This window comes from Thalassophryne amazonica, chromosome 16 (assembly GCF_902500255.1).
Source record: "Thalassophryne amazonica chromosome 16, fThaAma1.1, whole genome shotgun sequence".
In the NCBI taxonomy this organism is placed as follows: Eukaryota; Metazoa; Chordata; class Actinopteri; order Batrachoidiformes; family Batrachoididae; genus Thalassophryne; species Thalassophryne amazonica.
In genome coordinates this window covers 26,068,377-26,207,514 of record NC_047118.1, presented here as the reverse complement: position 1 = coordinate 26,207,514, position 139,138 = coordinate 26,068,377, and the positions used below count along the sequence as shown (strand labels likewise).

The window sequence follows — 139,138 nt, the reverse complement described above, 5'->3', positions numbered from 1 at the left end:
GAATATACAGAATAACACACACAAAAAAATCACAAAAACACCACTTGTTGTCATAGTGGTTGTATAATATTTTCTCAGCAGTGAACACAGTTCATGAGCAACAGTAATGTACTGTACAAAAGTTCAATCAAACTAGCAATGTTATGACTAATGATGCCTTCAGAAAACCTTGGACATTCAAACATTCTGACCTCTACCTTGTGGAAAAATGCTTTAAACTCCACATCAGGCTGGTATTTCTGCTCAGAAACTCGTGAGAAAATTGAGCAACCCAAAGTACCCAAGTTAACGTCAGAGTCAATGATGGCCCCCTTCGCAACAATGTTACTAATGTAATGAAATGCACCTTTAAATTAATTTTTAAACAAGAAATTATTGCGCTATGTAATTTATTCACATTCGTTCTTCAGTTAGATAAGTTGCCAACACCATGCATCAGCAAAAACATCTGACAATTTCATGTAGCTCAAATGATAACATTAGCCTAGCTCCACCGTGGCATAGGCTAAGTAACTGATGAACATCTGAAACCAATTCATGAACACTCTTTTTTCCGGAAGTAAGGGTTTTTATGTTGAGTCATCCAAATTCCAAGGGTTATGAATGCAGCATTAGCACAAAATGAACATGTTATCATTATCACATAATGCATGTGTTAGCATTACTGCAGATTGAGTGGGTTAGCATTAGAACAGAATAAATGTGTTAGCACTAGTGTAGCGGCTACACTCTGCATTGTGTTGGTATGACTCCGCCCATTCGCTCCCCTCGGGAGGCAAACTCACAATCTCCGGCATGGGAGTCAGACTCTAACCAGAAGGCTAAAACCCAGGGCTCTGGCCTTGTGACAAGAGAATCCTTTTGAGCTGTTGGGAGTGAGGTTTACTAACTACATCTGCACAGTGAAACATGCTGGCCTCCGTTACACTAGCTCAGAATGAACGTGTGAACATTAGCTCAGAATGAACGTGTTAGTGTTAGGACAGAATGAACGTGTTCTGAGAGATGGCTCCCATCCTCTTCATGGTGAGTTTCAGCTGCTCCCCCTCAGGTCGGAGGTTAGGGTACAGTCACTTGCCGTTCTGGATCACTGCTGTAGTATTTGCGCCGCCATTTCTTGTAATCAGCGCAAATTAGCCATTCAGTGTCATTGGTTCTAGAGTGGGAAAATACTACTTACTTGGGTAGAAAATGTCAGTGTGTTATTTCTTGCTGTTTAATTGCTGCACGCATTTTTCTCCGACGCGAAAATTTGCTGAAGCAGCAGCCTCGTGTCTGTACTTGTGAGCCATGTGTACTTTGGGGGTCATCTCAAAATCACGAATGGGCATGAATGTGGGGGCTTTTACTTTTTAATTCGGGAGAAATCTCACTTCCACACATTTAAAACCCTCCTTTACTCTCCATCTCTAACAATATAAATAAAACATGAAGTGAGGTAATAACCCTTTAAAAGAAGCATTATTTTGTTCCTGAAGGTTGACTGGTGGATACACGCTGTTTCCACTTATATCCAGTGTAGTACTACAGAGAAATAAGTTGATCTTTTGTTATGAGAGCTCTTGCAACACAGCACATTTATGCTTTTTCAGAAATAATGTGGAATCTCAATAAACTTATTTATTGAGAACGTGTGTGTGTGAATGTGCCCAAGAATGTGGCACAGTGTGTATCATTCTGCATTAGAAGGGCTCCAGCCAGATGCCAGGAATGAACCCAAAGTGACACAGAGTGTCGTGATCCAAAACCGGGCAAAGTGATCCATTTCCGGCAAATATTTGCATCACACATAATGTGGCTTCACACTTTAAGTAGAAGGGCTACACCATCCTGACTTCTTCAGCTAGATAACATCCAAATACCCAATACAACAATACACAATATAGGGCATTCAGTTGCATTATGGCTCCGTATAGCGGGACTTTAAAAAAAGTGATCCAGAACTGGGCAAATGACTGCCAGCTTGTAAAACCAAACGCTATAAAAACAGATTTGTACCAGCAGCCATTAGTGCTGTTAACAAGTAACAGAAACTTAAATTTAATTGATGTATTTATTTTTTGTATAGTTTCTTTTACCTTGTTTTATGAACAGCACATTTTTATTTATTTATTATCCTTTGGCTTGGTTATGACATGCTTTTAGACTTGTGGGAGTTTGCCCTTATAGTGCAGCAGATAAGTGAATATTTATTGAGGGATCCTTCAAATGGTGATGCAAGCACCAAATTTGGCACATGTACTCTTTAAAAATGCCGAGTGGCCACATGAACTTTCAATAGGCGGCCAAGAAGGGGTCAATTGAACAATTACACAGGGGTCAAAATTTAAAAATGCTCCAATCATATTGAAAGGTATTCCATATTATTTGTCTGATCATAAAGATTCCAAAAAGGTATAGTTTGGACTATCTGTGAATGAATGTTATGGAGTTATTGGCTAAAAACAGCAAAAACACTGAGAAAGGTCAGTTTCAGTTTGTACAGGGGTCAAAAGTTAAAGTTTCTCCAATTTTGGTAAAAAGTGGTGCAAATTACTGGTTGAGTTAATAGGATTAATAAATGGAATAGTTTTGACTGTGTTGCATGCTTGGTTTACAAAGTAAAAGTTAAACAATGTCGGCATCCATTGGATTCTATGACATGTGACATATGTTACCCTGTAACCAGGCCCGGCACCAGAAAAAAAATATTAAGGGGGCAATGAGTTTATCACAGGGGGCGGGGTCCCCCCCCCCCCCCCCCCCACACACACACAAAAAAAGTGCGCACCGGAGGTACGTGCCTCTGAGCGTGTGTAATGAATTGGGTGCGCTCCTAGAAAGCTTGTGTATTTAGGCTACACCGTTGTAAGAGACTGACTGAGTAAGAGTAAAGAGTGATGACAGTATTTTTTTAATTATTATTTGAACGTATAGACCCTCGGTCAAGTGATCTCCTGCATACCACAAAACCAAACCAATAACTGATCTGAGAAACCACACGAGACAGTAGATTAACCCCACATACAGCCCTCCACCACATGCGCAAACACAGCGCAATTGGGCATGACAATCACACAACGGGTCAAAGATAAACCTTTCATGTAGATATACAGTAGTCCCTCGTTTATCACGGGAGTTACGTTCTAAAAATAGCCCGCAATAGGCGAAATCCGCGAAGTAGACAGTGTTATTTTTTACAATTATTATAGACGTTTTAAGGCTGTAAAACCCCTCACTACACACTATACAATTTCTCAAACAGGCATTAACATTTTCTCACTTTTCTCTCATGTGTAAACACTCTCAAAATTCAAACCTTAGTAGAAACATAAGACCAACCTGTTTTCAGGCCCAAACATTTGTTTGAGAAATAAAAATAGAACGTTTTTCTATAAATAATTATGATGGCTTTTAGAACTAACAAATTTAATTTTAACGATCAACCTCCGAGGGTTAGGGACACATAAGAAATTATTAATAGTGACTGACCAGTATTTCACAGTTCCTCTGATCACGCCTCTTCGTCCTGGCGCCGCGCCACTGTTGCGCCTTTTTCCACTCACACCTCGCTGCAGGTGTCTTTTTCCGAGTGAAGAACACAGTTATGGGTAGTTGTTGACGCTCTTTTTTCTTCTGGGCGAAAAGATTCTTATAAACAGACACGCAGAACACAATGCGCGTACTCTCCCTTCACAGTGCCGCAACAGGTGTCCCGACATCTCGACAGAACACCGGCCTGCTTGATGAGGACGCAGAGCACAATGCAAAAACATGCAAAATTGGACTAAAAAAATACGCGAAACTGTGAGGCACTATATTTTCCAGTATTTCTTTCTCTTTCTTTTTTCTTTTTATTTTTGATAACTCTCACATCCGAGGGGGCGAGGTTGATGATGTGATGGGGCGTCGCCCCCAAACACCCCCTCGTGGCGCCGGGTCCGCCTGTAACATGATAACTAAGCATAATACATGATGCAAACTATTGCTTTTTAAAACCATATTCACTCAACTAATAATTAGCATCACTTTTTACCAAAATTGTAGCAACTTTAACTATTGACCCCTGTACAAATTGAAATTGACCTTTGTCACCATTCTTGCTGTTTTTACCCCATAACTCCATAACATTCATTCACAGATAGTCCAAACTATACCTTTTGGAATCTTATGATCAGACAAATAATATGGAATACCTTTCAATATGATTGGAGCAGTTTTAAATTTTGACCCCTGTGTAATTCTTCAATTGACCCCTTCTTGGCCGCCTATTGAAATTTCATGTGGCCACTCGGCATTTTTAAAAGAGTAATGTCTAAGGAGTATGTATGCCAAATTTGGTGCTTGCATCACCATTTGAAACATTTTTTTCAGTTATCCGCTGCACTATTACCACTGCTGCTCTGGGGGTTGGTAAGGTTAGACCTTACTAGTATGAAATGCCTTGAGGCAACTCTGTTGTTATTTGGCACGATATAAATGAAAATAAACTGAAATTGAAAATAAAGTAAACAAAGTCTTTAAAGCTTGCCTTTATCCAGCTGTTCTGTTACATAGCGATTCCACCTGGACGTTATCCAATCTGGGAGTTTGACCAACAACTTCTGGTTCTCCTCACAATCATCTAGCACTTGTAGACCTTTTTTTTATGTGAGACATGGCATTGCTATGTTTGCAGGAAATCACTGAATTCTCTGTTTGACCTACTTTTCCACCGATTGTTGGCCATTTGTTGAGTTTCTCTCTGAAAGCAGGTTGCACTACAAATGAATGTCCATATCTTGAGCCTATCCCATGCTTGTTTATAGGCTTCTTTATCTTTACAGAAGAAACTGCCTTCGAGAGTAGATTTAGCTTCTCCTGCTATGTATTTTTGCAGATAAAATTGTCTGCAGGATTTGAGCATCGTCTCTTTATCAGAGCCTTAAAGCTTGTGCTCCACTCTATGAACTTTAAGGATCACTGTAAAACACAGCAGGCTCTGGAGCAGGTAACCGAGTGTTCAGTCTCAGAGGTGGACAGCGTAGGGTTTACTTTGCTGTGTCACATCGCTCATTTTTTTCTTTAATCTCCTCTTTGGTGTAGACTTTCAGCTTTGCCTGCATTACTTCAGTGTCTCTTTGGTTTTCATGTTTTTTCAGTTGTTGACGATGAGCTTCAATAGTTTCTTCCATTTCGGCTTTGCAGCTAGTTGTGCGGCCATCTCTGCTCTTGTTTGAGATGCTAAGTGACTTAGGGAGATGGTCGGAATGAAGGCTGTGTGCAGTTACTCTGGAGGCAGTAGATCCACATATTGATCTGGCAGATACATTATCAAGGAACATACGTAATCTTGCCTCTTCTGCTACAGCATCAAACCCATTTTCTTCTTCTATTAGCTGTAGTCTCATTAACCGCACCAAGTCCAAAGTTACAGCAGAGCATGCATCAACTTTCCTCCAAATTTCTTGACTTGAGGCTGTTTGCCTTCTAATGTTTCTTTCAATTCGGAATCAAGCATTTCCACATCATCCATCATGTCACACAAGTCTTTTCGTGGACATGCTTCCTTTAATCTTGTGCGAGTGTCTCTTACTTTAATTTTCCACTTGTCATAGAGTGATTGAAACTTTCTTTCCTTTTGGGCGAACTCTTGTTCCTTGAGTTCTTGCATTTTAGGTGTAAAATGTCTTTCACAGGAGGATTTTCTTATTTCTCCTTCAGACTGATCGGTTACAGCTTTACATTTACTTTGGTCTTACATCTGCCTCTGTACGTGCGTCCCCTTGTTCTTGAGGCTTATATTGGATTTGGTTATCATTTTGTAACAAGGGATTATCATTGGAAGTCATTTTGTTTTGTTATTCATTTGACTCTTTATTTATCCATCAGTAGCTGTGGCCATTTATAATTGCACAATTTGACCTTAATGTTTGCAGTTGGTCTTGCTTCTGCAGATCGAACTTTGAACTCTGAACCTTTGGCTTGCTGCAGGATGCGAGGAACTCTCGCGCCGCCTTGTGGGTGCAGGACGAAACAGCCTCAGTGCGATGGATCAGGTCAGGTTTTCACTAAATACTCTTCTTACTGATGTCCGCAGACATTTATTTCTTTTATTCAGCTCGTGAAACAGACAGTCGTGGAACACTGTGAAAACTAAAATGACAAAATGCTACACTTAAAACTTATGTTAATATCGACATTAAGCCTAAATCACACATTTCGGCTGTAACAAGATAAAATAACTCTCACCGTGTGCGCCTGTAATGATATGTATTTATCTTAAATGTACGTACAACTCTGACTTTTCCCAAATAAAGATAAATAAAATACAAATAAAATAAAAATTTACAAATAAAATTATAAGATATGCTCTCACTTCTGAAATTTTCCCTCTATCGCTAAAAAGGACACACTTGTTAAAAGGTTACCCTGATGAAGTCAAAGTTTGAATCAGAACCAGATACCTCTCTCTCCTGGTCCCACCAAAAACTAAAGAAGTTCATTTTAAGATCTTAAATGACATTTACCCTTGTAATGAATTTCTTAGACAAAGATTTACGCGTAATCTGGACACTGTCCTTCAGTGAGACACTAAAAACACAAGATGATCCTGGTCTGAAAATGATTGAAAAGAAATAACTAATAATAATTAAAAGGCTGAAGACTTCACATGAAGAATTTAATTTTGTTATGAAACAAATTTCATAATAAAAAATTAATCAGTTCCACACAAAATTTACACACAGAGTTATTTAAGTGAGAATTTTCTATTTCAGTAAAGTTAATTCATATTGGATCATATCATGGACAAGGAGATTTATAATAATGGAATGGAGCCAACCTGATGATGTCATAAAGACTGTTAAAGCTTATTCAAGTTCATAGCAGCTCAAACATCACAAAGCTCAGACGGAGCCAACCTGATGACGTCACAAAGACTGTTAAAGGTCACAAAGCTCAATGCTCACAAGAAATGAGATGTCTAAGTGTGTAAACACTTCAGTTTAGTCTGAACACAGCAGTGAACACAAACATCAGACTGAAGAAAACAAACCTTCAAACAGGAGAAATTAAAAAACACTTTGGAATAACAGCTCAAACTGAGGATGCCTCGTAAAGTCCTAAAGCCAGTAAGCTGTTCTCATTTTGACTCTGTGATTCATCGTTCTGTCTTTCTTGGCTCATATGTATTATTTATGTGTTCATATTTTCACTGTAAAACCCAATGAGAGAGTTCAACTCAAACCGTTTGAAGGAAATGATGATATTAAAACATTTCGTGAACTCAAATCATTCAAACTTGGGAATTGGCTGATTTGCGGTCATTTTATTAAACAATATAGTTTGAGGTATTTTACAGTCATTTGAACTAATTCAACTCATTCAAACTATTTATCACCTCTCAAATAATTATAAGTGGTGACTCATTCTCTTGCGGTGTTGCTGCCTTGCTCGGTGTGTCTCTGCCTCGGCTCTGTGCAGCACTCAACAGTGTCTGTGTTTTGTCTGACTATGATGTCCAGTAACTTCTTGGGGATCACACAAATTCTCAGGACGTCCCAGAGATCAGTCTGATCAACTGAATCCAACACTTTGGGAAAATCAACATCAACTGCAAAGAAGCTCTGCAGACTTTTTGTTTCAGTGCAGCTGATTGGTCGGCAGAAAATAACCACTTCATCATGAATGCATGATGCTAATTGATTGTCTCTTGTTGTGTTTGCAGCCCCCCAATCTGCTGGACTCAGACTCTGAGACTGAAGGACCAGAGTCTCTGGAGACACGGCTTCCCGATAAAGATTCATCATGCGCCAAGTTTCAAAAAGACACTGAAGCCAAGCAGCTGCGACTGCTCGAACTGTTCGCTGCCAGTCACAGAAGGGAGGATGAACTGAAACAGGCTGCATTTGGGGAGCAACTCAAGGAAAAGGACAGAAGGATCCAGATGTTGGAAGACAAACTTACCAGCTTCCAGCAACAGATGGAGGAAAAGGACATGAAGGTCCAGAAGATGATGGACAGGAAGGAGGGTGAATATAAAAAAATGCAGGAGGAAAAGGACATCAGCTTCCACAAAGTGATGGACAACAAGGAAGCGGAATTCCAAAGGAAGTTGGAGGAAAATTATGCCAACTTCTGTCACTTGATGGACAGCAAGGAAGCGGAGCTCCAAAGGAAGCTGGAGGAAAAACACATCAGCTTCAAGAAAATGATGGACATTCAAGAAGCTAACTTCCAAAAAATCCTGGGAGAGAAAGACTCCAACTTCCAGAAGGAGCTGGACATGAAGGAGGAGATCCTGAAGAAAGAGATGGAAGCACAAAAGCAGCATTTCCACTCAGACTTGGCGACCACAAAAAATCGTTGGTGTGTTTTTTCTGGTGTTTGTGTTGTAATTGGATTCATGACAGCAAAATGTCTTAATTAACAAAACTTTGACAAAACTTGCAGCATGAATAAATTTTATTTTGAGGAACAATCGACGAAATTTTGGTGCTTTGCCTTTGTACATGAAATCTCTGCACTACATCAATCTCTCCAGCAGGTGTCCTCCAAGAGCACAATAACAGGAATTATGCAAGAACTTTTCTGTAAATGTGTCTCAGATTTAGTCACACACACACTCAACTTCAACCACTTAGTCCAAGTCAAGGTCGTGGGGGTCTGGAGACTATCGCAGCAGACGTAGCGCGCGAGGCGGGTTCACCCTGGACAGGACGCCAGTCTGTAACAGGGTCACATACAGACAAACACATTCACACCTACGGACAATTTAAAGCTTCCAGTCCACCAAACCCACATGAATTTAGGATGTGGAAGGAAACCGGAGCATCCAGAGGGAACCCACACAAACACGGGGAGAACATGCAAACTCCACACAGAAAGACCACAGGTGGGAATCAAATCCATGACCTTCTCGCTGTGAGGCAACTGTGCTAACCACTAAGCTACCGTGCTTAGACTTAGACTTAGACAACTTTATTCATCCCACCAGGGGCAATTAATTTCAGCAGCTTGCATACCAGCACATCACAAAAAAAACATACTACATCCACATACCCATACATCCACACCTTACAAGGAATTTAAAAGACGGATAGCAGAAGGAATAAAAGATTTTAACAACCGATTTGTCCTGCAGACAGGTGAAACATAATGACGGCCCGAAGGCAACAAAGAAAATTCACCTGCCAGCACATGTCCGGGAGAAGACAAAATACAATTTGCCTTCCTCACCATTTGCTGTTCACAAAAACTAGCTAGATCTCTGGTTTCCACTCCAATGATCTTTGAACATGTCTTTGTGATACTATGCAAGCTACTTTTATCTTTCAGTGCCAGGCTAGGAAACCAGCAGATGAAAGAAAAACATAAAAGACTTTCAATAAAAGACTGATAAAAACGACCCATAATAACAGAACTGACAGAGAAGGACTTCAATTTGCGAAGGAGGTACACTCTCTGTTGCCCTCGCTTCACAATGTCTGCCGTATTTACGTCGAATCTCAACTTCTCATCAAAAAAAGTGCCCAGATATTTATATGCAGGAACCTTTTCTTTAGCTTTCCCATGAATAATGCTGTCTATAGCAAACCCTTTGTTACGTCTAAAATCAATTATAAGCTCCTTCGTTTTAGATACATTTAACTCCAAGTGATTTGCATCGCACCATGAAACAAAATCAGCAAGGGCCTCCCCATGTCCTGACTCCTCTCCCTGAAGAAGGGACAGCAAAGCAGTATCATCAGAGAACTTAACTAAATAGCTGCGTTGCCTGACACTTCTGCATTCATCTGTATATAAGATGAAAAGCAAGGGGGAAAGAACACAGCCCTGTGGTGAGGCTGTGGACAAAACTAAGGAGTCTGAAACGCGTCCATTTACCAAAACTCTCTGTCTCCTATTCGTTAAAAAGTCCGCCAACCATTCAACCATCTGGTGAGGCAATTTAAAATCACACCTTAACCTCTTAATTAAAAGGCAAGGCTGCATCAAGTTAAAAGCTGAAGAGAAATCAGCAAATAAAAGCCGAGCATGAGCTCAAGGCTTTTCCAAATGTCTGTAAAGACAGTTGAGAATAAAAAGCTTAGCATCTTCTACTCCTTTACCCGCCTGATATGCAAATTGAAGTGGATAAATATTCCCTTCATATTTGACATTATCATATTCTTCATAATTTTCTCAAAGACCTTCATACACAGTGATGTAAGTGCCACAGGTCTAAAATCATTAAACTGTTTAGGAAATTACTTTTTCAGGACAGGAATTATAAGTGATGATTTCCATAAATCTGGCACTCGGCCGCAACTAAGTGACCTCTGAAAGATATAGAGGAGGACACTACTGAGTTGCTCACCACAATACCTCAGTGTACGTCCACAAATTCCATCTGGACCACAAGACTTCCTTACATTAACCTTCTCCAGAAGTCTTTTCACACTATCCTCGCTAATGATTATACCATCGTCAGTAGCAGAGGAAGTGCTCTCAAGGGGGAGTTTATCTGCAACCTCATAGTTCTCAAACCTAGAATAGAAACAGTTAAATGCATTTATTTATTGTAAATTTAATAACTACATTACTCATCAACAGTCCCATCACTACCCACCAGGGGGCGACAGCCCACACTTTGGGAACCACTGTATTAAACCATTTAATTAATTGAATAACTCAAACTTTGAAAAATATTTGAATTAAAATAAGCTTGCCTGATTTGAGTTAATTACATTTCAGTTCATTCAACAAAACAGTTTGCAGTATTTTACAGTCATTTATAACGTTCCTGCAACAAATTCAAAATATTTAATGTGTTGACATTAAAAGCACTAATGGTCAAGATCTTCACAGCCAGATGTGTTTGGGTTTGGGACACTGTCCTTCAGTGAGACACTAAAAACACAAGATGATCCTGGTCTGAAAATGATCGAAAACAAATAACTAATAATAATTAAAAGGCTGAAGATGTCACATGAAGAATTTAATTTTGTTATGAAACAAATTTCACAATAAAAAAAAAAATCAATCAGTTCCACACAAAATTTACACACAGAGTTATTTAAGTGAGAATTTTCTATTTCAGTAAAGTTAATTCATATTGGATCATATCATGGACAAGGAGATACACAACAATGGAATAGAGCCAACCTGATGACGTCATAAAGACTGTTAAAGGTGATTCAAGTTCATAGCAGCTCAACCATCACAAAGCTCAGATGGAGCCAACCTGATGACGTCACAAAGACTGTTAAAGGTCACAAAGCTCAATGCTCACAGGAAATGAGATGTCTAAGTGTGTGAACACTTCAGTTTAGTCTGAACAACAGCAGTGAACACAAACATCAGACTGAAGAAAACAAACCTTCAAATACGAGAAATTAAAAAACACTTTGAAATAACAGCTCAAACTCAGTGGGTGAGGATGCCTCGTAAAGTCCTAAAGCCAGTAAGTTGTTCTCATTTTGACTCTGTGATTCATCGTTCTGTCTTTCTTGGCTCATATGTTTTATTCATGTGTTCATATTTTCACTATAAAACCTGATGAGATATGAATGGCGACTGAGAAGTTTTGAGCCTGACCCAGAAAAGTTGCGTGTGGTTCTCCAACTTTTGCACTCTGAGAAACAAACTTTTCTGGGTCCTGCTCAGATCTTCTCAGTTGCCCCTCATAGTTCAACTCAAACCATTTGAAGAAAATGATGATATTAAACCAGACATTCCAAAAATGAAGAATACATGCGCCCACTATGAAATCAGAAAATTGTTCAGAGGCCAAACCAAAACCTTTAAACACAATTCTGATCAACACAAGAGAGCGAAGATTAAATATCTTCATATATGTGCAATATGATAAACTCAGTCCACTAAATTAATGTAAATCTCATGGCTTTATTTTGTTAAATGTGATTCTATGATTAAAATATTCAAATATTTCAAACATTATAACAAAATTGAAAATCAAATAATTTTTTATTTCATTTATTTTAAACTTAATAACTACTTGTGTCTCGTCAACAGTCCCATCGCTATGGCGTTAAATCCAGGCCAAACTTTTTGTAATCGGAAAATAAAAAAGATTGAAAAAATTAATTTTGAAACTGAAAATTCAATGTTTGTTCTTGAATTTTATAATCATTTAAAAAGTATTATTAAAATAAAAATAAGTGTAAGATATATTTTTTCAGTTTAAATATATTTTTGATTCAGAGCTATGTAATTATTTTGATCAAATTATTTTTATTGTTATTTCTTTTTTCACCTTCAGATCTTTTTTTTCACTTTCAGATCTTTTTTTCACTTTCAGATCTTATTTTTTCAGTTTCAAACTTTTGGCCCCATTCTGGCATGGGAGGGCATGGATTTGATTGAGAGGGGCGTGGAATTGTGAGTGACAGGAGAGCAATCAGTCCTCACGATGTTGCTTTCAGGAAACGTGGGCACTTTGATAGATAATGACTCTGCTCCCGTCTCCATTGTTTATTTACTACGAGGCTGGCGCGAGAAAGAAAATAGAGAGAATGAAAGCTTATTATGAGGCTTTAAACCCTTGAGATAAAGCCGTTTATTGTTACCGATGTGTAGCAGTTGGTTTAGTGGATCCGTATGTTGTACCGTATTGCGAATTTAATGAAGATGTAAAAAAGTGGCCGGCAGTTTCACAGCGTAAACTTAATATGACCAGAACCAAGCAGACCGCCTGTAAATCCAAATCCAAAGCCAAAGCTAGAGCGCTGCGGCTACCAGCGTTGTGAAGAAGCCTCACCGTTACAGGCCCGGGCACTGAGGCGCTGAGAGAGATCCGCTGCTACCAGAAATCCACAGCTGATGATCCACAAGCTACCGACCAGGTCAGCTTCGCCAGCCTCCTGCAGAGCATCACAGTGGAGCTGTGAAAGCGGAGGTCGGTCTTGAAGTCCTGAGCGATTTCTCTCACCGGGTGCTGGAAGGGCAGCTTGTTCATCAGCAGCTCGGTGGATTTCTTGTGGCAGCGGGGTGTAACAGTGAGGCTTCTTCACATTGACGGTAGCCAGAGCGCCCTTCTGGGTGGCTTTGGATTTGGATTTATGGGCGGTCTGCTTGGTTCTGGCCATATTAAAGCTTCCTTCAGACCTGCTGAGCCAGGTCTGTCTGTATCGCTTAGAAAGCGCATAACACTTCACTGCTTGATGCACAATAACTGCTGGCAGCCTGTAAAATGAGCGACCTGCCTCATTTTCATGTGGCAATGCTGCACTGCATTCATGGCCTTGTGTGGATTTGGGACACATCAGTTTTTTAGGTATAGGTGTTAAACTTTACAATCTTGCATATTTTCAAGTTTTTAAACATCAAAAATGACCAAGCGTGGTCTAGAATTATTTGTAATAGACATCTTTGTCCTTAGAATCACTTTATTTATAGGTCTCAAGACAATACAGTGGAGAGAAACTATTGAGTCATTATAAAGTACCCACGTTTCCTGAAAGCAACATCATGTGAGGACTGATTGCTCTCCTGTCACTCACAATTCCATGCCCCTCTCAATCGAAGCCACACCCTCCCACGCCAGAATGGGGCCAAAAGTTTGAAACTGAAAAAATAAGATCTGAAACTGAAAAAAAGATCTGAAGGTGAAAAAGAAATATAAATGAAAATAAATTATTTGATCAAAATAATTACAGAGCTGAATCAAAAATTTATTTAAACTGAAAAATATATATCTTACACTTATTTTTATAATGTAAGTCCCTTCGGCTGCTCCCTTGTTTACCCTCGGGGTCGCCACAGCAAATCCAAGGTGGATCTGCATGTTGAATTGGCACAGGTTTTACGCCGGATGCCCTTCTTGATGCAACTGCACATTACATGGAGAAATATGGCAGGGCTGGGATTTGAACACGGAACCTTCTGTGCTGAAACCAAGCGCATTAACCACTTGACCACCACCCCTGCATATTTTTATTTTAATAATACTTTTTACATAATTATAAAATTCAAGAACAAACATTGAATTTTCTGTTTCAAAATGTATTTTTTCAATCTTTTTTTATTTTCAGATTACAAAACTTTTGGCCTGGATTTAGCTCCATAATACGTTACCCACCAGGAGGCGACAGCCCACACTTTGGGAACCACTGTATTAAACCATTTAATTAATTGAATAACTCAAACTTTGAAAAAATATTTGAATTAAAATAAGCTTGCCTGATTTGAGTTTAATTACATTTCAGTTCATTCAACAAAACAGTTTGCAGTATTTTACAGTCATTTATAACATTTCTGCAACAAATTCAAAATATTTAATGTGTTGACATTAAAAGCACTAATAGTCAAGATCTTCACAGCCAGATGTGTTTGGGACACTGTCCTTTAGTGAGACACTAAAAACACAAGATGATCCTGGTCTGAAAATGATTGAAAACAAATAACTAATAATAATTAAAAGGCTGAAGACTTCACATGAAGAATTTAATTTTGTTATGAAACAATTTTCATAATAAAAAAATTAATCAGTTCCACACAAAATTTACACAGAGTTATTTAAGTGAGAATTTTCTATTTCAGTACAGTTAATTCATATTGGATCAGATCATGGACAAGGAGATTTATAATAATGGAATGGAGCCAACCTGATGATGTCATAAAGACTGTTAAAGGTGATTCAAGTTCATAGCAGCTCAACCATCACAAAGCACAGATGGAGCCAACCTGATGACGTCACAAAGACTGTTAAAGGTCACAAAGCTCAATGCTCACAAGAAATTAGGTCTAAGTGTGTGAACACTTCAGTTTAGTCTGAACACAGCAGTGAACACAAACATCAGACTGAAGAAAACAAACCTTCAAACAGGAGAAATTAAAAAACACTTTGGAATAACAGCTCATACTCAGTGGGTGAGGATGCCTCGTAAAGTCCTAAAACCAGTAAGTTGTTCTCATTTTGACTCTGTGATTCATCGTTCTGTCTTTCTTGGCTCATATGTTTTATTTATGTGTTCATATTTTCACTGTAAAACCCAATGAGAGAGTTCAACTCAAACCGTTTGAAGAAAATGATATTAAAAAATTTTGTGAACTCAAATAATTCAAACTTGGGAATTTGCTGATTTGCGTTCATTTTATTAAACGATATAGTTTGAAGCATTTTACAGTCATTTGAACTAATTCAACTCATTCAAACTATTTATTGCCTCTCTAATAATTCTAAGTGGTGACTCATTCTCTTGCGGTGTTGCTGCCTTGCTCGGTGTGTCTCTGCCTCGGCTCTGTGCAGCATTCACAGAGTCTGTGTTTTGTCTGACTATGATGTCCAGTAACTTCTTGGGGATCCCACAAATTCTCAGGACGTCCCAGAGATCAGTCTGATCAACTGAATCCAACACTTTGGGAAAATCAACATCAACTGCAAAGAAGCTCTGCAGACTGTTTTTGTTTCAGTGCAGCTGATTGGTCGGCTGAAAATAACCACTTCATCATGAATGCATGATGCTAATTGATTGTCTCTTGTTGTGTTTGCAGCCCCCCAATCTGCTGGACTCAGACTCTGAGACTGAAGGACCAGAGTCTCTGGAGACACGGCTTCCCGATAAAGATTCATCATGCGCCAAGTTTCAAAAAGACACTGAAGCCAAGCAGCTGCGACTGCTCGAACTGTTCGCTGCCAGTCACAGAAGGGAGGATGAACTGAAACAGGCTGCATTTGGGGAGCAACTCAAGGAAAAGGACAGAAGGATCCAAATGTTGGAAGACAAACTTACCAGCTTCCAGCAACAGATGGAGGAAAAGGACATGAAGGTCCAGAAGATGATGGACAGGAAGGAGGGTGAATATAAAAAAATGCAGGAGGAAAAGGACATCAGCTTCCACAAAGTGATGGACAACAAGGAAGCAGAATTCCAAAGGAAGCTGCAGGAAAATTATGCCAACTTTTGTCACTTGATGGACAGCAAGGAAGCGGAGCTCCAAAGGAAGCTGGAGGAAAAACACATCAGCTTCAAGAAAATGATGGACATTCAAGAAGCTAACTTCCAAAAAATCCTGGAAGAGAAAGATTCCAACTTCCAGAAGGAGCTGGACATGAAGGAGGAGATCCTGAAGAAAGAGATGGAAGCACAAAAGCAGCATTTCCACTCAGACTTGGCGGCCACAAAAAATCGTTGGTGTGTTTTTGCTGGTGTTTGTGTTGTAATTGGATTCATGGCAGCAAAATGTCTTAATTAACAAAACTTTGACAAAACTTGCAGCATGAATAAATTTTATTTTGAGGAACAATCAATGAAATTTTGGTGCTTTGTCTTTTACATGAAATCTCTGCACTACATCAATCTCTCCAGCAGGTGTCCTCCAAGAGCACAATAACAGGAATTATGCAAGAACTTTTCTGTGAATGTTCTTGCATAATACCTGGCTACACCTACCACCATGGGATGGCTATAATACATTTTTTGTGTAGGCCATGATACACTGAGGCTGGATTGTAAGTGTCGTTTTTTTCCCCTTAAGTGGTACCGATTAGGTCAAAATTCATGACTGGCTCATGGACTATTATCTTCCTTCATTTTTAAAGTCTTTCTGTCTCAGTGGAGATCACTGCCAGGGAAGAAAGTCGTCCTTCATCAATCCTGTTCTGACTCTTATGTTTGGAGCCTTTTCTGGCTTTGAATGTCAGTGGACGACCGCTCATGTTTGATGAGAAAATTCTTCAGGTCACAGTATCCCATCTGAGTCCACACATTGTCAGAAGTTGAGAAAACGAGGCAGAAAAAGTCAGTTTGTGGCTGGACGTCCACAAAGCCAGACTTTACATGTGTCCTGCAGCAGCCGGACTGTGTGACAACATCTTGAATGGATGTTGTGAATTGAAAACTCACACTTTAAAGGGACTAAGTGTGGGAGGGCCAGAGGTTTGGACCAAACCCATGCGTGTTTGGGGCTTAAAAGTACTAATTTGTCTTTATAATTGTATGTACTTCAGCAAGATATTTAAGGAACACCTAATTGGATTTTGTTTAAAGTTGACAGGTAGACTGGGACTAGAAATGGAAAGAATTGATTTGATTTTGTGTAAATCAGCCTATGATGAAAATCAAAGGTCAAAGTCACATTTCCTGTGAGTGCTGTGACCAGGAAAACTGCTAATATACAGTTGTATGTAAAGGTTTGGGCACCCCTGATGATTTCCATTATTTTCTTTTATAAATCATTGGTTGTTTGGATATGCAATTTCAGTTAAATATATCATATAGCAGACAAACACACTGATATTTGAGAAGTGAAATGAAGTTTCTAGGATTTACAGAAAGTGTGCAATAATTCTTTAAACAAATTTAGGCAGGTGCATAAATTTGGGCACCCCAACAGAAAAAAATACATCAATATTTAGTAGATCCTCCTTTTGCAGAAATAACAGCCTCTAAATGCTTCCTATAGCTTCCAATGAGAGTCTGGATTCTGGTTGAAGGTATTTTGGACCATTCTTTTTTACAAAACATCTCAGGTTTGTTGGTTTCCGAGCATGGACAGCCGGCTTAAAATCACAACACAGATTTTCAATAATATTCAGGTCTGGGGACTGAGGTGGCCATTCCAGAATGTTGTACTTGTTCCTCTGCATGAATGCCTTAGTAGATTTTGAGCAGTGTTTAGGGTCGTTGTCTTGTTGAAAGATCCACCCCCGACGCAACTTCAACTTTGTCACTGATTCATGAACATTGCTCTCAATAATCTGCTGATATTGACTGGAATCCATGTGACCCTCAACTTTAACAAGATTCCCAGTACCTGCACTGGCCACACAGCCCCACAGCATGATGGAACCACCTCTAAATTTTACTGTAGGTAGCAAGTGTTTTTCTTGGAATGCTGTGTTCTTTTTCAGCCATGCATACCGCCCCTTGTTATGTCCAAATAACTCAATTTTAGTTTCATCAGTCCACAGCACCTTATTCCAAAATGAAGCTGGCTTGTCCAAATGTGCTTTAGCATACCTCAAGCAACTCTGTGGCGTGTACACAGAAAAGGCTTCTTCTGCATTACAGCATAATACAGCATCTCTTTGTGCAAAGTGTGCTGTACAGTTGAACGATGCACAGAGACACTATCTGCAGCAAGATCATGTTGTAGGTCTTTGGAGCAGGTCTGTTGACTCTGACTGTTCTCACCATCCTTCAGCTTATCTGAGATTTTTCTTGGCCTGCCACTTTGGGCCTTAACTAGTACTTAACAGCAAAAATGGTGACAAAGGTTGGTGACAGTTTCAGTTTTGCTGTTTTCACCCCGTAACTCCTGAACATTCAGACATAGATTATCCAAACTATACCTTTTTGGAATCGTTATGATCAGACAAATAATGTAGTGTAGTTTTCAAATTGATTGGAGCATTTTTAATTTTGACCCTGAAAATTCAAGTGGCTAGTGTTTTTTTTTCAAAAGAGTAATGTCTAAGCCGTATTTGTGCCGAATTTGGTGCTTGTATCACCTTTTGCAGGATTGTTTCAGGTAGCTGCTGCACTACAACCGAAAAAAGTCATCATAAAATACATATCTTCCTTTAGTGTTTGTTGTTTGACCTTTTGTTAAAGTACTTTTAGAATATAGGCTCATTATACCGTGGATCCAGAAAGTATTCACAGCACTTCACTTTTTCCACATGTTATGCTACAGCCTTATTCCAAAATGGATTAAATTAACTTTTTCCTCTCAAAATTTGGCTCACAACACCCCATAATGACAACATGAAAAAAAACGTTTTTTTGAGATTTTAGCAAATTTAGTAAAACAAAAAACTAAGAAATCACATGTACATAAGTATTCACAACCTTTGCTCAATACTTTGTTGATGCACCTTTGGCAGCAATTCCAGCCTCAAGTCTTCTTGAATATGATGCCACAAGCTTGGTGCACCTATCTTTGGACAGTTTGGTCCATTCCTCTTTGCAGCACCTCTCAAGCTCCATCAGGTTGGATGTCTAGTGTTGGTACACAGACATTTTCAGATCTTGAGATGTTCAATCAGATTCAGGTCTGGGCTCTGGCTGGGCCACTCAAGGACATTCACAGAGTTGTCCTGAAGACACTCCTTTGACATCTTGGCTGTGTGCTTAGGGTCAGTGTCCTGCTGAAAGATCGCTCTGGAGCAGGTTTTCATCCAGGATGTCTCTGTACATTGCTGCCTTCATCTTTCCCTCAATCTTGACTAGTCTCTCAGTTCCTGCTGCTGAAAAACATCCCCACAGCATGATGCTGCCACCACCATGCTTCACTGTAGGGATGGTGCCTGGTTTCCTCCAAACATGAAGCCAAAGAGTTCAATATTTGTCTCATCAGACCAGAGAATTTTGTTTCTCCTGGTCTGAGAGTCCTTCAGGTGTCTTTTGTCAAACTCCAGGTGGGCTGCCATGTGCCTTTTACTAAGGAGTGACTTCCCTCTGGCCACTCTACCATACAGGCCTGATTAGTGGATTGCTGCAGAGATGGTTGTCCTTCTGGAAGGTTCTCCTCTCTCCACAGAAGAATGCTGTAGCTCTGACAGAGTGACCAACGGGTTCTTGGTCACCTCCCTGATTAAGGTCCTTCTCCCCCGATTGCTCAGTTTAGATGGGCGTCCAGCTCTAGGAAGAGAATTTCTCTTATATAGATGGACCAACAGTTGAATAGTTGGACTGACCAGTTATTGGGTTGATGAACAATCATTGATGGATGAATAAATGGCTGGCTGGCTGGCTGGCTGGCTGGCTGGCTGGATGGCTGGCTGGCTGGCTGGATGGATGGATGGATGGATGGATGGATGGATGGATGGATGGATGGATGGATGGATGGATGGATGGATGGATGGATGGATGGATGGGTGGATTTCTGTTAAACCAAAGATGGGGCAATAGAGGGATAGTTGGATTGATCAGTTTATGGATGGATGCTCCACTGACGGATGATCAGACTGGTTGGACAGATGGACGAATACCTTGAGGTAAAGATGGACAGGTGGATGAAATAACTGTCCTCGCTGGTTTCTGGAACATACTGACACCCAGTGAACACTTTGTTGTCTCTTTGTTTTAACAGTGTTTATTAGTGGGCTTTTTTTAACATTCATAGTGCTGTGAAATAAAATAATAAATAAAAAGTTTGACACCTTTATTGGTGTCTCATGAGCTGAAAGTTGTTCATGCTGTTTGTTGCCTGTGCAGGCTGACAAACGGCCTGTTTGCTGTCTGTGGGGGTTTTGTGCTGTGGTGTTGCTGCTCACAGCGGATGTGACAGAGTTCCACCTGCACGGTGGTTTGCAGGCATCACTCAGTCGTGCAGCGACACAGTTTTCTGTAAACCGTCTCAGTGCTGGGTGCAGCTCATATTCAGGCTGGAGTTCAGAGTCAGTTCTCCTGGAGGATGATCCTTCATGCTGACAGCAATGTGACCTTTTTTTAAATGGTAAATGGAGTGCATTTATATAGCGCTTTTCCATCTGCATCAGATGCTCAAAGCGCTTATTGAAGAAAATTGTGTGAAATGAAAAATGAAGAGACAAGACTGACAGAATGTAATAAATTCAGCAGAATCCTCATCACACACATTTTAAACCTCCACAAAAACAACATACAGACATGAGAGAAACACTTAATATTGCACTACTTGAAATTAAAGTTCTATTTTGTCTCACTTATAAAGAAAACGTTTATGGTTTGAACTGTGAAAGAACACGTAATAACTATTCTTCAATTACTAATATTCGTTATTTAATTTTTAAATAAACACATTAATACTAAAACCAAGTAGAACCTATTCGCTCTCATAAATTAAAACAATTATATATTATTTATTTTTGAATAATGCTAATTGCAATGACAAAATCAAATGTGAGGTTTGCTTTTCTATTTCAACAAAGAAAATAATTAACTATCAAGTTACAACTTTATATTTCAAATTAAAATAACATTTATTTGTTGGTGCACACAACAAAAGTTTCTGTCGATCACTCAATAATAAAATATTTTGTAAATCAAAATTAAATAGAACCAGTTTTCTTTCTTTCTTTCTTAACATAAAACAATGCATTTTAAAAGTTAAAATTGGACCAGCTTTGACTCTAATTTATTAATTTGTAAATTCTACAAATTGGATTACTTTCAGATGTTTATGGCACTTTAAATGTACCACAAATGTACATATTCATGTCAAAAAAGATTGTTTTTCTTTTTTGTATTTGAAAATAACATTTGTAAGTTCATTCATTTTCTAAACCAGCTTATATCCAGTTAAGGGTCACAGGGGGGCTGAAATCTGAAAGAGATGAAGTATTTGTGTTGTATTAAAGAGACCATATACTTATGAAATCATTATCTTATATATGACTATATAATGACTGCTGGTCATTTCATTGATTCTTACTGTAAGTTTAAAGAACATTTAAAAAAATATTTCATGTAATAAAACCTAAATTTTGTCATAATTTTACATTCTAAACAAAGAACAATGTGTAAAACTCCTTTTCCACAGCACTTTGCACAGATTGAGGCACAGGTATAACAACATTTTCAAACTTTAGTCATACGAGTTTACGTCATAAATTGATCATACTGGATAATGAATTGACTGGAGCATCAAACTGATGACCTTTAGTTGTTGAAAAGGTTCATAAAGTGTTTCGACCTGTAGATAAAGATCATTCTTAGTGTTTGGTATGAAGTGATGAATTCTCACTGACAGAAACTCTACATTTCTAAAATGTTGTGCTTCAGGAAGCCACAGTTTTATGTTCAAATGTCTTTATGAACTGAAAACCTTCTGAGCAGTGTGAGAAACTGAGGCTCCATGATGTCCAATAAAGCACGTTTCTAAAACCTATTCGCTCTCAGAGTCAAATGAAAGGATTATAAACCACTTAAACAGATAAATCAAAGGTGTGTGATTCAGTGAGTCAAGTCCTGAAGGTGAACTTAAAAGGTGTATTTAAAGAGTTCTACAAAGTGACTGAAAAATGAAATTACCTTCAAAACCTATGAATTACAACTAAATAATAATAATAAACACAGATGTTTTTACTATGATGTATTTTTTGTTTTTAGCTAAACTATAATTTATTTTACACAAAATACAATTAAATCAGTTGTGCAATGAAAGTACTAAGTTGCTTGATACGTTTTAATTTTAGCAGGAATATTTGTCAAGTTAACCGGACAAACCCTGAATGAAAGTGGAAACTGCATCTTTTATCTGTAAAATAAAAGCTCTACTGGGGAAAAAATGCTTTTGGGTTTCTGAAACAGTAAAATGAAGATGTAAAATACACTGAAGAGTCAGACAGTGTTGTAATCCAAGCAGGTAAACTCAGGACTGAATGTTCAGTATATGAAGCTGACTGTGTGGTACTGAAAGCCACCAGAAAGACGTCGGTTCAGGTTTATGGTCTTTCTGAAGATGGTGTCTGCTTTAGATTCAAAACATTTTTAGTGTCGGTCTCTAAGCCCTTGTCCATGTTGTGACATCTGAGTAATGGATCAAGGAGGGGATTGCCAGCTTGGGTGAAATACGGTGGGGACCTTGTGTGCTGGCCTCTATGATAAAACCATGAAGGCTCAACAGGAACCTTGAACAAGAGATGGGCAACAGGTATCTGGTGAAACAAGAAGTCCTCAAGAGCACGTCAGGCAGAGGAGGTGATGGTTAAGAAGGCGGCTGAAGGCTGCAGAAGGTCCTCAGACCCTGATCGTCTGGATGTCCCAGGCATCGGACCAGGCTCGGGATCTGTCGAGGACCGGGTGTTTATTAAACAAACCCACACACAGGCATCTCTAGATCAATGCTGGATGTAGATTTTCACACCCATCAAGGCTGACTGGGTCTGTTTAGTCCTCTGTGTGTCCTCCACCCCATCCAGGAATTGATCAGCTTGTCCTCACCACAGAGCCATTGACACGACCACACACACTACTTTGACTAGTTGACCTCGGGTATTTAAACCCATCTACCTTCGCCGCCTCTGCTCCTTGTAACCGTGCTGTTCCACCAGGCTCCCTCTCATTCACACACACCTCTTCACACACACCGTTTTCTGTATTCTGTCCACCAAGACTGCATGGGATCTCCCAATAAACAGCCTCCTCTTGAAGTCAAGCCAGAGTCCATTTTGGACTCAGAATGTAAGAAACTGAATCCTTCAGAGATCTACATCCACTCTGTGGTTAGAGTTCTACAAACCGACAGCTCTGCAGAGGTCTCCAGCACCTTCCCACAAGAACATGGTCGATCTCCTGACTGGCACCTCCAGGGTTAGTGGACCATTCTGCTGCTGCTGCTCTTGAAAATTAAACCTGAACTGAACAACCTGCATTCCCCAAATCAGGAGCTGAACTGTATGTTACTTCTTTCTGTTGTGCTCAACCACACGATTTCAGAGTTCAATGAGGACACAAGTGTTCGAACCCAGTTGGATTAAGCTGTTGAGGAGGTGTGTGTGTGTGTGTGTGTGTGTGTGTGTTAGTGCAGCAGATAACTTAAACAATCCTGCAAATGGCACCAGTGTCAGCACAAATATACCTTAGACATGAACTCTTTTGATCAAAACCGACTGGCCACTTGAATTTTCAATAGGGGGTTGGGTAGGGGTCAATTAAAGAATTACACAGGGGTCAAAATGAAAAAATGCTCCAATCAAATTGAAAGCTACACTACATTATTTGTGTGATCATAACAATTCCAAAAAGGTATATTTTGGACTATCTGTGACTGAATGATCAGGAGTTATGGGATAAAAACAGCAAAAATGGTGACAAAGGTCAGTACAGGGGTCAAAAGTTAAAGTTCCTTCAATTTTGGTAAAAAGTGATGCAAGTTATTGGTTGAGCTAATAGGATTAATAAATGGAATAGTTTTGACTGTGTTGAATGCTTGGTCTCCAAAATAAAGGTCAAACAAGGTCAACGTCCTTTGGATTCTATGACATGTGACATATGTTACCCCGTAACATGATAACTCAGCATGACACATGCTCCAAACTATTCCTTTTTAAAACCCTGTTAACTCAACTAATAATTTGCACCATTTTTTTTTAACCAAAACTGGAGCTTTAACTTTTGACCCCTGTACTGACCTTTGTCACCATTTTTGCTGTTTTTACCTCATAACTCCTGAACATTCAGTCACAGATTGTCCAAACTATACCTTTTTGGAATCATTATAATCAGACAAATAATGTAGTGTAGTTTTCAATTTGATTGAAGCATTTTTAATTTTGACCCTTGTGTAATTCTTCAATTGACCCCTACCTGAATGCCTATTGAAAATTCAAGTGGCTAGTTGGTTTTTCAAAAGAGTTAATTTCTAAGAAGTATTTGTGCCAAATTTGATGCTTGCATCACCATTTGCAGGATTTTGCTCTGAATATTCTCTTAGCTGCTACATCGGTTAGCATCATCCTCATGAACAAACAGACTTCATTTGAGGACAGAGTCTCTGGTAAAAACGCATGTGTGTCCTGTTTAATGTGAAACTGCAAACTGAGGTCACAGTTGATGTCACACTTCTGTCTACACATCCTGGAAGTTTGGTAGTTCCTGCCTTGGCCACCGGGGGGGTGGCAGCAATTGTGAAGTATGAACAACAAGAGCTCAACAGCAGCGCCACAATGTCAACCAACATTATGATGGACTGACACCACAAGGCTGGGTCCAGACATGACCAAAAACTTGGAACGACTCATGTAGAGATACGAGTGTCTCAGCCATCAACCTGCGCCGCCGGCTGACACTATAATCCTGTCTGATCATATACCTGTTTTGTGACCTCTGATGCTCTGTGAGCTGTTGTTCGCAAACCTCGAAATGGTAAAGCTCTACGTTAATACCTCATTAATACAATTAAAATGTAATAATGTAATTTAAAACTGTTTGTAAAAAATTAAGTTAATACTGAATAAATACTTTTGTAGTGTCAGTTTTTAGTGACAGTGCCAAGTTAATTTAATTTTTTTTTTTTTTTCCTCACTGACTCGCTCACTCATCTTCAACTGCTTATCTGGAATCAGGTCTCGGGGGCAACAGCTCCAGCAGGGGACTTCCCTTTCCCAGGGCACATTGACCACCTCTGACTGGGGGATCCAGAGGCGTTCCCAGGACAGTGTGGAGATATAATCTCTCCACCTAGTCCTGGGTCTTCCCTAAGGTCTCCTCCCAGATGGGCATGCCTGGAACTCCTCCCTAGGGAGGCGCCCAGGAGGCATCCTTACCAGATGCCCAGGAGGCATCCTTACCAGATGCTCGAACCACCTCAGCTGGCTCCTTTCAATGCAAAGGAGCAGAGGCTTCACTCTGAGCTCCCCATGGCTGACCGAACGTCTTGCCCTATCTCTAAGGGAGACACCAGCCACCATCCTGAGGAAGCCCATTTTGGCCGCTTGTACCCGCGATCTAGTTCTTTCAGTCATGACCCAACCCTCATGACCACAGGTGAGAGTAGGATCGAAGACTGACCAGTAGATCGAGCGCTTCACCTTTTGGCTCAGCTCCCTTTTTGTCACAACAGTACGGTAGAGTGAATGTAACACCGCCCCTGCGGCACCGATTCATCAGCCGATGTTTTGTGTTAATTGTTGTTTAAAAACAAACAAACAAATGAACAAAAATCCTTAATTAGGAAATTCTCAACGCCTTGACTTTTATTTTGAAAATACAGACTAAGGTGTTGCTGCGGTGCATGTTGTGCAACTTGACCAAGTTTTGAAGAGACGCGGCTTTGTGCAAAGCGCAGCAAGAAGCGCAAAGCGCAGCAAAGAGCACAAAGTGCCGCCGAACAGGACTCCGTCTTTATTCCAGCTCAGCCAGACTTGAACTTGTTCGTGTTCGTGTTTCTTTCCTTCCATCATGCTGCTGTGTTCACGCGGCGAGAGAAGAAGAGCCCGACTTTAAAACACAAGTTTAACTTCATAAAGAAGACAAAAAGGTAAAACGATTTTATTAAACTTTCAGAAAATTTCTCCCTCCAACACAACTGATTTTAGTCACGTTTCTCTTCCTCTTTCTGTTTCTTACTTCCTTTTCCTTTACGTTCCGGAATAAGTGTTAATAATTGTTTTTTAATCCCCAAATAAATGAATCTGAATTATTTTGCTGCGGTTTATCTTCAGTTCTGTGCGCGACTGAAGGTGGAGGAAGTTTTATTTTTAGGTTTATTCTGTGTTGGTTTCCTGTAAAAATCACGCACAGAGTCGAATTTCAGGACCAGTTATTTATTATTTTATCTCAGTGTAATTTTAATTTTAAAGGATTTTGTGACAATAATGAAGCTTAATAGATGGATCCAGGGAAGAACAAAAGAAAAGAAAGTAAAAAAGAGTAAAAACAAAGAAAGGAAATAAAACGGGCACATTTTTTTTTAATATATATAATTCAAGTATTTATTAGTGTTTCAGTTGGTACATGGCAAATACAATATTACAGACCTCATGTTTACATGAGAAATACACACAAGAAAAACAAAAAACCAAGAGTCAGTTGGATTCGGGGTTGTAACTCAAAAACAGTGCAGGTAAGCACAAAGAAGTACATCATTATATAAACCTCTCAGGCATCAGTAGCCACCACATTAAAGCATATTTAACCTATTATTAGGGTTATATTCCTATCTAAGAATTATTTATCGTGATGTATGACCAGAAATGATCCCATACTGATACTATAGTTTTGTCCTTGTTTTTAAGCTTGTTGAGCATGCACTCATAAGAAGCCATTTTTGTCATCTTATTGGCCCATTCTTTAACTTCTGGAGCAGTCTGTATTTTCCAGTGGGTTAGAATAACTCTAGCAGCTACTGAGACCCCTACCATGATGACTGAGAATTTCCCAGCAGAAATGTTAGGTATCTGTGCTGTATCCCCCAATAAACATAATCTGGGACAAAAAGGTAAGGGCTTCCCCAGCCAATCACTAAGAATTTGCTCCACCTTTAACCAGAAGGGTTTTATAACTGTACACTCCCACAGTCAGTGCATAAGAGTCCCAGCCTCATTACAGCATTTCCAGCATAAAGGATTATTCATAAGGCCCAGTCTATGCAGCTTTGTTGGAGTCCAGTAGTATCTCTGAAGTATTTTATATTGTGTAAATTTACCTCTACATTCTCTTACAGATTTTCCATTTTCAGATATAATTTTACACCACTCTTCATCTTTTAACACAGTTCCAATGTCTTTCTCCCATAAAACTTTCAAAGCTTTACAGCCATCACTGAGTGCTGAGTTGATTCTCCTGTAGAATGTTGAGGCTCGATGATGATGAGGTGGGAGATTCAAATAGTCCAAAATGGGATTGGCATCCGAAGACTGAGGCAGTGACTTTACACAATTCCTTATTTGAAGATATTTCCAAAAGTGTCCTTTACCCGTCAGAGAGTATTTTTGTAATATTTCATTATATGACATTAATACCCCATCCTTATAAAGATTTCCCAGTGTGGATGTTTTGTGATCGTGCCAATTCCTCCAGTAGATTGGTGCCCTTCCAATACAAATGGCTGACTTCCGCCAGAGTGAAGAATACAATTGTTTAGAAAATGACATTTTAAAAAGTTTATGTGCCTTCATCCAGATTTCTTTTGAATGTGACATAATGGGATTGTCAGTTTCACCTGTAATTTGAGAGAGGCATTCTATAGGAGTGAATTGGCCAGACAAGGATTTCTCATAGTTGCCCAGTACAAATGATCTCGTCCCGACCAATGTGAAGCAATTTTTGCCATTTCAAAGGAAATATAGTGCAGTCTAGGGTCAGGTAAACCCAGCCCCCCTGCATCCCTTGGTAAACACAATTTAGTTAGTTTTATTCTAGGCTTTTTCCCCTCCCAAAGGAACTGCTTAACCATCAATTCATATTGTTTGAATATGGATGGTGATATAGTGACTGACAGCATCATAAGAGGGTAATTGAACTGTGGTGAGATGATCATCTTGATTACATTCACTTTGCCCCACAGTGTTAATTTCAATTTTCCCCATTTGTCTAAATTAACTTTCATGTTTTGTAAAATTGGTTCTAAATTTAATGCTGGCATTTCCTCCACTTCCCTACTCAGTTTAATGCCCAAATATTTCATTCCTTTTGAAATCCATTTAAAACCAAATTTTGCCATTATGTTTCCACTATAAATGCCTGATATGGGCATTGCCTCAGATTTTGTCCAATTAATTTTGTATCCTGATTATTCATTAATATTGATTAATTGGGGTATTGATTTGTCTAGATCCTCTAACAGGACTAATATATCGTCTGTGTAAAACAGCAGTTTGTGTTCTATCCCACCACCTTCTATGCCCTTTATATTCAGATTTCAAAACGGGAACATTTTTGAGTTTTATAATATAATGTTTGCTACAATTTCTTATGTATCTTCCACTGAAAAAAGACATCTGAACATATCTCACTGTGTTCAAAAATGTAGAATAAATTTCACACGTATCATCTATCCATAGAAGGAGGATAAACTTCTATGAGTTGCAGGATACTATTTTACATTAAAGTGTTTTTAGAGAATCCTGCACAGTCCATCAAAAATTCACTAGTAATTATGCTGGTGCTGGTTTCTCTCCTAACAGTTGATGTTAGGAAAATATTTAAGTTAAAAAAATGAATATTTTACTTTGCAAATTTGACTTTTATTATGTTACTATTCATGATGGAAAGACTTGCTTACTACTGGTATATATATATATATATATATATATATATATATATATACACGTATATATATATATATATATATATATATATATATATAATATCAGTGACAATATTACACTGTCATTTTGTGAATGAGCAAATTTCCCAGTTGCAACTAATCAGAACCCCCCCCCCCCACCACCAAAAATTTCTGCATCCACCCCTGCTGCCCTTTTGTAGGATTTAAAACATCAGATATTAGCTTCTTTAAAATGTTTTGCTTCAGTCAGGCTGTAAAAAAAAAAGAAAAAAAAAAGATTATTTTCAAATCGATTAATTGAGAAAATAATCCACCGATTAAGTGATTTGTGGTTTGGTCCAAATAATGTCAGAAAATTGTGAAACAATGCCGACCAGTGTTTTCCTTAAAAATGTCTTGTTTTCTTTTTCATTTGCTCAAAGAAATGAGTCAAATAAACCTGAAAGTTTTAAGTTTTCATGTTTAAGAAACTGAGCTCAGAGAGTTTGGGTATTTAAAATAAATGACAACAAATGATAAATGGATTATCAGAACAGTTCTCAGTTCATGTAACACTTGATTAATAAGCGATTAATCGCTGCAGCTCTCCGGTTCAGGTTGGTGCTGTTTTTCAGTTCTTTCAGCTTTATGAGGTTTTACTTTGTGATGTGGTTTGACGGCTCAGACACCTGGGACAGAGGAAACCATGCGCATGTGAACAGCAAGCGGGAGACTTTCTCCACAGCCTGAACCTCACTGAATTTAAAGGATTTTCAAGTGGTCAGAGTGGCTGGCTTGTGACCAGAGGATCCTCTGTTCAAATCCCCATCAGGCTGGAAAATCACTAAATTCACTACGGGCCATTGGACAAGGTCCTTAATCCTCAAATTCCTCCGGTGTGCAGTTTGAGCACCTTCCACCTTGTGTGTGTGTGTGTGTGAATGGGTGAATGTGAGACATCACTGTAAAGCACTTTATAAACGTGGTCATTTACATGAGTTCACATTTTCACAAACTAAGGTTGGAATCAAACCTATTCCCTTAGTTGATAGTGTCATATAAGAGGGGTGGGGGGGGGGGGGGGGGGGGGGGGTGGGGGTGGGGGACCTGTTTTTACACAAATATCTAAAAACGACATACATGAGTATGATTTGAACCCTCATAGTAAAGCTCTAATTGACCCCAGATTGTGCTTTCAGAAACCTTAAAAGCACAGTATGACAAGAGCAGATGACGATTTCTGACGTCTGCCATTCCTGATCCAGATCACCTTCAAAATTCAATGGAGTCTTCTTTGGCCTAATATCTATCTGTGGTGAAAATTTTGTCAAAATCTGTGCAGTAGTTTTGACATAATTCTGCTAACAGACATACAGACAAATAAATGCTGATGATTTTATTACGCCCTTGGTGGACTTAATTATTAATGTGTTTTAAATCATTTATAACATATATTTCTGGTGCATTATTCAGTTTCTATGAGGACTTTTTACTCATCAGTGAGACTTGTTTTGTAAACTTCTGCTGATGCTTCTGCTGTTCATTGCAGGGTTTGATTTAACTCCGCCCCTCTATGAATATAAAAAATGGCAAAGAACTTTCATACACGTAGTGTCCTCGGGACACAGAATTCTTTAGGGCACGTAAAGTCCGCCAGTAAAACTTGTGTTTAAGTCCTTACTGTCCACTTAAGCACAAAGTGTTTATTTCTCACAATCTTTTACATAATAATATAAGAGAAACGCATATAAACACACAAAACAAAGTGATTTTGGAGACCAGCGACTGATGTCACGGTGCAGCTCCACTCTGATTGGCTGTCACTCAAAAACAAAATGGAGCAGAAGGAAACAGAATGTGACATTTTAACCTCTTAAAATACCTCTTAGAATAGGTCAAGGTTCGTCAACTTTGAACTTGTCCACAGTCTGTGTCCCAAGAATGTTCCCTTTGAATTTGAAGACTGGACTTATGCTGAGCGCAGACAGACAGGTGGACAGAGGGACGGAGGGACGCAAGGCCTTTGCAATACCCAATGGCCATCAAATATGGCCATTGGGTAAAAAACAAAACAAACAAACAAAACCAAAAAAAAAAAGAAAAACCCAAATAACAGTTGACTGCTACCTCATTCATTGAATGGTAAATAAGCGTCACTTCTGCCTTGGCTATTTTATTGGATTCTGTAAGTATTTTGTGTGGTACCTATCTATAGGTCCATTTCCAGCTCTGGAACTCGACCTGTTTGTTGAGAACATTTACAGGAATGGTGTCATAATTGGCCTTTTCAGCCATCGTGTCTCCAGTGCGGTGAAGACCTGCTGGACTCATGCAGCTCCGTATGTAGCACACAAGCGAGCCAACAACACGTGTACGTCCTCATCAGTCACGCCGTCACCTCTGCTGTCCATGTTCTCTTTAAATTCTTCTGCTCTTGCTCTCATTTTGCTACTTTGGTTTAGTTGTTGTTATTTTCTTTTCCCACATGAGTTAATGAGCCTCGCTGCTCAGACGCACTGACCCTAAAGTGTCTCAAAAATCACCTTTCAGAAGTGGTCCATGTGGTGGAGACACCCAAAAAGGTGTCAGACCATCTAAAGTGTCCCAGGAGTTCTTATGGTGGAAAAGGGCTTGATGTGATTGATATTACCTGATTTTGGTTTGATCACGGCGGTATAAGCGGTTAGTGTGATTGCTTCCCAAAGAGAAGGTTCCTGGTTCAAATCCACCTGTGCCTCCTTCCCCACATATATCTGGAGTTGCATCACAAAGGGCATCTGGCATAAAAAGGGCCAAATGAAAATATGGATCCAAACCTGAACCCCAAGAAGAACTGGGCAAAAGAAACAACAAACTTCCTGAGCATGTTGTTTGTAGAACCTGCAGCTGAGCCTAATCAGAAGTTTGAATGTGACGAGGTTTGTAAAAGTGTGAGTTTATCCTTTAACCCTCAGACTTCCAGAAACATAAAAACCCACTGATCTTTACTCACAAATGAGTCCAAAAACTGCTCATAAATAATATGCTTATACTTATAAATGAGCCGTATAATTCCATATTTGAAAGATTGAGGAGAAGATGTCTCCCAGTGAGGACACCACATATAAAATCTGTATACGGGGGCTGATTAGCCGTCTGTGTTTCATGGTGGCTCTCGTGCAGCCAGAGTGATGAAATCACCCAGAATTCATCACAGTGGTGAAAAAACAAACACAAAAAACACCAAGTTAGTTGTGTGATTTTGTGTGTAGGTCTTAAAGTTGGTCACGTGATTTGTGGTTAAGTTTGAAAAGGTCTGTTTCTGTTTTTGGAGAAGTGGTTTTAAATGCATGTGAGATGACTGATGGACTTCGTTACTGATAAAGTTTATGGTTTGGAGTGTTTTGTCTGAGTCAGCTGCCTATAATTCTTCAACAACTTATCTTTACGAACGTTTATGCCACCATGTTTGACGCCTTCGCCTTCTCCTGTGTCCGGTGCCTAAATCAAACTTTGAGACGACCTGGTGGCCCGGACACACCGTCCACATGTGGGCCTGAAGTGTCCAAAAGACAGAATCTGATGTTGATTTGGAAACGTGAGTCAGGATGATTCCTGAAATCGACATTTGTCTGAAATAGTTTTGTTTGTTTGTTTCTTCTGTGTTTTATTTGGATTTGGTTGAACTGTTTGATGACAGAATAACTTCATTGACAGCTTTAAGTTGGGACTCAAATCTGTGTGTGTGTGTGTGTGTGTGTGTGTGTGTGCGCGTGCACATGCATGCCAAGAGGGACCATCTTAAAATGCTAATAATCTGCAGCATTGTAGCTGAGTTCACCTCCCCCAAGTCCAAGTCCGAATCCGAGTCCCGGGTCTCAGAGGTCGAGGCAACAGGCAAGTCACAACAATTCAAGGCCGAGGTCAAGTATTATACAGTTCTGTCGTAGTTGTCGTGACCTGTTCCCACAGACTCAGGCGTAAGTTTGAGCCACAGCCTTATATAATCTTTAGCGTACTTTTGTGACACAGTGTTTTGGGATCACAGACATTAATACGTTACCCTGTGTGAAGGAATATAATAATGCATAGGTTTCTGAAGATTCTTTTTTTGTAGACTTAGTGTAGCATGTGTCTGTGTGCACCTGTAGTACTGTGGTGAACAGAAAACAGTACATTCAAGCATTGCATTTATAGGCCATCATAATATGATGGTTACGCATATTATGCGTAAAGTTACCATGACGGGCACTTTCTTTGTTTACCAACGTAAACAGAGTGCCAAAATAGGTAAAAACAGACGCATAGCATGTTATATACGTAGTGAAGGCTGTTGTTGCTTGGAAGCAGTAATAAAGGGTAAATCTGAGAGTTTGATGTTGTTACATTCTAACTGTTTTAATTCAGTCCAGGAGCTGTGGACTGGATCGGGATGAATCCATTTAATCAAGTTTTGTATCTGGTTAGTCAGATAATAATGTAGAAAATTTGGTGCTTCCAGACCCCCTTGAGATTTATTTTTCTGAAGAGTAGCAAGACTAATTTTAGCTTTTTTATTTTTCCACTTTGAAATGGCCAAATCTAAAGACTGAAACCATTTGACTGTGGGTTTGAATGGAATCATTAAAAAGAAGTAATTAATTTGTGGTAATATTTTCATTTTGATAGTTGCTATCCGTCCTAATAAGGAGATAGGGAGGTTGTTCCATCATTTCAGATTTTGACAGTGAGTGTGGCGAAGTTCAAATGGACCAGCTCTCCTAATTTAGAAGAGATGTTTATGCCTAGGTGCTTAATATTGCCAGTGGGAAAGGTATAGTGTGGATCTTGGGGTGAAGGATTCCATGAATCCTCAGTTAAAGGAAGGATCATTGATTTTGACCAGTTAATAGAGTAATCTGATAGTTGTGAGAATGTAGTGATCAGTTTAAATACTTCTTGTACTTCTTTTGAGGGTTCTTGGAGATAAAGTATGATATCATCAGCATATACATTGATTTTGTGGTTAGACACCGAAGAGCTGATACCCTTGATGTTAATGTTCTGACGTATTGCAGCCGCAAGTGGTTCAATAAATATTGCGAATAATAGTGGTGAGTGTGAATGTACTCCATGCAAATAAATACTTCTTTATTGAGCTACTCTTTTAAATCTGAGTTTTATGGTTTCTTCTGTTACATGGATGTGAAATATTCATATGGAGGAAAATATAAACATGTAATAGACTCTTAGAAGTCAAATGTTGATGTGACATGTAAATTGTCAGTATCCCAGACATGCTGACATCAGCATTGGATGAAAAAAATCATTTATATAAACTGAATAACAATCAAATTTAAACCCAAATCAGTGTTCCTGAGAACTAAAAGCGGTATTGGTGATTAATGAGGAGGAGGTGTAGCTTTACTGGTATCAGATTTTGTTTTATCTTATTTTAAAACACTATCAGTTGTTATAAAAGCACAACTAGCTGAAGTCAAATGTTTAGATAAATGTAGACAGAGAACAGTAACAGTGTGAATATGTGAATATTATCAGATAGTGATCACACTGTGTTTAATCCATGAGACAGACTGTGGATTATAGTTCTGTCATATTGACAATATGAAATTTACTCTGCTGGGATAACATTTGGTCCCAGTCCAGATAGAGTTAAATATACTCTACCACGGGGCTAAATCAGCTCAACACAGTGTAAAATAAACTAATTTTGGAGTAAAACCACTTGCATTGACTAGACGGTGTCACCGACCAAACGGTCCCCTCTAAAAATCGGTCCGCCCTGCCTTCACTACAAATGCGTCATTAGCCGCGGTTCACAGATTATCACCTCATTTCTGCTTCAAACTGCCTCCAGTCATCATCTGTCTCAGTGTCAGATATTTGAAGCTTTTCTACAACAATTATTTCCACATAAATTCAGCATTATTTCATCATAAAGATGGAGGAAGCGACCAGAGCGCCACAGCTATATGAGCTGCTAGTTGATGCGTTCACTGCACGTCCGTCATTTCAAAGCGTCACCGATTATCACCTTGTTTCTGCATAAACTGACTTTAGAATGATTTAACAGGTTTTACCTTGTCAGCTGATAGTTAATATACACATTAATCCATTTGATTGCTTTGGGTGAAGACAGTCCCTCTCAGAGGAGCTGCTGTGGTCATAAATGACACATGCGCAGTGGAGGCAGGGCGGGCTGATTTTTAGGGGAGTAACATTCAGTCGGCGGTCACTCTATAATAGAGTGTATTTTACTCTATTTAGACTGGACCAAATGTTATCTCGGCAGAGTATATTTTACTCAGCAAAATTTACTGTGTAGAAGCCGATTATCCGGGTATCTGGTGCCTACGAGGACAGGACAGGCTATTTTGGCTCTGCCGTCTCGCGCACTTCGTTGTGACAATCCCACCCGCTTTGTGCACTGGACGCTGTATATAAAATAATTATTTTGTAGCGGATTAACCATTTTTCTCAGAGTTTGGCTCCTGAAAACACCTCTAATCACTTCCTGAATCACAGAGGACCGCTTCAGCTTCAGCTGCAGCTTCTCTCTCTCTCTCTCTCTCTCTCTCTCTCTCTCTCCTGTGCTTCAGGAGGTGGAGAAGATATTTGGAGCAGCCTAAAAGGTAATCATGTTCATTCCTTCTCATGAGCAGCTGTAAAAGTATGTTTATGACAGATTTAACATTTTGTTATAATCAATCAGATGAGCTGCGCTGTAATACAGTGCGCCAATGCAGTCACTCCCATGCAGTGTTTTTAATTGTTTGCGCAATGTTCATATACATGGCTCATTTGAATAATCACTGAAATTTCTGAAAAATCCTTATGTAGCTCATTATTCATGGTTTTATTATTCAGTGGGACCGGAGATTTAAGAGATTGAGTACAACACCTTTGCACTTTTGGAGTTCACTCCAGAGGGCGCTGTAGGGCATCAAAATCAAGTCCGAAGAGTTTTAAATTCCTGTTTTTCAACTACTAAAAATGAAAAAAAAAATAATAAAAAAAAAAAAATCTAATTTTCACTGAACAATTTTTGATTTGTGTTCAGATTAAGAGCCACCAGAGTGTCTTTTAAAGTCTTTCCCATGGGAGAAGACATAGTGCTAAGTTTTACTGTTTGAACTCTTCAGGTACTTTGGCACAGGAAGTGCGTTGTAAAATTGCACAGTGCAGTACAGCTGCAGGAGTGAAGCTCGAGTCACCTTCTCTGTGATCTTCACCACATCCTTAGTTTGGGTTTTGTTCACGTCTGTGGGAAAGTAACACTCAAAATAACTCCTGTCATTGGGTTTGCAGCTTTACAGGAGCTTTCGATTGCAAGTTTGATTCCTTTTTCAGAATGATGAAGTTCGGTTTTTGGCTGCTTGCGGTTTGTTGCCTTCCACATTTCTCCACCACTTGTGCTTTTGGAAGCAGACATTCCCAAAGGGGGAAGTGCTTTGCCACAGTTGACAGTTTAAAAATAGCCTCCTAATTTGATTCCTCCATCCGCCACATCAATTCCATGTGAACGTCAGGTCCAGAATGTATAAGCGTACAGTAGAGTACCTCACTGTGGATCCAAACCATCTGAACCTCAGATCAGAATTAGTATCCAGAGTGTGAGCTCAGTGCATCATGTCATCATGTTGAGGATGAAGCTGTCTGGTTGAACCTTGAATACGACCCCATGCTTTGGGTGCCTTTATCACCTTCACTTCCAGCCCACGGAAGTGGGCTGGAACAGTTGGGGCAACTGTTTGTTGTGATTTGGCGCTATACAAGAAAAAAGTTGATTGAGTTGATTGATTTGTCTTTTGTGCCTTTCGTGACATCTGATGAGAGTTTTGTGTGAAGTATCCATAAATCATCTCAAGGACATCCCCTTGAAAACCTTTGGGTAAGACGTTGGCAGCATTGATGACTTTATTGGATTTGTTGGTGGTATTTTTTAATGCCTGGCATCAGGATGTGATCGTTACAGTGAGCTGGTGATGGAAGGATCTTTATCTGATTCTGTTTTTGTAGAGATATAAACACAGTGGGCCTCATGTATCAACGTGCGTATGGCGATATTTGAGCGTATATGGGGTGTACGCCAAAACGGCTGCGCTACTTGGCATTTATCAATGTGGTCGTTGGCGTACGCTGCGCTGAAAATATACAGCAGGTCGAAAGAACGTGCGGGCAGAGTCGCATGTCGGGCCGGACCCGACCGCGGGGGGGTCGCGACAGGAAAAACACCTCCGTTGGAAACCTTAACGGGCAAGTTGGAAGATGCCCAAGCTGTTAAACAATTTCTCAGTTACTCACTTGTTGAAAGCCATCAAAAGCCACCTGAATTTTACAAATGGTTTTCAACACGGAGGTGTTTTTCCTGTCGCGGCGCACACAGATTCGTCGAGTCGTCACGGAAACGACTCGGCGAATTTGTGCGCACGTCTTTCATTACAAAATGTCCTTAAACAGTGGAATGTCCGCATAAAGTCCTCATGCCGGCCTCTTCTGAATCTTCTCTGTTCTCTCACGACGTCCTGGGTGAATTAAGCCTTAAATTAGGATGTTTTCAGGTCGAAACAGGCCGACGACGGCACCTGGAAGCGCTGCGCGACGTCCTGCTCCGTGGGAAGTCCTTACAGCGACAGAAACACCCCATAATCTCTCATCAGCCGTTAAACTTTTCACCGAAAACCAGCTTAATTTCTCGAATAGTGTCCACTCGGATATCCCTCACAGGTCCAGAAAAAATGTTGATAAAGCAACGCGCGTCGTCCGCAGCGGCTATTCAGACAAAGAGATTCCGACGGGCGGGGTGGAGCACTCCTCAGTCAAGGCCTGCCCACAGGCGAATGACGTCACCGACACGCGTGAAAAAACTCACGCATGCGCACAAGGGTTCAAGCATGTCTGACGTAAAAACATATGAATCAAATCCATTTATTTTTTGAAAAAAAATAAAAAGGACCGCTTATTTCATCACAGACCTCGTAAAGCGAGCTGTGAACTTTTCATCCGCTTTTTTTTTTTGTAGCAGCTACGACTTGTCCTCACCTCTTAAAGCACGGTGATAACAGCACACCTGCACTGAGCTTTACAAAGACATTTTTATGCTTTTTTTCTCCTTTATTTAGAATTCTGAGCTGAGCCGCTCCGTATCTGGTCGTTAAAACAGCTGATCCTCCGCAACGCGTCAACAACTAACACCATTTTCTACTCAAATGCACCTAAACTCTTTTTCTGAGGAGCGCATGATGTGAAAATGCAATAAAACTTTCTTACCTGTAAATCTGGTCATGTTTTCTGAATAAATAAATGTTATCCATTCTTTGTGCTCAAACGCCAAAGCAGGGGCGAATCCAGATGGAATGGGGGCGTGGGGCAAGGATGTCCCCCCCTCACAACACCCCTAGATTAAAGGTCCAGTTTTGAAGCCTTTTTTACTACAACTACTAATACTACTTAAAATAATAATAATTTTGACAAGTAAAATGTTTAGAGAAAATTTAAATGTTAGAAAAATGTTAGAAAGAATGTAATAGTAACATTTATTAACAATGTGGGTTAGAAATGACACGTTTTATTGTTACAGTGCTGTCAACAGTTAAATATGAGGTCAAGAAAGAGGTCTTTATTTTACTTTTTATAAAACAAGTGGCAGAGGGTTGTTGTCGGCAGCTGGGGAAAGTAACTAAAAAGTAACTAGTAATCTAACTTAGTTACTTTTACAATTGAGTAATCAGTAAAGTAACTAAGTTACTTTTTCAAGGAGTAATCAGTAATCAGTAATTGGATTACTTTTTCAAAGTAACTGCGGCAACACTGGATACCGGTATATAAACCCTTCTATTGGTGCATAAACTGGTAGATTGGCCCTTTAGTCATGATTGATTGTGGCCTGGACCAATGAGATGAGGGGCAGGCCAATTACCCCTCCATCTCGGGCCTTGGTTGGGCTACACAGTGCGCCAGTGCCGGACAGAGTGATAAAGAGCGATATGGATGGTGGCAAGAAGAGGAAAGGTGGCGCTGAAAGAGCCAGGGATCACAAGAGAGTAGCCCTTCAGGCAGATGCTGCAAAATGTCTTAAAATAACAGACATGTTTGCTTCGCGTGGACGCAGAGCATCCACATCTGCGGCAGGCAGCCTCAGCAAGTGGTGGAGAAGAAGTTCAGCAGGTGGACGAGGCGGGGACCACTACGGCCATGACGGTAAGTGAAGGTTAACTTCAGCTATTAATTGATGAACAGCAACCTAACTTGTTCATAAATCACACATCTGTGTGTGAGAGAGACATTCTGATCTTCTGGTCCGAAGTAAAGTGCTGTCTAACTGGGTCACTCAGATATGAATTAAAGTTGGATATTATTTTCGTTTGTGCTAACTCTGCCAGTCACGTAACCTAGCCTAGCAATGTAACCTGTGCAAATGGTGTGCACGGCTAGCTACCATGCTGCCACTGCCAGGTTGTTTCTTTATTCTTTATTCTATTTGTGTGACAGTCGTGCGTCGGTCATACGAAGTATGCTGTTTTGCACAGTCTGCAGTGCGGTGGCATGGTATAACAGTGTCCCTGTCTAAAATGTATTTTCCCAATTGGTAATAAAAGAAATCCTTGAGGTTACTTGTAGCTTGTAGTGAGATAGACAACTTTTCATAATGCTTCTTATAGTGTTAAAATGTATGTGTCTCCTGGTGCACATTGATCGGTTAAGGGACCAAAAAAAAAAACCAAAAAAAAAAAACACTGTCACAGCAGGCTTAATTTTTTCCCTTTCGATACCTGGTGGTGGCCTGGTCTTGGTTAAAAATGCCCGGCCTGAAAAATTTCCCCAGTCCAACCCTGGCTGGAATCCACATAAAAATGAAAATTATCAACATGATAAACAGTGCCATTATACAACTCAATGCATATGTTACATAAATAACACTTTCCTGATTATACTACATAATAATCAATACAAATCCCGCTTTTGCGGGATTGTTGGTCTTGAGCACGATCCGTGGCCAAAGTGCTGACCGCAAAGAAAGCGCTGTTTGCCTTTTTCTCCAGAGCCTGGAGCCAGAGCAGCGCTGAGCTTAACTTTATGTGGTGTGATCGTTTTAGACAATGAAATTGATAATTACAACTGTAGTGTTGTCATTCCCTTCGCCCGTGCTGCAATCAGGTTTTGTTTTCTCCATTCGTTTGTTACAATAAAATAAATAAAGAAATACATTTTCAAAATAAAGAAATCTGAAAAATTAGGCATGTCTTATTAATTGAGCAAGCAAATAAAGGAGAATACAGTGGTCCCTCGCTATAACGCGGTTCACCTTTCGCGGCCTCGCTGTTTCGCAGAGTTTTTAGTCCAATTTTGCATGCCTTTTTTTTTTATTTACAGTGTTCTGTGTTTATAAGAATCTTCTCACCCAGAAGAAAAAAGAGCGCCAACAACTACTCATAACTGTGTTTGTCACTCGGAAACAGACACCTGCAGCCAGGTGTGAGTGGAAAAAGGCGCGGCGTCAGGACGCAGAGGTGCGATCTGTGAAATACTGGTCAGTCACTATTAATAATTTCTTGTGTCCAACCTTGTACGTTGATCGTTAAAATTAAATTTGTTAGTTCTAAAAGCCATCATAATTATTTATAGGAAAACGTTCTATTTTTATTTCTCAAACAAATGTTTGGGCCTGAAAACAGTTTGGTCTTATTTTTCTACTAAGGTTTGAACTTTGAGAGTGTTTACACACGAGAGAAAAGTGAGAAAATGTTCATGCCTGATTGAGAAAGTGTATAAAGTGGTTTTACAGGGGTTTTACAGCCTTAAAATGTCTATAATAATTGTAAAAAACAACGCTGACTACGTCGCGGTTTCGCGTATTACGGGCTATTTTTAGAACGTAACTCCCATGATAAACGAGGGACCACTGTAACACTTTTTTGATTATACTACAAAACAATTGATGCGACGGCCGCTTTTGACGCTCTATTGGCACGCGTCGTGATTGGTGGAGTTCTTTTTCTTTGCCGTCTACCTGGCTTCCATGTCGTAAAATGAGGGTGTGTCTGAAGCGGAGTCTGAATATTTATGGGCGTGTTTATTATAATTACGATTGTTTTCACTTGCTGCATTTATTAAGGTCACGTCAGGCGTACGCCGGAACTGGGCAGGTGCGCACTGCTTGATACATGTCACGGCAACTTTGGTGTACTTCAAATTTACACTGTAAATTTACGCCACAAGTGCGCAACGTTGATACATGAGGCCCAGTGTGTGCATTTGTACAGATGTGATTTATTAGGCACTGTAAGATAAAGATAAAGATGGATCCGCTTTCTCTCTGTTTTTAAAATTCATTTGTTATCATAACATTCACACTTGTTTCCAATTTTGTTGGTTGTTCAGAATATTTTTCTATTCATTAAGGTTTTTTTTAGGTTTTCAGGTGTCTTTCTACCACAGATTAGGATGATCTACAGGAAGGAAACATTATAATTCACAGGAGGGCTGCACTGAGATTAGAAAACGAAGCATCTGCAACTTTTAAGATACATATCGATTTGATGATCCATCGGACAGATTTCATATAATACAGTGCAAAACTGCAAAAGCAATAAATAATTAAACAATTAAATACATCATCATTATATGCAACTGCTGTAAAATGGAAAAATACAAAACTTTTTCCCCTCCAGTATAAACTTTTTTCCAATAGAGATACAGAATGTAACACTGTTAATACACTACTACAAAAGTAAATAACTACTCTTCAGTTGCAGTATTACATCAGTATGTCTGCATGGTGTGAAAATAATGGACCTTTGAAAGACGTCTGGCTCATTCCATCTGAAATCACCCAAAAGCTCCCAGGTTGCCCCTCAGCCCTGTTTAGCCAATTTGATATGTTATTCCTGTTACAAAGTTACAGTGAAATGCCAAAAAATGTGGTTTGTAAAAACTTGAACATTTTTAAAGTTACAGCCCTTAGAAATTTTAGTGTTTTTCACATTTTACAAAAACAGTGTTTGTACCAAATTTAGACATTAATAAGTCACTTGCTATTAGATTTACAGATGTGAAAGTGAACAGCCAAGACTTAATTTTAGTGTCGAGTGGGAAAACTAAATCAGTTTTGGTCTATCTAGTGTGATCCGCCTTCCACAAAGGCCTGTTTAAAGTAGCGAGTCCAAAAATTGTCATGTCACTCATTTTTCTGATTGCTCAAAAAAATCAAAGAAATACACTATGGCAGTCTAATCTTTTGGTGTGTTAGAGCATATCTATACAGTCAAATCATAAATCAATGCATCATAAAACAGTGTGTGTGTGTGTGTGTGTGTGTGTGTGTGTGTGTGTGTGTGTGTGTTCTGGTCTCTTTCTCCCAGGATTATTTTTAGTTTTGAGAGGTCATTTAGCTCTGTTGAAATTTGAGATTTTGAAGCCGAACTTGTTAAAGTAAAAGTTTTTTATTCCACTGAATGCTCAATGGATTAAATAGATTAATGGATTAAATGGCTATATGGATGAAATGGGTTCATGGATTAATAAATGGTTGAACGGATTAAAAGGATCAAAGGATTAATTGATTAAATACATTAAAGAATTAAATGAATCAGTGGATTAAACAGATTAATGGATTAAAGGAATAGTGGATTAAATGAACAGTAGATGAATGGATTAATTAATAGATCAAATGATTAAATTTGTTAATTTAATGTACATTAATGATTAAATGGATCTATGCATTAAGTGGATTAAATGGATTAATGAATGAGTTAATGATCAATGGATCAATACGCTAAATTTCAGATACAGTTTGTCAGAAGCCACATGAGATTTGAGTCTCGATTTCATGTATTTTTCTGTGTGGAAATCCTTCAATGATCCACTTCAACATGATGCTTTTTAGTTGAATAGAAATTTATTTCTCAGTTTCTGGTATGTTTCCTGTGCTGTGGCCCAACATATAGTCCGATCAGTGGACCAAATAGATCAGTGGATTAAATAGAATAGAATGGAATAGTCTTTGTTGTCATTGCCGGGGGGGGGGGGGGGGGGGGGGCAAGGAGAGTGGGGGTAATCCCGCTGAGTTACTGTACACCACAAAATGACATATGTACTGTACACAGGAAATTTTGCTGAGTAAACTTTACTCTGCTGGGATAACATTTGGTCCCAGTCTAAATGACTCTACCACCATGTTGTTGTCTAGGGTGAGGTGTTTATGGGAGTAGATGTTTGTGTGTGTGTGTGTGTGTGTGTTCATGGCTGTTTGCAGTATGTCTGGCCCAGGGGAAGAAGCTGTTTGTCATCCTGCTGGGGTAGGAATTTGCAGAGGGCAATAAGTCAAACGGGGTATGCAGAGTGTGTGGGGTCTCTTGTGATGGCCTTGGTTCTCCTCAGGCAGCAGGATGTGGTGATGTTTTCCAGGCTGGGCAGAGGGCAGCCAGTGATCTTTAAGGTAGTGTTTATGACCCTCTGCACCGCCTTTCTGTCTTCGGTTGTGGAGCCTACGTATCACACACCCAGACCATATGTCATTATGCTCTCCACCGAGGAGGGATAGAAGGCCAGCAGCAGCTTCATGTCCAGGTTGTTCTTCCTGGGAACGTGCAGGAAGTGTAGCTGCTGCTGAGCCTTCTTAACCAGAGCCCTGATGTTGGAGGTCCAGGTGTGGTCTGCAGAGATGTGGGTGCCCAGAAACCTGAAGGTGGTGACAGTTTCCACCTGTTCTCCATGTATAGTGGGGGGGTTGTCCTGTCCGTTTTTCTTGAGGTATCATTGAGATTTATTTTGTCTTATGAATGTTCAGGATCAGGTTGTTCTCTGAGCACCAGAGTGACAGTTCCTCCTGTACGCTGTCTCATCCCCCATCGCAGATGAATCAATGGATTAAATAGATTAATGGATTAAATTAATTAAATGAACCAGATTTCTGTTTTCTGTCTTCTTTTTAATTTTAATGCCGATTTTGAATTAAGTGACATTTTTCTAGACATCTGGCCTCCACACAGAAAGCCATCTTTATGCTGCTGGTTGTTTTTCTGTGCAGTAATTCTTCCTGACACGTCACTCTGTCCCCATGGAGGCCACAGGAAAGTACGATTTTTCTGCAACAGAAGAAGATGACCTCAGCTTCAAACGGGGTGATATCCTGAAGGTCAGTATCTGTCAACAGGCTGCTGAATACCATACTGATCCAAATATAAGACAGTATTTTTATTCTTGGAAATATATATATATAAAAGAGTCATCATATATTGTATACATCATGTCTATTCTAAACTTTCACATGTATTATTTACATTTTTACATGTCATATACACCTGCAGCAGTAGGTGGTGCCTCATGTGAAAGGAGAGTGCCCCTCAGAAATATGATATGGCTTTTTAACCCTGTGTGATGGTGAAGCAGCAAAGCAGGCTAGTGTAACTGGTCCTGTGCATGTGCCTGTCTGTGAACAAGATAACTAAAGATAACTGAAAAATGACTGGATGTATTTTCACCAAACCTGGTGGTAATATTACTTGAGCAGAGGTCTCAAGATGATTCACATTTGGAGAGGACTGGACAAAGAACAATGTCAGGATCAACAAAAACATGGTTGAAAAGTGTGTTTTCTGCTACATCTCTGTAAGCAATAAGGCTACAGAGATGATCTAAAGTTTACTTTGATCAGAAGAATATTTGTGATTGATTGGTATAAGTGGTGTCATGATGAAGGTGGTCCACTTTGTTCAGAGTGCGTAGGGTTTGCGTCGGCCCTCTGAGGCCTTTCATTTGACATGTACACAAACCATCTCCTGTTGCATCCCTCAATTTTATTTCAGCAATGGACTCACATACTGCTGGGACAAGCTCCAGCCATCCGCGACCCGAACTCAGATAAGCGGTTGAAGACAAATGAGTGAATGGACTCACATTGCTGCTCAAACTGCACCAGGAGAGAGTTTGCCTTTATAAAGAGAGAATCAGACTCATACCATGTCATGCAGTTTTTACTTCTGTCTTCCTCCCCCTGAGACCAGAATCCATCACACAGCCTGATGGGTCATGAACTAACCATCGAAACAACAGAACTTTTTTTTTTAATAAGTCACTTTCCTCAAAGTGGCTTATTTAGCACACACTTTAAATCGCAGACTCTTGCAACTTCACACAGAGCAGCCCAAGCAAGATACCTTTCAGCACACAAAAGAATCAAGCTCAAGGTCAAAGGTCAAGGTCACAGCAAGGTCAAATACAAAATTCAATGAAACAACTTTCCTGGTCGCAATTTTTAAAATTTTGCCTCTAAATTTGGCATGAACACAGTGATAGGTCTTGCCCATAATCCAGTACATGGGATAAGTGATTGACCTTGACTTTCAGGGTTTTGCTTGAGGTCAAAGGTCACCTAAATTAGGTCAAATTTCAGATTACAGTAAAACATAGCGTGTAATGCATCAAATTAAAGGGCTTCATGAGGGGATCTAGAAGATAGCAAAGGTTTTAAGTTATGATGTAATTTAATGACATCATCACAATAAAAACATGCAAAATTTCAATTTTTATGGGTTTCATTTAACTCGATATGCAGCACACAGCTTACAATGCAGACTCTTGAAACTTCACAAATAGCAGCCCTAGCAAGGTACCGTTCAGTGCACAAAAGGATCATGGTCAAAGGTCAAGGTCACAGCAAGGTCAAACACTAAATTCAATGATACCACTTTGCTGGTCGCAATTTTTGAAATTTTGCCTCCAGATTTGGCATGGACACAGTGCTTGGCCTTGCCCATAAGCCATTACCTGGGATAAGCGATTGACATTGATCTTCTGGGTGTCGCTTGAGGTCAAAGGTTACCTAAATTAGGTCAAACTTCAGACTACAGTAAAACATGTTGTGTAATACACCAAATTAAAGGGCTTGATAAAAGGATCCAGAAGATAGAATAGGGTTTAAATTATGACATCATTTGATGACATCATCATGAAAAAAGACTGCATAATCTTTCATTTTTAAGGGTGTGACAAAGCGTGTAAATCATCATTGCAGTCTCTTGTAAGTTCACATATAGCAGTCCTATGGAGGTACCTTTCAGCACACAAAAGGACCAAGCTCATGGTCAAAGTCAAGGTCACAGCAAGGTCAAACACTAAATTAAAAAAAACAACTTTACTGGTCGCAATTTTTGAAATTTTGCCTCCAAATATGGCATGAATATAAGGAATGGCTTTGCCTGTCAGTCCCTGTCATTCCTCGTGGTATTCATTTTTTTTCCCCACATTTTGGCAAGATACTGATCACTCTCAGGGTGACAGTTTTCATTTATTTATCTGTCTGTTAGCAAGATCACATCAAAATTACTGCACGGGTTTTGACGAAACCATGGAAGACTTCAATAAATTTTGGAGGTGATCCGGATTCTGGATCAAGTTTCCCTTTTATATAGGCTTTGAAGGATTACATCAAAACTACGTCACAGATCCTCACCAAATTTGGACCACAGATTGATATTAGGGCATGGAAGACCTCACTGAATTTTGGAGATGATCTGGATCCAGATGGGCAGATGTCAGGAATTTCCAATTGCTGTTGTTACACTGTTTATTACATTGCTGCTTTTTTGCAGTTCTGCATTTTTTTTTTCTCTTCCAGTATGTTGTCATTGAAATTATTTTCAAATAGAAGCATATTGTTTATTAAAAAGAAGGTTTGGTCTTTAAAAAGTACTTTTGCAAAAGTATGTTTTGAAAAAGTGGGCCTCTTATGATCAGGGCTGTGACATAAAGCTCATTTCATGACCATATCACGACACAGAATATTTTCTGTAAATTGAATTAATTAATAGTTCATTTATATATTGGCCAAATGAACATTTTTTTTAAATTAGATTTTTAACAGTGGATTTACATAGAAGTTAAGTTTTTGAAGTAATTGAATTGAAAAATCAAATAAAAATATAGGCAAAAAAAGAAATATAAGTAAACTAGAACGACCAAACAGAATGCTGGAGGGATAGAGACAGAGGGCGCACAGCCTCCTCTGCAGACCATATCAAAAGCTTTTTTTAAATGTTTTTTTTTAAGTCAGTGTTTTTGAAGGCGTCACTGGTGTTTTCTGCTTCTCGTCCTCATTCCTGAAGCCACGCTCTGAAATTTGAAACAGAGTTTTGGGCGAATACTTGCAGGTACTGATGTTTATTCAATGGGCAAATCGAGTGCGTTTGTAAAACTGAATGCAGTCCCTGAAACAGACAATTGCACATAATGTACAATAATCAACATTTTCCAGGTCGTCGTATAGTCGGATCAATGCAGTGTTTCTGTCTGGTTGCTCTGACTGACGCGTCATCTGTTGTGCTTCTTTTTCTGATTAGATTTTAAGCTCAGATTCTGGGTGGTACAAAGCAGAGATGAATGGACAAGAAGGATTCGTACCACAGAACTACATTGAAATACAGACACCAAGGTGAGAGACAGCTGTGTGTCCGGGTGAGACCGTGTCTCATGGAACACCAGGAGATGGCGTGTGAGTCATTCTGAATGAGCAGCGTTATGGTTTCCTTGTGTCCAGCTGGTTCCAGGAGAATGCCAGTCGAAGCACCGCAGAGGAACTCCTGAGACTCAAAGATGTGGGACACTTTGTGATCCGAGGCTGCCAGAGCTCCCCTGGAGACTTCTCCATCTCTGTTAAGTGAGTGCATTGTGATGATCGTAGGACGTGACAGAAAAACCTCATATGTACAAAAAGCTCATTTGTGCAAAAAGCTCATATGTAACAGGTTCTGTAACCCGAAACGGCTGGACACAAATCTTGAACTCGGACACAGCAGTAAGACGTTAAAAAGGGTTTACTGAAATCACCATCAAGGTTCGGTATGGAAGGATGCAGTCAGTTATCAGCAACAGTAACCAAAACATGAGGCAAAAAGCAGTGTCCAATAAACAGGCAAATAGTTCAGAAACACGGCAGAGCAAAAACAAGACAAAACTCAGATGAAAGGCTCGAAGCGAAGGTGGTGAAGCACAAGGATCTGGCAAAGACGAGGGAAAAGAGAGGCTTAAATACAGGAGGTGATGAGCAGGAGATGAGAGACAGGTGTGAGAGAAAGATCCAGAAAAGGGCGGGAAAACAAGAGGGAACCGTCCAACACCAAATACCTTAGCAAAAGACAAGAGAAAGCAGTAATACAAACCCCCATCAAACAACAACAACAAAAACCCAAAACAAAAGACAACAAGACCCCACTCCAAAAGTCCAATCCTGACCATTTGTACAAAACCTCTTATGTATAAAAACCTCATACATACAAAAACCTCATAAACACGAAAATCCTCATAAGCACAAAAAACCTCCCATGCACAAAAAGCATATTTATTATCATTCTCATTGAGGTACAAACTTAGTGGTTCACACCCCTGGCCCTCGGGGACCCCTAATTGTCCTGGATGGCAACCACTCACGCAGAAGATCACTTCATCTCCAGCCCTCGAAAGTAACCATGTACCTGCTCCAGCCAGGTGGAACAGGGTCAATGACTTGGCCTTCTCCATCCTCAACACTGAGGCACCTACTCGCTAGAACTCGCCCAGAGAAACATGCCACATTAGGGGGGTCCCAAAAACAAACTTCAACTTCTTCAAATTGCTTCTTCATTTTTTTGATTTCTTTAGGGGTAAAAAAAAATAAATAAAATAAACTGGGTGGAATTTCATGAGATTTGAAAAATTTTATCCCGGCCGCCCAGCCCGTTTTTATGATGTGCGAATGACATTTTGAGTGATGGTCTGGGTTCATGAGTTCATTAGTGGCAGATTTTGTTACATCTGCCTCAGGTGGCATTTTTGAGGCAGTCAACATCAACATGGACTTCCTCATCAAGGACCTCACGAAGGATGAACAGCAGCACCAATACATGCTGCAAATTGTTGAGTGGCATCAATGTCAGTTCCCAGAGGCGAAGAAAATCAGAATCGACCCAACATGTGGACAGTGACGTGTAATACTTTATTATCGCTCCTGTGTGGTCAGTTCAAGGAAAAGGATTGTTGTTTCACTTTGTATTTCATTTGTCAACAGGTACATTACTCTTGCTGGTTTGCACTAATATACTCAACCATTGTAATATCCACCCTGCGTGCTGCAGTGGTCAGAATAATCGTATCGAAATAAAATTTTGCACAAAACATTTTCTCATCAAGATGAACAATTTTGTCAGGAAGAACCTTCAGAAACTCACATTTTTATTTTTGGCATCCTGTAGAGCAGTGATTTTCAACCTTTTTTGAGCCGCGGCACCCTTTTTGTATTTACAAAATCCTGCGGCACACCACCAACCAAAATAATATTATAATGCTATTACCTCTGGTTTTGCGCAGAACCCAATTATCGCAATAGAAAATCGATACAGAAAACACCGCATTTCGAAAATCGTCAAGCATTTTGCGCTCTGATCTCAAGTAGGGCTGTCACGATTACGAATTTCTGGAGACGATTAATTGTCAGACAAATAATTGCGATTGACGAATATATTGTCTATTTTTTTCTTTTTTTTTCCCTTCTTTATATTCTACTATTGTAGTATAATTACACAACTCTGGAAGAACGTTTGGCTTCTGTGAGTGGAGAAACTGGGAATGGTGCAACATTTTTATTTTTATCTTCATTTTACATACAGTCCCAACTTTTTCTGATTTGTGGTTGTTTCTGTTGCATTTCTGAAATTGTTTCTCCTCATCAGTCACGTTTTGTGCTTAAACACTGCATTAAGCTCAAGATTGAACAAATAAATACCTTTGGAAAATAACAGCTGTTAAAGTTCAGACTTCTCACCTGCTTTTTGTGATCTCTGCGTCTGAACATTGTTTTTTTTTTGTGGCTCAGTTCATTCATATATTCTCATTTTTTAAATATGTTTTTAAAGATATTTGACCATTTATTTCATCTCATGATCTCATAAATTCAGCATACGATGCGCACATGGTGTGAACAGGACGGTAACGGCAGAATCACACCTTTAGAGAAAGTTCAGAGAGAAGTAAAGGCAGCTTCACGTTTCCGTTTTGTTAACATTCACTTGGGTTAAAATCCTCTCTCTGCTCCGTGCTCGCTGCACACTGAACGTGTCGCGCCTGCATTCAGGAATCTCCCTCACCCACCCCCTCCCTCGCAGTCTGCAGCTTGTTAACTCTGCGCGCGCACACACAGGCACTGACACACACACCAACAGCTCCGCATTTTAGACGGCTTTTGAAGGAGACGGCACTGTTTTAATCGGCCGTCAGCCTCCTTGTTATTGTCCCGCCTTAAGACGAGAGCGAGGCTGCAGCACGCGAGGCTGAGTCGTTTTATGCTTTATGGATAAAATAAATAATTCATGGTAATCGCGAATATGAAAAATACCCACGGCACCCCTGACGATCGATCACGGCACCCTAGGGTGCCGCGGCACCCCGGTTGAGAATCACTGCTGTAGAGGACCACCCTAGTGCCACATGACCAGAATATCACAGGAGTCTCAAACAAGAAGTTTCAAAGCTACGTTTTGAATTTCTTCATGAACGTGCACAGAATCTGTAACACACAACTTCAACAATATTCATCTATAAAACATATATAAAACCTTTTACCAGTTTCTCCTTTTCATTCTCAGTTATGTTGGAACTGTATTTTTAGACCTGAATTAATTTCATTTGTAGATGAAGATCAGTTCCAGGCTTTTACCACATCCTGAGTGCAGACACACGATAAGCTCTGAGTTGTGTAATGTGTGTTTTTTAGATGCAGATGATCTCCTGGAGCTGGTGTGGTCACATCCTAACCCTCTCACAGCGTTCACTCATGCTTCACTCAGTTTCATTATTGGCTGAATGCTTGTTTGCCTCAATGCGTAAAAATAGTTTTGATTGTTTTAGTTAACTGATTAAAAAACAGAATTACTGAAATAACCAGTCCTGTAAAGTCTTTTAAAATACACTCCTGATGACATGTAGCCGGCAACATGGGGATCTTCGAATACCGTATTTTACGGCTTTTAAGTTGCATCCGTCCAAAAAAATTATTCATAAACAGAAAATAAACATATATAAGTTGTAGCAGAGTACAAGTGCCATTTATTTTTGAAGCATAGTGCCACATCTTCCTTTATGCAATTTAATCTGTACATTATTTATTTGCATTGAAAACACTGTGTTAAGGAGCAGAAGCTAACGAGCTAATTGCTATTATGCCAGACCCAAAAGGCAAGTCAACTGGGTTTTTTATTTGTTTGTTTGATTGCTTTTTTTAAACCACTGAACAGATTATATTATGTGAGGTAAATGGGTAATGTGATTAAAAATAAAAACTTACAAATTAGCTCATAGCTTCTATTTGCTTACAGATTGTTTGTATTATAAATAATACACTGAAAAAAGATAACGACACTGTTGTGAAAGTGTAGTGACACGGACCCACAACAGGGGGCGCAAATGAACGGACAATAGCCGTGAATTCTGCTCCCAGAGCGCCGTAGCCCAGGTGCGTGCCTCGCCTCGAAGCAAATTAATTACATAAGCCACCCTGCTGGCATCCGACTCGTACATCACGGGACGCTGTGAAAAGACGAGCGAACACTGCATTAAAAAGTCTGCGCACGTCTCCACACAACCCCCGTACGGCTCTGGGGGACTTATGTATGCTTCAGGGGATGGTGGGAGGGGTCGTTGAATGACCAGTGGAATGTCTATATTTGGCACCGGGTCAGCAGGAGGAGGAGCTGCAGCAGCGCCCTGAGCACGCGCTTCCACCTGCGCGGTGAGAGCCTCCATCCTACGATTGAGGATGACGTTCTGCTCGGTCATTAGATCCAACCAAGCAGTAAAGGCGGTGAGGATTTGCTGCAACTCACCAATCATGCCTCCTGCAGATGCCTGTGCACGCTGCTCTTCCATTGGCTGTTCAAAAGATGGTTGACGCCCCGTTGGCCGAGATATCCTGTTGGGAAAGTGTAATGACACGGACCCACAACAGGGGGCGCAAATGAACGGTCAATAGATAGTCAAATAAATACAATTTATTGTGGCAAATGTGCACATCAGGTCGAATACTGCTTTTAGACAGTCAATTACAAAATTCAACAAGTGACGTGTGGGCAGGTCCGAGGGTAGGAGACCCCTATCCAGAGAAGTCCCGAGTCCCCGGGTGGCCTCTACTTCAGCTGTCAGATCTGGTACTGCTGGCAGGAACAGAAGACAGGTTAATGGTGGGTGTGTGCACACCCAGCAGAACAATCAGCAACTCAGTTCAATTCCGTTTGTGGGAGAATCTCCACCTCCGACACAAAAACACAGATATGTGCAGGGACCGACTGTTACTTCTCTAGTTTTGGAAAGAGGAGTGAAGTCCGTCACTCTTCAAACGTCCAAAACCCTGCTCCAGCTGATTTGAAGATAACAGATCCATCTGCAAAGGTTTCAAAGAAAGACAATGAGAAGTGCGTTGAGCACAGACACGGCTGAGAGTTTTACCTGAGTGGTAAACTGATATCTCGGCAGAGATGTGGTGTCTCCTCCAGTCTTTTATGGGATGGGATGGTGATGAGATGATTTCTGACAGCTGTTAGTCCTGGCTCCTGGGTGGTGACTGCGCCCTCTGGTGCCTGAAACCCGACAACAGGCAGGGCGCCCTCTGGCGTTGGCCAGCAGTACCTCCTCTTAAATTTTTGTTACTGTAACAAGCGTAAAATGCGAGTTAACTGTTATTTATTTTTTGGGCCACTGAACAGATTATCATATATGAGGAAAAAAGGTAATGTATCCAATCCAATCCAATACACCTTTATTTGTATAGCACATTAAAAAAAAAACAACAAGGTTACCAAAGTGCTGCACAACAGATAAAATATAAAAAAATGAAATAAAGTTACAATACAGTAGATTAAAAACATATAAAAACAAAAAGAATATATCAGATAAGATAAAACACGCGAAGATAAAACCACAATAAAAACAGAGACAGAAGACCACACAACTCTCATGCAGTATTAAAAGCCATGGAATAAAAATAAGTTTTTAAATGAGATTTAAAAGTATCCAGGGTTGTGTAATTACAATTGGAAACTTTGCACATTATTTATTTATTTGTGATGCAAACATTTTGTTAACAATCAGAAGCTACAAGTTAATTTATGTTATTTTAAAAAGTGCAAAACGCGAGTAAACCATTTCCTTCACCCACTGAACACACGACCCAATGTGGGTTAAAACTTTTGAAAACTACTTTATAAAATATAGTAGACTTACTTACTGGGGACAGACAATGACTACTACTACCACTATCACAGCCACTACTACTGCTACCACTATTACTGCTTCTTCTGCTGCTGTTGCGCTGACGAAGCAGAATGAGTCTCACCAGAGTATAAGTCACAGGACTTCTCAAGCTAGTAAAAAGAAACATGACATACTTCAGGAAATCTGGTATGTTGGTGCTATGCCGTATTGAGGGTACGAAGCACCACGGGGCAGAAATCTAGAGGAGGGGCTTATGTTTATGACATTTGCTTTTCCTGCTTGTATTCCTGCTTGAGATTGAGAAGAAATTCCAATGTCAAGGACTTCAATGGTATTTGGGCGGTCAAATGGGCCAAATTTATTGTTAGCAGGTGCATTTCTGGAAACGTCTCTTCTTTGCATTTCTCTGCGTGTGTCGTACATTTTAAAAAAGCAGAAACATCCTGATAGCTGACAGACAGAGTGAAACCGATAACGAAGCGTCTGAGCTTTCATTTGAAAGTGATGGCTCAGATTTACAGAGGATGCACAGAGAGGAAACAACACACTTCACCTCAGACCTCTCAACTTTTTCATAGTCTGTTGGATTTTGGATACTAATGTGTGGTGACACTGCTGTTTGTATCACAGGATGATGTTTTCCTGCCATGGTGAACATGGACATGGAATGTCTACATGATGCTGTTTTTACAGCCTGTCTGAACATGCAGATGTATTTCTTACATTGAAAAAAGGCGGAATACTTTATTTTCAGGAGATAATAAACTTTCTATCTAACATGGCAGAATCCTGAGAACTTGAGTAGCTGACAACACAGCTACAGTCGGACATTGTTCTCTGGCCGGCGATCACATGCAGTCTGTGCATGAGGACTTATAGTGGACCTGGACATGTTCTCCAGCTGCCGATCATGCATGATCCGTGCAGGGGGACTTCTTTGATGGTGTGGACTTTACATATTTTATATTTGAAATCAATGTACAAGTGGGTGAGTGCCCTGTCCAGTTTTTCCCCCCTTTTGTATATTGTTGTTCTCATTGGAGCTGGTAGGCTTTATTTTAATTTTACTTTGAGAGAGTCTCAGAATTTTGATTTTGATGTGTGCGGAGCAGCGAGCTGTTTTAACATGCACACGCACATGTTCACTGTTTTTCAGGCTATCTGATCACACAGATGTGTTTTTTGGATTTTTCACAGTTATATTGATGACATTTACAAGCGTGCACAAAGCTGAGCCTCTAGCAGAAACTATTTTTAACAGGCTGCATTCATGATGGACATGCATGTGCACAGTGAAGACACAGTGGAGAGCAGCTGCTACTTTTGATGATGGTATCAAAATAAACAGTTATCACTTAAAAACGAGTCATCATAACATGACATCACACTTATGGAAACTTTGGAATTTATTTGCAGCTCCGTTCTTAATGTTAGCAGCTACATTCTGAGACATTTCCTCAAAGCTACGTAAATGCTGTTGGAAACACTCAGAAAAACGAGTACTCATGAGTCTCCGTAGCTGTTTGTTGTGAATGCTGTATACTTTGAAACCGGTTACAAAGTAATCCTGATGTATGATCAGATGGTCACTAACAGCCTAAATCTAAGTTGCTATGATTTCGGTGTTGTTGGGAAAGTGTAGGAACACGGACCCACAACAGGGGGCGCAAATGAACGGACAATGGAGAAAGTCAAATCACAAAGTTTTACTGTTGTGAATTCACACAACAAACACAACAGATTACAAATACAGCAGTAACCGAATTCCAAAGGTGTCGTGTGGGCAGGCTCGACGATAGGAGACGTCTGTCCGAGTCGAACCGGAACCACCCGATTTCCTCTGCCACCGAACCCCGGGGATACTGGAGCCGCCAAGTCCCGAACCCCAGGTGGCCACTGCCTCCGCTCGTCGGATCCGGTACTGCTGGCAAGGAACAGAAACAGTCAGGTGTGGGTGCGGCTGCACCCAACAACACACAGGGTGGAAACACCACCTCCACCTCTTGTCAGGAAAATACAGGTGAGTGCAGGAATGTGAGTACTTATCCAAAATACAGTCTCCTGCTGTCTCTTCTCTTTCTGTGTAAAGGCAAAAAGTATTCAATGGTCAAAAGATGATCTGTTTGGCTGGATACGTTACCTCCTTGGTAGAGCGATATCTCGGCAATGAGGTGGAGATGCCGTCCTGCTGATATACCTCCCTGTTGATTGATATCAGCTGTCTCGTCTCAGGTGAGGGCGCTCCTGTGAGGCGGCAGCGCCCTCTGGTGCCTGGAGCCCGCACTCCAGACAGGGCGCCCTCTGGTGGTGGTGGGCCAGCAGTACCTCCTCTTCAGCGGCCCACACAACAGGACCCCCGCCTCAACGGGCGCCTCTTGGCGCACGACCAGGCTTGTCTGGGTGGCGACGGTAGAAGTCGGCCAGGAGGGCCGGGTCCAGGATGAAGCTCCTCTTCACCCAGGAGCGCTCTTCGGGGCCGTACCCTTCCCAGTCCACCAGATACTGCAAACCCCGGCCCATCCGTCGGACGTCCAGGAGCCGGCGTACAGTCCAAGCCGGCTCGCCGTCGATGATCCGGGCAGGAGGTGGTGCCGGACCCGGAGTGCAGAGGGGTGAGGTGTGATGAGGTTTGATTCTGGAAACATGGAACACTGGATGAATCCGCAGTGAGGCCGGAAGCTGAAGCCTCACTGCGGCGGGATTGATGACCTTGAGAATTTTGAACGGACCAATGTATCGTTCCTGTAGTTTTGGGGAGTCCACTTGTAGGGGAATGTCCTTGGTGGACAACCACACTTCCTGCCCAGGACGATACGTAGGAGCCGGGGTCCGCCGCCGGTCTGCATGGTTCTTCGCCCTCGTCCGGGCCTTCAACAAAGCAGAACGGGCGGCACGCCACACCCGACGGCACTTCCGTAGGTGGGCCTGGACCGAGGGCACACCGACCTCTCCCTCGACCACCGGAAACAACGGGGGCTGATACCCCAAACACACCTCAAAAGGGGAGAGGCCAGTGGCTGATGATACTTGACTGTTGTGGGTGTACTCGATCCAGGCCAGGTGGGTACTCCAGGCCATCGGGTGCGCGGCTGTCACACAACGTAGGGTCTGCTCCATCTCTTGGTTGGCCCGTTCTGCTTGCCCGTTGGTCTGGGGGTGATACCCGGACGAGAGACTGACCGTGGCCCCCAGTTCCCGGCAGAAGCTCCTCCAGACGTGCGAGGAGAACTGGGGACCGCGATCGGAGACGATGTCTGATGGTATCCCATGCAGACGGACGACGTGGTGGACCAGGAGGTCCGCTGTCTCCTGGGCTGTTGGGAGCTTCGGGAGGGCCACGAAGTGGGCCGCCTTGGGGAATCGGTCCACTATCGTGAGGATGACGGTGTTTCCCTGGGACGGCGGGAGGCCCGTGACAAAATCCAGGCCGATGTGAGACCAGGGGCGATGAGGCACGGGCAGCGGCTGTAGCAATCCCGATGTCTTGCGGTGGTCGGCCTTGCCCCTGGCGCAGGTGGTACAGGCCTGGATGTAACCCCGGACGTCGGCCTCCAGGGACGCCCACCAGAAGCGCTGCCGGACGACTGCCACGGTTCTTCGCACCCCAGGATGACAGGAGAGCTTAGAACCGTGACAGAAGTCCAGAACTGCAGCCCTGGCTTCTGGTGGGACGTAGAGTTTGTTCTTCGGTCCGGTTCCGGGGTCCGGGTCTCGTGTCAGGGCCTCCCGGACGGTCTTCTCCACGTCCCAGGTGAGGGCGGCCACGATAGCGGACTCCAGGATGATGGGATCCGGGGGATCCGACGACTCCGTTTTGACCTCATCTTCATGTACCCGGGACAAGGCATCCGATCTTTGATTTTTGGTCCCGGGACGGTAGGTGATCCGGAAGTCAAAACGGCCGAAGAACAGTGACCAGCGGGCTTGCCTGGGATTCAGCCGCTTGGCGGTCCTGATATACTCCAGGTTCCGGTGGTCAGTGAAAACCGTGAATGGCACGGACGTTCCCTCCAACAGATGTCTCCACTCCTCAAGAGCCTCTTTCACCGCAAGGAGCTCTTGATTGCCGACGTCATAGTTCCGTTCGGCTGGGGTCAACCTGCGGGAAAAATAGGCACACGGGTGAAGGACCTTATCGGTCTTCCCGCTCTGGGACAGCACGGCTCCTATCCCTGAGTCCGAGGCGTCCACTTCAACCACTAACTGGCGACTAGGATCGGGCTGCACCAGAACAGGTGCAGATGAGAAGCGCCGTTTCAACTCCTTGAACGCGGCCTCGCAACGATCCGACCAGGTGAAGGGGACTTTTGGTGAGGTCAGGGCTGTCAGGGGGCTAACTACCTGACTGTAGCCCTTAATGAACCTCCTGTAGAAATTAGCAAAGCCTAGGAACTGTTGCAACTTCCTACGGCTTGTGGGTTGGGGCCAGTCTCTCACCGCCGCAACCTTGGCCGGATCAGGAGCGACGGAGTTGGAGGAGATAATGAACCCCAAGAAGGACAAAGACGTGCGGTGGAACTCACACTTCTCGCCCTTCACAAACAGCCGGTTCTCCAACAACCGCTGCAGGACCTGACGTACATGCTGGACATGGGTCTCAGGGTCCGGAGAAAAGATGAGTATATCGTCTAGATATACGAAGACGAACCGGTGCAGGAAATCCCGCAAGACATCGTTAACCAACGCTTGGAAAGTCGCGGGAGCGTTTGTGAGACCGAACGGCATGACCAGGTACTCAAAGTGACCTAAGGGGGTGTTAAATGCCGTCTTCCACTCGTCTCCCTTCCGGATCCGAACCAGGTGGTACGCATTTCTAAGATCGAGCTTGGTGAAAATCTGGGCTCCATGCAGGGGTGTGAACACTGAATCCAACAGGGGCAACGGGTATCGGTTGCGAACCGTGATCTTGTTCCAGCCCCTATAATCAATGCATGGACGAAGTCCGCCATCTTTTTTGCCCACAAAAAAGAAACCTGCGCCCATCGGGGAGGTGGAATTCCGGATCAACCCGGCAGCTAATGAGTCCCGGATGTAGGTCTCCATTGATTCGCGCTCAGGCCGTGAGAGGTTGTACAGCCTACTGGACGGGAACTCACTGCCCGGAACCAAATCAATGGCACAATCATACGGACGGTGGGGGGGAAGAGTGAGAGCCAGATCCTTGCTGAACACGTCGACAAGGTCGTGGTACTCCACCGGTACCGTCCCCAGATTGGGCGGGACTCTGACCTCCTCCTTAGCTCGGGAGCCGGGAGGAACCGAGGAACCTAGACACACCTGATGGCAGGTCTCGCTCCACTGAACCACTACCCCGGACGGCCAATCAATCCGGGGATTGTGCTTCAACATCCAGGGAAATCCTAAAACCACACGGGAGGTGGCCTGAGTCACAAAAAACTCGATCACCTCCCGGTGATTTCCTGACACCACCAGAGTTACAGGTGGTGTCTTATGCGTGATCGGAGGGAGTGGGGAGCCATCTAGTGCCCGAACCTGTACAGGTGAGGTAAGCGCCACCAGAGGGAGCCCTATCTCCCTGGCCCATCTGCTGTCCAACAGATTCCCCTCAGAGCCCGTGTCCACCAGTGCTGGGGCCTTCAGGGTTGAGTCCTCATAAAGGATCGTGACTGGGAGTCGTCTGGCAATGTGGGTGTGTCCCACGTGAATGTCTCGGCCCACCCCTAGCCCAGTCTCTAGGGGCGGGGCGTTGGAGTTTAACCGCTCGGGGCAGTCTCTCATATGGTGCTCTATCGCACCACAAACAAAACAAGCTCCGTGGGCCCGTCTCCTCTGTGCGTCTGGTGCCCTAAATGTTGCCCTACTCGTGTCCATAGCTTCGTCAGCAGGGGGAGCTGTGGCCCCACGGAGCGCAGGGGCCGTGGAGCGTGGGGAAGGCGGAGCGCGGTCGGAACCGGAAGGGAGAGGGACGGCGCGTGCCCGGCCACGCCCTTCGTCTCGTTCCCGCCGACATTCTGCTAACCGGTTGTCTAACCGTATGACAAGATCGATGAGCCCATCTAAATCCCGCGGTTCATCCTTAGCCACCAGGTGCTCCTTAAGAACCAATGACAGTCCGTTTACAAAGGCGGCGCGGAGGGCAGCGCTATTCCAGCCGGACCTCGCAGCCGCGATGCGGAAGTCGACTGCATAGGCAGCTGCGCTCCGACGCCCCTGTCTCATCGACAGTAGCATAGTTGAAGCGGTTTCTCCTCTATTGGGGTGATCGAACACGGTTCTGAACTCCCTCACAAACCCATCATATGTCTGAAGGAGCCGTGACTTTTGCTCCCAGAGCGCTGTAGCCCAAGCGCGTGCCTCGCCGCGAAGCAGGTTTATTACATAAGCTACCTTGCTAGCATCAGTCGCGTACATAACTGGACGCTGTGCGAAGACGAGCGAACACTGCATAAGGAAATCCGCGCACGTCTCCACACAGCCTCTGTACGGCTCTGGGGGGCTTATGTATGCTTCCGGGGAAGGTGGGAGGGGTCGTTGAACGACCAGTGGAACGTCAATGTTACGCACAGGGTCTACGGGAGGGAGAGCCGCAGCGGCGCCCAGAGGGCGCGCTTCCACCTGCGCGGCGAGAGCCTCCACCCTGCGGTTCAGGAGGACATTCTGCTCGGTCATTAAATCTAACCGAGTCGTGAAAGCGGTGAGGATCCGCTGCAACTCACCGATTACCCCTCCCGCGGACGCCTGCGCGTCCTGTTCTTCCATTGGCCGTTCAACAGCCGGTTGACGCCCCTCGGGATCCATGACGTTGGCCGAGATATCCTGTTGGGAAAGTGTAGGAACACGGACCCACAACAGGGGGCGCAAATGAACGGACAATGGAGAAAGTCAAATCACAAAGTTTTACTGTTGTGAATTCACACAACAGATTACAAATACAGCAGTAACCGAATTCCAAAGGTGTCGTGTGGGCAGGCTCGACGATAGGAGACGTCTGTCCGAGTCGAACCGGAACCACCCGATTTCCTCTGCCACCGAACCCCGGGGATACTGGAGCCGCCAAGTCCCGAACCCCAGGTGGCCACTGCCTCCGCTCGTCGGATCCGGTACTGCTGGCAAGGAACAGCAACAGTCAGGTGTGGGTGCGGCTGCACCCAGCAACACACAGGGTGGAAACACCACCTCCACCTCTTGTCAGGAAAATACAGGTGAGTGCAGGAATGTGAGTACTTATCCAAAATACAGTCTCCTGCTGTCTCTTCTCTTTCTGTGTAAAGGCAAAAAGTATTCAATGGTCAAAAGATGATCTGTTTGGCTGGATACGTTACCTCCTTGGTAGAGCGATATCTCGGCAATGAGGTGGAGATGCCGTCCTGCTGATATACCTCCCTGTTGATTGATATCAGCTGTCTCGTCTCAGGTGAGGGCGCTCCTGTGAGGCGGCAGCGCCCTCTGGTGCCTGGAGCCCGCACTCCAGACAGGGCGCCCTCTGGTGGTGGTGGGCCAGCAGTACCTCCTCTTCAGCGGCCCACACAACAGGTGTAACATGTTTTTAATGATTTTGTGTCGGTCAGTAGTGCTATAAAACATTTCTTCTGCACTTATTTTGGGCTTTAGGCTATTTCATAACACACTGGACACGTGTATTTGTCAGCAGACATTATCTGATGCAGGTTTTTATTACGTGCAGTGTCACCGACTGAATGGCCCCCCTAAAAATCCCCCCCCCCCCACCCCGATGACACGGTTCACGGATTAACACCTCGTTTCTGCTTCAAACTGCCTCCAGTCATCATCTATATCAGTGACAGATATCTGAAGCTTTTGTACAACAATCATTTCCACATAAATTCAGCATTATTTCATCATAAAAGGTGTAAGTGATCAGAGTGCCGCAGCTAAACAAGCTGCTAGCTGATGCGTTCATTGCGCATCGGTCATTTCAAAGTGTCATGGAATTTCATCGCGTTTCTGCTTAAAATGGACTTCAGAATGATTTAAGAGGTTTTACTTTCATCATCTAATGGTTAATAATCCCATTAATCCATTTGATCACTTTGGGTGAAGAGACTCCGTCTCAGACGTGCTGTTGTGGTTCGAAATCACACATGCGCAGATGGAAAAGGCGGACCAATTTTTAAGGGAGGACTGTTCGGTCTGTGACACCGGCTTGAAGACCAAACACATAAGTCAAATGATGGCAGCGTGGTACCTTTGTGTTTAACGTGGATACGTCACAGTGACAAGGCTCCCAGGTTGGCTTCAATGTTTGATTCTGTACTCTTTCATTTTTTTGTTCAAAAACTGAAATAATCAGTTTCATCTTCTGGAAATCATCTGAAGAACCTGTGCACCAAAATGTGACAGTTTATTGATCTTTACGACTGCAGGCCTCCTGACTGATTAGGAACTCACTGTTGAACTTGAAGTCATGTCTGGGAGCATACACTGGCGCCGTGCTTTTTCACATCTGTGACACCACAGAACCATTTTAGGTCCTGAATGGCATCAGTTCAATTTCAATTTATTTTCATTTATATAGCGCCAAATCACAACAGAATTGCCTCAAGGTGCTTCACACAAGTAAGGTCTAACCTTACTAACCCCCAGAACAGCAGTGGTAAGGAAAAACTCCTTTTGAGGAAGAAACCTCAAGCAGACCAGACTCAAAGGTGTGACCCTCTGCTTGGGCCATGATACAGACATAAATTACAGAACAATTCACAAAACAAATATACAGGAAATGTTGTTGGTGCACAGGGCAGGAGGGTCTCCAGCACCCAGGTAGACAACCGGTCTAGCCACACCTTTCAAAAGTAACCATCTATCTGCTGCAGGGGAAACGTGGGCATCCACGTGGGCTTCTCCAGCCACTGAGGTCTTCAGCACTCAGACACCTGTATACACAGAGACACACCACATGGAGAAGATGCTGCAGCTGATGCTGCGTCACAACACCTCGAAATGGATAAAATCATTCTCGTGAATGATTTTACATGATGCATCCCTCCTTTATTTAACTTTATTTATTATAGAATGGTTTATACTGCAGGACAACACCCAGTAAGTGATGGGTTTGAGGGCTGTAGCTCCACTGTAGTGATGCACATTGACCAGCAAAGGACGGCCCAGCTGAGCAAATCCCTCAACCTCCAGAAAGAAAGGAGACATGAAGTTGGCTCTTGAGGCACTTTAATCTGTTCCTGCTTTGTCCCTCAGACACGAGAGTGATGTCCAACACTTCAGAGTGATGAAGGACAACAAGGGCCACTACTTCCTGTGGTCCGAAAAGTTCACCTCCCTAAACAAGCTGGTGGAGTTCTACAAAATCACCTCCATCTCAAAGACGAGGGAGATCTACCTGAACGACGGAACCTCGAGCAGTAAAGGTTCCGCGCAGGCGCAGCCGGTAAGAGACACCTGAGACATTTTAATCAGATTTTGGTGTCAGTCTGCAAAATCTCATCAAACTGAACATCCATCCATTTTCTGAACAAAAATGCAAAATTTTAACAATCCTTTTTAGTATCAGACATTGTATGTGACTCAGTGTGATGCATTTGCAGTTGATGCATGAGCTTCCCAAAGTGACACCCCCCCCCCCCCACAACACACACACACACACACACACACACACACACACACACACACACACACACACACACACACACACACACACACACACACACACACACACACACACACCACTGAGTGGGGGATGGGGTAGCTTGGCAAGGTACATTAATTTGGTTTGTTCCAAACAAAAGGTGTCAGTCACACTGTGATGGATTGAAGAAACAGATGAAAATTTGATATCCATTTGTGTCTGTTTTTGTTTTGTAAAAGTCCTTTTCTCATTCGTCTATTATTTATTATTTTATTCAGTATGTATGTAATCATTGCAATTTTCACCTTTAGCTCGCTCTGGAGCACACAGTTTACATCGCAGAGTCTCTCAACTTCAGCTACAGCAACCCTAGCAAGATACCTTTCAGCACACACACACAAAAGAATCAAGGTCAAGGTCACAGGAAGGTCAAACACTAAAATCACCAAAAAAAAAACAAACAAAAAAAACGCTTTACTGGTTGCATTTTGTGCTTTTTTTGCCTCCACATTTGGCATGAATATTGTGACCGGCCGTGCCCGTCAGACCCTCTTCATGGTGGCTGTTCCTCGTGGTCGTCTCTCTCTCTCTCGCTCTCGCTTGTTCATCTTTTGGCAAAATATCCGTCACCCTCAGGGTAACAGTTTTCATTAATTTTTTTGCCATATCAAATACAAAAAGTAAATCAGGCTTCTCAATATAAAAATATCTGAAATTAACTCAAACTAAAAAACTCTACAACTTGATATGAATGAAATAAAAATATAAAAGCCAAGACGTAATGACACACTTTAGCATAACACACATAAATAATTGGTTTTATTATCAGTTTTCTTCAGACAAATCAGGGGATGAATACATGAACATTTCCAAGTCATTGAATATGTCTTGGACTTTATGTACATCAGTCTTTAACAAATACACACAGCATAGTACTGTGGAGTGGAGGAGACAGTTCTCAAAAGCTGAGAGAGAACCCCGTTTATTTCTCAGACCTTTGAGGTTTTCTCTTGAGTTCTTTTGAGCTGTTTTCTGTAAGTTTCTCCGTCTGTTCACGTATTGAACTATTTGTATCTGGGTCATGTGAGCTCTGATGTGAGTCTAATGTTTTCTTTCTGTTTCCTTCCTGTAGATGAAGAGGGGGAGTCTGCCCGAACAACGCAGTGCCACTAACCCAGCCGTAGCCGGCGCTGTCGCCACAATGCGCAGGGCGTCGGATCAGCCGCACAACCAGCTGGTACGCACGCTGCACCCTCACAGTGTCACCACTTTAACAGTCAGTCCCAGAGTAAAGTCTGAGTGTGTCCATCGGTTTCAGGCCAAGAGGACAGGTCTGGAGGAGCGAGCTCACACCATCGGTCACACCGGCAGGAGCAGCCCCGTCACCCCCGCCGCCGTTCCATGCCGCACATCTGACACCGCGCCCCAGCCTGAGGTCAGCTCCCAATCCGCTGTTCTGCCACAAAGTGCGAGAAAACGTACTGAGGTTCAAAACACCCCAGACTGACTTAAAGCACAAAACTCCTGCAAAAAAGAGAGCAAGAGAACAAGCTTAGGAGAGCTCCAATAAAATGCTTCTAACACAACAGCAAAGTCTTGTCTGTTTCACTGATGCCCCCCCCCCCCCCCCCCAAAAAAAAATGAGGCATAGTTTGGAGGGTCATATGTCCTAAAGTAACAGGTGAAATTGGCTGAAATTTGGTTCATTTGTGTTTGCATTTCGACAGAGTAAGATGTAATTTAAAGCTTTACGGCCTTTAGGTTTTAAGATTTAAGTCATAAAAACTTTGATTTCATTCCTTAATGTTTAAATGAATAATATAATTTTGGCAATATGACCAAAATTCATCAGGCAGCAATTTAGAATTTCAGCCCCTGAGGGGGAGAAATTCAGTCAATCAGACGCCATGACCTACATTTGGTAGTGACATCATAGATCACGTGGGGCTTCCCCTGATTTGCATGAGGGACACTGGGAATAACACAGCAACAGCCAATCAGAGTAAAGAAAGGCAGTGTGACATCAGCTGCCTGCTCGATTGAACAAGATAAACCAAGATGCCTGAAAACACTCTGAAACAATTTATTTCTGTATAAATCTAATATGTTTCTCATATATTTTATGAACATTACTGAGAAAAAACACTTCTAAATCTAAAAGAGCTGTTTTTGTAACCAGATAACAAATCGGAAGTGAATGGATGTTAGCGTGCACGCCCCTGGAACGCACATCAAGCAAGTAGGTCAGGTCAAAGGTCATCTCAAAACCTCAGGCATGCACACACGCACTTCCTGTCTGACTGAACGACGGCCATCAAGAAAAAGTCAGTATTCAGCACGGAATTCTCCGAGATAAACATCTTCTCTTCATTAAAATGAGCTGTAATTTTGCAACACGTTACAAAAACAAACCAACATTATAACGCTTGGATTTCAGTAGAAACTACATTTTGTCAATTTTTAATTATTTTTAAAGGCTATACAGCTTTAAGCAAAGCAGACAAATATTTAGATTCAGAGTTCCACGTGCCCGACCACATTTTAAAATTCAAAAAAATTAAAGCGATGCTTTTTTTGTGATATTTGAATTTTAAAATCTACCACTCGCCTTATTGAGATATCCGATAATCCTTTACGAGCCAGAGAGTTACTGCGGTCAAAATAACATAGAGAATCCACATGACGGCAATTACAACTGAACATTATAACACTAAAATGTAATTTTTTATGCTTTTCATCACGTTATTAAGACACTGCTGCATGAGACCCTTAAAACTTGCTAAAACAAATATTCCAAATAATCCGTGTCTGCTACGTTTAATCTGCGTGGATAAATGTGAATCAAATTTCAGACATTTTTTATATATTCCTCTGGAACAAACAGGACAAACAGTGTCGTAAAGGACAATAATCAGGACGTTAAAGATCAAACTTCACTTTCCCCCAGAATGACATGAACAGGAAGCGAGCGTAGCTCACAGCAGCTCCCACTGAAAAACAACCTGAGCTTCTGGCATGTTTACATAAAACAAACACAATATCAACATCTATAAACCCAGAGAATATATTCACAAGAGTTTTAGGCACAATATACAAAGAGTTTTATGTTGCAATGTTCATGCTGTTGTCTGTGTGCAGCGATTAAAGTGCAGCGTGATCAGAGCGTCTGAATGCAGTTTTCAATGTTACTAACATCTCGCAGCGCAGTGAACTCTAAGGTTTTGCAAGATTTTGTGGGATTTGAAACCTCAATAGGGCGAATGTCAAATAGATTTACAACACAATGTGGCAGCCAAGCATGCGTGTTTCCAGAACAGGAGGCTCTCGGTTCAAAGCCACACCCACCAGTGCCCCATGCAGTCGTCATCATGAAGGGCAGCCAGCGCGAAACCGATGCCAAGTCGACATGCAGATTAGAGGTGGGCGATACCGGGAATTTTGGTATTGACCCGATACCAAGTAAATACAGGCCCAGTATCGCTGATATCGATACTGATACTGATACTTTTTAATACTTAAGATTCATAGATCCAAAGGATCCAAAAGACCTAGGATAGAATTTTGCCAAACATTGTACGTGACAACAAAATACTTTATTATCACAATCAACATTTTTGTTGAAAAAAATATCACTCAACACAACTTAAAACAAAATCTCCTGAGGTAGAGGGCTGACAAACCACAACCACACTCCGTGTTGTGTGACACAGCGCAGCGCTGCTCTTACACACAGAGAGTACACTTCGATGAATCTGCGTGCTCAGCAGTCAGTGCGTGGGGGAGAGAAAAAAGCTTGAGTATCGATCTTTTTACATGAGGATCGTTCAATATCAATACCAGCGTTGGTATCGATATTATTAATATTAGGATCAATCCGCCCACCTCTAATGCAGATCCACCTCAGATCTGCTTTAGTGACTCCAACTGAACAACTTCATTCTGTGTGCGGTGATACAACTATAGCCATCACAAATCACATTTCATCACAAAAATCAATTAATGATCAACACATCATTTGGTTTGGTCACTTCTCTCTGCAGGTATCAGGTCCAGTGATTTGGTTGGTTTGAAGAATCTGTGTTCCTCAAGAGTTTCATTAGTTACACGTTTGACTGGCTGTTGTGTCCCAAGGTTCTTCAAATGTAATTTTGTCACCTGGTGGCCATTTACTGTTAAAGCAGGTACAATGGAATTTGGCCAAGAGCTCCAGCATGAGAACGTTCATAGCAGAATCGAACACCATCAACTGGATATTTACTCTGTTCAAAAATAAACAGGTCTTTTTTGACTAAACGTGATGATGTCTTTTCCAAATTTTCAGGAGTTCTGCTTAACCCTAACCCTAACCCAGGAGTATCACAGACCGAGACAAGTCCAAAAAGAAAAACTGACACAATCTCACCATCAACGATGTTTCAAAAATGCTGAAAACTTGTCTGCAAGCCAAAGCAAAAGTGTTAAAGGCTGATTTTCACACTGATTTTCTCAGAATTAAAAATTTGTGATGTCAGCAATTTTAGCACCACAGTTGCCAATTATTTACTAAATAAATTCAGATCTGGGTAATCATGCTTCAGGATACATTTTCCAGAGTAGAACGTGCACCTTTTTTTGTGTGTGTTTTGAGCAGTTTAATTTGGGTTTTTGTGCATTTTTGCTGTATTCTTTTTATTATTGCCATTTATTCTTTTGTTACTGGTGTTTATTTTGTTTTGTGGTTTGATTCTTGGGAAAGTCCAATATAAATATTCATATAATTACTATTATTAATAAGTTGCAGTGCCTCCAAAAGTAAAAATGGACACTGAGTTGTGTTTTTAGTGTTATTATTGTTGTTGTTTGTGTATTTATTTTGACTGTCATAATCCTTGACAGTCTTGTCTGAGCTGAGAAAAGTACGCTCAGTGTGATGTGCCGTTTCTGTCCCACAGAGGGCGCCCACCATACAGGTGAAAGCGCTGTACGACTTCACGGCAGAGGAGGGCGATGAACTGGGTTTCTGCGCCGGTGATGTCATCGAGGTGCTGGATCACTCGGACATGTCGTGGTGGAAAGGAAGGCTTCAGGGGAAAAGTGGGCTGTTCCCTGCCAACTACACCATGCCGCTGTGAGAAAACCCCGCAGGGCGCGTGCCCACAGCGCCCCCGCACACATCTGCGGACTCGCTCGGCAGGTGCACGGCACCTGAGCGGTGACACTGAGTGGTGACTCACCTGGTTCAGGTGCGTCACACGTCAGCACTTCATCAACATGTGCCTGCTGGCCAGAAAGCTGAGTCACGTGGTCCTTGCAGCCCGTGTCAGATTATGTGGCTCAGCGGGACGCTCGGTCTCTCTCTCCTCATCGAACTCTTGTGATTTCATATCAAGCACCAGAGTCACACCCGAGGAGCCGAAATCCTGCTACATGTCTGATACTTTTCATCCCCCATGGACTGTTTTTACATTTCTTTTCATTTCTCTCTTATCTGATACTTATAGTCATTTTATTAATTACATGCTTTTTGTGATTAATTCTGTAGTTTTTCCTCTCTGTATAAATCACATGTATCTCCTGCACAGCTCAGATCCATAAATAAAATGATTTTATCAACTCTTTCATGTTGGGCAGCTCGTTGGATTACTGATTAGCACTGTTAAATCACAGCAAGAAGATCATGGGTTTGATTCCCACCTATGGCCTTTCTGTATGGAGTTTGCATGTTCTCCCCGTGTTTGTGTGGGTTTCCTCCGTGTGCTCCGGCTTCCTCCCACATCCAAAGACATGCAGATTAAATGGACTGGAATCTTTAAATTGTCCGTTGGTGTGAATGTGTTTGTTTGTTTGTATGTGACCCTGCGACAGACGGACGTTCTGTCCAGGGTGAACCCGCCTCACACCCTGTGACTGCTGGGATAGGCTCCATGGCCCTTAAGTGGTTGAAGGTGAGTGAAATCTTTCATATTAAATATATAAGAACAACTGACTGGGTTTGATTGATTTTTATTTATTTTTGTGGTTTTGTTGATTTTGCTGTAAATATCACAAAGTTAAAGACAGATTTTATTTGTCCTGTTTATTCAGTCAACAGGATGATGGACACAGAAGTCAAAATAAGACAAGAAGTATTGACAGTTGACCTTCAAAATAAAAGCTGCTCCACAGCCAACTTTATATTTATATATTTTATGTGATTGAGCACAATATATACATTTTTGCAGACACATCATGTTACTCATAACACCCCCCCCCCCCCCCCCCACACACACACACACATTGGGCTTCTATTATTCTGGTGCACAATTAAAATCAGCTTCCTAATTCTTAAAAAGAACAAAAGTCTCTTTAAAAGTAGTCATCATACAACCCCAATTCCAATGAAGTTGGGACGTTGTGTAAAATGTAAATAAAAACAGAATATAATGATTTGCAAATCCTCGTCAACCTATATTCAATTTTTGTGCAAATATTTGCTCATTTTGAAATGGATGCCTGCAACACATTTCAAAAAAGCTGGGACAGTGGTATGTTTACCACTGTGTTACATCACCTTTCCTTCTAACAACACTCAATAAGCGTTTGGGAACTGAGGACACTAATTGTTGAAGCTTTGTAGGTGGAATTCTTTCCCATTCTTGCTTGATGTACGACTTCAGTTGTTCAACAGTCCGGGGTCTCCTTGTCGTATTTTGTGCTTCATAATGCGCCACACATTTTCAATGGGCAACAGGTCTGGACTGCAGGCAGGCCAGTCTAGTACCTGCACTCTTTTACTACGAAGCCACGCTGTTGTAACATGTGCAGAATGTGGCTTGGCATTGTGTTGCTGAAATAAGCAGGGATGTCCCTGAAAAAGACATTGCTTGGATGGCAGCATGTGTTGCTCCAAAACCTGGATGGACCTTTCAGCATTGATGGTGCCATCACAGATGTGTAAGTTGTCCATGCCATGGGCACTAACACACCCCCATACCATCACAGATGCTGGCTTTTGAACTTTGCACTGGTAACAATCTGGATGGTTTTTTCCTCTTTTGTCCAGAGGACACAACGTCCATGATTTCCAAAAGCAATTTCAAATGTGGACTCATCAGACCACAGCACACTTTTCCACTTTGTGTCTGTCCATTTCAAATGAGCTCGGGCCCAGAGAAGGCAGCAGCGTTTCTGGATGTTGTTGATGTATGGCTTTCACTTTGCATGGTAGGGTTTTAATTTGCACTTGTAGATGTAGCGACGAACTGTGTTAACTGACAATGGTTTTCTGAAGTGTTCCTGAGCCCACGTGGTAAGATCCTTTACACAATGATGTCGGTTTTTAATGCATTGCCACCTGAGGGATTGAAGGTCATGGACATTCAATGTTGGTTTTCAGCCTTGCCGCTTACGTGTAGAAAGTTCTCCAGATTCTCTGAATCTTCTGATTATATTATGGACTGTAGATGATGGAATCCCTAAATTCCTTGCAATTGAACGTTGAGAAACATTGTTCTTAAACTGCTGGACTATTTCTTCACGCAGTTGTTAACAAAGTGATGATCCTCGCACCAACTTTGCTTGTGAACGGCTGAACCTTTTGGGGATGCTCCTTTTATACCCAATCATGTCAGGGATTTGGCCAAGTCAGGGTGCTGAGCCCTTGTTTTCCCTCTTTGTTTGTTGTTTCCTGTCTGCTTCAGCTTTGATTTATTAATATTTATTTTCATCAGGATTTATTCTGTCATGTTTTTCTTGTTACTTTGTTTTTTTGTTATGATTCACTAGTTATTTAATTTTCATCATATGGTTATTCTCTGTTCTGTTTTGATTTGTCACTTTGTTTTCTTTGTGACTTTTTACTTTGGCCTTTCATTCTGTTCTAGTAGTTTTCAGTCATTGTTTATTAAGTTATCTCTTGTTCCTCTTGGTTATAATATTTGTTGTACTGATTTGTTTTGGTTATTGTTTGGTCACTGCTTTTTCTTATGGTTTGTCTTACTGCCTTGTTTTCTTAAGTCAGTTTGTGTTTAATGTCGTTTTAGTATTTTGCTGCATGTCTCCTGTTCAAGTCTGTGTTGCCAGTTCATGTTTAGTTTAGTTCTCATGTTCATGTTTGGTTCCTGTTCACAGTAATATTATATTCAGTTGTAGCTTTGTGTTTATTTCTATTTCACTGCGCATCCTGAACCCGCCTTGTGTCTTTGTCTTCCACACTTTGATTCTGTCTGTTTTGCATTTTCATTCACTCCCGCTCTTGCAACTGCTCACGCATCTTTGTATCTGACATCACTCCACTTTGTGCACTCCCTTCCCATTATCTTGCCCATGCTTAATCTTTGTTCACTAGTCACGCCCCCTTCCAGAACTTTCACTGACACCTGCACCTTGTTCCACTAATTACACCACCAGTTATTTAAGCCCTCACAGTCTCACAGCTCACTGCCCGATTGTTGAATGTTATTCATTTTCCAGATGTTCCTTGTCTTGTTTTTGCCTGCTAGTGTTTGACCTTGATTTTCCCTTGAACTTGTCTTTGCCTCTGAACTCTTCCAATCTGTGCTTTTTGACCTCAGTCTGTTTTATGGACCAAGCCTCAGCCTCACGTCTGTCTGTACCTTTGCTTTGCTGCTGGACCTCCCGTGTACCAAATCCCTGCTTGTTAAATTAAACCTTTTTCTTACACCAGTCTGCCTGTGAGAGTTTTGCATTTGTGTCCTGCTCTGTTTGTGCCATGCCTGACAAATCATGACACTCACCTGTTTCCAAACAGGTGTTCTTTGAACATACATCAACTTTCCCAGTCTTTTGTTGCCCTGTCCCAGCTTTTTTGAAATGTGTTGCAGGCATCCATTTCAAAATGAGCAAATATTTGCACAAAACAATAAAGTTTATCAGTTTGAACATTAAATATCTTGTCTTTGTGGTGTATTCAGTTGAATATAGGTTGAAGAGGATTTGCTAAATGGCATTCAGGAAGGGGACGAGTGATGACAGTGCAGCGTTTCCTGTTTGCCTTTAATGTCATTTTTCATGTGCTTTCAAGAAGACGTGACAGTCTGTGAACAATCTGGTTCAGCTTTGGTGAAACTGGATTTCACCAAATATTTATTACAGCAGCGCACCGAAGAGTCTGCACGGTGTCAGAACAAAGCGGCTCTGTGTTTTTGATGGATTCTGATCAAACCTGATGGAATGACTGAGGATCAGTCAGAGGAGGTGATGGTCTAGTGGTTAAGTGTTGGGCTTGAGACAAGAGGATCCTCGGTTCAAATCCCAGACTGACCGGAAAATCACTAAGGGCCCTTGGGCAAGGTCCTTAATCCCCTAGTTGCTCCCGGTGTGTCGTGAGCACCTTGCATGGCAGCACCCTCACATCGGGGTGAATGTGAGGCATTATTGTAAAGCGCTTTGAGCGTCTGATGCAGATGGAAAAACGTGATATAAATGCTGTCCATTTACCATCAGTCAACAACAAGGTGCAGGGGCGTCGTACTGGGGGGGTAAAGGGTACTATGTACCCAAGGCCCAGAGCATGGGGGGCCCACAAAATACTGGCATTAAATACATTTTTGTGTTGCATGTTATTAATGTCCATACAATTCATGTTGTAAAAGAATATAATTAGAATGAATGTATAAATGTTGCAAAACATAATTCTGCTCTAACAATAATATTGAAAGATCTCTGAGGGCCATTCCACCACTGCACAGTTGTACAATGGTTTAGTCCAGGTGCACAGGATCTCACAGAAAGAGGAGGTGTTTAGTAGTGCTGAAACAACTAATCAATTAAATCGATTAGTAAAATAGTTGTCAACTAATTTAGTCATCGATTAGTTGTTAAATAACTTTGTTTTACCGCAAATGTTTCTTTTCTTCCATATAAATCAACCGTTTCTGCAGCGCGGCTTTGCTTTGAACTTTGAACCAATGGAAGCAGCTGCTTTGTTGATTCATTCATTTTTTTTTTTATTTCACTTTATCTTAATTTTCCCCCACTAAAACCCAAAGAGGATATGTCTGTGAGTAACATTTACCTTTTTATGTTAATCTGACCTGTTATGGTCTTCTGAAACAGTTGATGTATTTTATAACTTAAAAACGGGACCGATGCTAACGCGTTAGCATGTCTATGGCGTTTTCAATGTTAAAGTTAGTATTAAGCTGTTGCAGCTGAACACATTTGTGTGCTAAAAGTCAAATGTATTACAAATTGTAATATTTTTTAATTTATTTTTATTTATATATTAGTAATAATAGCGCCGGGGTGGTGGCCAAGTGGTTAATGCGTTTGGTTTCAGTGCAGAAGGTTCCGGGTTCAAATCCCACCCCTTCCACATTTCTCCATGTAATGTGGAGCAGATCCACCTTGGATTTGCTGTGGCGACCCCGAGTGCAAACAAGGGAGCAGCCGAAGGGACTTACTATATTAGTAATAATAGCAACTACAATAATAGTAATAATAACCAGTAATGCTACAATACAATTTTAGAGAAAGGAAACAAAATAACCTGATTTAAACACAACAGAAAAGATAAATCCAACTAACAATGGACATAAATAAATAACTGTTTCCTGTGAACACCTAGTGACTCTTAAACCACCACTTCACCCCTGTTTTATTTAAGTTTAATGACAATTTGTTTCGGTCAAACCACATCTAAGCTGTGTTTTTACACAAGAAAAAAATAAAATGCAGTTAACTGCACATTTGTGTCTTTTCATGAAAATATCTTATTAAATATAACATATTACACTTTAGTCAGGCCTTTAAAATACTTTTGTGGACTCTTGCCGTAATATGTTGTCAGTGGTTGAGATAGTTGCTGTAGGCATCTAAAAATGCTCATAATCGGGTGAAACCTGATTGAAATCTCTTTGTGGTGTGTCGATGATGTACGTATGTGCAAAATAAAACAAAACATTACTCCAGGTATGTTTTTGACAAGAATATAACATAACTTTGTTACAAGGTCAAATGGTGATGTTGCGTGATAAAGGCCTTTTAATAATAACTCACTTAAAGAAATAATGGCAAAACTCACATGCAAATAAAAAACAAAATGATTAATCAAAAAAAAAAAATCATCCGATGAATTGATTAGTAAAATAATCGTTAGTTGCAGCCCTAGTGTTTAGGCTGAAATAAAATGTCTTTCCTAAAAAAAAAAATCAAAGTCCAGATTTCAAAAAAGAAGAGAAAAAAGGACAGGGAAAGAAAACTAAATGAGGGAAAGCAGCTGCTTACCAAATTCTTTGAAGAGAGGTGAGGTTGAAAGCTAGCTATATTGAGTTGGGGGGTCTGGGGGACCAAATTGCACCATTTTCTGGAAAAATATTGCTCCCCCAACTTTAAAAAGGGTTCTGACTCCCAGGTGTGATGTAAGGTATACATGATTTAGACCTGGTTTGACTACGCATTAGAAATTTGATGTTTGCGTTAATAAAAAAGAACATAACAGTGTGTGTGTGTGTGTGGGGGGGGGGGGGGTCTTCAATATAGCTAGTACCTAGGGCCCAGAAGTTGGTGCTACGCCCCTGACAAGGTGTTCTGATTGTGTTCTGATTTTGTCACGGTTAGGTCCAAGGCCAAGTTGCAGTTCCTTGACTGGCCACTTGAGGCTGGTTCCAAAACAGAGCAGGTTCCCATTGGAGTCCATGTTAAAATGTTACACTTTTGAGCAGAAATAAACATGTTTACAGCCTGGTACATAATGTTTCCACCTCCATGAAAACTGTTTGGAGGTGATTTTTTTTTTTTTGTCTCACTTCTTAGTTTAAGATGTTAAGACATAAAGTTATGGATAATTGGAGGCGTGGTCACTTTGTCGTCGTCATCATCATTATCATCTGGTGGCCATGGACGAGAGACAGAACACAACCGAACACCAGTAATCACACTTGCCCAGATCCCAGTGTCCCGACTGACCCGGTCTGGGAATGTCAGGTTCCTGATGGTTCTTTGAAGAGCCCAAAAGTCACCTGAGAAAACTGTTGGGCGCTCGTCAGGGCCAACTGTCCCCCTCATATCAAGGTCCTTTCTCTGTGGTGAAATTCTGTTCAGTATTTACTGATTTTGTATCAACTTTGTGGTTCTGTACGCGTCTCACGTGCACAATTCACTGCTAGCGCTAATAAGCGATACACGGCTTCATGTGAACGAGGCCTTAAACATGGTGGAGAAGGTCTCATTGTCTCTGTGGAGGATAAAGTCCAATCATGTACGTCCATCCTGAACTGAACATTGATGTCCAAGAAGTTAACAGATATGAAATGTTAACAAAACAGGAGATTGGCCTTTATGATGTCAATGAGGTCTTATTCCATGACTGTCTTGAGTTAGATGATTGATCGTTGTATTGAGCATTGTGTTGGTGTCACACATATTGATATTTCTCATGCTGGCAGAGTTTGATTTCTAAGATCAACCTGCTGCTGGACTGAAGCATCATGTTGAAAAATCCTCAGATTAAGATCATGTTTCTGACATTTTTGAAATTGTTCATGTTTGATTAAAATGTGCCTGACTGTTAGCTTAACTCATTAACAGCTACAAAAACAAACATTAGCACATTGTAAATGGACTGCATTTATATAGCGCTTTTCCATCTGCATCAGACACTCAAAGCGCTTTACAATTATGCCTCACATTCACCCCGATGTCAGGGTGCTGCCATACAAAGCGCTCACTACACACCAGGAGCAATAGGGGATTAAAGGCCTTGCCCAAGGGCCCTTAGTGATTTTCCAGTCAGGCTGGGATTTGAACCCATGATCTTGTGGACTGAAGCCCAACACCTTAACCACTAGACCATCACTCTGATTGGCCATTGCTCCGATTGGCTGATTTCTGGTATGATATTTTCCCATATCAGACCGGTTACCATGACAATCGGTCCGAATCAAGTATCACATTTGTTACAAACCAGAAAGCTGAAAACACGATTAGAGAAACCAAACTGGACGTGAACGTACTCCATAAATATCTAAACAGCATCGGAAAAAAACACACCGGAAGTTTACCAGCTAATGAGCGAACCGTCTGTTAGCAAGTTCTTCGTGGAGATGAAGAAAGTGAACGAGCCCAAAACCCTCAACAGCTTTCATATTAGACAATACTGTAATAGCCATATAATAAACAAATGATTAACCTCGCTTGCTTGATTAATAATCTTTTACTATTTAATTTTGCAAATGTGACTTTTTATGTTAGTATTCATAACATAACTTGCTTACTGAAAAAAGACAGACTGCATGTATCACTGGAGATGCTTAGGGACTCCTTTTCTGATCATCAATATGCAGTAAAGGAGGCAAAGTGCAAATATCTTTCCAACATAATCTCTACCAGCTGCAACCGTCCCCGTGCATTATTCAATACGATTCAATCAGTCGTAAATCCTACAGATAAAAATTTCAATAATGCAACCACGTCAACTTGTGAAGGCTTTCTTCAATTCTTCGGGGACAAAGTGGCATCTGTCAGACAAAGTATAAAACCAAACCACCATATCCCTACTTTGTCAAGCTCACCTCCCTCTGTTGTCTCCAGTTCCAGTGTCCTCAAAGAGTTTGTGCCAGTGTCTCTCTCTCAGCTCTCGGAGGTTGTTCAGAAGTTGAGACCTACCACCTGTCCCCTGGACATAATTCCATCAAAGATGCTGAAACAAATTTTTGACACAATAGGACCAAGGCTTCTTTTATTTTTCAACAACTGCCTAAGATCTGGGACTGTTCCGGCTGTTTTCAAACAGGCTGTGGTCAGACCGCTGCTTAAAAAACCAAACCTTGATCCAGGAGTACTGTCAAACTTCAGACCAGTGTCCCACTTGGCTTTTCTCTTTAAAATTCTAGAGAAGCTTGTCTTTAATCAGTTGCTGTCTTTTCTGGACCAGAATCAGATTTTTGATAAATTTCAGTCAGGTTTTCGTACACGCCACAGTACTGAGTCCGCACTGTTGAGAGTCCAAAATGACATCCTGTTGTCCCTGGACTCAAAGAGACCTGTACTGTTGGTAATGCTTGATCTCACTGCAGCATTCGATACAGTGGACCACTCCATCCTCCTGAACGTCTAGCTCAGCAGGTGGGCTTTCAGGGTCCCGTGCTGCAGTGGTTCAAGTCCTATTTAACGGACAGGCACTTCTCTGTTTTCATCAATGGCCACTCCTCTTCTACAGCCCAACTGTCTTCTGGTGTCCCGCAAGGCTCCATTTTGGGCCCAGTTCTGTTCTCTCTTTACATGCTGCCTCTGGGTTCAATCATCTCTAGCCATAATGTGTCTTTTCATATGTACGCTGATGATCTTCAAATCTATCTACCAGTCTCACCAGATTCTCCAGATGCACTTCAGACCATAAACACCTGTATGGATGACATCAAGCACTGGCTCACACAGAATTTCCTGAGTCTAAATGAATCCAAAAGGGAATTCTGTCTATTTGGCACCACAAGCCCACTGTCTCAAATGGTCACTCACTTCCTCACCATAACACCGTAATCAGAAACTTGGGAGTTCACTTGGACACTGGCCTAAATCTCCATAAACAAATTGACTCTGTTGTTAAGACAAGCTTCTTTCAGCTCTGCATTCTCACAAGAGTGAAACCCTTACTGAGTTGTTGTGACCTGGAGAAAGCAATCCACGCATTCATCAGCTCACGCTTAGACTACTGCAATGCTTTGTACATTGGACTCAAACATCTTTACACAGATTACAACTGGTACAGAATGCTGCTGCCCAGCTCCTCACAAATTCTCGTAAACATCACCATATCAATCAATCAATCAATCAATCAATCAATCAATTTTTTTATATAGCACCAAATCACAACAAACAGTTGCCCCAAGGCACTTTATATTGTAAGGCAAGGCCATACAATAATTATGTAAAACCCCAACGGTCAAAACGACCCCCTGTGAGCAAGCACTTGGCTACAGTGGGAAGGAAAAACTCCCTTTTAACAGGAAGAAACCTCCAGCAGAACCAGGCTCAGGGAGGGGCAGTCTTCTGTTGGGACTGGTTGGGGCTGAGGGAGAGAACCAGGAAAAAGACATGCTGTGGAGGGGAGCAGAGATCGATCACTAATGATTAAATGCAGAGTGGTGCATACAGAGCAAAAAGAGAAAGAAACAGTGCATCATGGGAACCCCCCAGCAGTCTACGTCTATAGCAGCATAACTAAGGGATGGTTCAGGGTCACCCGATCCAGCCCTAACTATAAGCTTTAGCAAAAAGGAAAGTTTTAAGCCTAATCTTAAAAGTAGAGAGGGTGTCTGTCTCCCTGATCTGAATTGGGAGCTGGTTCCACAGGAGAGGAGCCTGAAAGCTGAAGGCTCTGCCTCCCATTCTACTCTTACAAACCCTAGGAACTACAAGTAAGCCTGCAGTCTGAGAGCGAAGCGCTCTATTGGGGTGATATGGTACTACGAGGTCCCTAAGATAAGATGGGACCTGATTATTCAAAACCTTATAAGTAAGAAGAAGAATTTTAAATTCTATTCTAGAATTAACAGGAAGCCAATGAAGAGAGGCCAATATGGGTGAGATATGCTCTCTCCTTCTAGTCCCCGTCAGTACTCTAGCTGCAGCATTTTGAATTAACTGAAGGCTTTTTAGGGAACTTTTAGGACAACCTGATAATAATGAATTACAATAGTCCAGCCTAGAGGAAATAAATGCATGAATTAGTTTTTCGGCATCACTCTGAGACAAGACCTTTCTGATTTTAGAGATATTGCGTAAATGCAAAAAAGCAGTCCTACATATTTGTTTAATATGCGCTTTGAATGACATATCCTGATCAAAAATGACTCCAAGATTTCTCACAGTATTACTAGAGGCCAGGGCAATGCCATCCAGAGTAAGGATCTGGTTAGACACCATGTTTCTAAGATTTGTGGGGCCAAGTACAATAACTTCAGTTTTATCTGAGTTTAAAAGCAGGAAATTAGAGGTCATCCATGTCTTTATGTCTGTAAGACAATCCTGCAGTTTAGCTAATTGGTGTGTGTCCTCTGGCTTCATGGATAGAAAAAGCTGGGCATCATCTGTGTAGCAATGAAAATTTAAGCAATACCGTCTTATAATACTACCTAAGGGAAGCATGTATAAAGTGAATAAAATTGGTCCTAGCACAGAACCTTGTGGAACTCCATAATTAACCCTAGTCTGTGAAGAAGATTCCCCATTTACATGAACAAATTGTAATCTATTAGACAAATATGATTCAAACCACCGCAGCGCAGTGCCTTTAATACCTATGGCATGCTCTAATCTCTGTAATAAAAGTTTATGGTCAACAGTATCAAAAGCAGCACTGAGGTCTAACAGAACAAGCACAGAGATGAGTCCACTGTCCGAGGCCATAAGAAGATCATTTGTAACCTTCACTAATGCTGTTTCTGTACTATGATGAATTCTAAAACCTGACTGAAACTCTTCAAATAGACCATTCCTCTGCAGATGATCAGTTAGCTGTTTTACAACTACCCTTTCAAGAATTTTTGAGAGAAAAGGAAGGTTGGAGATTGGCCTATAATTAGCTAAGATAGCTGGGTCAAGTGATGGCTTTTTAAGTAATGGTTTAATTACTGCCACCTTAAAAGCCTGTGGTACATAGCCAACTAACAAAGATAGATTGATCATATTTAAGATCGAAGCATTAAATAATGGTAGGGCTTCCTTGAGCAGCCTGGTAGGAATGGGGTCTAATAAACATGTTGATGGTTTGGATGAAGTAACTAATGAAAATAACTCAGACAGAACAATCGGAGAGAAAGAGTCTAACCAAATACCGGCATCACTGAAAGCAGCCAAAGATAACGATACGTCTTTGGGATGGTTATGAGTAATTTTTTCTCTAATAGTTAAAATTTTGTTAGCAAAGAAAGTCATGAAGTCATTACTAGTTAAAGTTAATGGAATACTCAGCTCAATAGAGCTCTGACTCTTTGTCAGCCTGGCTACAGTGCTGAAAAGAAACCTGGGGTTGTTCTTATTTTCTTCAATTAGTGATGAGTAGAAAGATGTCCTAGCTTTACGGAGGGCTTTTTTTTAATAGAGCAACAGACTCTTTTTCCAGGCTAAGTGAAGATCTTCTAAATTAGTGAGATGCCATTTCCTCTCCAACTTACGGGTTATCTGCTTTAAGCTACGAGTTTGTGAGTTATACCACGGAGTCAGGCACTTCTGATTTAAAGCTCTCTTTTTCAGAGGAGCTACAGCATCCAAAGTTGTCTTCAATGAGGATGTAAAACTATTGACGAGATACTCTATCTCACTTACAGAGTTTAGGTAGCTACTCTGCACTGTGTTGGTATATGGCATTAGAGAACATAAAGAAGGAATCATATCCTTAAACCTAGTTACAGCACTTTCTGAAAGACTTCTAGTGTAATGAAACTTATTCCCCACTGCTGGGTAGTCCATCAGAGTAAATGTAAATGTTATTAAGAAATGATCAGACAGCAGGGAGTTTTCAGGGAATACTGTTAAGTCTTCTATTTCCATACCATAAGTCAGAACAAGATCTAAGATATGATTAAAGTGGTGGGTGGACTCATTTACTTTTTGAGCAAAGCCAATAGAGTCTAATAATAGATTAAATGCAGTGTTGAGGCTGTCATTCTCAGCATCTGTGTGGATGTTAAAATCGCCCACTATAATTATCTTATCTGAGCTAAGCACTAAGTCAGACAAAAGGTCTGAAAATTCACAGAGAAACTCACAGAAACGACCAGGTGGACGATAGATAATAACAAATAAAACTGGTTTTTGGGACTTCCAATTTGGATGGACAAGACTAAGAGTCAAGCTTTCAAATGAATTAAAGCTCTGTCTGGGTTTTTGATTAATTAATAAGCTGGAATGGAAGATTGCTGCTAATCCTCCGCCCCGGCCCGTGCTACGAGCATTCTGACAGTTAGTGTGACTCGGGGGTGTTGACTCATTTAAACTAACATATTCATCCTGCTGTAACCAGGTTTCTGTAAGGCAGAATAAATCAATATGTTGATCAATTATTATATCATTTACCAACAGGGACTTAGAAGAGAGAGACCTAATGTTTAATAGACCACATTTAACTGTTTTAGTCTGTGGTGCAGTTGAAGGTGCTATATTATTTTTTCTTTTGAATTTTTATGCTTAAATAGATTTTTGCTGGTTATTGGTAGTCTGGGAGCAGGCACCGTCTCTACGGGGATGGGGTAATGAGGGGATGGTAGGGGGAGAGAAGCTGCAGAGAGGTATGTAAGACTACAACTCTGCTTCCTGGTCCCAACCCTGGATAGTCACGGTTTGGAGGATTTAAGAAAATTGGCCAGATTTCTAGAAATGAGAGCTGCTCCATCCAAAGTGGGATGGATGCCGTCTCTCCTAACAAGACCAGGTTTTCCCCAGAAGCTTTGCCAATTATCTATGAAGCCCACCTCATTTTTTTTTACATATCACACCTGTTCTGCACTCTCTCCACTGGCTGCCAGTGCAATACAGGATCCAATACAAACTTCTCCTGTTTGTTTTCTGCTCCATCCACAGCTTCGCACCTGCCTATCTATGTGAGATTCTGAGTCTTCACCAGACCAGCAGATTTCTACGATCTGTACAGCTCTACTTGTTGGAGCAGCCCAGGTCTCGAAGCAAACAGTGGGGTGATTGTGCTTTCGCAGTAGCAGGTCCTAAACTTTGGAACTCGCTGCCCCTTGACTTGTGTGCCATCTCGGATCTGCCCCTTTTTAAAACAAAACTCAAAACGTATTTGTTTAGATGTGCTTTTGATACTTAGTCTTTTTAGACTTGGGAATAAAATGAATCTGTGTTCCTCTTTTTAACTATATTTTAAATGCGATTTTTATATGTACAGCGCTTTGGTCAACTTAGGTTGTTGTAAGGCGCTTAACAAATAAAATTTGATTGATTGATTGATTACTAGTAGTATAAATATTATTATTTTTAAAAGCTGTACAGCCTTTAAAATTTCTCAAAATGGGCCAAACTTACTTTCACTTGAAATTCTGTCATTGTAATGTCGGTTTATTTTTGTAACATGTTGCAAAATTACAGCTCATTTTAATGAAGAGAACATATTTATCTGGGAGGAATTCTGTGGTAAATATTGTCTTTTCCTTCTATCGCCATCATACAGACGAACTGCAGGAGGAAGCTCGTGTGAGGTTTTGTGATGACCTTTGACCTGACCCATTTGCTTGACGTGCGTTCCCGGGGTGTGCACGCTAACATCTGTAAGATGTCTGTAAATCACTTCAGAGGTCATATCTGGTTACAAAAACAGTATTTTTAGATTTTAAAGTGTTTATTTCTCACTATATATATATATATATATATATATATATATATATATATATATATATATATATATATATATATATATATATATATATATGAGAAACATATTAGATTTACACAGAAATAAGCTGTTTTGTGGCATTTTCCACCATCTTGGTTTATTTTCTTAGAGTGAGCAGCCACCTGACATGCTGCTTTTCTTTGCTGTGATTGGCTGTCACCGTGTCCTTCTCAGCATCCTCAAGAAGCTCGGGGGAAGCCCCACATGATCTATGATGTTATTATGTAGGTCATGCCATCTGATTGCTTGAATTTAGACCCATCAGGGGTTGAAATTCTAAGTTGTTTCCAGACAGTCTGAATTTTGGTCGTATTGCCAAAATCATATGAATTCCTTATTTAAATACTAAGAAATAAAATTATTGTGTCAAAGAAAATGATTTTTTTATGACTTTTCTTTGATATTAAAGTTGAACAGCATTTGGGTTTGTTTAAGATTTAATTATTTTTTGTAACTTAAAGCTTACAAATCCGAAAGGCTGTACAGCTTTAATATCAGTAACATCACTCTGTCATTCCTTGAATGAGCGGGTTACCCAGTTCTGAGGAATTCCTCCCCACCCCCAACCACCAGAGATTTCTGGATCGAACTGATGAACTAGCAAACATCACACAGACCTGTTTACGCCCGTATCAGTGCATCACACAAATATATAACTGGCGGGTATTTGACATCGTCTGTTTTTCTCTGGTAGATAACACGGGTTCAACACACGGACGGCCTGCTCATCACAGGTTTACAAGCTGCACAGCAGGAAGGTGGAGCTGCTCCTCCTGAACGAAACAGAACAAAAAGACGGCCTGGCACTCCTTAACAAAACGCTTCTGAATGGAAAGTTGCCTTTGAAAAGACAATGAAGTCCCAGTTGTAAACGTGGACAGGTTTTGTTACACCCGAGTTACAGTTCTTCACCTCGACACACCCTGAACTGCTCAAAGACGCAGTTTAATCCAGTTTATAACATGGACTCAGTATCTGCACCGCTTCTTTAAAATCCACAACATCTCCAGCTAACAGCAGTTGGTGTATTTTGGGTCCAACCCGAGATGATCACTTGGAGGCGGTGTGGGGACGATGGCTACGTTAGTGTCGTGGGTTGACCTTCAACTAGAGGCTTGGTGGATTAAATTCTGAACTGCACTCATCATTGGGAAAGAGACAAACCCAGAACTGCTCAACCTTTGGGGACAGAAAGCCTGTGTGACTTTGGGAAAAGGCATAGAAGAAGAAAAAGACATGTCCACGAGCAACGTCCATTAATTTGTAGCATCATTTCAGAAATGTGACTTTTGTCTATTGTGTCCTTTAACATCTCAAATTGAATTTAATGAGTACAATTCAACATACGTACCAATGTACATAGATTAAAAACACATGGATAACACAGCAAAGTGAAAACATTTATTTCCATTGTGGACCATAAATAAAATAAATAACTAAAGCATACAAACAATAAAAACAAATACAAGATAAATGAATTATAACAAGATTTAAAACAAGTTAACAATACAAGAACACACAGCTAATAAAAAAGCTCAAATCTAGTATGTAACACCACAAAATTAATAATAATAATGATTTTTATTATACTGTGCATCTGGAAAGTATTCACAGCGCTTCACTTTTTCCAATTTTATGTTCCAGCCTTATTCCTCAATTAATGAAATTCATTTTTTCCCCTCAAACTTCAACTCACAACACCCCAAAATGACGTAATTTTTTTTTAAATTTTTACAAATGTATTAAAAATAATAATAATAAAAAAAGCTAAGTAACCACACGTACGTGCTTCAGTCTTCAGCCGCCTGTTCGACTCCTCTGCCTGCCCTGCTCAGCTCTTCCTGTCCTCCGCTGTCAGACCACTCGAGCCTGCCTACATGTCACCAGAATAAACTTTAAAAACCCTTCTCTGCCTACAGGACATGTCTGCATTTTGGGTTTTAGCGGTCGGTTCCTGGATCAACCATAACAGGACGTCTCTGTACATTTCTGCACTCAGTACTTGTGAAGCTTTTCAAACCAGCAGAGATATATGATGGAATTTCCATCAGGTCCAGTTCTCTTGTAGACGTAACACAGCATTAATAAATCTAAATAAACGGCAGAAGACTAAACAATAAGGGCCCATATCCATGAAGCACTGTAACTATATATATATATATATATATATATATATATATATGCTTTCTTTTTTATATTTGTACATATAGATTTTCATTGTACTGTCCTACAGGATTTTACAATTAGAACCATTTGTACCTTTTTTTTTTTTTTTTTTTTTTACTTTATCTATTTGCACTGACACAGGAGAAGCTCTGTCTAGTCTTATTGTACATTTTGTATAATGACAATAAAGGGCATTCTATTCTAATCTAAACTCTATAATGGTCATACAATTATTAATATCAGAGTCAGTGATGTCAGCAGCCTAAACTCACCTGTGTGAGAAGAACTTCGCCTGTGTGCTGCAGTCTCTGCTCTCGCTTTGGATTACAGCACGAACCAGCTCTTCTCACACTCGCCGCTTGTGTGTAACCAGCATAGAGAGGAAACATCCCAATAAGCTAATCAGTATAACTAGCGTGTTGTGTGTGTGTGTGTGTGTGTGGGGATCCACAGGGTCAAGATTGGGTCATGTTTATAAAATAGGTAGCTGACATTTTTTAAGGGTGGTAATAAATTATGCAAAGTTTCTATAATGACTTGGAAGAGCTCAACAGTTTTCAGAAGAACTCAACCATTTTAGTTCCTGTTAATTATGCAATTTCTTATGTTAATTTACTGTCTTAATGCATTTAGAAATTGTTTAGGTTCTTGTTATCACATACACACTATTAATGTTATTATTATCAATATTATTAATATTATTTTTATTTTATTATTTCTTCTATTTTGTCATCCAGGTATTTTTAACATATTTACAATTATATTATGTACTTACATTGAATTTACTAAATAAACTCCTGCACGCACACTTTTACTATAGGGGTGATTCTTACACTACGGGCACTTATTATTGTATGAAAAACAGAAAAAAGGGGAAATCTCACACTTTTATAGTTATCTTTACAATGAAAGTGGGTTAAGAAATTTGTTCTAGTAGTCTATGATGATTTTTTCACCTTTTTTCAGCATCATTATATGCAAATATTGCCGTTCTGTGCTTGTCCCACACCCAGACTTTTGATCGTCAATGATAAAAATGAATGGTAAAGAAACGTTTTAAAATATCTCTGAATAAAATATCAGTAAAATAATCAAATCAAATCAACTTTATTTATATAGTGCCAAATCACAACAAACAGCTGCCCCAAGGCGCTTTATATTGTAAGGCAAGGCCATACAATAATTACGGAAAAACCCCAACGGTCAAAACGACCCCCTGTGAGCAAGCACTTGGCGACAGTGGGAAGGAAAAACTCCCTTTTAACAAGAAACCTCCAGCAGAACCAGGCTCAGGGAGGGGCAGTCTTCTGCTGGGACTGGTTGGGGCTGAGGGAGAGAACCAGGAAAAAGACATGCTGTGGAAGAGAGCAGAGATCAATCACTAATGATTAAATGCAGAGTGGTGCATACAGAGCAAAAAGAGAAAGAAACACTCAGTGCATTATGGGAACCCCCCAGCAGTCTAAGTCTATAGCAGCATAACTAAGGGATGGTTCAGGGTCACCTGATCCAGCCCTAACTATAAGCTTTAGCAAAAAGGAAAGTTTTAAGCCTAATCTTAAAAGTAGAGAGGGTGTCTGTCTCCCTGATCTGAATTGGGAGCTGGTTCCAGAGGAGAGGAGCCTGAAAGCTGAAGGCTCTGCCTCCCATTCTACTCTTACAAACCCTAGGAACTACAAGTAAGCCTGCAGTCTGAGAGCGAAGCGCTCTATTGGGGTGATATGGTACTATGAGGTCCCTAAGATAAGATGGGACCTGATTATTCAAAACCTTATAAGTAAGAAGAAGAATTTTAAATTCTATTCTAGAATTAACAGGAAGCCAATGAAGAGAGGCCAATATGGGTGAGATATGCTCTCTCCTTCTAGTCCCTGTCAGTACTCTAGCTGCAGCATTTTGAATTAACTGAAGGCTTTTCAGGGAACTTTTAGGACAACCTGATAATAATGAATTACAATAGTCCAGCCTAGAGGAAATAAATGCATGAATTAGTTTTTCAGCATCACTCTGAGACAAGACCTTTCTAATTTTAGAGATATTGCACAAATGCAAAAAAGCAGTCCTACATATTTGTTTAATATGCGCATTGAATGACATATCCTGATCAAAAATGACTCCAAGATTTCTCACAGTATTACTAGAGGTCAGGGTAATGCCATCCAGAGTAAGGATCTGGTTAGACACCATGTTTCTAAGATTTGTGGGGCCAAGTACAATAACTTCAGTTTTATCTGAGTTTAAAAGCAGGAAATTAGAGGTCATCCATGTCTTTGTCTGTAAGACAATCCTGCAGTTTAGCTAACTGGTGTGTGTCCTCTGGCTTCATGGATAGATAAAGCTGGGTATCATCTGCGTAACAATGAAAATTTAAGCAATGCTGTCTAATAATACTGCCTAAGGGAAACATGTATAAAGTGAATAAAATTGGTCCTAGCACAGAACCTTATGGAACTCCATAATTAACCTTAGTCTGTGAAGAAGATTCCCCATTTACATGAACAAATTGTAATCTATTAGATAAATATGATTCAAACCACTGCAGCGCAGTGCCTTTAATACCTATGGCATGCTCTAATCTCTGTAATAAAATTTTATGGTCAAAAGTATCAAAAGCAGCACTGAGGTCTAACAGAACAAGCACAGAGATGAGTCCCCTGTCTGAGGCCATAAGAAGATCATTTGTAACCTTCACTAATGCTGTTTCTGTACTATGATGGATTCTAAAACCTGACTGAAACTCTTCAAATAGACCATTCCTCTGCAGATGATCAGTTACGATACGATACGATACACTTTATTGTCCCTTCCGGGAAATTTGTCTTAGACTCCAAGAGCTGCACAAGTAAAAAGTAAAACTGCCATGACATAATTACATAACTCATACAAATTACATAACTTAATACACACATCAATCATACATATTGCACATCCCTAATACACATATCCAAATTGCCTCTACTGGTGGTTGGCTCTCACTGCGGTATTGTATCACTTCCTGTTCCGGAGCACAGCGGTGTTTTTCTGTATCTGTTAGCTGTTTAATCTGCGCAGTTAGATTGATCTAGTTATCTAGATTACGATTTGTTTCCCAGTGTAATCTTTACGTGCCTTAACTAAAGCACTCATTCTGCTGAATCACCTCTAAATTATTTACACATTATTCACTTTGCGTGTTTTTAGGAATCCGCTAGCTTAGCGTAGCTACTAGCTCTTAGCCGATTTAGCATGGCGGCTTCTCCTGTCTCTCCCGCACTTTTCTGCTCTGGGTGTGAAATGTTTAGTTATTCCTCGGCCTCCTTTAGCAGTAATGGTACTTGTAATAAGTGTAGCTTATTCGTAGCTTTGGAGGCCAGGCTGGGCGAATTGGAGACTCGGCTCCGCACCGTGGAAAATTCTACAGCTAGCCAGGCCCCTGTAGTCGGTGCGGACCAAGGTAGCTTAGCCGCCGTTAGTTCCCCCCTGGCAGATCCCGAGCAGCCGGGAAGGCAGGCTGACTGGGTGACTGTGAGGAGGAAGCGTAGCCCTAAACAGAAGCCCCGTGTACACCGCCAACCCGTTCACATTTCTAACCGTTTTTCCCCACTCGACGATACACTCGCCGAGGATCAAACTCTGGTTATTGGCGACTCTGTTTTGAGAAATGTGAAGTTAGCGACACCAGCAACCATAGTCAATTGTCTTCCGGGGGCCAGAGCAGGCGACATTGAAGGAAATTTGAAACTGCTGGTTAAGGCTAAGCGTAAATTTGGTAAGATTGTAATTCACGTCGGCAGTAATGACACCCGGTTACGCCAATCGGAGGTCACTAAAATTAACATTAAATCGGTGTGTAACTTTGCAAAAACAATGTCGGACTCTGTAGTTTTCTCTGGGCCCCTCCCCAATCGGACCGGGAGTGACATGTTTAGCCGCATGTTCTCCTTGAATTGCTGGCTGTCTGAGTGGTGTCCAAAAAATGAGGTGGGCTTCATAGATAATTGGCAAAGCTTCTGGGGAAAACCTGGTCTTGTTAGGAGAGACGGCATCCATCCCACTTTGGATGGAGCAGCTCTCATTTCTAGAAATCTGGCTAATTTTCTTATATCCTCCAAACCGTGACTATCCAGGGTTGGGACCAGGAAGCAGAGTTGTAGTCTTACACACCTCTCTGCAGCTTCTCTCCCCCTGCCATCCCCTCATTACCCCATCCCCGTAGAGACGGTGCCTGCTCCCAGACTACCAATAACCAGCAAAAATCTATTTAAGCATAAAAATTCAAAAAGAAAAAATAATATAGCACCTTCTACTGCACCACAGACTAAAACAGTTAAATGTGGTCTATTAAACATTAGGTCTCTCTCTTCTAAGTCCCTGTTGGTAAATAATATAATAATTGATCAACATATTGATTTATTCTGCCTTACAGAAACCTGGTTACAACAGGATGAATATGTTAGTTTAAATGAGTCAACACCCCCGAGTCACACTAACTGTCAGAATGCTCGTAGCACGGGCCGGGGCGGTGGATTAGCAGCAATCTTCCATTCCAGCTTATTAATTAATCAAAAACCCAGACAGAGCTTTAATTCATTTGAAAGCTTGTCTCTTAGTCTTGTCCATCCAAATTGGAAGTCCCAAAAACCAGTTTTATTTGTTATTATCTATCGTCCACCTGGTCGTTACTGTGAGTTTCTCTGTGAATTTTCAGACCTTTTGTCTGACTTAGTGCTTAGCTCAGATAAGATAATTATAGTGGGCGATTTTAACATCCACACAGATGCTGAGAATGACAGCCTCAACACTGCATTTAATCTATTATTAGACTCTATTGGCTTTGCTCAAAAAGTAAATGAGTCCACCCACCACTTTAATCATATCTTAGATCTTGTTCTGACTTATGGTATGGAAATAGAAGACTTAACAGTATTCCCTGAAAACTCCCTTCTGTCTGATCATTTTTTAATAACATTTACATTTACTCTGATGGACTACCCAGCAGTAGGGAATAAGTTTCATTACACTAGAAGTCTTTCAGAAAGCGCTGTAACTAGGTTTAAGGATATGATTCCTTCTTTATGTTCTCTAATGCCATATAACAACACAGTGCAGAATAGCTACCTAAACTCTGTAAGGGAGTTAGAGTATCTCGTCAATAGTTTTACATCCTCATTGAAGACAACTTTGGATGCTGTAGCTCCTCTGAAAAAGAGAGCTTTAAATCAGAAGTGTCTGACTCCATGGTATAACTCTCAAACTCGTAGCTTAAAGCAGATAACCCGTAAGTTGGAGAGGAAATGGCGTCTCACTAATTTAGAAGATCTTCACTTAGCCTGGAAAAAGAGTCTGTTGCTCTATAAAAAAGCCCTCCGTAAAGCTAGGACATCTTTCTACTCATCACTAATTGAAGAAAATAAGAACAACCCCAGGTTTCTTTTCAGCACTGTAGCCAGGCTGACAAAGAGTCAGAGCTCTACTGAGCTGAGTATTCCATTATCTTTAACTAGTAATGAGTTCATGACTTTCTTTGCTAACAAAATTTTAACTATTAGAGAAAAAATTACTCATAACCATCCCAAAGACGTATCGTTATCTTTGGCTGCTTTCAGTGATGCCGGTATTTGGTTAGACTCTTTCTCTCCGATTGTTCTGTCTGAGTTATTTTCATTAGTTACTTCATCCAAACCATCAACATGTTTATTAGACCCCATTCCTACCAGGCTGCTCAAGGAAGCCCTACCATTATTTAATGCTTCGATCTTAAATATGATCAATCTATCTTTGTTAGTTGGCTATGTACCACAGGCTTTTAAGGTGGCAGTAATTAAACCATTACTTAAAAAGCCATCACTTGACCCAGCTATCTTAGCTAATTATAGGCCAATCTCCAACCTTCCTTTTCTCTCAAAAATTCTTGAAAGGGTAGTTGTAAAACAGCTAACTGATCATCTGCAGAGGAATGGTCTATTTGAAGAGTTTCAGTCAGGTTTTAGAATTCATCATAGTACAGAAACAGCATTAGTGAAGGTTACAAATGATCTTCTTATGGCCTCGGACAGTGGACTCATCTCTGTGCTTGTTCTGTTAGACCTCAGTGCTGCTTTTGATACTGTTGACCATAAAATTTTATTACAGAGATTAGAGCATGCCATAGGTATTAAAGGCACTGCGCTGCGGTGGTTTGAATCATATTTGTCTAATAGATTACAATTTGTTCATGTAAATGGGGAATCTTCTTCACAGACTAAAGCTAATTATGGAGTTCCACAAGGTTCTGTGCTAGGACCAATTTTATTCACTTTATATATGCTTCCCTTAGGCAGTATTATTAGACGGTACTGCTTAAATTTTCATTGTTACGCAGATGATACCCAGCTTTATCTATCCATGAAGCCAGAGGACACACACCAATTAGCTAAACTGCAGGATTGTCTTACAGACATAAAGACATGGATGACCTCTAATTTCCTGCTTTTAAACTCAGATAAAACTGAAGTTATTGTTCTTGGCCCCACAAATCTTAGAAACATGGTGTCTAACCAGATCCTTACTCTGGATGGCATTACCCTGACCTCTAGTAATACTGTGAGAAATCTTGGAGTCATTTTTGATCAGGATATGTCATTCAAAGCGCATATTAAACAAATATGTAGGACTGCTTTTTTGCATTTACGCAATATCTCTAAAATCAGAAAGGTCTTGTCTCAGAGTGATGCTGAAAAACTAATTCATGCATTTATTTCCTCTAGGCTGGACTATTGTAATTCATTATTATCAGGTTGTCCTAAAAGTTCCCTAAAAAGCCTTCAGTTAATTCAAAATGCTGCAGCTAGAGTGCTGACGGGGACTAGAAGGAGAGAGCATATCTCACCCATATTGGCCTCTCTTCATTGGCTTCCTGTTAATTCTAGAATAGAATTTAAAATTCTTCTTCTTACTTATAAGGTTTTGAATAATCAGGTCCCATCTTATCTTAGGGACCTCGTAGTACCATATCACCCCAATAGAGCGCTTCGCTCTCAGACTGCAGGCTTACTTGTAGTTCCTAGGGTTTGTAAGAGTAGAATGGGAGGCAGAGCCTTCAGCTTTCAGGCTCCTCTCCTGTGGAACCAGCTCCCAATTCAGATCAGGGAGACAGACACCCTCTCTACTTTTAAGATTAGGCTTAAAACTTTCCTTTTTGCTAAAGCTTATAGTTAGGGCTGGATCAGGTGACCCTGAACCATCCCTTAGTTATGCTGCTATAGACGTAGACTGCTGGGGGGTTCCCATGATGCACTGTTTCTTTCTCTTTTTGCTCTGTATGCACCACTCTGCATTTAATCATTAGTGATCGATCTCTGCTCCCCTCCACAGCATGTCTTTTTCCTGGTTCTCTCCCTCAGCCCCAACCAGTCCCAGCAGAAGACTGCCCCTCCCTGAGCCTGGTTCTGCTGGAGGTTTCTTCCTGTTAAAAGGGAGTTTTTCCTTCCCACTGTAGCCAAGTGCTTGCTCACAGGGGGTCGTTTTGACCGTTGGGGTTTTACATCATTATTGTATGGCCTTGCCTTACAATATAAAGCGCCTTGGGGCAACTGTTTGTTGTGATTTGGCGCTATATAAAAAAAAAAATTAATTGATTGATTGATTGATTGAAATTACACATGCCCGTATTACACAGCGGTCTCCCATAATAATTCATGCATATTGCACATATCCCTAAAAACACATACCCCTATTGCACAGCCATCTCCCACATACGGTTAAGGAAAATACTAACAGTGAATAAATAACACTAAAATAACAATGCCACCATGTCATTAACGCACAATCCTACTACCTAACCCAGGAACCATATTTAAGACTCTAATTGATGTGGGCACAAATGAGTTTTTAAAGCGATTCAATTTGCACTGAGGGACTCTGTATCGCTTACCAGACGGTAGTTCATACTCAGGATAGAGGATGTGGGAAGGATCTGACAAAGCTCGCTGCGCTTCTTTGAGAACAGACAGACAGTTAGCTGTTTTACAACTACCCTTTCAAGAATTTTTGAGAGAAAAGGAAGGTTGGAGATTGGCTAAGATAGCTGGGTCAAGTGATGGCTTTTTAAGTAATGGTTTAATTACTGCCACCTTAAAAGCCTGTGGTACACAGCCAACTAATAAAGATAGATTGATCATATTTAAGATCGAAACATTAATTAATGGTAGGGCTTCCTTGAGCAGCCTGGAAGGAATGGGGTCTAATAGACATGTTGATGGTTTGGAGGAAGTAACTAATGAAAATAACTCAGACAGAACAATCGGAGAGAAAGAGTCTAACCAAATACCGGCATCACTGAAAGCAGCCAAAGATAATGATATGTCTTTGGGATGGTTATGAGTATTTTTTTCTCTAATAGTTAGAATTTTATTAGCAAAGAAAGTCATGAAGTCATTACTAGTTAAAGGAATACTCGGCTCAATAGAGCTCTGACTCTTTGTCAGCCTGGCTACAGTGCTGAAAAGAAACCTGGGGTTGTTCTTATTTTCTTCAATTAGTGATGAGTAGTAAGATGTCCTAGCTTTACGGAGGGCTTTTTTATAGAGCAACAGACTCTTTTTCCAGGCTAAGTGAAGATCTTCTAAATTAGTGAGATGCCATTTCCTCTCCAACTTACGGGTTATCTGCTTTAAGCTGCGAGTTTGTGAGTTATACCACGGAGTCAGGCACTTCTGATTTAAGGCTCTCTTTTTCAGAGGAGCTACAGCATCCAAAGTTGTCTTCAATGAGGATGTAAAACTATTGACGAGATACTCTATCTCACTCACAGAGTTTAGGTAGCTACTCTGCACTGTGTTGGTATATGGCATTAGAGAACATCAAAACAAAACAATCAAATAATCAAAACATAATTGGGGTATTCAATGTCATACAACTGTTGTGATTTTTTTTTTTAAACAAAATGTAGTTGTCCCACACTATTGCCGTAATTTCCACCAGAACACTGTAATGTCCCTTTAAACAGTTTGTATGAAAGATTGTTTGGGTAGTTTCTATGGAGATAAACAGTGACATCAGAGCACATGTATATAGCTCCAAATCACAACAAACAGTTGCCCCAAGGCGCTTTATATTGTAAGGCAATGGTGTGGCGGAAATTACATTTACAAGGCCAATAGTGCCCGTAGTTAAAGAATCACCCATAGATATTTGCATGTGAATAACGTGCGTTCAAACATTCACAAACTGTTTTAACAAATCATTTTATTTTGCTGAGTTTCATCATCATGCCATTAAGTTACCTTGCCAGGTCACTTCTGGATCCATCTACATCGTATAAGTGACAAATGGGATCCACATCAGTGTGTGCATCACATCCCTCGACTCTGACCACACTGATGTTGACCTTTGCCCAAATTAACCAATTAAGGGAAATTCCAGGGTCAACCTTCATTCACATTCCAAGTTTGGTAGAAATCCTCCAAAACATGAACTTGATCTTGACCCCGGTGACTGTACGTTGCGAGTTTAACCTCACATGAGTAACTGAAGGACCTCCCTAAACATGAGCGCCAACTTTGGTGCAAATCAGAGTGAAAATCAAAATTGATCTTTGACCCCAACGACCTTGATCTTTGCAATAACTAAAGGACAATTCCAGGGTCAACCTTTATTCACATTACAAGACTTGTGGAAACCAGGACAAGGATCTGGGAGGATCAAGTCAGGGAACAAACTAGGAAGACAAAAGTTTCTTAAATGATCGTTATTTTTGAAACTTCTATAGTTGTGTGTGTGTGTGTGTGTTTGTTTTGTTTTTTGGTATTACTGCTGAAGTTCTGCGATCATTCTTGGGCTGATCCTTTCCATCATCAGCTGTCTCCGCCCCCCGCGTATACCTGGGCGCGCGGCCCCGCCCCCCGTGTTTACCTGGGAGCGCGTGCCCGGCGCGCCTGCACAGGTGTCACGGTGAGCGAGCGGAGAGGTCTCAGAGGAGTTTGTCGGAGGCGCTATGGCGGAGTCTCAGCTGCTGTGCCTGGACGACGAGCATGTGAACGAGAAGATACCGGAGTCCAGACCGGAGTTCTACTACAGCGAGGAGCAGCGCGCGGCGCTCGAGCAGCTGGTGCGGCGCGGCGCGGACGCCTTCCAGTGCCGCCTCAAAGCCGACAACATCAAGGACTTCCTGTCCCCCAGGGAGCTGAAGACCATCCGGAAAACGTTCCGGGAGTACGACACGGACAGCGACTCCGACCCCGGCGAGCAGGACAGGTGTAAGGAGTCCAGCGCCGACTCCGGCCGCTCCACATACTGGCCCCAGATGTCCGACACGGAGGTCCCGTCTCTGGACATCGGCTGGTCCGGCAGCAGCGGCGTGTACAAGGGGGTGACCCGGGTGTCCGTGTACACCCACCCCCCCAAAGAACCGGGTCCCCACATCAAGGAGGTGGTGAGGAAGCTCATCCAGGAGGCGCACAAGGTAACCAATGTTCCATGTGTAAAAAGTCTCCTTTGGTTTGGAAAGTTACTGCAGGAGGAGAACCGGACATCTTCAAATATTAAAAACAAAACAAACAAACCATAAAGTAGAGGAATCATCACTTTATCTTCTGTTTCAGTTCTGTCCAACAATCCTCAGCTTTAATCCTTGAAAGGAGTTTTATGAAAAGTCATAGAATCACTAGTAGTTTAATAGCAATAATAATAATAATAATATTTTTTAAACAAAAAATTTTTGAAAGAATGAAAGTGGTGTTTTTTTATGATAAAATTGTTAAAAATGTTATTTAAATTTATTATAGACCGAGTCGGCTACGGAAAGCAACTTTCTGTAACCAGCAATCTGTTCACCCTTTCAAATCCTGCAATATATGCAGGATTTGAAATATATATATATATATGCACTTTGATGTTAACTTGATAAGTTCAATAGTGTTCGATAAGTAACTCTGTTACTTATTGAAAGAAATCCAGAACAAAAGCATAATTGTATATTTTCTGTTGAACTCTGAGTTCATGTCTCCAAAAGTCCTGTCACAGTCTGTCCCCACATTTTGTTGTCTTAGAATGAACAACATTTTTAACAAAGAGGAGTCACAGTTTGTAACTAACCCTTTTAAATGGTCAGATGTTTTGTCAGGTAAATGTACAAAGGAATAAATTCTGTGTGGTTTTATCTGTTTTTATGTTTTTTTAGCCTTGTATAGGAGGGGATATTTGTTTAAATAAAATTTCTAAGTTTCCAAAAATAACAAAAAGTAGTTGAAACTAAAAAGATCTCCACCAGAATTAAATAAATGGAAATGGATGAAATCATATTGATAGGTGCAAAAGAACGGCTTTTTAAAAATACAAAATATTGTCCTGCCAATCATGGTAGAGCTCAGATTATTGACGCAATTATTCACCATGTGGGCCTGATGCACAAGAAACTAATATTGAATTCTGAGAATTTAATGTTTTCATTCCAAGAAATCTTTGTATTTTCATTTTCTAAATTGACACAGATGACTCAGTGCTGCTTTTTTTTCCTGACATCAGTGACTCAACCTAAAGTCAATTTTGAAACACCCAAATTTTCCTATTCCAACACAAGTCAAAGGGGAGGATTTTCCCCATATTTCTTCAATGAAATAAGTAAAACGATCAAGTTACAAACCTCAATTAAAAACAGAAGCTAGATTTCTCTGTAGATGTACAAACCTGATTAAACACAACCTGATTTTTCTGTCAGTCACAGTTGAGTTTGCAGTTTTTGTAATATTAATTTTTTTTAAATGTCAAAACAGTCACACAGTTGACTTACTTGTATTTATTTGTAAATATTAAATACTTGGCAGCAATTTGTGAAAGTTTTGGTCACATTAAATGAGGATAAAGTTGTTGCCCAACACTGTACATAAGTACAGTACTGTGTAATGTGTGTGTGTGTGTGTGTGTAGTGCATTACACTTGATTAATCATTTTATTAATTGATCAAGGACACATGCTTCCTCCTGCACAGTATCCAAGAGGTGATTTATTTTATCCCATATTTATTGACTTTTGTCTTGCACTTGTGCAAATATTTGAAGATGTGACTTGAAGATGTGGAAATGTAAGTCTGATCAGCTCAATGATGTCAGCCTGTTTTTTATAAAACACAAGTTATTACGCTGACGCAGGAACATAACAGAACATATATCAGCACCTTTGTAGTTTATGTTTAAAGCACCTGTTGTCCTCAACTTGTTGTAAAATAGTCAAACTGATTGGACGTTGGGTGTTACATGACTCCTGGAAATGACAGACGCGAGCCTTCGAGCTGAGAAAAATTAGTCAGTCTTCATGGAGTTCAGACTCTAGAGTGATTTAATGGTATGTCATAAAGGTGTCGGATTTAAAAGCTTTACCTGAATTCACAGGCTGACGGCCTAGATTCTAGGTTTGTTGGTGTTATTAAAGATCGTGTAGAATTAGAGGGTGTAGATGTCATTTTGAGTTACACATGTAAACGCTGAATGTGAACATGTGAGCACTCTGCAGGTTTCACTCACTGCTCTTCAGTCACCTCCCTCTACAGTATGTGAAGGTTAAACACACACACACACACACACACACACACACACACACACACACACACACACACACACACACACACACACACACACACACACACACACACACACACACACACACACAATTAAAGACTCTCTCCACTTACATTCTTATCTTCCTGGGTGCTTGATGTTCACTACACAGTGTTATTTTTGGCTTTATTATTATTTATTTATTTATTTTTACTAACTGACCGGCCTGAAATCTGAGCTTCTTAGAAACAAGAATAAGTTTGAATTGCTGCATCACAGTTTGAACAGACCAATCACAGCTGGGATGGGCGGAGCTCAAAGAGTACTGGATTTGCTTTTTTCCCCATGAAGGAAGAGAACAGAATCAGGTTTTTTCAACACTTTACTGAACATTTGGGGAAAAGTATGTGAGACAAAATATTTTTATTTGACTTCCAAAAGTTCTGATTAGTCCACAGGCCAAGCCAGTTTTCTGTACCACTAAAGGTGCCCAAACAGCACAATCCAGCCTCAGTGTACCATCAATTACACAAAAGGTATGGTGGCCATCCAGGGTGTTAACTGTCAATGAAGAATTACACAGGGGTCAAAATTGAAAAATGCTCCAATCATGTTGAAAACTATACCACATTATTTGTCTGATCATAAAGATTCCAAAAGGTATAGTTTGGACTATCTGTGACTGAATATTCTGGAGTTATGGGGTAAAAACAGCAAAAATGGGGCAAAGGCCACTTTCAGTTTGTACAGGGGTCAAAAATTAAAGTTACTCCAATTTTGGCTGTTTTGACCTTGGACTGGGTCTCACATTGTGCAACCAATGGGAGTGTGAAGACATCTTTTGTTCAGACCCAGTGGGAACCTTGGGCTGCATGATGCTAGTAAATGACCTTTGACCTGTGCAGTTCCTCTAAGCTGCAGCATAAACTACCAAATGAACTTTGATCAAGTTTACATCTGAACTGTTGTGTAATTAAAAGCCAGCGCTTCACTTTCAGTCAGTCACAACCTGTAAGAAACAAAGCCTGTGTGAGAGGACTCTGGTGAGGGCGTGGCCTCCAGCTTCTGAAGCACTTTATGAAAAGTGAACTCGAGAGCGTCTGTTTCAGACATTTAATCTCAGGTTGTTATTGGATCTCTGAACCAACCAGACCTGAGACTGTAGCTTTGTTGGAACAGTTATCTGTGTTACCAGTAGAACAAATGAAAGTTGAAAAGCAGAAATAAAACAATGCAAAAAGTGAGCGGGCTGAATGTGGTCACGTCCAGGTTAGAGCTGAAGTTTTGCTAAATTAAAGAAAATGAGTGGATGCAATGAAGTGCGGTACCAGAGAGTGTTTCCAGACTTGACTGGAGGGAGGAGGAGCAGGTGGTTCGTGTGACAGAGGAACATGGAGACAGATGATCTGCTGGGGCGAAAGCAGAAGAAATGGGAGAAAAACACGACTTTACAGAAGACCAGCTTTTTGATGGTCCGGGGTGCAGTTGCTTTCTGTTGTCATCATAGCAAAGCGCAGACACTGTGCCTGACCACACCTGATCACGCCTGACCATGTCTGACCACGCCTGACCAAGGCTGATCACGCCTGACCATGCCTTCTTTCAAGACCAACATGCCCACAGGTGAACAGGTGAGTGCAAATGCAACTTATTTATTTAAAAACAAGGACACCGGCTGTGAAAATGACAACTGTTTGGTTGGAAACTAGCACAGTGCACTGCTTTGTGCCCAGTAACAGATACCACAACACCACAGAACCGCCTTGGGTTCTGGATTGCATCCATCCTGTCAAACCCCCAGTCCATCTACGCACTTGGAAAGTGACCATTGATTTCCTGCAGCCAGGTGAAACCAGAGTGTTTCCTGGTCTTTTTTCCAGTTGTTCCACTTGTTGGGTCCAGTATCTTTGGTGGTACCAATGTAATGTAATGAGTCATTACCACACTTTGTCTGGCTGGGTGTTTGCCATCCAGGACATAAGGTGGTGCCATAGTGTGAGGGGAGGCTGCGACATGGCCCCTTGGAACCTGACCAGACCATGACCTCACCTAGATGTTAAAACTATCTTATAATAATTGCTGGCATGCGTCTACGTGTCTGTCTGCCACGTTGAGGTTTCCAGACTACCTCTCAGTGCCCGCTGTGAGCCAGTCTCCTCAAAATGTGGTATATGGGTTTGGCTGGATGTTGCCAGCTACATGCCTGAATTAGGCTGCGAATAAGCTGGAACCCTGAAAGTTATTGAGGTCAGAATAATACACCTCCTTCCAAAAGGGAAAGACTTCAACCTATCCAGTGTTTCTATCTGTGGTCAAAACACAAGTCAAATATATTTTATAAGAAATTGTTCAGACTTCCCCAGTAAACCTTTTTTAGAACACTGACTACCGGATCACCGATTTCTCCTTGTAATTGTAAAAACATTTATTTATCTTATATTTCCATGTATACATATCAAGCAGAAGAAAATTAATCGTATAAACTGCTTTCAGAAATACAGGATAGAGTAAATGTACAACTTGTAAGAACTGGTGTCAACATCCACTCAAGTCTCCCCGACCCCCGTAACAAAGAGGTTTTTATATAATCCACTTTCCAGTAATAAAGTCTGAACCACATCATGCCCCAAATGAACATGTTGGCCTACTTGTCACTGCAGCTGCGAGCCCCTTAGCTCTCTTTAGCCGGGACCGGTTCCACCTCAGTATCCTTTCACTAAGGTACTTATATCTTGTCTCCATATACATTTCAGCATGCTTTATGGTTGTGAATCCATACAAATGTCCTTTTTCTTGTTCTTTTTAAATACTATTATATTAGTGATAAAAATGGAGGAGTGGGGTACAATTAGTTAAACCTAACAGCTAATATTAGCTTATCGATCCGGCTACAGCACCGTTTATCATAGCTAACAATATAGTAGGTTCTGTTTGGGAAGCTAACATTAATACACACTTTGGTTCACATTTGTTGTTATATGTATTTGTTAATGCCGTTATTGTAGGGTTAAACTATGCTATTGTACTTTCTACGCTAGTTACCGGCTTTGTTTAACCTTGTTGGCTAGCAAAGTATGGTTGGCTAATTAACAGCTAATTTAACGGTAGCTTATCTAGCTATAGTTAGCTTACTTTCGTGATTTACACTTTTATTTTACAAGGTGTAGATTTTTTTATGGGTTCTTTAATAGATATCAACAGATAGTATCTAAGTTTGGGGTTTCCATTAGATAGCAAATAGAGTATGGATTTTGTCTTCCTATAGTAAGCTAGCAGGATAAACTTTAGCTAGATACCTAAAACATATTACATCATAGCTTCTGTTTCTTTAATAAAATAACCATATTCATAGCTTAGCCTACTAGCTATAATTTAATTTTACTACTAGTCTACAGACTAGGAATACATATACTACAATCTTCTCCTGCATGAATATTTAGGTTTTAGAAGCTAACTTCTATAATATTATGTAGTAACTATATTTCCTGTATATGTTGTTTATTACCCTGATCATGTAAATGTCAATTATATACATGCTGTCCATATTCTTGAGACGCTTAGGTGGGTAGGGAAAGTTCCCATGGGATAAAAAAGCTTTTCAACCTACCATCCCTGGTTCTAACGACCAGGCACCTAAGTGGCTCTACTCTATTCTGCTCTTCTATTCTACTCCTTCTTCTTTTTTTTTTTTTTTTTAGATATTTAGATATACCTTAGTATGCACTAGTAGAGTTGTAGAATTGTATAGAAACTAGTAGAGTTGGAATGTATTATAGAAGACATACCTTCCTTAATTTTAATGTAAGAAAGATGGAAAGAGGAAAGCAGTTAGCTCAGCCCGCGGCGCGAATAATGAAACCTCCATCAGTGACAGAGTCACATGCAAGTCTGAGCATGTCGAGGTCGAGCAGCTCCGCTCTAAATGCCAACTTCACATCAGGACGTGCAGCGCATGCATCCTCCCCCGTAACACCGCGCCAGCCGCCGCACCCTCTGACTGGTTGACTTGCCAAGCATAAGTCAACAAGAAGGGCTGAGTTCTGATTGGTCCATCGAGTTTGACCCACGTGTCAATGCTTTTTAATTTCACTGGAACAGAGAGGCGAGAAGAAATAATAGAATTCTAAAAATTTACAGAATTCAACTTTTACTTATTTATTTATTTTATTTTGCATAGACTTAACAGTTCATCATCAGTGATTCTGTAGATTCTGATCATCTCAAACTAACAGTTTAAACAAAGCACGTGCAGAACAAATCATTTAACAAAGTGAGATGATCTCTGGAGCATCATGGACAAAACTTATTTATTTATTCATTGATTCTTTTAAATTATGTATAAAATTTTAGACTGCCTGAAATTTCCACCAAAAAAGTAGTCATATTTGAAATGGCATGTTTTCTAAAATAAAACATGCCATTTTAAAATTAAAGAAACCAATCAAAGATAGACAAATAGATAGATAGATTTATAAGTATTAACTCAGCCACATGGGCTGTGCAGTCAGTACACTCTTTGTCGGTTCCAGACCCAGATAAATGAGTAGGGTTGTGTCAGGAAGGACATCAGGTGTAAAACGTGCCAAAAAATTAAAGATGCTGAGTACAAATCGAATTTCCATACTGGATTGGTCAAGGCCCGGGTTAACAATGAAATCACACCCACCACCACTGTTGCCCGACAGGGTGCCAGCGGAAATTAAGCTACTGCTGGGTAAGAAGAAGAAGATGAGAAGAATGTGTCCACAGACAGCAGGAAAAGAGGAACCTAGAAGGGTGGAAGTGAGAGTTGGGAGTTTGAATGTTGGCAGCCTGACTGGTAAAGGGAGAGAGCTGGCTGATACGATAGAGAGGAGAAAGGGAGACATATTATGTGTGCAAGAGACCAAGTGGAAGGGAAGTAAGAGCAGGAGCATAGGTGATGGGTTCAAGTTGTTGTATCATGGTGAGGATTTGAAGAGAAATGGTCTTGGGGTCATTTTAAAGGAAGACTATGTTAAGAGTGTCGTGGAGGTTAAGCAAGTATCTGACAGGGTGATGAGTGTGAAGTTGGAAATTGAAGTTGGAAATCATCAGTGCATATGCCCCACAGGTAGGTTAAGAGATGAAGGAGAAAGAAAGTTTCTGGAGTGAGTTAGATGAGGTGGTGGAGAGTGTGCCCAAGCATGAAAGAGTGGTGATAGGAGCGGACTTCAATGGACATGTTGGTGAAGGAATCAGAGGTGATGAGGAGGTAATGGGTATATATGGTATCAAGGACAGCAATGTGGAAGGACAGATGGGAGTAGATTTTGCAAAAGTATGGAAATGGCTGTGGTGAGCACTTACTTTAAGAAAAGGGAGGAGCACAGGGTGACATAAGAGTGGAGGAAGGTGCACACAGGTGGACTACATTCTGTGTAGGAGATACAAGCTAAAAGAAATCGGAGACTACAAGGTAGTAACAGGAGAGAGTGTAGCTAGACAGCATAGGATGGTGGATTGTAGGATGACTTTAGAGGTGAAGAAGAGAGTGAGAACTCAACAAAGGATCAGATGGTGGTAGCTGAAGGAGGAAGACTGTCATGTGAAATTCTGTGAGAACGTGAGAGAAGCACCAGATGGAGGGCAAGCAGTTTTGGACAACTGGAAAAGTATTGCAGATGTGGTGAGGGAGACAGACCGGAAGGTACTAGGTGTGACACCTGGATAGTGGAAGGAAGACAAGGAGAATTGGTGGTGGAATGAAGTTATCCAGGAAAGTATAAGGAGAAAGAGGTTGGCGAATAACAATTGGGATAGTCAGAGAGAAAAAAGTAGACAGGAGTACAAGGAGATGCGGCATAAAGCAAAAATAGCAGTGGCAAATGCTAAGGAAAATGCATTTAGTGAGCTGTACAAGAAGTTGGACAGTAAGGAGGAGAAAAGGACTTGTCTGATTGGTCAGACAAAGGGACATAGCTGGAAGGGATGTGCAGTAGGTTAGGGTGGTAAAAGATGCACATGGTAATGTGCTGACAAGTGAGTAGAGTGTGTTGAGAAGGTGGAGGGAATATTTTGAGGAGCTGATGAATTAAAAAAATGAGCGAGAGAAAAGGCTGGATGATGTGGAGAGAGTAAATCAGGAAGTACAAGAGAGGATGAAGCAAGGATGAAGTGAGAGCAGCTATGAAGAGTGGAAGAGTTGGTCCAGATGACATTCCAATGGAGACATGGAAATGTCTACGAGAGATGGCAGTGGAGTTTCTAACCAGATTGTTTAATAAAATCTTTGAAAGTGAGAGGATGCCTGAGGAGTGGAGATGAAGTGTGCTGGTTCCTATTTTTAAGAACAAGGGTGATGTGCAGAGCTGCAGTAACTATCAATCAATCAATCAATTTTATTTATATAGCGCCAAATCACAACAAACAGTTGCCCCAAGGCGCTTTATATTGTAAGGCAAGGCCATACAATAATTACGTAAAAACCCCAATGGTCAAAACGACCCCCTGTGAGCAAGCACTTGGCGACAGTGGGAAGGAAAAACTCCCTTTTAACAGGAAGAACCTGTTGTGTGGGCCGCTGAAGAGGAGGTACTGCTGGCCCACCACCACCAGAGGGCGCCCTGCCTGGAGTGCGGGCTCCAGGCACCAGAGGGCGCTGCCGCCGACGAAGGCTGCCAGGGTGACAGCTGTCACCCATTACTGGACACAGCTGACTGCACTCAGGACGGAGGTATATCAGCAGGACAGCGTCTCCACCTCAGTGCCGAGATATCGCCTTGAGCCTAAGGTAATCTTCTCTGCAGCTTATTTAAGTATAATCCTATAATACTTGTTAAACCTTTCAGGACAGCTGACTACCGAAAGCCGAGTGATCGGATAAGTACTCACCTTCCTGCTTATTGTGACAAGAGGTGGAGGCGGCTTGCCCCTCTCATCTACTGGGTGCGGTCGCATCCCAACCTGTGTGTTTGTGTTCTTTCCCGCCAGCAGTACCGGATCCGACGAGCGAAGGCAGTGGCCACCTGGGAATTCGGGACTTGGCGGTTCCAGTACTTCTGGGTTTCGGTGGCAGAGGAAATCTGGGTGGTTCCGGTTCGACTAGGACGGACGTCTCCTACCTTCGGGCCTGCCCACAAGACACCAGCAGATTCCGGCTTACACCTCCAAATTGTGAATTATTGTATCAGTTGTGCTAATTTCACAACAGTAAAACTTGTTCTTACCTTTTTCCATTGTCCGTTCATTGCGCCCCCTGTTGTGGGTCCGTGTACCTACACTTTCACAACAGAAACCTCCAGCAGAACCAGGCTCAGGGAGGGGCAGTCTTCTGCTGGGACTGGTTGGGGCTGAGGGAGAGAACCAGGAAAAAGACATGCTGTGGAGGGGAGCAGAGATCAATCACTAATGATTAAATGCAGAGTGGTGCATACAGAGCAAAAAGAGAAAGAAACACTCAGTGCATTATGGGAACCCCCCAGCAGTCTAAGTCTATAGCAGCATAATTAAGGGATGGTTCAGGGTCACCTGATCCAGCCCTAACTATAAGCTTTAGCAAAAAGGAAAGTTTTAAGCCTAATCTTAAAAGTAGAGAGGGTGTCTGTCTCCCTGATCCGAATTGGGAGCTGGTTCCACAGGAGAGGAGCCTGAAAGCTGAAGGCTCTGTCTCCCATTCTACTCTTACAAACCCTAGGAACTACAAGTAAGCCTGCAGTCTGAGAGCGAAGCGATCTATTGGGGTGATATGGTACTATGAGGTCCCTAAGATAAGAAGGGACCTGATTATTCAAAACCTTATAAGTAAGAAGAATAATTTTAAATTCTATTCTAAAATTAACAGGAAGCCAATATGGGTGAGATATGCTCTCTCCTTCTAGTCCCCGTCAGTACTCTAGCTGCAGCATTTTGAATTAACTGAAGGCTTTTCTGGGAACTTTTAGGACAACCTGATAATAATGAATTACAATAGTCCAGCCTAGAGGAAATAAATGCATGAATTAGTTTTTCAGCATCACTCTGAGACAAGACCTTTCTAATTTTAGAGATATTGCGTAAATGCAAAAAAGCAGTCTTACATATTTGTTTAATATGCGCTTTGAATGACATATCCTGATCAAAAATGACTCCAAGATTTCTCACAGTATTACTAGAGGTCAGGGTAATGCCATCCAGAGTAAGGATCTGGTTAGACACCATGTTTCTAAGATTTGTGGGGCCAAGTACAATAACTTCAGTTTTATGAGTTTAAAAGCAGGAAATTAGAGGTCATCCATGTCTTTATGTCTGTAAGACAATCCTGCAGTTTGGCTAATTGGTGTGTGTCCTCTGGCTTCATGGATAGATAAAGCTGGGTATCATCTGCGTAACAATGAAAATTTAAGCAATGCCATCTAATAATACTGCCTAAGGGAAACATGTATAAAGTGAATAAAATTGGTCCTAGCACAGAACCTTGTGGAACTCCATAATTAACCTTAGTCTGTGAAGAAGATTCCCCATTTACATGAACAAATTGTAATCTATTAGATAAATATGATTCAAACCACCGCAGCGCAGTGCCTTTAATACCTATGGCATGCTCTAATCTCTGTAATAAAATTTTATGGTCAACAGTATCAAAAGCAGCACTGCGGTCTAACAGAACAAGCACAGAGATGAGTCCACTGTCTGAGGCCATAAGAAGATCATTTGTAACCTTCACTATTGCTGTTTCTGTACTATGATGAATTCTAAAACCTGACTGAAACTCTTCAAATAGACCATTCCTCTGCAGATGATCAGTTAGCTGTTTTACAACTACCCTTTCAAGAATTTTTGAGAGAAAAGGAAGGTTGGAGATTGGCCTATAATTAGCTAAGATAGCTGGGTCAAGTGATGGCTTTTTAAGTAATGGTTTAATTACTGCCACCTTAAAAGCCTGTGGTACACAGCCAACTAATAAAGATAGATTGATCATATTTAAGATCAAAGCATTAATTAATGGTAGGGCTTCCTTGAGCAGCCTGGTAGGAATGGGGTCTAATAGACATGTTGATGGTTTGGAGGAAGTAACTAATGAAAATAACTCAGACAGAACAATCGGAGAGAGAGGCTAACCAAATACCGGCATCACTGAAAGCAGCCAAAGATAACGATACGTCTTTGGGATGGTTATGAGTAATTTTTTCTCTAATAGTTAAAATTTTATTAGCAAAGAAAGTCATGAAGTCATTACTCGTTAAAGTTAAAAGGAATACTCGGCTCAATAGAGCTCTGACTCTTTGTCAGCCTGGCTACAGTGCTGAAAAGAAACCTGGGGTTGTTCTTATTTTCTTCAATTAGTGATGAGTAGTAAGATGTTCTAGCTTTATGGGGGGCTTTTTTATAGAGTAACAGACGCTTTTTCCAGGCTAAGTGAAGATCTTCTAAATTAGTGAGACGCCATTTCCTCTCCAACTTACGGGTTATCTGCTTTAAGCTGCGAGTTTGTGAGTTATACCATGGAGTCAGGCACCTCTGATTTAAAGCTCTCTTTTTCAGAGGAGCTACAGCATCCAAAGTTGTCTTCAATGAGGATGTAAAACTATTGACGAGATACTCTATCTCACTTACAGAGTTTAGGTAGCTACTCTGCACTGTGTTGGTATATGGCATTAGAGAACATAAAGAAGGAATCATATCCTTAAACCTAGTTACAGCGCTTTCTGAAAGACTTCTAGTGTAATGAAACTTATTCCCCACTGCTGGGTAGTCCATCAGAGTAAATGTTATTAAGAAATGATCAGAGAGAAGGGAGTTTTCAGGGAATACTGTTAAGTCTTCAATTTCCATACGATAAGTCAGAACAAGATCTAAGATATGATTAAAGTGGTGGGTGGACTCATTTACATTTTGAGCAAAGCCAATTGAGTCTAATAATAGATTAAATGCAGTGTTGAGGCTGTCATTCTCAGCATCTTTGTGGATGTTAAAATTGACCACTATAATTATCTTATCTGAGCTAAGCAATAAGTCAGACAAAAGGTCTGAAAATTCACAGAGAAACTCACAGTAACGACCAGGTGGACGATAGATAATAACAAATAAAACTGGTTTTTGGGACTTCCAATTTGGATGGACAAGACTAAGAGTCAAGCTTTCAAATGAATTAAAGCTCTGTCTGGGTTTTTGATTAATTAATAAGCTGGAATGGAAGATTGCTGCTAATCCTCCGCCTCGGCCCGTGCTACGAGCATTCTGGCAGTTAGTGTGACTCTGGGGTGTTAAACTAACATATTCATCCTGCTGTAACTAGGTTTCTGTAAGGCAGAATAAATCAATATGTTGATCAATTATTATATCATTTACTAACAGGGACTTAGAAGAGAGAGACCTAATGTTTAATAGACCACATTTAACTGTTTTAGTCTGTGGTGCAGTTGAAGGTGCTATATTATTTTTTCTTTTTGAATTTTTATGCTTAAATAGATTTTTACTGGTTATTGGTGGTCTGGGAGCAGGCACCGTCTCTACGGGGATGGGGTAATGAGGGGATGGCAGGGGGAGAGAAGCTGCAGAGAGGTGTGTAAGACTACAGCTCTGCTTCCTGGTCCCAACCCTGGATAGTCACGGTTTGGAGGATTTAAGAAAACTGGCCAGATTTCTAGAAATGAGAGCTGCTCCATCCAAAGTGGGATGGATGCCGTCTCTCCTAACAAGACCAGGTTTTCCCCAGAAGCTTTGCCAATTATCTATGAAGCCCACCTCAGTTTTGGACACCACTCAGACAGCCAGCAATTCAAGGAGAACATGCGGCTAAACATGTCACTCCCGGTCCGATTGGGGAGGGGCCCAGAGAAAACTACAGAGTCCGACATTGTTTTTGCAAAGTTACACACGATTCTATGTTAATTTTAGTGACCTCCGATTGGCTAAGCTAGCGGATTCCTAAAAACACACTAAGTGAATAATGTGTAAATAATTTAGAGGTGATTCAGCAGAGGGAGTGCTTTAGTTAAGGCACGTGAAGATTACACTGTGAAACAAATCATTATCTAGTTAACTAGATCAATCTAACTGCGCAGATTAAACAGCTAACAGATACAGCAAAACACCGCTGTGCTCCGGAACAGGAAGTGATACAATACCGCAGTGAGAGCCAACCACCAGTAGAGGCAAGCCTCTACTGGTCCAAACTTGTCCTCTGACACGCCGAAACGGAGGTGTTCCTTTGTCTCGCTTCCAAAGCGAATCAGTCTTTACGTGCGAAGCCTCCATGTGGCGTTCCATGACAAAATCTCTTGTTAAAAGTGAAATCTGCCGCAAAATGGCTGATGTCCAGCTCTTGTGATAACCAGAGAAAGAGCACACAACAGTGTCGTATCCACAGAGCCATCCGTTTAGAAATGGTCCGGTGGCTTGTGCCTCATCGTCGCAGCTTGGAGCGCGGTGCGCCGGGGGTCCTTAAAGCTGTAGTAACAGACCTTATTCTCTGTGAAGCCCGTAAATTTTTCACCGAAAGCCAGATAAATTTTTCGAATGGTTTCCAGGTGCCAGTCTCTAACAGCTTCTGAAAAAATTCTGATGGAAAAAAGTCCTTTTCATTCCACCATTTCCAGACAATGAAAATCCGACGAGGGGGTGGGACCACTCCTTCCCAAGGCATGCTCACAGGCAAATGACGTCACCGACAGGTGTGGAAAAACTAACGCATGCGCACGAGGGTTCAAGCATGTCTGACATAAAAACATATGAATGAAATCCATATAGTTTTTGAAAAAAATAAAAAGGACCGTTACTTTATTGACAGACCTCGTACGTAGAACATAATGTCAAAATGACAAACCATTTTCACTGAAGGGTCACTTTAATTACTATATGTATATATATATATATATATATATATATATATATATATATATATATATATATATATATATATATATATATATATATATATATATATATATATATATATATATATATATATATATATGTATGTGTGTGTGTGTGTGTGTGTATATATATATGTGTGTGTGTATATATATATATATATATATATATATATATATATATATATATATATGTGTGTGTGTATATATATATATATATATATATATATATATATATATATATGTGTGTGTGTATATTACACTTTGCAGGACTCCCCACAGTCATAAAAAATGTGACTTATACTCCAGAAAATATGGTTTTATCTATCGATCTATGTTACAGCCTTATTCTAAAGTTGAGTAAATTAATTTTTCCCCTTCAAATTTCTACTCACAGCACCCTGTAATGGGTGAAAAATGAATTTCATCCATTTTGGAATGAAGCTGTAACATAAAAAAAATGTGTAAAGAGTGAAGCGGTGTGAATACTTTCTGGATGTTCCGTAACTACCTGCTTTCATTCCTGGGAAAGTTCTATAACAATAGTTATTATAATTATTAATAATGGATGTGTGATTTTTATTTGTTATATACTTGTATGTTATACACAGTTATATACAGTTATACACTTATACAATAACTTGTAAAATACAGTTTATGTGTGTGTGTGTGTGTGTGTGTATATATATATATATATATATATATATATATACGCTACTAGTCAAACAATTTGGACACTCTTTTCCATTCATTTGAATGGAAAAGAGTGTCTTGGTTCTGCAAAAAAACAGCATAAAGATACAGGGTAAACAGAAATACATTTTCAGAAAAGGACACATTTATCCTGAACATAACAAAACTACTCCAGAAAACATGGATATTTACATTTTTAAAAATATGTGTACTCGAGTTCTTAAAGATTCTTGCCTTCTTTGTGTACTAAATGCCACATTAACATCATGTAACATCGGGGAGAATGTGAGGCATTATTGTAAAGCGCTTTGAGCGTCTGATGCAGATGGAAAAGCGTTATATAAATGCAGTCCATTTATTTTGTGGCCAACATAAACAGTATTGAGTATTTGTTAATGTGCTTCCTCATTAAATGCTGAGTAAAAGCTGAATGCCTGAGGAACGGGTTTGGATGGTGTTGGCTCCAACCCAAACGGTACTTGAGAACAGCAACACGGACATTAAACCCTCACATGATCACGTTTGGTGATACTGAGGGGCATAAAAAGTCACCGTCGGTGTCTGGTTGATTCGTCATCTGCTGCAGAAAGCTCATGGTGTGTGTCCAGTAAAATAAGAGTTCAATATTTGCAGAGCTGTGGCAGGAATAGAAAGTGCACTTCCTGCTGGAATCGGTGGTCATGATCTTAATCAGTGACGCAGATGAGCAGTGAAGCTTCAATGAGTCATTGCTGGACTGAGTCCAGACTGTCGTCAGCGAGACCTGTATCGGCTTGAAATTCCAGTTCTGTAATTACGGCAGAGATATATCACATAAATATTCTGTTGTCTCGCTGCCATTGTGCTGACTGATGCAGGAGATTTGATGAACCTGAAATTAGTCTTGAGGGCCCGTTGTTTATTTTTTAAACTTTTAAGGATCTGGTCCAGAGTTGTATCTGGTTCCCTTTAAGCTCTCGCTGCACGTCTGTGGAGTCGTCAGTAAACGTCTGCTGCAAATGTAGGTTAAAGTGTCTGCTGGGGATAAGTAATCCTGAACATATTGATCTCCCTCCTCCAGTCTTCTTCTCTATAAGATGCGGCGGGTGATGATGTCACCGCTTACTACAGGCGCCCCTGTGTCATGTGTACTAATTATTCATTGCACACATCGTGCATATTTAATGAGGTAACTGTGCCTTCATGATCCTTTTGTTGAAGAGTTTTAAGACAATGGTTGGTAGCTTGAGTGGGATTCTGGCTAAATAGATTATTTTTTAAAAACTGAACATCACACATTTAAGATGGATTGTTTTCAAATCCGGTGTTCTGTCGAATTGTGCGTCTCATCACATAAATCGACAGTTCTGCATCACGACAATATTGCGCTGTAAATACAGCGTGCACATGCAAATTTTTACTTTTTAAAATCGAAAAGACACATTTCTGTTGTATTTTCATTCCTCGGTCACTCGGTCGGGGAGTTCAACGCGGTAAAAAGTCGCACATCAACCTGACAGTGGGTGGGTGGGGGGAGGTGTGAAAGTCTGGGTATCGAGAACGGCGCATGCATGCCTCCGTCCACACTTCCCCCGTTGCGTTGATGTGTCTCTATTTACTGCATTGAACTCCCCGACCAAGTGACGGAGGAATGAAAATACAACAGAAATAAGTGTCTTTTCGATTTTTTGATAGGGGTGGTGATGGTCTAGTGGTTAAGCATTGGGCTTGAGACCAGAAGATCCACGGTTCAAATCCCAGCCTGATTGGAAAATCAATAAGGGCCCTTGGGTAGTGAGAGCCTTGTATGGCAGAACTAGGGATGGGTATTGATAAGGTTTTATCGATATCGATGCCATTATCGATTCTGCTTATCGATCCGATTCCGTATCGATTCCCTTATCGATACGTCGTGAATTTTGTACTAAAGTAGGCTTTACAGGTTTTCTATGTATTTCCTTGAGTCTTAAAGTAAATAAATATGAAATTAGTCACTGTATCCTTGATCTCTGGACATAAATGAAAATAAACAAAACTGTGTTTCGCTTTGAAGTTATTAATTCAGACTGAATTCTATCGTTCTATCTTGACTTGTCAGAGAGCCGCGCAACGTTTGGAGCTGTGTGAACAGAACAGAGGATGATTCTTGTTTCTTTCTCGCAACAAGACAGGAGTCCCAGTTAGTAACTTTAATCCGCACAAAAGTGAATCACAACTCATATTCAGGGATGAAAGTGGTGAAAAACAAAAAAAAGCTGAAACCCAAAATTACCCCCCAACACCACCTGCATGAAAATGTTTGAATTCTAGAAGCTTGAAATGCAATCTGGGACTATTCCAAACAATAAACTGGAGTGAGTGCTGAATCCATTTAGGTGAGAAAAAAAAAATACAACTTTCCTTATTCAAATTCATTCTGCTCTTACTAGGATGCAGGCATTTCGATGTCTTGATGATGATGATGATGATGCAGGCATTCAGCATCAGTCATGGCAGCATCTAGCTACAGATAGACTGAGCTGGCGTTCCAGCATCAAATCCGCCAGCCTGAAGTTTGAGGCAGAAAGAAGTGAGGCCTCACGCCAGAAGCGTCAAAGACAGAAAGAGCGGGCAGCAGCACAAGCCCAGCCTACTCAAGTGTTCATTTGCCCCAAGTGTAACAGGTCTTGTGCATCCCGCATCGGACTTTTCAGCCACCAGAGGGCTTGTAGAAAATAAACTTAAAAAAAAAAAAAAAAAAGTCCTTCCCACTATCCTCGCAAGCGAGGAAACTGCCAACAACAACTAGGATGCAGCAGTTTTCTAGTTTGGCAGATAGTTCTGGAGGAAATCACTAAAGAAATTAACAAACTGAAAATATGGTTTGACTGAAACAAACTGTCATTAAACTTAAATAAGACAGGGATGAAATGGAGGTGTGAGAGTCACTAGGTGTTCACAGGAAACATTTATTTCTGTATGCCCTTACCAAAAAGTAGTATATGCAAGTATATTTCAAGTATACTTCTAGTTTACTTTTTATATACTTATCAGTACTATTTTTTGGTAAGGGTGTATTTATTTATTTATGTTATGTTAGTTGCTATTATATATTTTCTGTTGTGTTCCTATTCAGGTTCTTTTTGTCTCTCTCTAAAATTGTATATAATAATCATTAGATTATTAATATATAAGCAAAAATAAATTTAAGGAATATTACAATTTGAAAACAAATGCACCCAAACGTGATGACGGCTGCAATTGCTAAATGCTAACTTTTAACATTGAAAATGCCATAGACATGCTAACGCGTTAGCATCGCTCCCGTTTTTAAGTTATAAAATACATCTATCAACTGTTTCAGAAGACCATAACAGGTCGGTTTAACATAGAAAAGGTAAATAATACTCACAGACGTATGCTGTTTAGGGTTTTAGTGGGGGAAAATTAAGCGAAAGAAAGAAATAAACGAAGCAATCGACCGAAGCATTGCTTCAATCTGTGAACCAGGCTTCGATTGGTTCAAGGTTCAAAGCAAAGCCGCTCTGCAGAAAAGTTGATGAAGGACCCGCTGCAGGGTCTGTAATCAATGTAGAGAAATGATCATTTCCCTGACAAACACCCGCCAAAACAACGGCCACTCTGAAGGACCGATAACAGAATCGTCAAGCACAAAGCTTATTGATGTCGGTGGATCGAATCATTTCTTAACGATACCCAAAAGGAACCGGTTCTCGATACCCATCCCTGGGCAGAACCCTCAAATCGGGGTGAATAATAATTGATCAACATATTGATTTATTCTGCCTAACAGAAACCTGGTTACAGCAGGATGAATATGTTAGTTTAAATGAGTCAACACCCCCGAGTCACACTAACTGTCAGAATGCTCGTAGCACGGCCGGGGTGGAGGATTAGCAGCAATCTTCCATTCCAGCTTATTAATTAATCCAAAACCCAGACAGAGCTTTAATTCATTTGAAAGCTTGTCTCTTAGTCTTGTCCATCCAAATTGGAAGTCCCAAAAACCAGTTTTATTTGTTATTATCTATCGTCCACCTGGTCGTTACTGTGAGTTTCTCTGTGAATTTTCAGACCTTTTGTCTGACTTAGTGCTTAGCTCAGATAAGATAATTATAGTGGGCGATTTTAACATCCACACAGATGCTGAGAATGACAGCCTCAACACTGCATTTAATCTATTATTAGACTCTATTGGCTTTGCTCAAAAAGTAAATGAGTCCACCCACCACTTTAATCATATCTTAGATCTTGTTCTGACTTATGGTATGGAAATAGAAGACTTAACAGTATTCCCTGAAAACTCCCTTCTGTCTGATCATTTCTTAATAACATTTACATTTACTCTGATGGACTACCCAGCAGTGGGGAATAAGTTTCATTACACTAGAAGTCTTTCAGAAAGCGCTGTAACTAGGTTTAAGGATATGATTCCTTCTTTATGTTCTCTAATGCCATATACCAACACAGTGCAGAGTAGCTACCTAAACTCTGTAAGGGAGATAGAGTATCTCGTCAATAGTTTTACATCCTCATTGAAGACAACTTTGGATGCTGTAGCTCCTCTGAAAAAGAGAGCTTTAAATCAGAAGTGTCTGACTCCGTGGTATAACTCACAAACTCGTAGCTTAAAGCAGATAACCCGTAAGTTGGAGAGGAAATGGCGTCTCACTAATTTAGAAGATCTTCACTTAGCCTGGAAAAAGAGTCTGTTGCTCTATAAAAAAGCCCTCCGTAAAGCTAGGACATCTTTCTACTCATCACTAATTGAAGAAAATAAGAACAACCCCAGGTTTCTTTTCAGCACTGTAGCCAGGCTGACAAGAGTCAGAGCTCTATTGAGCTGAGTATTCCATTAACTTTAACTAGTAATGACTTCATGACTTTCTTTGCTAACAAAATTTTAACTATTAGAGAAAAAATTACTCATAACCATCCCAAAGACGTATCGTTATCTTTGGCTGCTTTCAGTGATGCCGGTATTTGGTTAGACTCTTTCTCTCCGATTGTTCTGTCTGAGTTATTCTCATTAGTTACTTCATCCAAACCATCAACATGTTTATTAGACCCCATTCCTACCAGGCTGCTCAAGGAAGCCCTACCATTATTTAATGCTTCGATCTTAAATATGATCAATCTATCTTTGTTAGTTGGCTATGTACCACAGGCTTTTAAGGTGGCAGTAATTAAACCATTACTTAAAAAGCCATCACTTGACCCAGCTATCTTAGCTAATTATAGGCCAATCTCCAACCTTCCTTTTCTCTCAAAAATTCTTGAAAGGGTAGTTGTAAAACAGCTAACTGATCATCTGCAGAGGAATGGTCTATTTGAAGAGTTTCAGTCAGGTTTTAGAATTCATCATAGTACAGAAACAGCATTAGTGAAGGTTACAAATGATCTTCTTATGGCCTCGGACAGTGGACTCATCTCTGTGCTTGTTCTGTTAGACCTCAGTGCTGCTTTTGATACTGTTGACCATAAAATTTTATTACAGAGATTAGAGCATGCCATAGGTATTAAAGGCACTGCGCTGCGGTGGTTTGAATCATATTTGTCTAATAGATTACAATTTGTTCATGTAAATGGGGAATCTTCTTCACAGACTAAAGTTAATTATGGAGTTCCACAAGGTTCTGTGCTAGGACCAATTTTATTCACTTTATACATGCTTCCCTTAGGCAGTATTATTAGACGGTATTGCTTAAATTTTCATTGTTACGCAGATGATACCCAGCTTTATCTATCCATGAAGCCAGAGGACACACACCAATTAGCTAAACTGCAGGATTGTCTTACAGACATAAAGACATGGATGACCTCTAATTTCCTGCTTTTAAACTCAGATAAAACTGAAGTTATTGTACTTGGCCCCACAAATCTTAGAAACATGGTGTCTAACCAGATCCTTACTCTGGATGGCATTACCCTGACCTCTAGTAATACTGTGAGAAATCTTGGAGTCATTTTTGATCAGGATATGTCATTCAAAGCGCATATTAAACAAATATGTAGGACTGCTTTTTTGCATTTACGCAATATCTCTAAAATCAGAAAGGTCTTGTCTCAGAGTGATGCTGAAAAACTAATTCATGCATTTATTTCCTCTAGGCTGGACTATTGTAATTCATTATTATCAGGTTGTCCTAAAAGTTCCCTAAAAAGCCTTCAGTTAATTCAAAATGCTGCAGCTAGAGTACTGACGGGGACTAGAAGGAGAGAGCATATCTCACCCATATTGGCCTCTCTTCATTGGCTTCCTGTTAATTCTAGAATAGAATTTAAAATTCTTCTTCTTACTTATAAGGTTTTGAATAATCAGGTCCCATCTTATCTTAGGGACCTCGTAGTACCATATCACCCCAATAGAGCGCTTCGCTCTCAGACTGCAGGCTTACTTGTAGTTCCTAGGGTTTGTAAGAGTAGAATGGGAGGCAGAGCCTTCAGCTTTCAGGCTCCTCTCCTGTGGAACCAGCTCCCAATTCAGATCAGGGAGACAGACACCCTCTCTACTTTTAAGATTAGGCTTAAAACTTTCCTTTTGCTAAAGCTTATAGTTAGGGCTGGATCAGGTGACCCTGAACCATCCCTTAGTTATGCTGCTATAGACGTAGACTGCTGGGGGGTTCCCATGATGCGCTGTTTCTTTCTCTTTTTGCTCTGTATGCACCACTCTGCATTTAATCATTAGTGATCGATCTCTGCTCCCCTCCACAGCATGTCTTTTTCCTGGTTCTCTCCCTCAGCCCCAACCAGTCCCAGCAGAAGACTGCCCCTCCCTGAGCCTGGTTCTGCTGGAGGTTTCTTCCTGTTAAAAGGGAGTTTTTTCTTCCCACTGTAGCCAAGTGCTTGCTCACAGGGGGTCGTTTTGACCGTTGGGGTTTTACATAATTATTGTATGGCCTTGCCTTACAATATAAAGCGCCTTGGGGCAACTGTTTGTTGTGATTTGGCGCTATATAAAAAAATTGATTGATTGATTGAATGTGAGGCATTACTGTAAAGCACTTCGAGTGTCTGATGCAGATGGAAAAGCGCTATATAAATGCAGTCCCTTTATTTACCATTAACTCCCCGACTGAGCGACCAAGGAATGAAAATACAACAGCAATATGTGTCTTTTCAATTTTAAAAACGTAAAATTTGCGTGTGCACACTGTATTTACAGCACAGTATTGTTGGAACGTGGAACTATTGAATTATGCAATGAGACAACAATTTGACAGAACACCGGATTCACCAAGATCTGAATGCAAATGTGGCTAGAATCCGGGGATCATGATGTCAAACGTCCTCACTACGTCTGTGTGCCTGCAGCGTCCTGTCCACTGCAGCGGCACTCAACAGTGCGGACAGCTAATGGCCTTCTTTTACCTTCTCGACAAGAAAATACACCCGGTGCGTTCCCTTCCAGGTGTCACACAGACCTGTGCTCTCACCTTCAGATCCACACACACACACACACACACACACACACACACACACACACACACACACACACACACACACACACACACACACACACACACACACACACACACACACACACACACACAAAAGTAATGTTGTTTCTGAAGGAATAAAGCCAGCTGATGGCAATCAGTGAATATTAATTTCTTCGGGCGGTCCTGTTTGAAAGGGTTTCCTCTTTTCAGTATCTTGTCATCTTAATTGTTGAGCGTTTTTCTCTGAAACCACATACTGACAGTTTGATGAAGAAATCAACGTTGAAACTTGATTTTATTATAGAAACAAAACTGTTTTTCATATGAGGCCAGCTTGAAATAAGTGTTTAAAATCATATCACAAATTGTAAGTTAAAAAAATTCCTCCGTTTTGAGGTCCCAAAGGTCAGAACTTAACTTGAAATAAACTCCAGGAGAGTTTAAACCTTAAGGAGAAATGAACTTTGGGGATTTAAAAAATGTCGGTCAGATGATGGTTTGTTGTGTTAATGTTTTAATGAGTATCTCTGGGTTCTCAAATGCAAATCCCGCTGTAGTGTGTGTGTGTGTGTGTGTGAGCGAGCTTGTCCATGCGTGATTTCCTCGTGGTGGGTGGGTGTGATTTCTTTCAGACTCAGTCAGCGTGTTTTTACCTGACTGATGTCATTAAATGGGCCGGCTCTTATTCTGCTCTCGAGTTCCTTCATTTTCTGACAGTTCTCATGAAATGGCCTGTGTCTTAAAACACACACTAACAAAACCTGATTTTGTTTCCGTTTGTGTGGTTAAAACTTATCCATAGCGTCATAATGGCAACTCCTTTTTCTTACTTTCACTCGCTGTCAGCGGACACCAGCTAACTGTCGGTGGTACGATCAGACAGTTTCCTGAAGAAAATTGGCAAAAGGAAAAACTTTTAAACATTTCCAGATGAGAACAAAAATACTAACACAAGAATCGTGTTCCCACAAAACTGTACCAATGTTCTTTTGTTTTAGATCTTTGAGTTCAGTTCATGAAAAATGGGAGCAAAAACAAAAGTGTTGCGTTGATATTTTTGTTGAGTGTTTGAGCCACGTGTGGATCAGCTCTGACGTCATCCAAACATACTGATACACGCACACACAGATGCACACTCGAGCTGTCCGTTTGTGTAGTTATGGATCACGCCGTTGTACCGCCATTAGTCTTCTTCTGTAAACAGCCGTGTGTTTCTTGAGTTGACTTGTCCACGTCGTAAATCACGAGGATGTGCTCACCTCCACTTATTTTTACTAGTTTGGCAGGTTTGTGGTGTTTTAAGTTGGAAGGAACAAACAGACATCTGAGAGAAACGACCCGGGGCGCTCCAGCCGTCGCTCTCTCCTGCAGTGGAACACGGGTTCCAAACAGGCCTGGAACCTTACAGCTCAGTGAGGACTGTGTTTGTGTTGGACCGTCTGACTCCGCTGTTGATTGTTTCTGTGCGTTTCACAGGTGCTGGCCATAGTCATGGACCTCCTGACCGACCTGCAGATTCTCCAGGACCTGCTGGACGCCTCGTCGCGGCGTGGGGTGGCTGTGTACGCCGTGCTGGAGGCCAAGGGAGTGGCCCACTTCCTGAACATGTGCGCTCGGCTGCAGGTTAATGCGGTCCATCTGAGGGTGAGTGAGAACTTAGTAAATATTAAACCTGACAGAGCGCTGCCAGTGGGTGGGGCCCAACTGACAGTAAACAAAAGGAAGTTGAGCAGAATTCACCTCCGTGGAACTCTGGCTTTTTAATAAAGTGTCACCTGTCAAAGTCTAGAAGGAAGTTCATTCCTGACACAACAGGGATTTTCTTAGACGTGTTTGAGCTGCTGATGGTGCAGTAGCTGACGGAAAGTACGTTCTTTGGGTTTCTCCCTTTTTTCCATTCAGGGTCACCACAACAGACCTGATATGGATCTGCATGCTGATTTGGCACAAGTTTAACGCCGGATGCCTTTCCTGATGCAAATCCATATTACACAAAGAAGGGCCAGTGCCAGTCTTGAACCAGGAACCTCTCACTCTGGAACCTAGTGCGCTTACTGCTAAAAACTGCAAAAAACATGAGGCCAGTTTGTCACAAGCTGGTCATCAGTGTTACCACTTATTACTTTACCGATTACTCAGTTTTAAAAGTACCTAAGTTAGATTACTAGTTACTTGAGGTCATCAAATATGGCCATCGGGTATTGCGAAGGCTTTGTGTCTGTCTGTCTGTCTGTGCTCACTATAAGTCCAGTCCTGTTACTGCCAGAGTCTTCAAATTCACAGGGAACATTCTTGGGACACAGACCTTGGACAAGTTCAAAGACGGCTAACCTTGATGTGTATTAAGAGATTTAAAAGTCACATTCTGTTTCAATCTGTTCAGTTTTGTTTTTGAGTGGCAGGCATGACATCCAATCGGAGTAGAGCTGCACTGTGACATCAGTGGCTGATGTCAAAATCACTTTGTTTTGTGTGTTTATATACATGTTTCTCATATATTATGAGCTTCGCGCCGTTGCACGGTAGACAAAGGCACAAGCCGAAAATGGCACAAAAAATCTGCCCAGTGGAGAAAAAGCCACAAACTGGACAACATTGTCGTAAAAGCCATTAAAAAGCTACAAACCGATGGTAGACGAAGCCGCAAACTGGAAATGGTAGGAAATGATTCGATCCACTGACATCAATGGCCTTTTTGCTTAACAATTCCCTTATTGGTCCTTCAGAACGGCTGTTGTTTTTGACTGTGTTTGTCTGGAAAATTATAATTTCTTTACATTGATTGCAGGCCCTGCAGCAGGTCTGTAATCAACCGCTTCTGCAACGGCTCCGCTTTGAAGCTTGAACCAACGAAGCAGTGCTCCGATCCACTGCTTCGTTGGTTCTCTGATTTGATGATTTTCAGATGCAACAAGTCGGCTTCTTAACTCCTCTCAGAGCCATTTAAAAATGTCAATCATGAGTCACTTTTGTGCGGATTAAAGTCACAAACTAGGACTCTTGTTTTGTTCCAGCCAAGAAACGAGAATTGTCCTCTGTTCCGTTGGCACAGCTCCAAACGCTGCACCGCTCTCTGCCGAGTCAAGTTGGAGTCCGGCCGGAATTTATAACTTCGAAGTGAATTGCTGTTTTAAATCAAATGACACCTCTTTCCAAACGTAATACAAACAATAAACTGCAATCGACTAAAACATTTTTTTTCCTCCCAAAATGAGACGTCCTGCATTCTTTATGAATGACATTGATGCTGGCGTGCAGCATACCTGCCAGGAATCTGCAACCTAATCCATTACCCAGGTGTCACGGTTGGATTTTCACACCCATCTACCCACCACCTACGAGTCATCCAGCCCTACTTTTTTATTTTATTTTGTGCTCGGATTTTAGCCGTTTTGTTTGGACTCTGTCTCACTTGTTGGAGTTGTGTTCATCATCAGCGGTTCACTGAGCCAAGCTGTCAACCGACCGCCGCGGAGACACAATACCCTCATGTGGGGGATGCAGAGTGTTGTAGCTCGGGTCGGGCTGAAGTGACACTCTGGAGGATTTGGCTCTGCTGGTGTCAGTTGATCCGGCTGTGAAAGGCCTTTTCAGAGCGCTGGCGTCTGTTACTCTTACTTCTTACAAATGGACATTCATAGTTCCTGAGAACGGATCCGCTCACTGTAACCCGACGCTTCAACCAGGCTAACGGCGGAGCGAGACCTCCTCCTGATGCCGTTCTCCTCTCAATAGTTCCATGTTCCTCCTCACTGAGCCTTTTTTGTTTTTTTTTTTCGGTGTCTCTTCCCTTTAAGTAAACAGACGTGAAAGTTGAGTCCGACGTGTAAATGTCTGAAAACAGATTTGATTGTGCTTCTATCTGATGACAGTTGACTTAAGTTGTGACTTGGACCGCCCAGTTAAATAAACGAGGCGTGCATGATGCAGCTGATAATGGCTGACGCAGGCTCATGCATGTGTGCGTGTGTGTGTGTGTGTGTGTGTGTGTGATATTAAACCGCCTGTACTATGTGATTAAATGGGTGTTTCTTTGCAGAATCTCCGTGTGCGGATGGTGAAAGGTGCAGGGCTGGCCTTGTCCTTTGGCAAACTTCCCGGCTCTCTGTCTTCCAAATACATGCTAGTTGATGGAGAGAAAGTCATGTTTGGCTCTTACAGGTGGGTGTGTCCCTCAGACACAGTGCTGTCGGGACAGTGCAGAGACCGTGTTTAAAGGGGTCATATTATGTACTTCTTCACCAAACAAATATCTGTTACTGGGTCCCGTAAAAGCAGATGTTAAAGGCTGGAATCAGTAAATCTCTCTGGTACTGTAAAGTGGAGCCAACCTGGAAAATGCCAAAACATGCGGTTCCTTGAATGACCACTTGAGGATTGCTCTAAATGACTTATTCCACATAGACCAGCATGTTAAAATGTCCAACTTTAATAACCATATTTACAGCCTGATACAAAACTAGCTTTGGTCTCCATTGGTAGTTTCCTCATTCATAACAATTGTGTGGGATGGTGAATGTTTCTATAACTCATCCATTTAAGATTTTTTGAAATATAAAATTATGAATAATTACATCAAATTAAGATATATTACATCACTTTGAGAGAGAGAGCTGGATTGCTAGATGCTGACAGAAGCCACTAGTTACTGTGAACTTGACCAAATCTGTCGTTTCTGGACATTTTATTGCAAATATCTGAAATAATATGGATTCTTGTGTAGTTAATTGTGCTAAAGGACCATCTAAGAGGTCTGTGCTTCAGTATTTCTGGTGAGCAAAATTTTAGAATCATTTCATTTGTAAGTGAGCGGCATTAGCACTATTTAGTAGGTGTTTATAGGTTGGAAATATTAGCTACAAGGTTATTAAGGCAGTATGCTAGACACAACTTTTAATACCTGAACCCAGTCCACCCATTCTGAAAACCAGTGCACAGTCAAGAAAATGTGCATTAATCAAACAGCCCAAAGACGTTACGTAGCCTGTTAGCCTTAGCTAGCTTGGTAAGTATGAGATAAGTGGGCATTTTTGGCCGTCATTGGTCCTGCTAAGGTCACACAGGTCTTTCTCAAGAGTCTTTCACTGCTTTATGGGGCAACTGGGTTTGAGACAGAATCAGGCTGGCGGCAAGATGGCGACATTTGGAACCCCCCCCTTTGAGCTTCAAACCTGCTCTTTAGAAAACCTATGGGTGATGTCACAAAGGGTTTGTCCAGACTTGGGAGGGGGGGTGTCTCACAGTATGGAGACTGGCACAGTGGGCGTGGTCATGGACAGGAAGCTGCAGTTCAGACATGGAATCTTTCAGGTACCCAGAATGCATCTGGAGTTCCTTGGTATCTCATTGAGTCATATTAACTGGAGCGAACATTAAAATGAACATTGATTAACATAAAATTTAAGTGTTGGATGTCTGGGACTTGGAAAAAACAATTAAAAACGAGTCACTCTCAGATTTTCTGTCAGCGGACTCCTGGACTGTAAGTAAGTCGCGCTTTCCGCTCTGATTACTGAACACAACAGCAGCTCTGAACACCTGCGCTACTGCGGGAAGTTTTTTACGAGACTGATTTTCACACGTGTCTTCACAGCAAGTGAATACAGGCTGAGACAGGAACTATTTCCTGCAGGCAAAGAACTCTGTTCCCAAAAGACGCCATAAACTAGAATGCAGTTAAAATGAAGGATTTAGATGTTACTTCAGAGGAAATATTTTGAAATATTTAACCAAAATGTTCATTCAGTCATTTTCCAGATAAATTTGAGCCACATCTACAAGTTTCAAAGTCCTATCTTGACCAAGTGGTTCCGGTACTCATTCCTAGATACCAGAACAAGAAGGGGTGGAGGTTTCTAGCACCCTTATACAACTGGGTGGATTGAGACAATCCAGATAAGGTGTCTTGTCCAGGAACACAGACAGATAGCATGACTAACATAACAGACTGGTAGCTTAAGTCCTGTCCCACTGAGCTACATCCTCTTCTACCATTTCAGACTAAGACTATTCTGTGGTTGCTGAGACTGAGTCCAAACTGGTTCCAAGGTTTGCAGGTTCCCCTGTGGTTTACTGTTCATGTGTAAACTCTTTCTTTTCTTCTCCAGCTTCACCTGGATTTCCTCTCGGATGGACAGGAACACGATCACAGTCATGTCGGGACAGATTGTGGACATCTTTGACAGTGATTTCCGGGAGTTGTATGCTGTGTCTGAACAAGTTGACCTCTACAAGGAGTTCAACCTCACCAAGCCGCCTAAGTCATCGCCAGTTAAGAGGCCGCCGGTAAAGAAAGCCCAGCCTCAGCCTCTGCCCACTTCCATGTCTCGTTTTCAAGTGTCTGTGACGGAGTCCAGACAGATGGACCTGAAGATACCTGCACACAAATACCACAATCCAAAGTACTCACTGGTGTTTGGCAATACCATTGGCCTAACAGGTTCTCTGCAAGACCTGTCCTCTGTAGGTGGCTCACGGCTTGGTGGGATAAACAACAAGAGCGGCCTGCATAACGGTGTCCTTCACGCTAAGAGGGACAGCAGGGAAAAGCTGGATCAAGTTGGCCCACAGAGTCCTCCCTCACCTGAGGAAGAGGGGGAGGGTGATGGAAAGGGAGGACTGAAGAGGAACCAGAGCACAAAGAAACAGCGCAGTTCCTTCAGACACTTCCTGAAAGGCAGAGGAGCCAATCAGGGCCCAGAGATTATCGATGAAGGCGTGGTCACTCCACGGAATCCTTCGCCCAACTGCAAAATCTCAGAGTCCAACGGTGTCCCAGCCAGTGAGCTGGAGGATTCATTTGAGAGCAATGATAAAATAACGCCACTGAAATTCAAAATCAAGAAGCCCTCAAAGCAGATGCAGAGAAGTGTGTCTCTGCAGACCATCAGCACAGAAGACGAAGACGGTACGTGTCAATCACACCTCTAACATCACATTTACAGATGGTGGCTGATTATGTTTACACAAGCATTTCATATGTGCACATGATTAAGTGCCTGTTTTAGTCACTGCTGCATCAATGAAATGCAGATAAGTAGGAACCTTTCTGTGTTTTCATGTAATATACAGAAAATATCTTGACTTATGTATCTTATGTAAAAATATCTGCATGTGTATCTGTGTCAACGTGGACAAAATGATTAATCAGTGGATCGATGTGGCAGACTGCAGAAAGGCTTCAGTTAAGAATCACAAACATCTGCTTGAATCCAGATCCTCAACAAAAGCTTTGATATGTGCTTCATGCTTCATCTTTATATCTAAAAAAACAAAAAAAACAACAAAAAACAAAACAAAATCAGTAGATTTATCCTCGTCCAAGAGCCAGCACTCTGTCAGGACTGGATCTCTGTGTGGAAACTGACAAAATTCTATTTGGGGACAGTTAGATTCACAACAAACAGGGACTTCAATTTTAATCAAAACTTGTGAAATTAATTTTGAATTATTAACAGAAGTGATGAATAAAAGAACTTCCAGTGTCCAATGTCTTCAAAGGAAGATAAGTGGAATTTTATATTATAAGTTCTTCTTCTGGTGGATTTCAGTGAAACGACACGTAAAGAGTTCACATCATGTGAAGATGATGTGCTCAAACATCTTCAAGGGAAGATAACTGGACTTTTAATACATTGTTTTTGAGAGGTTGAGCAGTTTCTTAATTCAGGTCTTTCATTTCAAAAGATTTGCAATGCTAATTGAAAACAACAACAAAATGCAGTGATTCTTAAATTTACTTTGACTTCTGTTTCATTGCAGAAAAGATTAATGTAAGATATTTCATGTTTTCTCATTAACTTAATTTAATTTGCTAATATACACCCATTCCTGCATTTCAGGCCTGAAACACTTTTTAAAAAATGTTGAGATGCAATTCAAGGCTAATAACAAGGCAATAATAATAATAATAATAATAAATAATGGTCAAAATAAAAAAAAAAGTTCTTTCATGGTCTTTGAGAACTGATTTAGGGTCATTTTGAGGTGCTGAATCCAAATCTGAGCTCAGATTTCCTCTGTCACATCACATTTTTTTTGCAGTCTGCATGTTCCATATTAATGGATTACATAAAAGTTGCTCATTCACTCACGAGTTTGACACCACTAATCGCACAAAAGCATCTTCAAAATGATATGTTTTAATCCAGGTTCATGAAATGTGAACAAAGAGCCGTAATATCACTTACGGCCCTGAAGAGGTGTGTGAGACGGCAGCTTTGGCTTCAATGCTTCATACAAGAATTATATATTCACATCTCAAAAACATGATGCGATTGGCAAAAAATACCACCAGATTCAGATTCAGTGCCCCCAAATTACCCCAAATCCATTAAAAAAATTCCATGCAAGAAAAATTGTGTTGACCAGTGTAATAATAAAGTATAATAATTAGGGAATAAGCCTGTTGTGTCTGATGATTTGTGGCTTTTACGATCATAAATTAAGTTTAAAAAACCAATAAACTGATATTTACAACCATAAAACAGATATTTATGACTGTAATCCAGCATTAACATCCGCAAATCATCAGACACAAGGGGGTTATTCCCATTCTAATCCAATTCCAACGTTTGCACGGATCCGTGTCCACCACTGAAGGCTACATCTCAATCCACATAATAACATAGTTTGGTAAAAATGTTCCGCAGACAAAGGGTGTAGTCGGCTCGTCAAAGCTTACCATGGCAACAGCATCTTCATGCCAAACTGGAAATTCTGTGAGCAGAATCCACATCACTACTTTTGTATGGTATCTTAAATTAATTCATTTCGGTGTCGTTGCTCTGCCAGTTGTTTTCTTCTTCTTCTTCTTCTTTGTGTTTAATGGTGGTTGGCAACCTCTCACTCTCAGCTGACAGCACCATTATCGACATCTGCAACGTGCGCGGATAGGGCGCGGAGTAACACATTGAATGTGAAACAATTTTAATATTTTGCCACCATTTACGCGATATTTTATGGTCTGAAATCTCACACGATTAACCAATCAGATTTGTGGAAAAAATGTAATTAGATTAGAATATATATAATATATATATATATATATATATATATATATATACACACACACACACACACAGAGAGTCAAAGACATCAAAGCACCAAACATTTAAAATACAGTAAATCCAAATGTTAATATAATAGTGAAATACATTAAAAGAAAACGGTGATTTCCAGTGACCCCTGTTATTGTCTGTAGCTGACCAAGAACAGAAAAGTCTTTGGTTTTAACTGGACTAGTTTCAGCCGGGAGGCTGCGCCACATTTTAAATCAGTATGTGAACACTATGTGGATTGTTTTTTTCCCTTTAACCATAAGTCAATAAGTCACATCACCTTCCTGGTTGAAGTCTGATTGTTTAATCATTAATTTGTCTTTATGTTTGTCTTTCTTTGTCATCAGGATTCAAAGGCCGGCGGCGGCAAAAGAAGAACTGCATCCAGTCATGAGATCAAAAACAAATGGTAAATGGACTGTATTTACATAGTGCTTTTCCATCTGCATCAGACACTCAAAGCACTTTACAATAATGCCTCACATTCACTTCGATGTGAGGGTGCTGCCATACAAGGCGCTCACTACACACTGGGAGCAACTTGGGGATTAAGGACCTTGCCCAAGGGCCCTGACTGATTTTCTGGTCAGTCTGGGATTTTAACTGAGGATCCTCTGGTCTCAAACCCAACGCTTAACCACTAGACCATCACCTCCCCCAAACAAGACAGAGATTTCATTTTGGTCAAATATACAAGGACAGCGTTTTTCTAAATATGATTTTGGAGCAGATGTGATAGCTGAGATACGGGTGGCACCAAACCGTCGACTGGGGAAAACCAAACCGTCGCGCTCATCTGGTGACTAGGGAAATTTTTATTTCTGTTAAGTTATTTTGGAGATAAATGTTTTGTTAATAGATGTTAGTTTGTTTCTTGTAATACTTGAACCCAGAGGCCACCCAGCAGCTGAGACATGGCTCAGGCCCTGTGATGTCATATCTGCCAGTCATCCCAGTTGCTATGGAGACAGGAAAAGTGATCGGCTGTGCTGTTGTACCTGAGTGTCATGTTACTGAGGACCTGCGGGAACGCTATGAGCGTTCATTAGACTGTGAGTGACGCACGCTGAGCTGGACACTGCTCGTCCGCCATCTGTCTCCACTTTGGGACTTCACAGAGGAAACGGCGCCGAGATTATAATGTGAATCCTTCAGAACCACGTGACATAGAAATTGTGTACGTTAAATCACAGAATACGAGAGAAAAACGAGAGAAAAGAGTGTCAACAAAAGAAAAACCCCTTCAGAGCAGCTGGACAGATCAAGAACAACCTGCAAGAAGAAGAAATCAACAATCAAGTGACCAACATTTTCCAGATCTGACCGAATTTTCTGGTTTGGAGCGTGTTGCTATTTACAGTGAGGAAAATAAGTATTTGAACAATCAATCAATCAACTTTTTTCTTATATAGCGCCAAATCACAACAAACAGTTGCCCCAAGGCGCTTTATATTGTAAGGCAAGGCCATACAATAATTATGAAAAACCCCAACGGTCAAAACGACCCCCTATGAGCAAGCACTTGGCCACAGTGGGAAGGAAAAACTCCCTTTTAACAGGAAGAAACCTCCAGCAGAACCAGGCTCAGGGAGGGGCAGTCTTCTGCTGAGAATGGTTGGGGCTGAGGGAAAAAACCAGGAAAAAGACATGCTGTGAAGGGGGGCAGAGATCGATCACTAATGATTAAATGCAGAGTGATGCATACGGAGCAAAAAGAGAAAGAAACAGTGCATCATGGGAACCCCCCACAATCTACGTCTAAAGCAGCATAACCAAGGGATGGTCCAGGGTCACCCGATCCAGCCCTAACTATAAGCCTTAGCGAAAAGGAAAGTTTTAAGCCTAATCTTAAAAGTAGAGAGGGTATCTGTCTCCCTGATCTGAATTGGGGAGCTGGTTCCACAGGAGAGGAGCCTGAAAGCTGAAGGCTCTGCCTCCCATTCTACTCTTACAAACCCTAGGAACTACAAGTAAGCCCGCAGTCTGAGAGCGAAGCGCTCTAATGGGGTAATATGGTACTACGAGGTCCCTAAGATAAGATGGGACCTGATTATTCAAAACCTTATAAGTAAGAAGAAGAATTTTAAATTCTATTCTAGAATTAACAGGAAGCCAATGAAGAGAGGCCAACACGGGTGAGATATGCTCTCTCCTGCTAGTCCCCGTCAGTACTCTAGCTGCAGCATTCTGAACCAACTGAAGGCTTTTTAGGGAACTTTTAGGACAACCTGATAATAATGAATTACAATAGTCCAGCCTAGAGGAAATAAATGCATGAATTAGTTTTTCAGCATCACTCTGAGACAAGACCTTTCTGATTTTAGAGATATTGCGTAAATGCAAAAAGGCAGTCCTACATATTTGTTTAATATGTGCTTTGAATGACATATCCTGATCAAAAATGACTCCAAGATTTCTCACAGTATTACTAGAGATCAGGGAAATGCCATCCAGAGTAACAATCTGGTTAGACACCATGCTTCTAAGATTTGTGGGGCCAAGTACAATAACTTCAGTTTTATCTGAGTTTAAAAGCAGGAAATTAGAGGTCATCCATGTCTTTATGTCTGTAAGACAATCCTGCAGTTTAGCTAATTGGTGTGTATCCTCTGGCTTCATGGATAGATAAAGCTGGGTATCATCTGCGTAACAATGAAAATTTAAGCAATACCGTCTAATAATACTGCCTAAGGGAAGCATGTATAAAGTGAATAAAATTGGTCCTAGCACAGAACCTTGTGGAACTCCATAATTAACTTTAGTCTGTGAAGAAGATTCCCCATTTACATGAACAAACTGTAATCTATTAGACAAATATGATTCAAACCACCGCAGCGCAGTGCCTTTAATACCTATGACATGCTCTAATCTCTGTAATAAAATTTTATGGTCAACAGTATCAAAAGCAGCACTGAGGTCCAACAGAACAAGCACAGAGATAAGTCCACTGTCCGAAGCCATAAGAAGATCATTTGTAACCTTCACTAATGCTGTTTCTGTACTATGATGAATTCTAAAACCTGACTGAAACTCTTCAAATAGACCATTCCTCTGCAGGTGATCAGTTAGCTGTTTTACAACTACCCTCTCAAGAATCTTTGAGAGAAAATGAAGGTTGGAGATTGGCCTATAATTAGGCCAATTAACCCTGCGGTTTTGCAAGTTCTCCCACTTAGAAATCATGGAGGGGTCTGAAATTTTCATCTTAGGTGCATGTCCACTGTGAGAGACATAATCTTAAAAAAAAAAAAAAAAAAAATCCGGGAATCACAATGTATGATTTTTTTAATAATTTATTTGTATGTTACTGCTGCAAATAAGTATTTGAACACCTGCCAACCAGCAAGAATTCTGGCTCACACAGACCTGTTAATTTTTCTTTAAGAAGCCCTCTTATTCTGCACTCTTTACCTGTATTAATTGCACCTGTTTGAACTTGTTACCTGTATAAAAGACACCTGTTCACACACTCAATCAATCACACTCCAACCTGTCCACCATAGCCAAGACCAAAGAGCTGTCTAAGGACACCAGGGACAAAACTGTAGACCTGCACAGGGCTGGGATGGACTACAGGACAACAGGCAAGCAGCTTGGTAGAAGACAACAACTGTTATGATTATTTATTAGAAAGTGGAAGAAACACAAGATGACTGTCAATCTCCATGCAAGATCTCACTTTGTGGGATAAGGATGATTCTGAGAAAGCTCAGAACTACACAGGAGGACCTGGTCAATGACCTGAAGAGAGCTGGGACCACAGTCACAAAGATTACATTAGTAACACATGATGATGTCATGGTTTAAAATCCTGCAGGGCAGCAAGGTCCCCCTATTCAAGCCAGCACATGTCCAGGTCTGTTTGAACTTCACCAGTGACCATCTGGATGATCCAGAGGAGGCATGGGAGAAGGTCATGTGGTCAGATGAGACCAGAATAGAGCTTTTTGGAATCAACTCCACTTACCATGTTTAGAGGATGAGAACAACCCCAAGAAAACCAACCCAACCATGAAGCATGGGGGTGGAAACATCATACTCGGGGTGCTCTTCTGCAAAGGGGACAGGACGACTGCACCATATTGAAGGGAGGATGGATGGGATCATGTATTGCGAAATTTTGGCAAACAACCTCCTTCCCTCAGTAAGAGCATTGAAGATGGGTCATGGCTGGGTCTTCCAGCATGACAATGACCCCAAACACACAGCCAGGGCAACTAAGGAGGGGCTCCGTAAGAAGCATTTCAAGGTCCTGGAGTGGCCTGGCCAGTCTCCAGACCTGAACTCAGTAGAAAATCTTTGGAGGGAGCTGAAACTCCAAACGTGAAAGATTTGGAGAAGATCTGTATGGAGGAGTGGACCAAAATCCTTCCTGCAGTGTGTGCAAACCTGGTGAAAAACTACAGGAAATGTTTGACCTCTGTAATTGCAAACAAAGGCTACTGTACCAAATATTAACATTGATTTTGACAGGTGTTGAAATACTTATTTGCAGCAGTAACATACAAATAAATTATTAAAAAATAATACATGGGTGATTCTTAGACTACGGGCACTTATTATGTCCTTTAATCATATTGTATGAAAAACAGAAAAAAGGGGAAATTTCACACTTTTATAGTTATCTTTACAATGAAAGTGTTTTAAGAAATTTGTTCTAGTAGTCTATGATGACTTTTTCGCCTTTTTTCAGCATCATTATATGCAAATATTGCCGTTTTGTGCTTGTCCCACACCAAGACTTTTGATCTTCAATGATAAAAATGAATGGTAAAAAAAGTTTTCTCTAATGTTTTAAAATATCTCTGAATAAAATATCAGTGAAGTAATCAAAACATAATTGGGGTATTCAATGTCATAGAACTGTTATGATTTTTTTTTTAAACAAAATGTAGTTGTCCCACACTATTTCCACCACAACACTGTAATGTCCCTTTAAACAGTTTGTATGAAAGATTGTTTGGGTAGTTTCTATGGAGATAAACAGTGACATCAGAGCACATGTATATAGTGCCAAATCACAACAAACAGTTGCCCCAAGGCGCTTTATATTGTAAGGCAATGGTGTGGTGGAAATTACATTTACACACATTGTGATTTCCGGAATTTTTTTTTTTTAGAATATGTCTCTCACAGTGGACATGCACCTATGCATGAAAATGAAAAGATGAAAATTTCAGACCCCTCCATGATTTCTAAGTGGGAGAACTTACAAAACCGCAGGGTGTTCAAATACTTATTTTCCTCACTGTACATCCGACCTTATGATGTCACGTCATAGTTAGCATTAGCATTCGATGTCAGATTCTGTTGGCGATGTCCGCCTTAATATCAGGAAATCTCTGATTGCTGATATAGTGTATTTATGACAAGATGTAAAAACTTTGTAAATCTCCTCTGAAGTGCGATGGCGGTCACAATATGTTGGTCATATCGCGATATATCAGTTGCACTACACAATAATTAACCAGAAATGTTTCATCATTTTGTTGTGTTCATTCAATCAGAAATAAATATGTTTATATGTTCACAGAATATGCAGAAAAAATAGAGTTGCAGGTTTCTGGCCCAGTTTATTGTCTAATACAAGAGAGGACATCAGGTCACTGTAGCTCTCAATGCTAAAGAAGGTGGGAGAAAAAAGTCTGGCTCCACCCCTTTAATCTGCTCCACTCCAAACGTCAGTAGCCTATAAAAAAAATCTCTTCCAAGTGTCAAGAAAACTGCACCACTTGTTTTTGCATAATGCTGCCGAAAGGCTAAAAATGCACCTTCCTTTGTGGAGGTAATAAAGTGTAGTACTTGTACTAGAGCTCAAACCATTTGTAGTTATTTATGCATTATTGCATTTTATGATGATTACATCATCGGTTTCTGGTGATACTCAGCAGGCCGCGGTGGCATCCAGACTAGAGTGCCTTAATTGAGAGAATAGTAACAGTAAAAAAAAAAGGTCACGTGACTCGTGGTGCCATCTTGGTTCCAAAATAACATTGGCTGTTAATGTGTCTGCACATAAATCCAGCTATTTTATTGATTTATTCTCTGAAAATGACGGGTTGCTGTGTGTTTGGAGTGCACAAATAGACACAACAAGGGCTTCAAGATCTACAGATTCCCTTCTGATCCACACAGAAGAAACATTTGGGAAAATAAAGTCAGCCGTGTGGGATGGAAGCAACTTCATCATCAGAGTTTTGAGAGGTAAATTTATTGTTCAGTCCCATGTTTAGTAAAACTCACCTAAACTGTCATTGTATAAACCAGATATTCACAGTCACCGGACAAAAAAAGTCCCAAAGTTTTTGTGTTGTTTTCCAGGTAATAAACACTGTCTATAACGGATTTTGTATAACGGATTTTTCGCTCACATTGGATAAAATGTCCCATCCAATCGCAATGTATTTCTATTAAAAACCCCGAGCAGTCTGGACGTGCACAGTAACAGAGGTACAAATTAAAGTTCAGCTCTGATACTCGCTGATTTGAGGAAAGTGGGACCGGAGTCATTTCTGTGATTAAAAGTCTGACCATTTATCTTTTTCAAACCGTGTTCAGATTCGGACCTGCAGCCTGACGTGCACCTGTTAAATCAGACACAAAAGGCTGTGATTTGACACTTTTCTGCTTTCACTGCTTTGTCTGCCATCATATGTTAACAGTTTTTACAGTACACTCTGATTACAAATGGATCAGAAAAGTCTGCAACTTTACAACACAAAGTCGATAAAAGATGAAATTGTTTATCTCACCTTTGACTGGGAGGTGATGATTGTAGAAAGAAAAACTTGAGGGTCAAATTAGTCCAGAATAAAACAAAATCCAGAGACGGAGAAAGAAAAACTTGAGAGTCAAATTAGTCCAGAATAAAACAAAATCCAGAGTGCATGACACAGAGTTACAGAGCTGCAGCTGCATAAAACAGGCTTTAAATTAATTAAATAAATCATCATAAATTGTAATTTATTGTAAATAATTTATGTAAATTTTATAGCTTAACTTTTTATATTTATTTTGATAGCACTTGTGTTGTTGTATGTGGTTAAATGATTTTTTTTAAAAATGTTGAAAACATAAAACGTTCATTCAGTAGGTCAGCGCAGTTGGAACCAAAATGGTGCCATGTTCTGCGCTGACGCTACTCTCAATTACACTAATCCAGACCTGCTGCACTTTGGAAATGAAAGTAACTGATAATCTCACTTCAGGCTTCAGTAAATGTGACTTCAACCTGATCCAAATCTCAGTCACGCTGCTAATTCAGGACAGGTATGTCATACGGTTATATGTGGTTGGTAGCTGATGTGGTTTGATTGATAATTCCTTTTAAAACCAAATGTCAGTTGACATAAAAAGCCAACTGACATTTGAACGTGTTACCCAACACCTACAGTGATCCAAAGTTAACCACGTCACCGCTTACCAACCCAATCTCACACTTTTTTGTGTGCTCCCGTCACAAAATGATCACATTCTGGAGACGGGGCTGCACTTACACACCGACATGTGACACAGTAAATTACAAGACACTGGCGTTCGTAGTTCTGGAGTTATCATGTCTGAAAAATGTGTATACACTCACTGACTCACTCATTCAGATTACTAACATACATGCCATGGAATACTTTTCAATCAAGCTGGTGATGATAAGGTTGTCTGTACCAACAATCCCAGAAATATCAACTGTTTTAATGGATATAATGCAAACATAGCAGTCATCAGATAAAACGGAGGCAGGGGTGCCGAAAAGGGGAGAATAAGGAGAAGGATTCTAGGGGCCCATGATTGACAGGGGCCCAGAGAGCCCAGTAATACATTAGAATATTATAATTATAATACTGACAAAATAATATGGGGGGTAAGATTTGTTTTCATGGGGCCCAAAATCCCTTGCGGCACCCCTGAACAGAGGCTGTAAAATTATTTCATTAAGAACAGACAAACAGGAAGGACTGTTGGTCCGTGAAGGTGGAATACACTGCCAGAGGGCTCAAGATGTTAGTCTGCTTTGGTCTGCAGGACCTGACACATACTGCAAAAAGTATTTAAAAAGAAAGAAAAAGAAATGTGAAGTCTTCTGCAAGTCTCGATGCAAGAAGCAGCATTAACTGCAGAAATTCCAGGATCCAGTGTTGTGCACCGACCTCAAAGGAATTCCAACTGCGGATTTAATTGTTCTCTGATTCCAAAAGAAATATTGTGAAAAATGCCAATCAAGTCCAATGTCCAATATTCCAATGTCCTGAGAAAGTCCAAAGAAATGTCCATGGCCTTGTTGGCCACCACTGTGGCTGCACACTTCCCCTAGTGGTTGGATTGTGTCTAACTAATGAGGACGGTTAAATACAGAGGACAAGATTAGCAGGGGTGGTGACCAAGTGATAAGTAACTTGGTTTCAGTGTGTAAGGTTCCCGGTTCAAACCCCACCTCTGCCACATTTCTCCATGTACTGTGGAGTTCTGTTAGGAAGGGCACCCGATGTAAAACATCTACCAATTCAACATGCAGATCCACCTCGGAATTGCTGTGGTGACCCCGAGTGGAAAAAACAAGGGAGCAGCTGAAGTGACTGATATAATACAGTGGACAAAATTATCCATGTACGTACAATAGCAATAAAGCTCTTCACCTTTCCAGCACGGTACAGAGGTTTTGGTTGTAAACACTAGTTTAACCCTCTATATCAACTGTACGGAGTAATATTTTTTATTTGCTATTTGAGACATATAACTCATTAAAGATATTTTAAACCATAAAGTTATGCCTAATAAAGGGCGTGGTCACTTTGAGTGACAGGTGGTCAGCTGAGTTCAGAGCTCCCGTTGCAGGCATCGCTAGCCGACTGCTCACTACAAATATTTGTAATATTTCTTGCTGTGCAGTTAATTATTCAGACAGATCATCTGTAAATCAGTCTTTCCATCGATTGAAATTTTCATGTTATTTCATTTTGTATGTTAGCTGCGTTAGTACTTTTAGCAGCTTTCGCTAGTTCAATGATGTTAGGTCAGTTAGACCGCGGTTGCTGAGGAAATAAGCTGGTTACAATTTTTAATTATGTCATAAAACCACCGCTTTAATAAAAGCTTTAATATGCTTTATTAAAACATGCAAACCAAGGTTAGCCTGTTAGCGTGAGGTCATTTTGAGATGTGGGCATATTTGGGCTTTATTTGTCTCACCCAGGCTCCTCCTCTTTACCCATTTTTGGGTTGGTCTGGACATGGGCAGAGTCAGCGCTGCCAACATGGTGACAACGAGCGCCGCAATCTTTGTCTTAAAAACAGTTCTTCAGGAAATCTGCTGGTGATGTCATGGAATGTTTGGTTTATTTGCCTCCCGTTACTGTGTCAAGAAGGTAGCTGAGGGGTTAAGGAGCCGGCCTGCCAACATGTAGACCTGGGTTTGAATCTCACCCGTGCTGTCCGTCTGTGTCTTTGGACAAGACACTTAATCTGCATTGTCTCAGTCCACCCAGCTGTAAATGGGTACCAGCCTCTGCTGGGGTTACTGACCTGTGTTGGACTGGCGTCCCATCCAAGGGGAGTTGGTCTCTCTCATACACTAGATCAGGGGTGGCCAAGTTTGGTCCTCGAGAGCCACCTTCCTGACACTCTTAGTTGTCTCCCTGCTCCAACACACCTGAATCCAATGAAAGACTCGTTAGCAGACTTTTAATGAGCCTTTCATTGGATTCAGGTGTGTTGGAGCAGGGAGACAACTAAGAGCAGGGAGACAACTAAGAGTGTCAGGAAGGTGGCTCTCAAGGACCGAACTTGGCAACCCCTGCACTAGATGCTACTACCGAATCCAGAGATGAGTCGTGGCACTAACAGGCCTCAGGGTCGAGGACCATGTCAACCTCAATCTGGGGACTACAGCCTTCTGAATGTCTCACTCTCCTAAATAAGTCTTCCAAACATTTAAAGAAAAGAAACTTTGAGAGAAAGCTGAGCTGATTTGTTACCAACAACCAGGAAACTCCAACCGCAACGGTATCAGGAACGCCACACACACAGCATTAATCTGAGAGTTAAACCACCGAAAACCACGAGATTAAGTCATTTCTCAACATTTAACACGACTTCAGAGAAGTGTGGTTCCTAAATAACATTCTTACAGTGATGATTTACCGCCACCTGCTGGACAAAGTGCCACACATTATCAGTTTATTTCTCCCAACAAATATAAAGTCATTAAATTAAATACATCATGTACAAGTGCAAAAGTGATAAAAGTACACATTCAAACAAACTCTGAAGACAAACACTGTGCAGTCTGTACAAACCTGTGCTGATTTATAAGTTAATTTTAACTAGAACTTTAGCTTTTTGATGCTTCTCAAACCAGTTTGTTGAGGGACAGACTTTTGGGAGGAGCTGGGCTGGATGACCAGAACCAGATCTAATTAGTTCTTCTCATTCATATCCCCAGCAAGCTTAAAAAAGGTGCCACATGTTTTTTTTTTTTTTGTATGATTGTAGCCATCACAGCAATTCTGCAGGACCTGCCGCATCTTTCTATGGACAGTTTCTCAGAAGCTCTGGATGATCTCACCCCAGACGACATACCCGGGATCCAGACACAGGTCTTGATGTGGAGTCTGCTCTTTCAGTGCTACATATAGGTGTTGCTGATGATCTTTCTCTTCCGTACCGACACCAAGTCGTAAAACGGGTCTTTTGTGACGCTCGCCCTGGAGAAGAACATTAAGACTCGGGTTCAAAGTTGAAATAAGGTCAACAAGATTAAAACTACACACAGCTACTGCAGAATTTAAATCTTATCAAACAACTACAGCACTTAGTGTAATTCTATTGTATGTGTGTGAATGTTAAATGTCCACCAGGTGGAGATATTGCACCAATTAAAGAACCTTGAGTACAGGGGGCTGTGGGATATGATGATGATGACCATCCTGTTGCTTATATGTGTAAAGTCAGTTAAATGTCAGAGGCATCCATCCATAACACCACAGAATGGCCTTGGGTCCTGGATAGCAAACAATCAGTCCATCCCCATAGTAATCATCTTTTTCCTACAGCCAGGTAAAACATGAATGTTTCCTTGACCTTCTCCAGCCTCTGGGGTCCTCAACACCGAGACACCCGCATGCTGAATCAAGACCAGAGAAATGTGCCACATGTGCACAATGTCATACCTGATGTTCCGTTAGAATGCAGCCAGTGATGGAAATGGAAAATTTTGGTTGGTGGAGCTATGTGCCGAGCGTTCAAATTGTCAAGAATACTCAAAATTGTAAAATTCCTTAAATCATATTAAATTACTCATTTATTACTAGTATAACAGCATTTCAAGATAAGTAAACATAACATGCACGAAAATTTGAATCTAAAAAATCTTTTTATTCATCATTAAGATATGCAGTCTACAGGTGCTGCAGTGTTGAGACAACACAGATGTATACATACATGGAATATGTGCATGTTGATATTATATTGGTAACAAACGAACCACTCTGTTAAGGTCCCTAACAAAACTTGAGTTATTTCAAAATATTGAATATTTTGTTTTAGCAAGATGACAAATTGACAATACTACTTTTAAGAACTTTACAAACTACAACCATAATAACGAAATCACAAATGGAATCTTAGCTGTATCTACATCAACAGGTAATGAACTTAATTAAGTGTTTCGAACAGCGAAGTTAGATGTCCATATGGATTTGTTGCCCCTGCTGGTGGCTGTACCTTCGTGCAGTTGGCATGGTCAGCAGACCTCCTCCCCGAACTCAACCATGACTTGACATATGGCTGGGCATTAAACTGAGGAAGTGGTGGACCAACTATCTTCACAAACAGAGCACTGGCTCTCTGAATTCCTAGCCTATTTCTCGTGTCTGAAATAATGTCATTCATCACTGAGAATGACATTTCACACTCAGCAGTGGATACAATTAGGCTCTTGGTTGTGTCAAGAAGCTTCTTGATATCCTGTGGTCCAGTGGTGCCTCCTTCCAATAGGAATTCCCTGAAGCCATGAACAGCAGGTCTTAGAGGAATCCTCATCCTATTACACAGTCGTTCACCAAAATAAGTGGTTTCTGCTGGCCAGCTTGCAGGCTCCAGGACCTGCAGGTCATTTAGAAGTTTGTATTCCTCGACATTCTGCTTCACTAGAGCAGGAGAACTGTGGCTTCTTGATGCAGTAGTCAGCATTCTGTTGTTGAGGTTGTCAACAAGGGACTGGTAGAATTGGCCAGGTTTGATCAAAGGCAAAGTTCTAACTGTTGTTGTCAATTCAACACCTTGAAATTTGTCTTTAGATAGCTCATCAGCTGCCTTTGTAGAATGTGGTCCAGGCTTGTCTTTTCTGGCCAACATAACATTGATAGTCTGCTTGATTTTCTTGTGAGCCTGAACCATGGTGACACCACGACTTTGTAAAGCCAGTGATAGCTCAGACAGTTCTTGCAGAGTATCAGCCATCAGCAGCAGGTTTGCAACAAAGTTTCTCGAGGTCAGGTAGTTGTGTATGCCTTTGTACTTGGCGCGTTCAACCTGATCCCTTGACTTGTCCTGTGATGCCTGTCCCAAATGCTCTGCCAGAGCTAGGTAACAGGTGAGCACTGCAGGTACCGTTCTATACTCAGGCTAGATGCCACTGCATCAAGTTCACCTCTGTTCTTGGGGCTTGCGCTGTATAAAGAATAGAGTTTATCTAGGAAGATTTTGAAGTGATTGACTCCATTCACAGCCTTGACATAATCATGAACAGCAAGCTCCAGCCTGTGATTGGAGCAGTGCCAGGTGATGAGGTTTGGGAACTTTTCCTTTAATGTGGCCGCTACTCCAGCTGTGTGGCCTAGCTTTGCAGATGCCCCATCACAGGCAAAACACACCAGATGCTCTTGCAGATAGGACTCTGAGAACCCATGTTTGTCAAGACTCTCCAGTAAGCATGTCACAATGGACTCAGAAGTGCCTGATGTAATTTCCATGGCGTATCATCCACAACACATTTCAGGCACACAACCAGGGCAGTGGTGTTGGACTTTGTAGTTGCCTCATCAATCATGACAGAAATCTTTACTCCCGATTCCTTGATCACTTGTACTAGTTTCTGGTGCATTTTGGTGCCTATGTACTCACAAACATCAGCAGCTGACTTGCGGCTATGGAGCACAGAACCCAGATCTGCTCCATTTAACTTCTGAAGTTCCATTAAAGATGGAAAATCACTGAATGGCCACTCCTGTTTCACTATGTAGTAGGCAGTTCTGAAGACATTGCAGGTTGTCTGTGCTTCCATCTTGGATACCTTGTTGAGAGTGGCAGGGATCTTTGAGTCATTGCTTGACTTTGCAATTTTCTCAGCAGTTACATGGGCTTGGCTCGACCTGTGGTTACTGATCTTTTTCCTAAGTGACTTCGGTTTGTCGTCATGGCTTTGTCCATAGGGAGAGATGCTAACAGTACACCAGCTGTCTGTGAGTGCTGCGGATTTTGCTGAGAAATGCACCTTGTCATTTGTCGCTTCCTGGCAAACCTTGTACCCAAGTTTACCATTCCTCCAACACAACCACTTGTAAGTTGAAGAGAAATAGTCTGCCTTCTCCTTTGACCAATATTCTGGCCACTCTGGTGTCAATGGCCTGTTAAACATTTGTAGGTTTGGTGAATACCTTATCAAAAATATATATGGAATCAGTGACCAAAACGTGAAACACTATAAAACAAAACAGCTTACCTCTGTGATGTTGCATCAGTATCTGTTTCACTGGGCAATATGTCTGTATCACACATCTCTTG

The 139,138-nt window shown here is 41.0% G+C and overlaps 3 protein-coding genes and 1 long non-coding RNA gene across 6 annotated transcripts in view; 2 read left to right on the top strand and 2 right to left on the bottom strand.

Annotated features, from left to right (window-relative positions):
* Positions 1-25,673: 25,673 nt before the first annotated feature.
* grap2a (GRB2 related adaptor protein 2a) lies at positions 25,674-67,987 on the top strand. 2 transcript variants are annotated; one of them, XM_034190977.1, is made up of 9 exons: positions 25,674-25,869; positions 31,307-31,309; positions 43,607-43,714; positions 46,917-47,008; positions 47,114-47,233; positions 61,987-62,176; positions 63,507-63,611; positions 63,693-63,809; positions 67,306-67,987. In XM_034190977.1, the coding sequence occupies exons 3-9, from the start codon at positions 43,637-43,639 to the stop codon at positions 67,483-67,485; spliced, it is 882 nt and encodes a 293-aa protein (XP_034046868.1). In that variant the 5' UTR covers positions 25,674-25,869; positions 31,307-31,309; positions 43,607-43,636; the 3' UTR covers positions 67,486-67,987. The 2 variants fall into 2 exon arrangements, with proteins under 2 accessions (XP_034046868.1, XP_034046867.1); XM_034190976.1 differs by lacking the exon at positions 31,307-31,309.
* Positions 67,988-83,873: 15,886 nt separating this feature from the next.
* Positions 83,874-95,252, bottom strand: LOC117528524. The gene is made up of 3 exons (XR_004565798.1): positions 95,241-95,252; positions 91,840-91,845; positions 83,874-84,078 (listed from the first exon to the last, which is right to left on the bottom strand). It is a non-coding gene; the product is annotated as an uncharacterized LOC117528524 (long non-coding RNA).
* fam83fa (family with sequence similarity 83 member Fa) lies at positions 93,781-126,803 on the top strand. 2 transcript variants are annotated; one of them, XM_034191161.1, is made up of 6 exons: positions 93,781-94,287; positions 117,780-117,947; positions 120,343-120,464; positions 122,411-123,210; positions 125,710-125,771; positions 126,029-126,803. In XM_034191161.1, exons 1-5 carry the CDS (start codon positions 93,820-93,822, stop codon positions 125,754-125,756), a joined length of 1,605 nt encoding a protein of 534 aa, XP_034047052.1. In that variant the 5' UTR covers positions 93,781-93,819; the 3' UTR covers positions 125,757-125,771; positions 126,029-126,803. The 2 variants fall into 2 exon arrangements, with proteins under 2 accessions (XP_034047052.1, XP_034047051.1); XM_034191160.1 differs by having other exon boundaries at positions 125,710-126,803.
* An 8,988-nt stretch (positions 126,804-135,791) lies between these two features.
* LOC117528274 (cytohesin-4-like) overlaps positions 135,792-139,138 on the bottom strand; it is a 20,715-nt gene continuing 17,368 nt past the window's right edge. Inside the window, exon 13 of the mRNA XM_034190882.1 lies at positions 135,792-136,059. Within this exon, the coding sequence (XP_034046773.1) occupies positions 135,981-136,059 (79 nt within the window). The 3' untranslated portion in view covers positions 135,792-135,980. The remainder of the gene's footprint in view (positions 136,060-139,138) is intronic.

Excerpts from the sequence above, each read along its gene's own strand:
- fam83fa (XM_034191161.1), top strand. The coding sequence starts at position 93,820 with ATGGCGGAGTCTCAGCTGCTGTGCCTGGACGACGAGCATGTGAACGAG. Across the intron at positions 117,948-120,342 it reads TTAATGCGGTCCATCTGAGG|AATCTCCGTGTGCGGATGGT; the intron begins GTGAGTGAGAAC and ends GTTTCTTTGCAG. Across the intron at positions 123,211-125,709 it reads CAGCACAGAAGACGAAGACG|GATTCAAAGGCCGGCGGCGG; the intron begins GTACGTGTCAAT and ends CTTTGTCATCAG.
- grap2a (XM_034190976.1), top strand. The coding sequence starts at position 43,637 with ATGGAGGCCACAGGAAAGTACGATTTTTCTGCAACAGAAGAAGATGAC. Across the intron at positions 47,234-61,986 it reads GACTTCTCCATCTCTGTTAA|ACACGAGAGTGATGTCCAAC; the intron begins GTGAGTGCATTG and ends TTTGTCCCTCAG. Across the intron at positions 63,612-63,692 it reads ATCAGCCGCACAACCAGCTG|GCCAAGAGGACAGGTCTGGA; the intron begins GTACGCACGCTG and ends CATCGGTTTCAG.